This window comes from Scardinius erythrophthalmus (assembly GCF_964197995.2).
Source record: "Scardinius erythrophthalmus genome assembly, chromosome: 6".
Classification (NCBI taxonomy): Eukaryota; Metazoa; Chordata; class Actinopteri; order Cypriniformes; family Leuciscidae; genus Scardinius; species Scardinius erythrophthalmus.
The window spans coordinates 38,058,121-38,190,471 of NC_138226.1; the positions used below are offsets into that span (position 1 = coordinate 38,058,121).

General features: G+C 39.4%; 1 protein-coding gene and 1 long non-coding RNA gene across 5 annotated transcripts; one reads left to right on the forward strand and one right to left on the reverse strand.

Annotated features, from left to right (window-relative positions):
* Positions 1 to 36,553: 36,553 nt before the first annotated feature.
* LOC308692947 lies at positions 36,554 to 46,241 on the reverse strand. Its single transcript, XR_014030384.1, has 3 exons — positions 45,730 to 46,241; positions 42,503 to 42,581; positions 36,554 to 36,722 (listed from the first exon to the last, which is right to left on the reverse strand). It is a non-coding gene; the product is annotated as an uncharacterized lncRNA (long non-coding RNA).
* On the forward strand, positions 45,739 to 121,406 carry ubr3 (ubiquitin protein ligase E3 component n-recognin 3; the record flags this gene model as incomplete). 4 transcript variants are annotated; one of them, XM_081369580.1, is made up of 40 exons in its annotated part: positions 45,739 to 46,175; positions 51,346 to 51,485; positions 51,912 to 52,064; positions 53,686 to 53,838; positions 55,028 to 55,068; positions 55,288 to 55,354; positions 55,459 to 55,589; positions 56,856 to 57,084; positions 57,265 to 57,444; positions 58,471 to 58,604; positions 60,517 to 60,603; positions 60,687 to 60,752; positions 61,340 to 61,429; positions 62,317 to 62,445; positions 63,462 to 63,514; positions 63,599 to 63,732; positions 64,683 to 64,768; positions 65,274 to 65,415; positions 68,143 to 68,239; positions 71,005 to 71,146; positions 71,359 to 71,463; positions 73,464 to 73,658; positions 74,033 to 74,065; positions 75,439 to 75,884; positions 77,547 to 77,635; positions 91,578 to 91,727; positions 92,776 to 92,909; positions 93,478 to 93,588; positions 98,371 to 98,607; positions 98,819 to 98,955; positions 99,711 to 99,796; positions 105,243 to 105,348; positions 107,443 to 107,543; positions 112,210 to 112,334; positions 113,539 to 113,646; positions 114,364 to 114,489; positions 114,684 to 114,860; positions 115,540 to 115,749; positions 115,849 to 115,988; positions 119,027 to 121,406. In XM_081369580.1, 40 exons carry the CDS (start codon positions 45,739 to 45,741, stop codon positions 119,142 to 119,144), a joined length of 5,625 nt encoding a protein of 1,874 aa, XP_081225706.1. In that variant the 3' UTR covers positions 119,145 to 121,406. The 4 variants fall into 4 exon arrangements, with proteins under 4 accessions (XP_081225706.1, XP_081225708.1, XP_081225707.1 ...); XM_081369582.1 differs by having other exon boundaries at positions 98,371 to 98,571; XM_081369581.1 differs by lacking the exon at positions 74,033 to 74,065.
* Positions 121,407 to 132,351: the final 10,945 nt, after the last annotated feature.

Genomic DNA, 132,351 nt, shown 5'->3' on the forward strand with positions numbered 1-132,351 from the left:
GCAGAACACGAAATCCAGGGGGAGGAGTTGGATCCAGATCCAACTCCTCCCACCTTACATATACCTAAACCTACCCATCCTCCCACCCCCTGATCCCAAAACCCACCCCTAAACCTACCAATCTCCACCCCTTAGATCTGGATCCAACTCCGCCCCCTGGATCTCGTGTACTGCAGTGAGGTGCTACTGGTTATTAGGGGCTTTTGCACCGGAGGAACCTTTTCATAGTTCCTAGAACTATTGGCGAAAGTGCCCGGATGTCAGCGTGTCCGCACCACAGGAACTAGGAACGATTTTAGTTGTAGGAACTCCTTTTCAATGAACTAATTTAGCTCCTACTTCAGAGTAGGGTCTAAACCAGCACGATAGAGACAGAGCGACACGCGTCATAATGTGAAAACCAGTGGGGGGGAGACAATCCAACTGTCTCCATTGACTTAATTTCATGAAGCTGCCTGCTTGTCGTTTTTGACTTATAACAAAAAAACAAAACAATGTCTAAAAGCTGCTTTGTGACATGGTGTAGCCTAGAGCAAACAAGCTAAAAAAAAAAAAAAAAAACAGAACTAAGTTTTTATAAGCTGTCGATCCCAAAAAACAAAAGTTGAAGGACACAAAAGTGGATACAGGCAATAAGATGTGAAGCATCAGCTGGAAGAATGGGTAAATTGTGGGATCCTGACACTCATAATGCACTAAACCTTCCACAGTGCCATGCATTTAAAGTGTTCCTTTGCATGAAAAATCCCTTTGAAGAATCCATTGCATGTCTTCAGTTAGCTGGTTAGCATGAAGGCGTTGTTAGCATTAGCACCCCCATGCTTGCCTACAGAACAACCACTGGCTCTGCTCCCTTTTACCTAAATTCATAACTCCAGACTTACGTGCCATCCAGAAACTTGCGTTCTGCAAGTGAACGTCGCCTCGTGGTCATCTCATAGAGGCACAAAATCTCTTTCACGGACCACTGGTGGTGGTTGAGGAGAGGCCCCGGCATGATTGTAAAGCGCTTTGGGTGTAAAGTAGTACATATGAAAAGCGCAATATAAATTTTCCCTGCTGGTGGAATGACCTGCCTAACTCAACCAGAGCTGCTGAGTCCGTAGCCATTTTCAAGAAAAAGCTAAAGACGCATCTTTTTCAGGAGACAAGTTCTCCACCGAACTAATCGTATTCTGCCAAGAATTCAGCCCCACAGTGTCAGAACTACGCAGACTCTTGGCGGTGAAGCTGGGGGCAGCTAACTGGCACAAGGTCAGCGGACGCCTGCCACAGGAAGATCGGCGGAGAGCACACAGAAACTGGGAGGATGAGTCCAATGCCCCATAATCGCCAGGCGGTCACAGACCTGGCCACAGCCATGAAAACTGCATTCCCACCACAAGTGCACACTACAAAGATTGACAATTGACATGCTTTCCTTTTTTCACCAACATGCCCTACACCCCTTATGGGTCGAGATTTGATGTGTATATTAAATGGAACACTCGTTGTAGACTCGTCTGGTATTAAAGTGATGGAGAAGCAGATATGTTGCCCTCTAATTGAGTTGAGAGAGCCCCGATGGGCATATGAATGGCATATTGAAAATATGGATTGGGCTCAAACCATGTGTGAACTGGCAAAAAATCTAACCATGCCATGTGACAGCTAGATTATGATACCAGCTTACCTGCATTGCACATCACATGTCGTGGGGGAATGGGATGATGAATATGACTGGTTCAAAATAGCAGGGGGAGAAAAGTTGACACTTAGTCGAATGTTTTGGACTAAACATGTGTGCTATATCAAGTTAGCTTAATGGAGACACAACTGCCTTTTTATCTAGCAGAGTCTGTTCCACATTTATCTCTGTCTAAAGCCTTGAATCAATCGTGGGCTTCACTGGGCCTGTTTGTGAAAAACTGAGTTGAATCAACAGACAGGTGTGATGTGGGGGCTAGTGTAAAATACAGCGAAAAGCTGGGGGCGTTCATGATTGCCGATATGAAGTGCAGGCACAGAGAATTGTGACCCCTATTGATGAGATTCCACAGAAGAATTATTGCATGGCTAATGTTTCCGTCTCAGATATTCACCCTGCGTTGGAGAGGTCCCTTCCAAATTGTGGGCTAAACACAAATATGATGTGGGGTTAATCAGGGGATGGTCAGGGGATGTGAGCCAGTTATAATCACCCCACAGTCTGATTACAGGCCATGCCAACCACAGTATCCTCTAAAACCAGAGGTGATATTGGGCATAAAACCAGTGTTTGAATCATTATTAAAGGAAGGTGTCATAGTGCCATGTGATGATTCCCCTGTGCGTACTCAATTTCAATTTCAATTTCAATTTATTAATGGATAGCCCCTTGAGATGCAACATCTCATTTTCAAGAGGGTCCAAGTACACATAGACATAAAACAACAACAACAATAAAAAAAAAAAAAAACAGGCAAAAACAAATGCTCAAAACCATTGAGCTACTAGGCAGCTTACACCATTACACCAAACTAAGACACATCATAGCCCTGACATGTTAATACTGTCTCAGAAAGCACATCACATTTACTCATTATACAATTGGAACCATAATGCAAGAAATGCAGTAAACAAAAAGGTGTCACATAAGAAGGACCGAGGTTGAATCACCAAGAGGTAAATCAGTTAAACAGTTAGGCTACATGAAACAAAAGACAATTTGCAAGCATTACTGTTCAGTCCAACATCAGTAGCATGCACACACATTGTTTAGATTGGAATAAAGTTAACTTGAATCTACGAAAAGATAAAATGGACCTCAAGGAAAAAGGAAGATTATTCCAATCACTAGTAGCTTTGTAATGAAAAGTTTTACGACCAGTGGCTGAAAAGATTCCTGGTACAGTAAAGACAAGAGATTGCATATCTCTAAGAGGATACAAAGAACTACGTGGAACCAAGAGTTCTCTCAGATATGGAGGACATTCGAAGTAGGCACATTTGAAAATAACAAGAAACCAATGAAAGTCTCTTCTTGAATTCAGCTGAAGCCAATTCAATGATGCATACATTACGCAATGATGTGTTTTAAAAGGACACCTCAGAACAAATCTACATAGAGAGTTAAAAACAACATTAAGTGGCTTAAGAGCAGCGTCACTAGTGTTCATGTAGATAATATCAGCGTAATCAATAATCGGCAATATCAACTGGGAAATTAACCGTTTCCTCACTTCCAATGTAAAGCAATTAACAGATCTATAAAGTGTACTGAGACAAACATATATTCTCTTTGTGATATAGTCAATGTGAGGTTTGAAGGTAAGCTCAGAATCCATCCACAACCCAAGATATTAAAATTTTTCAGATTTCACCATAGAGGACCCATTAGCAAAATACAGTTGTAAGTTAAGAGCACATGGTCTTCTGTGCCTCATCCCAAACAACATACAACAGGACTTTTCCATATTCAACACCAGGTTGTTACTGTGAAGCCATTTTTGAGTCATAATAAAGTCAACTTGTAACCTATTCTGGATCTGGTGAATATCAGAGTCAGCAGTATAAATTACTGTATCATCAGCATAAAGATGAATCTTACTCATGGAAAAGAGGTGTGATAAATCATTGATAAAGATCGAGAACAAAAGGGGTCCTAGAGTGGAACCTTGAGGAACACCCTTATCAACCAGTAAATAATCAGACAGTGAACCTTTAAAAGCAACACACTGCCTTCTATTATGAAGATAAGAATTAAAGGGGTGGTAAAACACGATTTCACTTTTCTAACTTTAGTTAGTGTGTGATGTTGCTGTTTGAGCATAAACAACATCTGCAAAGTTACAACGTTCAAAGTTTAAAGCAAAGGGAGATATTTGCTTTTAAAGAAATCAATTTCTAAGAACTACAGAAACGGCTGAGAAGGACTACACGACATTCCTGTGGGCTTGCTGACATCACTAAGCCCAACATTTACATAAACCCCTCCTCTGGGAACACAATACATAGAGGGGGCGAGGCCATTTTATGTTGCTTTGGAGAAGAGTTGTTGTGGTAGTAGAGAGTCTTTGCCGCTATGCCGTCGAAACGCTGTTATTTTCACCCAGATTGCAGGTCCACTTTGTTCAGTCTTCCTAAGGACGGTTACAATTTATTTTTAACTCGGTCCCTCATAATTATAATCCAAATGTCGCTCTCTGTGCTGCACATTTTCCGGAGGAAAGCTTCCTCAATCTACACGAGTTCAATGCAGGATTCGCACAACGGCTTGTCCTGAAAGATCGAGCAGTTCCAACTTTAAAAACAGAAGCTGTTTACGAGCCACAACATGTAAGTATGACTTTTTCGTTGATGAGTTTTCCTGTAATAGTTCGTATTGTTAATTGTACATTGTAGTGAGGAAGTAAACGAAGGACAACGCTGTTTGTCTCTACAAACCAGTTTGTTAAATGCTAACGTTAATTCATACTTATCCGACAAACACATACAAACTTCTGTTTAATATCACCAGCGCAGCGAACTTTGAATGTTCGTGGTTGTTGTCGTTTATGTGATCACTGTAAATTATTCTTTGATTATAGCTTTTATGTATTGTTTATCTACAGGCATGCTAAACATGGTTTGTGTTTGATTTGGCTACTGTTGTAAAGCCGATGTTTAGTGTTCGTATTGGGTTAATAGTTCCGGCGACAGATATTTAGCTACAATCGTTTTAAATATACAAAAGTAACAGTGTCATATAGCGATCACAATAGATCTGCAGTCTTAAAAAAAAAAACATACCTTTCTGAAACGTCCTTTAACAGCCGTTCTTGAACAGGTTCTGCTCGATCCTCTCCACTAACATTCTCTGGGTCTGATTCGGGCTCAAACTGGTATGGGAATATTAACGCCGTTGTTTACTGAAGCACAAACTACCGGTGAGGGTAAGGGGCGTTTCCGAAACAACGTGAACTTGGCGGTTAGCGAATCACAACACACTGGGCCAGCTAACCAATCTGAGCCCATTACGTATTTTTGAGGGCGGGGCTTCTTAGAACCAGGAAATCATCTGACCGTTTTTACAAGGAGGGACAGAGCAGTGTAGAATAATGGTTAAATATGTGAAAAATAATGCGAATTTTAAAAAACGAAGCATGAACACATGTTACAGTGCACCCAACAAACACAATCAAGCCTTCGAAAAAAGGTGTTTTACCACCCCTTTAAACCATAATAGAGCACTTTGATTCAAACCTATTGCATAAAGCTTATCAAGAAGGATGTAATGATCCACCATGTCAAAGGCCTTTGAAAGATCAATAAAAATAGCACCAATCTTTCCTGTTAAGAAAATAAGAGAGGGCCATCCCACAGAATGGTGATTTGTACAGGACTTACAAGCTGTAAATGAATGTGCCTAACCCGTATACCATTTTGTCCCAGATTCCACAGGATGCTACCTACTCTTTGGTGGTAGATTGGCAAATGCATTCTTTAGCATACTTAGCATTGGATAAGAACAGTCACTTTTTGTTTTGGTTCACTTTTAAATCAAAATTTCAGTTTCAAATTCACAAGATTGTGCCAGGGGTATTCTGAGTACCCTATTTATAACGAAGCTCTTAGACACAGCCTAGAGCCTTTTGTACTGACACCTGACACTGCCTTATTGCAGTATGTGGATGATCTATTGGTTTGTGCTCACGGTGAGCCCATATGTGTGGCTGATTCTGTGGCTCTCCTGAAGCACTTGGCACAGGAGGGCCACAAGGTCAGTTGATCAAAAATGCAGTTTGTTAAACAACAAGTTACATTTCTAGGTCATGTCATAACACCTAACAGCAAGTCTCTATCTGAGAAAAGGGTCCAGGCCATAAGAGAGGTACCAAAACCTATTACTTAAAAACAAATGCTGTCATTTTTGGGAATGCGCTCATACTGTCGAACATTTATTACCAATTATGCAATTCTCATATGAAATCATGTGACAAACTTGAGTGAACAACTGAAGCAAATGAGGCTTTCAAAAACATGAAGGCCGAAATGTCCATGGCCCTTCACTCAGATGGTAGATGAGACAAATGGGTTTATGACCTCAGTTCTGCTGCAGCATCATGGAGACAGTTGAAAAGGGCGTGATGGCCTCCAGAGAGTTTGTAGGGTATTCTGACTTGAAATTAATGGTCCCAAATGCCGTGTCCATGATCCTGCAGGAACAGAAAACATCTTATCTATCAACAGCGTGCTGGCTGAGATACAAAACAATCCTCCTGGACAGGCCAAACATAACTGTCAAATGTACAACTTTAAGTCCTGCCACCCTCCTCCCAACAGAGGAGGATGGAGATGAATGGATGGTGTACACTTCTCGTCCTGATTTATTAGACACACCTCTTGAGAACTGCGAGAATATCCTTTTTGTGGATGGGTCAGCTTTTAGAGATCCACAAACAGGTCAAACAAAGCTGGTTACGCGATAACGACTGAATTTGAAATTGTGGCTTCCGGCGCGTTGCCATCAAATTACTACTCAGCTCAAGATGCGGAACTTGTGGCCTTAACCGAGGTATGCAAACTCATAACAAACAAATATGTTACGATTTAAACAGATTCACGTTATGCTTTTGGTTTTTGTCATGACTTTGGTGCATTATGGAAACCAAATCAGATGGATGGCCTATTCTATATGCTTCTCTTGTTTCTCCACTTTTGGAAGCCATTCTTCTCCCTGACAAGATTGCTGTCTGTAAATGTGCCACACACACTTCTGAATCTGTTTCAATAGGGAATGGGAGAGGCGGCAGCTACGCACACACAGGACCTTGAGTGCACTCTGTCCAAAGATAACATTGATGTTTCTTCTTCTTTACAGAGCATGCAGTCTTTTGCTACAGGGGCAGAAAAGAACGTCTGGTGACGGTCCGGATGCACTGTTGACAATGGTGTTTGATTAAGCTCAGATGGCAAGCTTTGTTTACTCCGACATTTTTTCGCAAATTATGCTAAATTGACACATGGGTTGGATCATGCGTCAAAAGGGGGTATGGTAGCACAATTGAACAATTTATGGTTCACAAAGGGATTTACAACATTTGCTGAATTTTTTTGTTAAAGATGCGTTATTTGCACCACCCACAATGTGGCAAGAGGAATAAAAATGCCCCAAGCATCTCACCCAGCAGCAGCAGGGCCATTTCACCATTTAATGATGGATTTCATTGAATTAAGCCCTATGAGGGGAAAAAGCAATGATTGGTGTTTGTTGATATGTGGTCAAAATGGGTGGAAGCTTTCCCCATGTCCAAATAGGATGCAGCAGCAGTAGCAAAGGCTCTGCTCACTAAAATAGCCCCATGATGGGGAGTGCCACGAAAAATAAGCTCTGATAATGGAACACATTTGGTCAATGAGGCAATAAAACAAATGGGTCAATTTCTGGGGATAGATATAAAAACGCATTGCTCCTACCATCCAGAGTCATCTGGGGTAGTAGAGAAAGAGAACTCTACAATGAAGACCAAATTGGCCAAATGTTGTGAGGAAACTGGACTCTGCGAGGAAACTGGTTAAAGGGTTGCCGATTGTTTTAATGTACATGATAATGAGAAAAAGATCAAAACAAAAGTCAAACTTGAGCCTATTCGAGATTCTATTCGGTAGACCACCATATGTGGGAATAAAGGGGGGCAAACAACAGCTGCCACAGAACTGTGCAAACATGATATGTTGAATTTCTGCAAAGAAATGTCGTCTTTGTTGTCTAATGTCTGTGTTCAGGTGAAAGCAGTGCAGGGGAAGGCTGCTGAGAATCCTCTGCACAACATCTCTCCAGAGTCCCTTTCACACAAAGATTCCGGAAAATACACGGATAAAGTGACCCGGGATTTGACCCGGGTTCATTTGATTTTGGTTCATTCACACTGCCAGTGATTTTCCGGAATCAGATTGTGCGTTCACACACAACCCGTAAAAATCCCGTAAAGACACGTGACATCGGTGTGACAATGTCTCAGCAGCGTCTTAAGTTTGCTTATGAGCTGCGATCTCTCTCTCTCAAGAAACCACGCTTGTGCATTTTTTTCTCTGATTCGATCATAAACTTGCAAGTACCGTTTCACAGCTGGAGAACGATCCCGGCTTCAGCGTCATAACTACGACGCGGCATTATTACGGCTTTTGTTCACACAGCACGCGTTCCGGGACTGAACACGGCAATGTTACTAGGTCTCCAACCCGGCATCGATCCTGGCATCAATCCCGGGTCGTGTTTACGTTCACACAGAAGGCGTTCTGGCAATTTGCCGGCAATTTCCCGGGTTCAAAGCGCTGTGTGAAAGGGGCTCAGGTGACTTTGTGGTGATGCTGGGGCACTGCCTCCAAATGGGGTGCATGGCCGCCAGTGACCAAAAAAAAAAGCTAAATTCTACAGTATATTATGTAAATCCTATTGATTTTATTATTTTTTTAACTTGAATAAAGTTACTTGTAAACAAATGTAGAAATAAAGCACATTTTTTATTAATTTAGTTTTTTGTCATTCCTCTATATATCCATTAAGTTAAATTTGAGAGCCAGTGTTTATTATTTTTAGTGTTTTCATAAAACTAATACGTTTATAAAATAAAAGCAATTTTAATAATGAGCAATTTTAAAAACCCAGAAGCAGAAACGATGTCAACTATTTTCTTTTAATTAGTTTGGCCATTACAATATACAGTAGTTTTATTCACAATCTCTTTCAAATAATAATAAATAAATCAATAAATAAATTCAATAATTTATAATTCAAATGGTTTGGCCAAAACATCATAGTGTTTCATTCAACATTTCTTTCAGATTAATTTACAAAAAAGCTGAGTAACTCAGAGTTAAAGTTTTAGCACTGTAACAGTTCAAATGAAAACACCACAGTTTAAAAATAAAATATGGAACCATTACATTGTGCTCTGCTAATAAAAACAGTAGCAGAAAGAGAGGAAAACAGTCGAAAAAGAAAGAAGGCAGACCTCAACTAAAACAGCTGGATTCTTCTGTTTCGGTGGTAACTGGCAAACCGTCTAACAAAATCATCTAAGTCAAGACATTTGGCTCTCCTCACCTCAATGCTTAAGACTCCAAGATTACTGAGTCTGTCATCAGTCATGGTAGTGCGTAAATGTGTTTTTATCAGCTTAAGTGCAGAGAAGCTGCGCTCACAACTTGCACGGCTGACTGGTAAGGCCACAGCTATGCAGCACAAACGAAAAAGCTGATAAAACACTTCTTTGAATGGCTCAAGGAAGATGGTAAACTCTAGGAGACTAGACAATTCAATTCCAGTCTGGAATTTCCTTTCCAACACCCTCCTCACTTGATGCAGTTCGTGTTTTATGTCATCAGTATCACATTCATAAATCCTAGCAAAGCTAAAAATGGTCTCTTCATTCAAAAAGTTTCTGCTTTTAGGGTTCAGTGCTTGTATACCTTGCATTATACTGCAGTTTGACTTACTGAAACGCCTCTGCATCTCCCCACTCAGACAGTCCAGAATGGGGAAGAATATACCACTTCTGAACAGTTCCATGTCTCCTTCCTTACACCTCCGCTGTCCAACAGTGGATTCAACAATTGACACGCTTTTTGTGGTCTTTTCACCACAGTTTCTACTGCAACATTGCACTGCTTTCCAGTGTCTACAGTGTCTTTCCAGATTTCATCAATGAATGAATCACTTCTTAGGTCTTGGAAGGTGTCTTGAAATGCTTCAACTATTCTTTCCACGACCACATTTCGTTTTGGAATGAAATGCTCCTCCAAAGCTTTAACAGCAGCTGCAAGATTGTCACCGGTATCGGGCAATGTATAAAATAGTCTCTGACCTTCAGTTCCGAGGCAGTGAAGAAGTAAAGCCCGTTTTCTGGCTTCTGGCCAGGAATCTCCAGTAGCATTGATGACGAGCATGTGATTCTCAAACATTCTCAACCATGTTACAAGTGGTATAGCGGGCTCACCGGGACAAGGCAAAAATGGACTGGGAAACAGAGCACTTACTGATGCCATCCTCAGGAAATCTTGTGAAAAAAAATCATCCTCGTCGCCAATTTTGTTATGTCTTCATGTCAAGAAGCACAAGCAAGTGGAATTCTCTTATAGGAAACTCTTTTAATAACTTATGCACAAGCAGGATAACATGCAAGCACATGCTCAGCATTCTCTCTCACTCTTCTCTCTCTTACTTCACATGTATATTTAACCTAAGGAGCTTGAGTGCCATCTAGTGGAGTATTAATGTAAGGACATCACAGCTTTCATGGACTGCACCATTATAATAGTACCTAAGTACTAATGACAGTTGCTCTTTCTTTTTTAAATCCTTTGTTTCATCTACAATGATGGAAAAATATTTGTTTTCCTTGACTTCACTGATGATGCTTTCCCGTACCATATCTGGCAGACATTCAAGAATTTAATTTTAACACATAGTGTTACTTGTGTATTTTGCATTCCCCACAGCTTTTAATTTCTTGTCAATTAGTGGACTATGTGTAGCAATCAAATCCATAATGCCTAAAAAGTTTCCTTTTTTCGTAGATGCATCAGTTTCAAGGTGTCCCCTTTGTGAAATGTTTTGTGTTGCAGTAAACAAAAGTACCTCAGCAACTGTTTTAATGTAGGTACGATTTTGTTCGACTACTTCTTGGTGTTTCTTATCGAGGGCATGTCTGTCAAGATTCTTTTTTTGTGTTCATTCCATGCTATCATGGCATTAACATGATTTTCAGATTTTTCATGTCCCCTGAAACCTCCATCTTTATACATTGCCTTCTTCCAGTTAGAATAGCCCAGTGATGATGTGAATGAAGTCTCTTGAATACCAGGGAGAGAAAAATGTTGACATGGAATATATGCAGAGTCTCGGCTTACAGAATACTCCAGCCATTGGTGTTGTGTGTACCACATTTTGTTGAAAGCTCTTTTCCGGTCGCCCTTCATGGTTCGAGGGAACACCTTCAAGTGTGGCTGTGTTGGTCCTGCTGCCCGAGACTGTGAAATGTCTGCAAATAAAGAGAATGGTCTTCTTTAGCGATGACTAGCCTACCAGGGGTCCTCAATCAATTTAAACAATGAGTAATAATTAAAATAATTATCAGTGCAGAAGGTGTAGTTTGTCAATTAAATCAACCTAGAATACATACAATTGATTCTGCAAATTAAGTTTGAATGAAAGTTAGTTACATAACCATAGACCCTCCAATAATATGAAGGCAATCTGTCATTTTTAAGGTTTTAGGAATTTAATTAAAATACACAAGCTCATCATTAACACCCATTTAGACAATACCTTCTAGAAATATGTCAGTAAAAAAAAAAAAACTGGAGCATACCATGTGGTCCTGGCAGAATGCGATCTGTGGAGATGTTGGCATGTAGTGCCTGAGGTCTGTCACCATCACCCCCTGACCTATGCTGACACAAAGTTTCTTTGTGGTCTTCAAATTCAGACAGGTCACTTACAGCTGAATTATCTGCAGATACAGTAAAATAATAATCAACAGAGTAGACATCAAACATCATTTAACATCACTTGCTGAACATGTGCAAACAAAAGAACTTTCAGGTCTCAACTACAACTATACATACCTTTGCATTCTGTTGGGGATGAAGGTGCTTGTTTATCCCCACCAAACGTTGATCCTGAGAAATGATGAAATGTCACAAGTAAATATTGCATCAATGAGAAAACAAAACAAGCTCTGTGCGTACTAAAGCAGAATAAATACGCTCATGGTATTTTTATGGCAAATTAATGTACATGCAATGATTACTACCGTTTTAGTTTGCTTCATACAAATGAAATGTAATATTTCTCAAATATCCATACAATTCCCTCTACACTTCACATACTTGAAGTTGCAGGAAGCACAGAGGAAAATGAAGGCCACTGCTGTCGGCTGGGTCCACTGGCATCACTGTTTGTCTAGCCTGTTGATTCCTTGCTGGCTGATTCTGTTCCAGTGACAATTTTTTCTTGCTGCCTGACATTTTCTTCTTGGGGAGTAACATTTTCTTCAGTTGCTTGTGCCTCTACACTTGTTTTGTTTGTTTTTCTTTGAAAGGAACTCTCTATATCTTCTGTAAGATATTTGTAATTTGTAGTGATTACAATTTAGCTCAAAGGAATTATTAATTAATTTATAGGGAATTCAAAAGAGTCACTTATTACAACCGAGCAAATGACTTGTTCGCGGTTCATTTGAACTGGCTGCAATTATCAACTCTGCAACGGATATAAATATCCGAACTATAGTGAAACACTATATAGTTAGCAAGGTAACTTAGATCAGAAGTTTAAGACATTAAATTTGTAAGCACAATAACACAAGTAATATTTCTCTTTAAAATACAAACAAGACTTTATTGATTATTCTAACACATACAACTAATATCTAACACAGACACACACATTCATACGCGTTGCAGAAAGAAAGAGAGTAAGGAAAGATTAAGTTTTAAGAGTGAGTTTAAGAGTGAGATGATGTAATCCCAAGTTTCTATGCACTTATAAAACACAACCTGAATGAACCATCAATCATTAGTTTAACCCTTTTATCGTTTCCTAGGTTATTAAATCAGTATCAAATACACCAGTTCAGTTTAAGAGTCTGGAGGCAGTACTTGCTTGTCTTTGCTTTTGGGGATTCCCTTTTGTTGGGTGTAAAGGGTTTTCCCGGTCCGTTCGTTGGCTGGTCTCCGCGTGCCTGATGTCTGGGTCACGTGGTCAGGCACGTGGCATGCTGGCGGAATAAAAGTCTTTGTTTGAAGCTGGCTTTGCAGAAGAAACGTGGCTCGAAATCTTGTCGCAAAACTTAACTTAGAACCGAGACTCACAACGGAAAAGAAAGGAAACTAAGAAAAGAAAGGAAATTGAGAAGAGTAGATGATGGCTTGAATGAAGCTGTTTAACCCATGTTCTTCAGATCTTGATTTGGGTTATTTCGTCTGCGCGTTTTACATGGTTACTTGTCTGTCTTAGATCTTCATCTCCCGCTGCATTTTTGGTTCTGCACTGAAACTCTACTTTGTTCTGGTGTTAAGATTTTAAACTCAAATGTCCACCCAGCCTCCTGGATCAGTTCTAACCAATTAGACACTGTCTTTGTTTAGGAGGTGGCGTTCTCTTCACTTCTTATCATAAATCAAGCTTATCTGTGCTCTCCTTACTCTCTAAGCTCAAGCAAAGAGTACAGAGGCCACAGCTAAGACATTATTACTATTATAAGAATCCGAAACATTTTCCACAGATTTCAATCAAGCCATCCTTTGAATTAAGAACATAAGATCATATCGATATGAAACACAACACATTTTCATTCAAAAATCTATCAATTATTACAATTACATGAATTGTATGGCATCTAAGCATATCAGATACACCCATCTATTGTAGGAACAATATAGAATCATGTCGTTGCATGATGCTTGATCTATAAGTCCATTGAAAATTGTTCTTGAATGATTTTATTTATGTTATAGGTAAAATCTCAGCTCTGTGGTTTGAAACGATTTTACACCCTGAGGTCTATCCGAGGTCCTTACGGGGGGGGGGAGTCTGGAATGTTGTGGGCTCGAGCAGCTTCTGCTGTTATCTTGATCGGGCTGAATTGTGCTATCTCTGAGCCAATCATTCTTTTCCAAGCTATCTTACATTGACCAGTTCTTTCTTTAGTTGGGCTCATCTTCTTTGAAGCTTGCATGGCCATAAAGTTCTTAGCTGGGGGTTTTCGTTGGTCAGCGGAGACTGGCTGGCTGGAGCCTTCTTTTATGGCTCTGGGGTTGGTGATTTGGTGTCTGGAATGTTCAGTTCTGTGAGAAACTATGTTTGAACAATTCACCTGGAAGATTCATTTGTGTTTGTTTCGCACTCAATCCTACATATCCCCTCTTCGTACGGCGATGTGTTAAGATGAAGACATCGGTGAACGCTGGAGAAACACGGGTAGAAGAAACAGACACATACAAAGCAAACAACAAGACAACACCTCCATGACTGGTCACTGTACTGGTGCAGGGCATTAGATTACTTAAGTATTAAAAGTTCAAGTTCATTCTCTCAATATGGTCTATTATATTGAGTAGAGTTTAAATTTTGGGATTGTTATTCTAATTTGTTTCGGTACGGTGATTCTTTGATCAAATTCTGTGATTACGTTTGTTTGTTATCTTCTCTTCTAAGTTGTTTCACGTTAAGACGTTTTACCTTTTATTTTCTGGTGAAATAATTTGTGGTAACAATTATGTGACCCATCATGCATGGAGCTCTCTGGCTCACATTCGTTTTAAGGCGGCTTACAAGTGTCAGGCGTGGTGCGTCAATCCTATTACCGTGACCTTGACCCTTAGGGGGGGTAGACATGCATTTTACCTAATACAAGAAGAAGGAAAGTTAAGGAAGAGGTAAAACAAAACAATTGAGTGTTCCTAGTATGGCTTATAACTACTGTTGTGCAGCTAAGGTGTCAGGTATCACAGGGTAATGAGAGGTGTTCTACTTGTTGGATGGATAGCTAGTATGTTTCCTATGGTAAGTGTAGCTAAGTCGTTAAGCTAGTTTCTGAAGTTAGTTTTCTACCTGTGGGGAAAACATGTTTGTTGGATGTTTTCCATGGTAGATGTGGTTAACCTCTACGTGTTAGTGAGCATGTTAGTGGCGTAGGGTAATGCATGTATGTATGTATGTATGGTCAGATCTGTCTCAGTCTGTTTGGCTCCCCCCCTTTTCTTGAAGGCTTGCCCACGTGCTTCTTGGCTTAGCTTTGATGAGCTTAGATGAAGGTTGGCTTGTTGCATCATTGCCTTAGGAAAGGGATCTTCTATGATCTGCTGGGGGTCAGTCCAGTAAGGCAGGAAGTTCTCTGGCAGACATTGGGAGGCAGTTTGGCATGGATGCGTGAAGCTGTGGTGCAAAACTTTGTCTCCGTTGTTGCACTCCTCTTGTGGTGCCTTCTGGTTGTGACAGACTTTCTGACCTTCTGTGCTTACTGTGGTTACTGTAGCACACACGTGGTTCTTGAGTTTGGAGCTTGTGTGATGGTTTCTTTGTGAGTAATGGGAAGCCAGTGTGGTGTTTTCTGGTACCTCTGGGTGTTTGTCAGTGGTTGGCTGTGAGAGACCCCTCTGTTCTGTGTTGTTGTAGAACAGGTGGTCGTCATCTTCATTATGAAGGTGTACCAGATGATCATTGGTCTTCCGTTCCATCGCTAGTCATAGTGAATTTGACTCATCTTGTTGGTCATTCGTGTTCAGCTTGTTTTCTATGAACACTTTCATTTGCCTCATTAGTTGCTCCATGTCTTCTGAGGGTAAACTGTCTTGTTCTTGGGCACACTCAGTGTTGTGTTTGACTGAGTGGTGCCGAGGTGAGTTTCGTCGTCGATTACTCACATTGAATGCTTTTGGATGCGTTGGTTGACAGCCTTTGGATATCCAGTTAGGATTCCAGTTGTTTCCTTCTTGTGGGTTCATTGAGAAGCGTGGCTGGTCCCATGGCTTTTCCATGCGGTTGGTGTGGTAGCCGTCATTGGCCTGGGGGTCACGTTCTCTGTGCACCTTGCGAAGGACTGTGGTGTTGTCATGCCACTGGGTGTCTTCCAGTGCATAGCTTGTGTCTTGGCTGAAGGAGTTTGACACTGTGGATGTTTTCAAACCTTTCTTTGAGGACATCTTCTGTTTGATGTGGGCCTTGTGTGTCAGGTCTCGTAGCTGTTGAATTGTCATTGTGTCTGGGCTGGCCATGAGATAAAGATGATGACTCAATCCAGGGTGCAGGTTTCTCAGGAAGAGGGTTTTGAAATTCACATCCTCTTCATGTTCAGGTGAGTTATGTGCACCAAAGAAGGCTTGTCGAAAACGGTGGTAGTAGGCTTGGGGAGTCTCGTGTCGACCTTGTTTGGTTTCCAAGGCGATTAACACACCATGTTCCGACTCTGGGCCTGTGAATTCCTTAATCAGTGTCTCACATAGCAGCTGGTAGTTTGACTTGACATGAGCAGGTTGTCGGTCTAGGAAGCTTCGTACCTCTGGACTGCAGGTGGATCGGAGGAGGTAGAACCTGTCTCTGTCAGTCACATGTGGTCTCACCTCTAGGTGGAAGTTGATATCTCGGATGTAGGCTTCAATGTCTTGGCCCTCTGTGGAGTTCGGGTTGAACTGAGTGATATTCTTAACCAGCTTGTTGAGATCTTTAAAGGTCATCGCCTGCGCAGCTTTGGAGTCTGCCTGGATGAGCTCTCGTTGCTTGTTGGCAGTGAACAGTTCTGTAGTGAAGGCTGGTGATGTTTTGGGTTGCGGCCATTCACCTTTTCTGTTGTATGGCAGTTCTTGGATGGAGGACTCTGTTCTGCTCAGCAGTGGTGATGCTGAGGGAGGTCTCTCCCTTCTTGGCTCTGGTTTCTGTTGGAAAATGTGCTGGAGTTCACCTCTGACCGCGTAGAGCTCGTCGTTGGCGTCATCTCGCTGTTGGGTCAGATGGTCAATGTCAGCACTGCACCTTTCCAGGTGGTCTTTCAGAGCATTAATTTTAGAGTTCTTGTCTTTAATGTCAGCTTTAGCTTTCTCTAGCTGATGTTCAGCAGCCTGGAGTTGGTTTACCAGGTGCTTCTGGACAGTCTTTAATTCTTGTTTGTCACGTTCAGTGACTGCAAGGGCTTCTTGGAGCTTGTCAACTTGTTTCTTTGTTTCTTGCTCCACTACATCAGGCATGAGTTTGTCTTGAGCTTTCATTTTGAGCTGGTCTGTGCAGCGCTGAGTGTGCATCAGCTCTCTCAAGAACTCAGTGGTCTGACGCTTGAAGTCGTCCTGGACTTTCACTTCCAGCTTGTCTATGCGGCTCTGGGCACGTGTCAGCTCCTCCTGAAGGTGGGTGATGTGCTTGTCGCTTAGTGTCAGCTGGGCTGTAAAGGCATTGCTTAGGGAACAGATGATCTTGGTTAGTTCCACGTGGTTGTGGTTTTGGCTTGAATCATTTGTCAGGAATCTTCTCAGCGTTATGATTATTATTAAAAATAATAACAGTTCAATTGTCTTTGGTGTGAGGCAGTCTGTGATGCCTCTGAGCCAGACGTCCACGTCGTCAGTGGGGTTTGTCGTCCACGGCATGTTGGCACGCTGGAGTGAAGAGACTGACACAGATCTGTGAGGGGTATGAGCTACAGTATATGTGGTTGAACACTAAGTGTCGTTTCAGTGACTGTACAACAATAGTGAAGTGTTGCAATGTCTAAGTGTTGGTCTCAGTGTAGACAGGTAGGTTAGTGATGTGGAAACTTTGTCACTCAACTAAGTGAGGGAAAAATAGAGAAAAAGGTTAAAACAAATTCAATAACAAAAAGAAAGAAAGTTCTTAACTATGAGAAATATTTTTCTCGTAAACGTTTCCTATCAAAGAGAATCTGTTTCCAGAAAGGTAAACAATGTAATTGTTTGTTTTCCAACGAAAAATAATACAATAATAATGCTGATACCTCTTTTCTAAGTTTGACAGGATTGACACACCTTCAGTTTGGACCGCTTACAGCTCTGATGGGATGCTTTGAAGGCGACGGTTGCTCAACACTTGTCTCTGTTAATTGATCTTGGATAAGATGTCAAATTGTAAATTGCGTTTACAGATGCAGGGAGAGTATGGAGAACAGAGAGGGTTTGATCAAAAATCAAATACCTAATAATTGTTTTCTTTGGAAAAATTATCTTTCTCTTTCTTTAGACTCGATTTATGGTTCTTCCAGGTTTGTTCCCTACAAATGTGAAGAATGGGAAAGCAGGACAGAACAGGAAGGATGTAAGAAGGAAAGGAGGGAAGGAGATTGGATCCACAAATGGCTCTGGAGCCTTTGTCGAACTACGAGTGCAGAATTGCTAGTTGCCAACAACTAAACATTCAAAAATAAAACTTTGTAGGAGAGGGTTATCTCTGATTTATTTGACACTTGTAGTGAGATACCAATGTCTCCTATTGAGGCTCAGGTGTGTTACTCCCAAGCTAGAGTAAAAAGAAAAGAAAAAGGTAATAAAAAGATGAAAGAAAGTAATAATGTAATGGACGAAATAAGCAAAAGGGAAATTAAAATAAAGAGGTAAATGACTAAATCAGATAGAATAGTTAGGTTTATAACCGTAACAAAAAGAAAGGAGAAACGGAGGATACAACGCACTAACAATACAGGAGCAAGTATGAGTCTAACAATATTTGTAATAGGGAAATGTTGGTTGAATAAGTTTACTTAACTTTCAAAGTTTAAGACTTATTCACCTGAAGTGATTAAATCTAAAAGATAAATTTAGAAATTATGAGAATTAAGAAATTAGATTTATTAAAAATAAATCTAGAAATCGTTAGAGATTACCTGTTTAGAAAAATAAAACTTCAATCTTGATTTAATATTTCCTTTTTTAAATCAAATTAGAATTTGGCAATTAATAATCATAAACCAGTCTTTTATTTTCAAGTAAAATGCAGGTAAATGAAATTAATAATTGTGAACCGAAGTTTCCTTTTCACAGAAAAATAAAGTATGAGACAGGTAAAAGAGGAAAGAAGAAAAGAACCAACAGGTATAAAAGTCAAGGTGTTTAAATGGTTCAATCACTTTAACGTTGTTCAAACAGACACTGTATTTAACCACTGATTTTACTACTGATAACCGGAAATAATGCTTAGGCTTTAGCATTTAATATTAGGCCTCAATTGTAAACAACTACTTAGCTTAGCTTTAGCCTTAGCTTAGCCACAACTGGGTTTTGTTTCAGTTTGTTTACACTTTGGCGTTGGTCAGAGTTCACCCGGAAGCGTTGGTTAAGACTTCCGTGTCACGATTGTAACTATGGCGACAAAACAACGCTAGTGGGCAAACATGTGAATTGCAACAGTTTGTAAACAGTTACGCATGTTACATGAAATGTCGGCGCATTTCAACAATGTTCAAAGAATATACACGTCGATCATCTTACGTGAAATGTCGGCGCATTTCAAAAATACAAATAAAGGACACCACTCGTAGCTGTTTTTACGACGTGGGGCTTCACTCAGTTGTTTAAGAGTGATTAACTTTAAAGGACAGCTTTGTGCTGTAATAGATGGAACAATATATCGCTATAGCGATCTCTGTGGATCGTCTCTGTGCAATTTTATCTGAGCACACGAAAACAACAGGGTTCTTAACTGTTGGTTGAGTTTCAACGTCAAGCTTTACTTGAACACAACTTTAAATAACTCCTATTCAATTACACTCGGACATACGCAGTGTTTATACGAAAATTAATTGAACAGACACAGATAAGCTTATTTATCACGGGGATTGTAGTGGGACACGCACTGACAACCTGGGAAAAACTAAAACTTAACTGAGAATATTCGTCCTAGCAGTGGAACTCGCACTGCCAGTCACAAATATAGGCTTCTAAGTTTATCACGAATCGCCGTGGAACACGCACGGTGAATCAAACAAATAACGTTAGAAACACGCTCATCGCTCTGTGAGGAGAATGTTGTCCCAGTGGAACACGCACTGAGTGACGATCAGATAAATAAGGACTAACGTTCACGTTAGACGAGGGACACGCTCGTCCGTCCTTTACATGGTTATTTTAATTACTGCAGTTTTAATTTAATTCATCTCTCTGACTGATACAAACACACATAACGTTATAGCTATTTGAAAGACTCTGGAACACGCAGATGTCTTAAGCTATAAATAAAGTATTTCAGAATCGAGGGACACGCTCAATTGTTACCTTATCGTTGCGTGGGATCTTATATCTTGGGTTATTTTACTGCAGTTTGAATAAAATAACAAATAAAAAGAATAAAATGGGGAGGCAGACTAGACTAGAGTAACAGCTCAAGCAGCAGGTCATTCATTCAAACAGAGCGCGCGGCGCGCGCTGCATACGTCACACACACAGACTCGGAGGTTCGGATCTCTCCGCATAGGCTACTATGACAATATAATTACTTCGTATATGCTTACAATTTTAGGTTAAACTGCCCGCATTCTCCACCAATATGTAAGATATTTGTAATTTGTAGTGATTACAATTTAGCTCAAAGGAATTATTAATTAATTTATAGGGAATTCAAAAGAGTCACTTATTACAACCGAGCAAATGACTTGTTCGCGGTTCATTTGAACTGGCTGCAATTATCAACTCTGCAACGGATATAAATATCCGAACTATAGTGAAACACTATATAGTTAGCAAGGTAACTTAGATCAGAAGTTTAAGACATTAAATTTGTAAGCACAATAACACAAGTAATATTTCTCTTTAAAATACAAACAAGACTTTATTGATTATTCTAACACATACAACTAATATCTAACACAGACACACACATTCATACGCGTTGCAGAAAGAAAGAGAGTAAGGAAAGATTAAGTTTTAAGAGTGAGTTTAAGAGTGAGATGATGTAATCCCAAGTTTCTATGCACTTATAAAACACAACCTGAATGAACCATCAATCATTAGTTTAACCCTTTTATCGTTTCCTAGGTTATTAAATCAGTATCAAATACACCAGTTCAGTTTAAGAGTCTGGAGGCAGTACTTGCTTGTCTTTGCTTTTGGGGATTCCCTTTTGTTGGGCGTAAAGGGTTTTCCCGGTCCGTTCGTTGGCTGGTCTCCGCGTGCCTGATGTCTGGGTCACGTGGTCAGGCACGTGGCATGCTGGCGGAATAAAAGTCTTTGTTTGAAGCTGGCTTTGCAGAAGAAACGTGGCTCGAAATCTTGTCGCAAAACTTAACTTAGAACCGAGACTCACAACGGAAAAGAAAGGAAACTAAGAAAAGAAAGGAAATTGAGAAGAGTAGATGATGGCTTGAATGAAGCGGTTTAACCCATGTTCTTCAGATCTTGATTTGGGTTATTTCGTCTGCGCGTTTTACATGGTTACTTGTCTGTCTTAGATCTTCATCTCCCGCTGCATTTTTGGTTCTGCACTGAAACTCTACTTTGTTCTGGTGTTAAGATTTTAAACTCAAATGTCCACCCAGCCTCCTGGATCAGTTCTAACCAATTAGACACTGTCTTTGTTTAGGAGGTGGCGTTCTCTTCACTTCTTATCATAAATCAAGCTTATCTGTGCTCTCCTTACTCTCTAAGCTCAAGCAAAGAGTACAGAGGCCACAGCTAAGACATTATTACTATTATAAGAATCCGAAACATTTTCCACAGATTTCAATCAAGCCATCCTTTGAATTAAGAACATAAGATCATATCGATATGAAACACAACACATTTTCATTCAAAAATCTATCAATTATTACAATTACATGAATTGTATGGCATCTAAGCATATCAGATACACCCATCTATTGTAGGAACAATATAGAATCATGTCGTTGCATGATGCTTGATCTATAAGTCCATTGAAAATTGTTCTTGAATGATTTTATTTATGTTATAGGTAAAATCTCAGCTCTGTGGTTTGAAACGATTTTACACCCTGAGGTCTATCCGAGGTCCTTACGGGGGGGGGGAGTCTGGAATGTTGTGGGCTCGAGCAGCTTCTGCTGTTATCTTGATCGGGCTGAATTGTGCTATCTCTGAGCCAATCATTCTTTTCCAAGCTATCTTACATTGACCAGTTCTTTCTTTAGTTGGGCTCATCTTCTTTGAAGCTTGCATGGCCATAAAGTTCTTAGCTGGGGGTTTTCGTTGGTCAGCGGAGACTGGCTGGCTGGAGCCTTCTTTTATGGCTCTGGGGTTGGTGATTTGGTGTCTGGAATGTTCAGTTCTGTGAGAAACTATGTTTGAACAATTCACCTGGAAGATTCATTTGTGTTTGTTTCGCACTCAATCCTACACTTCTTTTCATGGCTTGGCACTGCTCTCTTCCCTGCCTTCAAAAGAAACACTTATGTGTGTCTGTTATTCTCAATCTCAACAAAAATTGTTCAAATTGTGAATGAAATGCACAGAATGCATCCATGTCATTTCACGTGTAAATGACTAAGTTAGGCCTGACAATTTAACTGACTATCTAACTGACTCTCATGCATTAACAAGTAACGTGTCACCAGACAATTATTATTATTATTTTTTATTTTTTTGGAACATTCTGTGCATATTGTCATTTGGTGCAATCTTGCTATGTGGTCACTGTCACACAATAAACTGATATAAAATATGCAAATCACCATGACAGTGTTTATTGTTTGATAGGGCCCAGCGTATTTTACTTTTATTGTATTTTATTAAACGTTGACTGAACATTGGATTGAAATCAACCACGACCGACGCGAGCAGAGCCTTACGGGGTAAAAACATTGATCTGAGAAAACCATACAAACATATTAAACCATACATAAAGGTTACCTACCAGCTCTTTGTTTGGTGTCTTGACTTCCCACACTTGATAAAGTAAAAGTCTAAGTCCGCGACGACCGTTGTTTCTCTGGCGCTGCACTTCTTTGAATCGCGAACTTCAGTAGAGTCTATAAACTGATTGGCCGTAAAATTAACCAATCACAAGACATCGTATAGGGGGGGGCACCTGGGGTGGCCAATCGAATTTCAGGGGGGGCCGGTGCCCCCCCTGGCCACCACGTAGACCCGCCCCTGTAAAGAGGGTTGCAAGCAGCAGTCATCCATGTTATGAGATGGCGTACAAGGCCAGGGTTTGAAATGAGGGATTTTATTTTACTTTTTAATCTTTGTATTTTTATAGCTTGCTGAATCAACCAGAGATGTCTATGTCTTATAAAAACAGCAAAATGCATTTCTTCTTCCTACAGGGTGACAATATGTTTTGAAACCGAGACGATTAACATGTCTAATGTAATATGTATGGAAGAATGTATTATATTTGTGAGTGTGGGGGGGGGGGGATTGTCATGGAAATTGTTTTTATTCATTATATTATTCAGATTAATGATATTTTCCTATAAGAAATAATGTATTTTCCTAATAAGGTAGAGTAAGGTTGAATTGGCTATGAGCCTGGGCTATGGCCCTGTGTTATTATGAGTAGCAGAGATATAAGACAGAGAGAGAGCCTCCCCTCCGCGTGCGCACTCTGCCTTTTTTACAAGAAATAAACCATTTTAATCACTGATTGACCATTTGTCTCTTATTCAGAATTGTCTATTGTTTATTTGCCACAACATCTCCTCATTTGTAAGTTGCTTTGGATAAAAGCGTCTGCTAAATGATTAAATGTAAATGGACATGGTAAACAAAAATATTCCTGTCATTCCCTTCCTTTAAACCAACTATACTGCAAAATTAACATTTTCTGCCAATGAACATTCAACCTAGGTGTTGTTTGCAAGCATAACTGGGGTCTCATTTATAAAACTGTGCATAGGATCCTTACTAAAAGTGTACGTGGGCCTGAAAGCCAAAAATGGTGTATGCCAAAAAATAATTCAGACTTATAAAACCATGTGTACGCCAGAATCAGCGCTAAATTCCCTTTATAAATCCCAGTCAGCGGAAGATTGTAGCACTATGAACACCCTTTTCTCTAGTACATTAGACATTGTTGCACCAATTAGATTAAAAAAGGTTAGAGAGAAAACTAAAGCACCATGGTACAACAGTGCTACGCATATTATCAAGAGATAAACTCGTAATTTAGAGCGTAAATGGAAACAAACTAATTTAGAGGTCTTTAGAATCGTGTGGAAAGACAGTATGTCACATTATAAAAAGGCCCTAAAAGCAGCCAGGGCTGAGCATCTCCGCAAACTAATAGAAAAAAACAAAATAATCCAAGGTTTTTATTTAACACCGTGGCTAGACTAACAAATAAACAAACATCACCTGAGCAAAATATTCCGTTACAGTGTAGTAGTAATGATTTTATGAATTTCTTCACTGAGAAAATAGAAAGCATCAGAAATACAATTGTAAATGTACAATCTTTAATGGTGTCTTATGATTCAGCCTCAATTATCGCCCCTCAAGAACAACTACACCGCTTTACAACTATAGGACAGGAAGAGCTAAATAAACTTATCATTGCATCTAAACCAACAACATGTTTATTAGATCCAATACCCACTAAACTACTGAAAGAAGTATTACCTGTAGTGGAAGAGCCATGGTACATGGTATGAGGGGATTGCCGCCTCGACAGGCACCGGAGATCTTACGGCCACAGCTCCGAGTGGCCGTGTTGACAATGGAGGTGGAGAACATGGTCCACTCGGACTCAATATCTCCAGACTCCCTCGGGATCTGGTCGAAGCTCTGCCAGAGGTGGGAGTTGAAGATCTCTCTGACAGGAGATTTGGCCAAACGTTCCCAACAGACCCTCACAGTACGTTTGGGTCTGCCGAGTCTGTCCAGCTTCCTCCCCTGCCATCGGATCCAACTCACCACCAGGTGGTGATCAGTTGACAGCTCCGCCCCTCTCTTCACCCGAGTGTCCAAGACATACGGCCGGAGGTCGGATGAAACGACCTCAAAGTCGATCATCGACCTCCGGCCTAGGGTGTCCTGGTGCCATGTGCACTGATGGACACCTTTATGCTTGAACATGGTGTTCGTTATGGACAAGCTGTAACTAGCACAGAAGTCCAATAACAGAACACCACTCGGGTTCAGATCAGGGGGGCCGTTCCTCCCAATCACGCCCCTCCAGGTGTCACTGTCACTGCCCACGTGGGCGTTGAAGTCCCCCAGTAGAACGACGGAGTCCCCAGTCGGAGCACTTTCCAGCACCCCTCCCAGAGACTCCAAGAAGGCCGGGTACTCTGCACTGCCGTTTGGCCCATAGGCACATACGACAGTGAGAGACCTATCCCCGACCCGAAGGCGCAGGGAAGCGACCCTCTCGTTCACCGGGGTGAACTCCAACACATGGCGGCTGAGCTGGGGGGCTATAAGCACACGCCAGAGAGGTGACGTTCCATGTCCCTAGAGCTAGATTCCGCGTCTAGGGATCGGGTTGTCTAGGCCCCCGCCTTCGACTGCCGCCCGATCCACTTTGCACCGGCCCCTTACAGTCCCTCCTGCAGGTGGTGGGTCCACGGGAGGGTGGCCCCACGTCGCTCCTTCGGGCTGAGCCCGTCCGGACCCCATGGGGGGAGGCCGACCACCAGGCGCTCGCATACGAGCCCCAACCCCGGGCCTGGCTCCAGGGTGGGGCCCCGGCTGCGCCATGCCGGGCGATGTCACGGTCCTTGAATTGGATTGCATCATAAGGGGTTTTTGAACCGCCCTTAGTCTGACCCGTCACCTAGGACCTGTTTGCCTTGGGAGACCCTACCAGGGGCATATAGCCCCAGACAACATAGCTCCTAGGGTCATTCGGGTACTCAAACCCCTCCATCACGGTAAGGTGGCAGTTCAAGGAGGGGCCACCGGAAGTAAGGGATGCCGTCAAGCTATCGGGCCTGGCTGGCTTGTGGGACTCCTGAGGCAGCTGATGGGTACCGACGGGCCAAGCGGACTGCAGCCCGGGTGGTTGTGGAGGCAAAAACTCTGGCCTGGGAGGAGTTCGGTGAGGCCATGGAGAAGGACTATCGGTCGGCCTGAGCCCTGAGTACCTCAAGTCTCTGGATGTTGTGGGGCTGTCTTGGCTGACACGCCTCTGCAACAGCCTTTGGACTGGCAGACCGGGGTGGTGGTCCCTCTTTTCAAGAAGGGGGACCGGAGGGTGTGCTCCAACTATAGGGGGATCACACTTCTCAGCCTCCCTGGGAAAGTCTATGCCAGGGTACTGGAGAGGAGAATCCGGCCGATAGTAGAACCTCGGATTCAGGAGGAACAGTGTGGTTTTCGTCCCGGTCGTGGAACACTGGACCAGCTCTATACCCTCTACAGGGTGCTGGAGGGCTCATGGGAGTTTGCCCAACCAATCCACATGTGCTAGGTGGATTTGGAGAAGGCATTGGACTGTGTCCCTCGCGGCATCTTGTGGAGGGTGCTCTGGGAGTATGGGGTTCGGGGCCCTTTGCTAAGGGCTATCCGGTCCCTGTACGACCGGAGCAGGAGCTTGGTTCGCATTGCCGGCAGTAAGTCAGACTTGTTCCCGGTGCATGTTGAACTCCGGCAGGGCTGCCCTTTGTCGCCGGTTCTGTTCATAATTTTTATGGACAGAATTTCTAGGCGCAGCCAGGGGCTGGAAGGGGTCAGGTTTGGGGACCACACAATTTCATCTCTGCTCTTTGCGGATGATGTTGTCGTGCTGGCCTCATCAAACCAGGACCTCCAGCATGCACTGGGACGGTTTGCAGCCGAGTGTGAATCGGCTGGGATGAGAATCAGCACCTCCAAATCTGAGGCCATGGTTCTCAGTCGGAAAAGGGTGGTTTGCCCGCTTCAGGTTGGTGGAGAGCTCCTGCCTCAAGTGGAGGAGTTCAAGTATCTTGGGGTCTTGTTCACGAGTGAGGGAAGGATGGAACGGGAGATTGACAGGCGGATTGGTGCAGCTTCTTCAGTAATGCGGTCCCTTTACCGGTCTGTCGTGGTGAAGAAGGAGCTGAGCCGCAAGGCGAAGCTCTCAATTTACCGGTCAATCTACGTTCCTACCCTCACCTATGGTCATGAGCTGTGGGTCATGACCGAAAGGACAAGATCCCGGATACAAGCGGCCGAAATGAGCTTTCTCCGCAGGGTGGCTGGGCGATCCCTTAAAGATAGGGTGAGAAGCTCGGTCACTCGGGAGGAGCTCAGAGTAGAGCCGCTGCTCCTCCACATCGGGAGGGGTCAGTTGAGGTGGCTCGGGCATCTTTTCCGGATGCCTCCTGGACGCCTTCCCGGGAAGGTGTTCCGGGCAAGTCCCACCGGGAGGAGACCCCGGGGAAGACCTAGGACACGCTGGAGGGACTATGTCTCCCGGCTGGCCTGGGAACGCCTTGGTGTCCCCCCGGAAGAGCTGGAGGAAGTGTCTAGGGAGAGGGAAGTCTGGGCATCCCTGCTTAGACTGCTGCCCCCGCGACCCGGTCCCGGATAAGCGGTAGAAGATGGATGGATGGATGGATGGATACCCACTAAACTACTGAAAGAAGTGTTACCTGTAGTGGAAGAGCCTCTTCTCAATATTATTAACTCGTCTTTATCTTTAGGTCATGTTCCAAGAATATTCAAGTTGGCAGTTATAAAACCTCTCATTAAGAAACCACAATTAGATCATAATAACTTAGCAAATTACAGACACATTTCAAATCTTCCATTTATGTCTAAAATACTAGAAAAAGTTGTGTCCGCTCAATTGTGATCTTTCTTGCAAGAAAATGATATCTATGAAAAATTTCAGTCAGGATTCAGGCCGCATCATAGCACAGAAACTGCGCTCGTTAAAATTACAAATAATTTACTTCTAGTTTCTGACCAAGGCTGTATCTCAATACTAGTTTTACTCGATCTTAGCGCTGCGTTCGACACTATAGATCACAAAATACTCTTAGATCGACTACAAAACTACACTGGTGTTCATGGACAGGCATTAAGCTGGTTTAGATCGTACTTATCAGACAGCTACCATTTTGTCTGTTTAAATGGGGAAAAATCGAAGATAACGTCAGTAAACTATGGAGTGCCGCAAGGATCTGTGTTAGGCCCTCTGCTATTCTCAATATATATGCTGCCACTTGGTAATATTATAAGAAAACATGGAATTAATTTCCACTGTTATGCTGATGACACTCAATTATATATTTCATCACGACCAGATGAAAACACTAAACTATCTAAATTGACAGAGTGTGTTAAAGACATAAAATACTGGATGACATGTAATTTTCTGCTATTAAATTCAGATAAAACTGAGGTATTACTTATTGGCCCAAAAAACTGCCTACAAAACCTCTTACAAAACAACTTTAATTTAGAAGGATGTCCTGTTACTTTATCCACTACAGTAAAAGACCTGGGTGTTATACTAGACCGCAACTTGTCTTTCGAAAATCATATTTCATATGTTACAAGAACAGCCTTTTTCCACCTTAGAAACATTGCTAAGCTACGTAACATGCTGTCTGTTTCTGATGCAGAAAAGTTAGTTCATGCATTCATGACTTCGAGACTAGATTACTGTAATGCTTTATTAGCTGGTTGTCCTGCATCCTCAATAAACAAGCTACAGTTAGTCCAAAATGCAGCTGCTAGAGTTCTTACTAGGTCAAGGAAATATGATCATATAACACCAATTCTATCATCTCTACACTGGTTACCTATTAAGTTCCGTATCAATTACAAAGTATTACTACTGACCTATAAAGCCCTAAATGGTTTAGCTCCTGGGTATTTAACGGAACAATCCATCGCACAATCCAACAATCCCTACAATCCATCCATTCAGATCAAATGCATTAATATTATGAACAGCAGCTATGCTAATTATTTCCCATCTGCTTTTCTGTTGTTATCTCAGGACGCTAGTCCCGAGGTAAATAGAGTTCGTCAGTTCCAGTTTGTATCCAGCCTCTCATAGAAACTTCAGATGCCCCAACACCCGTGAAGAGACGACTCGACGCCTGTGAAGAGACGACTCAACGCTGGCGATATGTTATGCCCTAAATTAATACATGATTAACTAACTGTATTTTTCCATGTACATTTCTGACGTGCACTTTCTGTAAAGCTGCTTTGAGACAATATGTATTGTGAAAAGCGCTATACAAATAAATTTGAATTGAATTGAATTGAAGATTGTGCGCACATGCGTCTCCTCCTGGCAACAGATAGGCCTTATTGTGCATTTGCATGAATATATTTTCTCAGACAATCTGCTATTATCATGGTAAGCAATCCTCTCTGTAGTTAAAACGTTAAAACACAGCATGCCACAGGAAAAGTGTTCAAAAGCACTGCATCCACAACAAATATTTATATTAATTAGAATCTATTTTTTTTAACTTCTCAGTAATGATTTCATGTAATTTAAGTGTTTAACTCCATTAATGAGAATGGCATAGTTTATCTAAATGTCAGATGTAAAACATGGTTTAAATATTTGTATTTATTTATTTAAACTGTTATTGTGAACATGCACTGAATTTATGATTAGGACTCATAATGAAGATTTACGGTTTTCCTTCATCTGCCGTTAGATGATATATATGCTACAGCAGTCAGTTTCACTAAACGGCCCAACGCGCTCGGTAGCGTGGACATTTAAGAAGGGATGGATGTTTTTTCTTCAAGTGATAGGCTTGGTGAGTGAAACTATATTTGTATTATCTTGCATTTGTATAATTTTCTTTAAAATTACTCTTTCAAGCCCTGTTTTACGCAACGGTTATAAATGAGGCCCCTGGACTGGGATCTCCATTTCCGAGGTCATCAGGCACCAGCGGAGTTATCGAATACTTCACGCAGACTATGGCTCAAACTGAACTGATATCATAACTGATATTTGCGCAGTGGATACCATACCACGGTCAGATAAAACCATGCCACCTCAGGAAATAAGGTAGCCCACATATTCTGGGTTAAAATCAACTAATACTCTATTGACAGCATCTGTGGCCTGCTGTCTATTACCACAGAGAATAATGTACAAATGGACCAAAAGTATGTTAACAACTTTGTCAAACTTGGTGTGGTCTCGTTTGAGTAAGGACTCACTTCCCCGTCTCTCTTCCCTTTCAACGATTGATGTTTAAGTGTGATTGTCTACCGTCCTGAGTATCCAAAGTCTCCTTCGTCTTCCTGGTTCCAGTGATCATCCAGCTACTTACTTCTCTCCATTCCATTGTGTGTAGTCCAGGAATCTCTCACCACAGCATCCACAACCTCCTTCATCATCTGCAAAAGAACCATAAACTGTATGAATCTCATCCTCATTATTTAAAGACATTCACCATTATCGTCACCCACTGGTATTCACTACTTGTTTCAATAAACCTGTTTCTCACTCGTGTCCTTTTGTCTTGAGTCTCTGTTCCATAACAACAACTTGTCTTGAAATACACACTATAAAATACTATATCTACTGTTTACAGAAATTGACAACAAGCTCTGCAGTAAAATGATATGTACTGCATGAGATGACGGGTTAGAAGCTTCCTAAATAAATGTGTAGATCTCCGCTCACTTTCGCTGTTCTACATTTTGTCTTTAATACCATCATGCCTGATCTTCTCTCAGCCAAACTGACCCAGGTCTCCATGCCCACCACAATCTGTCAGTGGATCATCAGTTTAACAATATTAGCTCAAAGGGGAAATATTAATAATAATCCATAATTATTAATTATGATTAATTATTAATATTTGGGTCAGTTAATTAGATTAACTTTGAGGTAAGCCAAATTAATATTACAATAAATTATTCAGTTCCAACAAACTCTTTGATTATTCATTTATTCTAAGGAAAATGTATCTTCATGGTTGCTGAAAATTTATTATTCCTTATCATGTACAGCAATTTAGAGCATGTAACAAGATCAAAATCGTAAAAGGGACTTTGTATGCAAACAGAGGATCAGAAACCAAATTCATAATTATGCACAAGTTTTATTAACTAAATCACAAACATAACTTAACTAAGCAAAACAAACAAACAAACATACATACATTCATCCATCCATACATACATGCAGGTAAAGGGGTGAGTGATGTGGAACCGGAAACAGGAAATAGAACTCTGGAGTAAGATCTATTTTAGTATGAAAAGAACCATAAGCTTATCTTCAGAGCACCTCATTACAGTATACTTGCATGGCAGTTGCAATCGTAGAAAATTCTTGAAGTGGATGAAGATTGGATTCGTTGATGGGTCTATGGCCTTGAAGAAAAGCATGGTGGCTTCGAGCACATGGCTGTTGTGAGTCGAAGCCTGCTGTCCTGGCTTGCTGAGGGCATGCTGGATGTCTGAGAAGACCAGGAGTGGATCGTTGCGTCAGTGATGGTAAAGTTGCAGTTGTTTTCTGGATTGCAGAAAAGTCTGACTCCCTTTTTGGAGTATGAAAGCATGGCAGGCATTGCTCAGGCCTGTGCCAAGTGGGGGGGGGGGGGGGGGGGGGGGGGGGGCAGATCAGCAGAAGCTGCCTTGTTGTCGGATGAGAAGCGTTGAGAAGAGAGTGAGCGGTCACTGTGGTCTGTCTCTAATAAAGCCTGAGAATGGCCACCCCTCTCTGGGTTTGCTGTATGAGAAGGGTGGGCTGTCTGGTGGGAGTTTCCTCTGTGGTGAAGATTTATGACGTTATCTCAAATCTGCCTTACCTCTTTTCTGTTAATTAATACTCAGATAGATATAACAAATCCACACTGCATTCTAAGAGAAGGTGATGTATATCAAAGCGTGAGTCATCAAATGAGGATTAATTAGATAGGAGACATGAAACAGGTAAAGTTACATTGACCGTTGGTTGTATAATAAAATACATACCATGGTGTATACATAATAGGACACAAAACATCACACTCATTCACACAGTTTCTGGGATGCACGTTCATTTCTAGCTCAGTTCGTCTCTGATTAATGCAGCGAAGTCTGCATGGAAGATTGTTTCTTCCCATTGTCTCTCTCTTCCACATGCGCCACATACCTTTCGATCGTAAAAGCTCTCTGTGTTCCCTGTAACAAGACACCGTCCTGCCAGTGTGTTAGCGTCATTTAGGATGTTAAGTTTTGGTGAAAGTTTCACAGTGAGTTTGCTGGATTATTCATTAAATAAATGAATTGTGTGTGTCCGATTGGTCCAGACGCTACATCAGCTTCCTGACAGACAGGCATCAGCTAGTGAGGCTAGGAAAACTCACATCTCTCACTATCAGTACTGGTGCTCCTCAGGGATATGTTTTCTCCACACAACTCTTCTCCCTGTACACGAATGACTGCACCACTAATGACCCTCTGTCAAGCTCCTGAAGTTTGCAAATGACACCTGTCATCGGCCTCATCCAGGACGGTGATGAGTCTGCATACAGACAAGAGGTTTAGCAGCTGGCTGAGATTCTTCCCTGAACAACACACGATATGCAGTCATAAATTTGTTACCACCTCCAATGCTTCTCCAAAAAGTACACCACTGATAAAGTAGAACAAGAGGAGTTACATTTTAAAGCAGGGGCCAAAATGGAGCCACTCTTTACAGAGAGGGGCCAAGTTTAAGTAATGAGTTTTTCATACATTTTACCACTTTCCTTTGTTGCTGGCTCTAGTGTTTTGTTCATTAACTGTTCTTTAAAGCCCCAAGTTCAAGCACTTACTGGATTTATAGTTTTTTCAAAGCACTTTCTGGATTTAGAAACTTTAAAATCAACAGGTTAAATATTTCCACATTTTACTTTCCTTCACCAAGAATAAGTCACATAATGAAATATAAGACAACATTTGAAGAAATTAAAGCTTCAGTGCAAATTTGGAGTTCTGTTTCTGTTTTGGGTACCAACAAGAATATTCATGAGCATATGATCAAATAAAATAGGTATAATGTACTTTATTGTTGTTCTGACCATGGTATATTTCAAATCTGAGGATAACTCCATGCCAGGTGTTTCTGTTTAGAGGAGACTTTAAAACGCTAATAGTTACTTGCATTATCTAAGCATCAATGCAGTTGTCCGCAAACTGTCCCCATTCATATTTTGTTTCCATGTGCACACATTCACACTCCATATCCCCCCCCCCACATTTTTTTGATCAAACTTAATTTCACCTTTATCATTTCTATCAAATGTCTTCCTTTAAAAAACATTCTCATGGTCTTATGTCGATTCTCTTTCCTAAAGTATCTATAAACTTTAATCGTTCAAGTCAACAGGTGCATACGGGCTAGCATGTTAGCTTAGTCTTCTAAGCTTTGTCATCAACACACAACAATTTAGTAAATTAATACTGTTTTTGCTAAAAAAAAATGCCAGTGAATGATTCATACAACTTATTTTACTCTGATGATGCCTCATATTACAGATTGAGGCAAAAAAATTAATAAATTGTAGCAAGCAATTATATAATGTGATAAAGGCTATTTCGATTAGCATTACATTATCAATACTTTTTTCTCATAAAAATACCTGCGATGGCTTGAGGAACACTAATAAACCATATATTGTTGCAATCGTGTGTTTGTGTGCTATTTGTCTTCATGTATCATTAGTCAAAACGTTTATAACTGCTTTGAATTAATTTGTTTTCAGTGATAGCTGGATGCCTTGTCTGGTGGTGCGTCCTAATACACCCTAAAACTATACTCTTTTTGTGAAGAAAAGGTTTATACTTTTGAGTGTAGGCCTATAGCAAAAGAGTAGACAAGCTTTGGGACATACTATCACGTTATACAATTGCGTCTTGTGTATGTGCTTTATTTAATGTTAAAAGCGTGTAATGTGACTTTGAATATCATTTAGTGCTCCAGCTTTGTAGCTGTAAAAGCAACAATGGATAATTCACCTCAGATCTTGAAATTAAACAAATGGAAACAAGAACATTAAAACTGTGAACAAACAAGTGTATTATTTGACAAAGACTGTTTTAGTAACTCAGTATAGCCTTTGTATTTTTAATAATGTTTAAAGGGATACTTCACCTCTGGAAAGATGAATCTGTATTTAAAATAGGTCATTTATGTAGAAGAAATGTGAAGAATTTTTTTAATTCGGAGCTTTCTAGACTGAGAAAAGCCAGAAAATGTATTTTTGGCTTATGTGGATGAAAGACAACAACTCCCAGAATGCACTTGCTTCACTGCCCTAGGAGGCCACTCCCAAGCCACGCCTACCGGTAAGAGAGCGCAGTTGAAAACAACAAGAAGGTTAGGCTACTAACTTAGTGAGTCTCCGTGACGAGTTTGCCCGTGATTTCGAGATAGCCCAAAATGTCCGGGATTTGGCTTTTGCGTTCTACAGTCGCCATTCATTATGTTTACTGTGGCGAGCAGGACGAGGCAGAGGGGCGCGGGAGAACGGCGCTAGACCGGTGGCGTCATTACTGAGATGCGCCTGGTCTCGCATCTCTCACGGAGGAGCGGGAATTTTCTTAGAAATGGTAAAACACACATCAATCGATCACTTGTTTAGCGTTCATGTAAACACTACATTCAGACTCACCAATCGGAATGAATTCAGTTAGATTGAAACAAAAGGTGTGCATGTAAACAATGAATGGCGACCGCAGAACGCAAAAGCTGAATCCCGGACATTTTGAACGATCTCGCCCGCCGGACAAGTCCGGGAAAAGGAGGATGGTAACCCCTACTAATCAGCTTTCTCCTACTACTCAGTTATCTCCACAGAACAAGAGCCTGCTAGCTTAGCTTCCAAAGCTGACACTGTGTGTACATTCTGTGAGTGAGATCCCACCCTCTATGGGCGGGCTGAACACATGCGGAACAGCTCCTCCTACTGGCTGTAGTCTTTAGCCTCTGGCCAAAAAAATCCTCCGATGACGCAAAATGACGATTTTTGCGTCATCAGAGGATTTTTTTCCAGACAAAAAATACATAAATCTCTCGTCTCAGGGGGATATGAGGGTGGAAAGCATGGTAATTCGAAAATACTACAGGTTTTCTACTAATACAAAGCTTACTGCTAAATCCTGAAGTATCCCTTTAAATGGTGTAATATTTGTGAATTTGATTACGCAGCTACTTATCCATTTTCTTGAGATTGACGTCATTACTCTCTGGTGCTGCGCGCTTGCCGCGAGACTCCGCCCACACGCTAGCTGTTCTGATTGGCTGTGGGTTTTGATTGATTTTGACGCATCTCGCAGTCGCGTCGCGTCAGTGTGGACAGACAAATTATTTGTCGCTGGAATCTTACCGCATCGCGCCTGGTTAGGACACGGTGTTACAGTATGAATTAAAAACAAACATTACCGCAATAAATTCAGTTTTAATGATAATTAAAATGTGAAACGCTAATACCGTCTGGAATTTTATCGAGAAACTGCTAACAGTTTCATTCTTATTGCAGTGTGTAAGACATTGCCCTGTTTGTTCTCTTTCTGGCTCATGTCTTGATTGAAAGTTCAGTGAATTATTCATAACACTATACATTGATTTTCAACCAAACATTTTAACACACCTCCACGTGAGTGTATTTGGCATTTTGTTTAAAATTAAATTAAAATAAGATAAAGTTTTTCTACTTGATGATTCTGAAAGAAAACGCACCTGTAACCTAAAGTTGCCATAGGCTAACGAACGCATCTTCCACGATCGCACGTGTTTGAAAGATAAACCGCACGCTCATATTTTAGCAGAAGGCTTTGTAAAGTAGCCTAGGTTCAACAGCGTTAAGTTAAAGAGTGCAAACTTTACCATTCAACTGAACTGTGCACATTCATTTTAGACTCTTACATTGTGCTCTTACGCCGTCAATGCAATAAATGCAATAAACAAACAGTTTTGGTGGAAACAGGAGAGTCGATGTGCACATTTCTTTCTGCAGTGAGTTGGGCAGCTGTATAGTTTTATGTTTTTTTTGGATACGATTCCAGGTTAGTACCTGGACATCCTTTTCAGACAGCTTCCTCCTCGTCACAGATGAGACAGCGAAACATGCACCAACAATTTGTCCTCTTTTGAACTCTGATATATCTCCCATTATGTTGTGTGGACTGTATATGTACAGCTGTGCTTCTGCTCTGCTAATTCAACATTCACACTCTGCTTTTACTGATGGAATGTAAAATCAGTGAAGATTGGCAACCAGGCCATGCATTAATGCGTGGAACCTCCAACAGTGTTTCAGTTTATATATTAATATAATATATATATATATATATATATATATATATATTTTTTTTTTTTTGAGACTGCAAATACTTTACAGAAAAGAAGAGTTCTCTGTACTCTCATATTTATAAACTGAATAGACTAACATAGATATTTGTGCTCAGAGCTGTACCATTAGTTCACTAACAGTGATTGCATGCATTGAATAAATATTACATTATCTGAATATTGAGTTGTGGTATATTAGAGTTTATAACCGGGTGACAGAGACCTCTTGAGGTAAGATGAACATACTGCACTGGAAATCACACTCAGTCGACCTTGAAAGAACCTACCAAACCAGGTCAGACTGCGAGGTCTTTCATGTAACATCACTGAAGATGAAGTATGGGTAAACTTGTTTCCCTGGGTAGAGTCCCGAGAGTGGCGTAGTCATGAGTGTGGTTTCAATTTCCAACTGTCCCTAAAACCCCAACCCAACTTTCTGTTTTACATACAATTTGACTACAGCCATCAGGGAACCAACTCATCTACACAACCTGGCATAGGGCTCGTTTTATTATGCCGTTTTCTTTCAGAACTAAACTAAAAGCTAATCAAATAAAAATATAAACAATAGTAAATACATAAATTAAGCTACATATTATAGGCCGTATAGGGGCTGGATAGTTTTTTTACCAAATTAAGGTGGCCCTGTCCCAAACACTATCAACTGTTTGTTTCTCTGCGTTTGGGGTTTGCGGTGCTATACAAAGTTACTTGAGTTACTTGATTGAAACATGTTCTATCAAAATGAAAACATTGAGTTAAGCCAAAGAGTAAGCCGTTTCAAGTCAGTTTAACATGATGTATAGTGTTTGAACATGAAACCTGAAACAATGGTTTTAAATCAAAATGAATGGTTTAAACAAAGTGAACAACATCAAAAAATTATGTTTTTGAGTGCACTGATAATTTATGAATAGACCAGGTAGGAAGTGTCGTCTAACTCACCGGTATATCCAGCAGATCAAGTCAATGTACCCAAGCATTGAGGGCTCGCAGGCCAGTTGGTGGTGAGGTTGTAACTGGTGAAGTGTCGATAAAAACATTCCTTGAGTCCAATCCAAAGATAAAATCCCTGAAGCAGAAAATCAGTCCCATCTCCAACACACCAGCACAACTATTGCAGCAGGCGACACATCAATATCAATGAAATATCACTTATCTATGAATTAAAAATGAGGACAATACTTTTTTCCCCCACTTCTTGTGGGTTCTTTATACTATTATTATTATCAATTATTATTATGTTTACAAACTGATCCTAACTGGTTTTAATACAATTAATTAATCACACTATGAAAAATAGTAAATAAACCATTACAAATAAGGGTTCAAAAAAGTATTATAACAAAAATATGACAGAAAAACTGGACGACGCTGTTTCAATGGCGGCATCTGAAAGTGAGGAATGGTCGGGCTCCGCGGACCCCGCCCCCCTCTCTCAGCTGGATCCCACTGACACTCGAGCGAGCATCGACGCCGAACTCTTCCGTGTAATGTCTCGCGCTGTCGAAGAACTGGGACTCGACTGGCTTTCCCCAGCTGAGCCTACCAAAAGCCGCCTCGACGAATGGTACCTGCCGGGGCGCCAACAGGCCCCTCGTCAGCGTGCCGCCCCCTTCATGCCCGAGGTTCATGATGAGCTCACCAAAAGCTGGCGCGCGCCCTTTTCAGCGCGAACGCGCTCTTCAGCTTCTTCAACGCTCTCCTCTGTCGACGGCGCTGAAGAGAAGGGGTATGTTTCTCTCCCTCCATTAGAGGAAGCGGTCGCTGCACACTTATGCCCTCCCACTGCTGGGAGTTGGAGGGCTAAAACCGTGCACCCCTCTAAACCGTGCAGGTCCACTTCGGCTCTCGCCAGCCACGCTTATGCTGCCGCCGGCCAAGCCGCCTCTGCACTCCACGCTATGGCGACCCTGCAGGTGTTTCAAGCTAAGCTCCTCCGCACTATGGACGAGTCTGGCCCGGACCCAGACACCTTCAAAGACCTCGGGAGTGCTACAGATTTGGCGCTGAGGGCCACAAAGACCACAGCGCAAGCACTGGGCCGCAACATGTCTAGCCTGGTTGTCTTAGAGTGCCACCTGTGGCTTACTTTAACGGAGATCAGGGACGCTGACAAAACCGCCTTCCTCGACTCTCCAGTCTCTCCATCCGGTCTCTTCGGCCCTTCTGTAAATGGCTTCGCTGATCGCTTCACGGAGGCTCAGAAAGCTTCAAGTGCTATGAGGCACTTCCTGCCCAAGCGCTCTAGCTCGGTCCAACGGCGCCCCAAGAGCACGCCGCGACCGGAAAAGCCCGCGTCTCAGGTTCTCCAGCCCCTCCCCGCGGCTGACACCACTCGACGCCTGAAGCCTGCAAAACGATTCCCGTTTCCCAGGCGCCAGGGCCCTCGACCGAAGCTGACGCTCGACCATGAGCCCAAGAAGCCGTCCTAACCGGCAGGAAAAGGGGTCTATGTCCCGCCGCGGCCAGACCAGCCCCGAAGATCGCTCGAGTGCTTCTCACAGCTCCCTCTTCAGTTCAGGCGGCTGGAGCAGTTGTGTATGCAGACAATGGGCCCGTCACGTGTTACACACCCCTGCACCCAAACGCTGTTTTAACAGCGACCCACACAGAGCACAAAACGAGCAAAATTTCTCCCCTGACTTCATATCAGTTCGAGCCCCCGTCTCTGGGCGTTCCAGATATGATGATGCCTCTGGCTCTTCGGGCTCTAGCCTGGCAGGCTATCCCAGGAGTTTCAGAATGGGTAATAAACATCATAAAGCACGGCTACTCGCTTCAGTTTGCACGCAGACCCCCGCGCTTTCGCGCTGTGGTTCAAACCTCGGTCAGCAGCACACTGTGTCATGTCCTCCGCACCGAAGTATTAAGTCTGCTAGCAAAAGGGGCTATCGAGAGGGTTCCCCCTTCTCTAAGCGAGTCAGGCTTTTACAGCCGTTACTTTCTCGTTCCGAAGAAAGACGGCGGCCTGAGGCCCATTTTAGATCTCAGACATCTGAACAAGGCTCTCATGTCACGGCCGTTCAGGATGCTCACGACCAGACATATACTGGCGCAAATTCGCCCGGGCGACTGGTTTTTCTTAGTAGATCTGAAAGACGCTTACTTTCACATTCAAGTGAATCCCCACCACAGGCCATTCTTGAGATTCGCCTTCGAGGGGCAGACATACCAGTACACGGTTCTACCGTTTGGACTGGCACTGGCACCTCGTACATTCACGAAGTGCATGGATGCAGCTCTCTCCCCCCTGAGACAGCGGGGAATGCGCATTCTAAACTACCTCGACGACTGGCTCATTCTGACTCAGTCAGAAGCGGAGTCACATACTCACAAAACCTGGCTCCTCAGCCATCTAGAATGTCTAGGGCTCAGGGTGAATTTTTCAAAGAGTATTCTGTCACCCAGCCAACGTATCACGTTCCTGGGGACAGTATTCGACTCCGTTCTTATGAGAGCATGGCCCTCCCCGGCCCGTGCTCTATCGATTCAGCGGCTCGCCACATCGTTCACGGAGGGCTCTCATGCACCCCTCAGAACGTTTCAGAGGATCCTTGGCCTTATGGCCTCAGCATCATCAGTACTCCAACTAGGCCTACTGCGCATGCGTCCTCTTCAGCTATGGCTAGCACCTCGGGTGCCACTCCACGCCTGGCACTCAGGCCGATTGATTATCAAGGTGGATCAGCGCTGTGTTCAAGCCCTGGCCCCTTGGACGAACGCCAGCTGGTTTCAGCAGGGCGTGAGTATGGGGGTGGTCTCCAAGAGGAGGGGGATTTCAACAGACGCTTCCAACTTAGGTTGGGGAGCCCTGTACGAGGGCAGGCCTGCCTCCGGCCTCTGGTCGAGCTCGGAGAAACGCCTACACATCAACTGCCTCGAAATGAGGGCAGTTTTTCTGGCCCTGAAAACCTTCCTCCCATACCTGGCTGGACACCACGTATTGGTCCGGACGGACAACATGTCAGTGGTATCTTACATAAATCGCCAGGGCGGCCTCAGGTCCCGCAACCTGCTTGCCATAGCCACCCAGCTACTGTTATGGGCTCACACCAATCTGCGCTCGCTCAGGGCAGCTCACGTGCCGGGCACGTTGAACACAGGAGCAGACATGCTCTCTCGGGGCAGGGTTCCCCCAGAGGAATGGTCTCTCCACCCTCAGACGATTCTCCTACTTTGGGAGGTCTTCGGGAAGGCAGAAGTAGATCTCTTCGCCTCAGAAGACAATCGTCACTGCCCAATCTTCTTTTCAAAGTGCAGGGATGCGTTGGCCCACGACTGGCCCAGCCTTCCCCTCTATGCTTTTCCTCCAGTCTCGATGCTCCCTCAGGTCATCGAACGGATCAGAGACACGAAATTCGCAGTGCTCCTGATAGCTCCTCTATGGCGAACCCAGTCTTGGTTCCCGGAGCTGATACGGCTGTCTGTGACAGACCCTTGGCCAATCCCAGTGAGGCGCGACCTCCTGGCTCAGGCCAGCAGGACTATATGGCATCCCCGTCCCGATTTGTGGGCCCTACACGCTTGGCCACTCAACGGGTACCCCAGGACCTCCCAGAGGGCGTCCTGAACACGATCAGGGAGGCTAGAGCTCCGTCTACCAGACGCCTCTACCACCATAAATGGTCAGTGTTTTCCAGCTGGTGTTTAGCTCGAAACCTCGACCCACACACTTGTGAAGTTCCAAGAGTGCTATCCTTTCTCCAGGAGATGCTGGATGCGGGTCGCTCCCCCTCCACTCTCAAGGTATACGTAGCAGCCATTGCTGCACAGCATGTATTGGAAGCCGGAGCCTCCTTAGGAAAATGCGACCTTATAGTTCGCTTCCTTAAGGGCGCCAGAAGGCTTAACCCGCCTCGGCCGCCATCTGTCCCAGCATGGGACCTTTCTTTGGTTCTGCGGGCTCTTAAGGGACCTCCCTTTGAACCTCTTCAGTCAGCCGACCTAAAGCCTCTCTCCCTGAAAACCGCCCTGCTGTTGGGCACTGGCGTCAGTCAAGAGAGTAAGTGACTTACAGGCGCTCTCTACTAGCGCTTCCTGTCTGGAATTCGGCCCCAATGACTCTAAGGTCATCCTTAGGCCAAGGCACGGATATATTCCTAAGGTGCTCTCAACTCCGTTCAGAGCCCAGGTTATTTCTCTGTCAGCTCTTCCCACTTCAGAAGAGTTCAGTGATGTTCTCACACTCTGCCCTGTCAGAGCTTTGAGAATTTATTTAGAGCGTTCAGCCTCTTTCAGACAGTCTGAACAGCTTTTTGTTTGTTTCGGGGGCCGAACCAAAGGTCTTCCCGTCACGAAGCTCACGCTGTCCAGATGGATAGTGGATGCCATTGCTCTGGCCTACACCTCACTGGGCCTTACATGTCCCATAGGTGTTAGAGCTCACTCCACGAGAGGCGTCGCCTCCTCGTGGGCCTGGTCAAGTGGTGTTCCTATCGAGGACATTTGTGCGGCGGCCGGATGGTCCGTCCCGTCCACATTTGTGAGATTTTACAACCTGGAAGTTCCTGCTCTGCAGGCACGAGTTCTCTCTATCTAAGCTCTGGCTCTGCGGACCCAGGCTAAATTTGACATTCCTTCTGGCACATTTGTGTGATGACCGGCTAGTCTGTTTCGTCCGCATCTGTGAAACGTTACAACCCAAAGTCCCTGCTCCGCAGGTACGAATTCTCTCTAGCTAGGCCCTGGCTCTATGGATCCAGACTAGTTACGAAAATGCCTATGTAGGACGTTATGCGGTGGCAGGCTGGTCCGTTCCGTCCGCATCTTAAACCTCTATGGTACCTGCCTTATAGGCATGAGTAGTCTCTATCTAACGCTGGCTCTGTGGACCCAGACTAGTTTTTGACTCAGACACTGGTTGTCATCTCGAGTTGTGGGATTCTTAAGACTGGCCCTTGGCCCAGCTTTATCTGTTTGGATATCTAAGGGCCCGAAGATTTGGTCTCTTTATCCTAGGCTATTCTGTACTTCCTGGAGCTCTCGGTGAGTCAGATTGGCCAAAGACGACAAGCACGGCGTTTTAAATAGTGTTCCCACAGCGTTTGCAACGCAGTACGAGAGAACGTTCTCATAAGGGAACGTACTTGGTTACTTACGTAACCTCGGTTCCCTTAGAGATAAGGGAACGAGTACTGCGTTGCCTTGCCGTGCTATTGTCTCTTATGGCAGGTGTCTTTTCGCTTCAGTCGATTTAAACCTGTCAAATGGCGGATTCTCTATGTATTTATACTCTTCTGTCACGTGCGGTTTCGCGCGCTTGACTCTGGCAGAGTGCCAAGCGCCCCGATTGGTCCGCGCTCCTCTGCTGATCCGCCATTGGTTCGGGCAGTTGCTTTGCACAAGCCAATCAGCACGCTCACGCGAGCTTCTAGCTCTCGCATGTGCTGCAGCAATGCGTTTTAAAATAAAGGCTTCAATATTCTCGAGAAAAGGAGTTTTCCCACAGCGTTTGCAACGCAGTACTCGTTCCCTTATCTCTAAGGGAACCGAGGTTACGTAAGTAACCAAGTACGTTATATAAATAAGAAGAAAGGAACAAATTATGAGTAATAGGACAAATAAACGACAGAAAAAACACAAATGAAATAGGCAGTGATTTAAGTTTTTGACAGTGATACGCCTATAGGTTGCATATATTTAAGTAAGAAATACTATTCAAATGTAAAATAAAAGTAAGTGATGCAGTAATTTGTAAAAGGAAAGCAATTTGTAATTGCTTCTTTGAAATTTGTTCTTTTAAAAAATATTATTAGGGGTCCAAGCACTGAATGTGCCAAATGTTATCAAAAGATTTGCTAAATATTTGGATTTCTGATCACTCTTTCTGGTAACATTTCAATAAAAAATCTTTATTTTAGTCTATATTTCAGCAGTTTAAATGTACTTAACACATGGTGAGTTCTTGCTGAAGTGTTTTCTCTTGTCACATTGGTAAGGTTACTGCAGTCTGAAGAGGTCTGATATCATTCTAGTATTAGAGAAACACAAAGTATTTTTGTTGAGTCATAAACACATGTTTACTTGTGAAGTTGAGTAATAATATATCAAGATATTCGTCCAAAATAGTCTCAGTAACCAACATGCTTCTGACAGATAAGCAACATCTCACCATGCCACCTGCCCAACCCTCTGTATAGAAATCAAACGACGACAACGCATCGCGAGAAAAACGCGAAATACACAAGGCTTGTTTGAGATGAGCAAAATCTGCGCAGAACCGATCACCGGTGATCAGCGCGAGATGCATGCCGGTTAGAAATGTGTCCGAGAGCGGTCCGCCTTGCTCTGATGTCATGCTGACGTATGTCAAAAATCTCTCGCGAGCGCAAGGCACACCTGTCGGATTCTGCAGTCGGGCGCAGTTGCTCTCCACCGACTGCGCTGATCAAAAGCACGATGGGAAACGACTTGCTGACGACACAGCTTAATGCTCATTGGTTTAAACAACTGTGATGTATTGTTCTCTTTTAAAATGTTTGATTTTAAAACTCTAATATCATGTTTTATGTGTATATGTTATTTGTGAATATTCCCAAACTATCTGACAGTGCGATCTCTTTGGTTTATGCAATTTAATTTTTATAAAAAAAAATAAAATAAATGAAAACACATATGTCTGTATTAAAGAAAACAATATTGATAAACATGTATTTGGAATGGAATTAAATAACAAGTAGCCTACTTTGGGTGTCTTGTTCATTTTATTTATTTTCAAATAAAAGCAACATAACTTGAATTACATCCAGTTTATTAGCAACACTGTGCACGAGCGTGAATCCCGTGAATCCCGCGATATCCGTCGTTGATCTCGCAGGTGTCAGATCCACTGCGAGAAGAGAGAACTGTCCGGCTTGCCTGCGCTTTTTTCACTCCTCCTCTCACTGCAGCCGCCTACTCTCGCCTACATTTCAGGCGAGGCGAGGCGCATCTCAAACAAGAGGCTTGTTTGAGATAAGCAAAATCTGCGCAGAATCGATCACCGGTGATCAGCGCGAGATGCATGCCGGTTAGAAATGTGTCCGAGTGCGGCCCGCCTTGCTCTGATGTCATGCTGACGTATGTCAAAAATCTCTCGCGAGCGCAAGGCGCACCTGTCGGATTCTGCAGTCGAGCGCAGTTGCTCTCCACCGACTGCGCTGATCAAAAGCATGATGGGAAACGACTTGCTGACGACACAGCTTAATGTTCATTGGTTTAAACAACCGTGATGTATCGTTCTCTTTTAAAATGTTTGATTTTAAAACTCTGATATCATGTTTTATGAGTATACGTTATGTGTGAATATTCCCAAACTATCTGACAGTGCGATCTCTTTGGGTTATGCAATGTAATTTAAAAAAAAAAAAAAATAAATAAACACATATGTCTGTATTAAATAAAAAAGATTGATAAACATGTATTTGGAATGGAATTAAATAAGTAGGCTACTTTGGGTGACTTGTTTATCATATTTATTTTCATATAAAAGCAACAGAACTTAAATTACATCCAGTTTATTATCAACACTGTGCACGAGCGTGAATCCCGCGATATCCGTCTTTGATCTCACATGTGTCAGATCCACTGCGAGAAGAGAGAACTGTCCGGCTTGCCTGCGCTTTTTTCACTCCTCCTCTCACTGCAGCCGCCTACTCTCGACTACATTTCAGGCGAGGCAAGGCGCATCTCAAACAAGCCTAAGCCTACAAATTACACCTGCAAAACCTCGCGAGAAACACCAAACACTTGATCGGGCTCAACTTCCTGATTCCGCTAGAGGGCGCTCGTCGGCTCAACAAACGGATTCCTCCATTGAAACGCATTAGAATGTCTGGACTTTTTTGTCTTATTTGAGACATTTGTACACTAAAAAAAGTATTCTTTTAAAGCTCTTATTTACTATCAATAGTCCCAGTGGTCCAATTTTAAATCTGATACAGTAATCGTGCTAAAATAATTCCAGTAATCACAACTGACTGTGACAGTCATGGTCCGTAAATAGTAGCCAATCACATGACGCAATTGTGGCAGCAAAAGTTTCACAGTGAGAAACTTTAATGAATTGAAAATACACAGTGGCAAGTTAAATTAGGATTAATATATTATATCTGACCAGATAGAAGTGATTTTTGGTTTTCTGTAATTTATTTAAATTCTTGGTATAGCTTTGTTTTGCTGCCTCCTTTATGATAAATTACTAGCACTGGATTGATACTGATGATTTATGCTCGTTTTGTAAAAGTGAGAAAGAGCTGTTGACGCATGCTTTTTGATTGTAAAATCATCGAATGTTTCTGGAGGGAATCGGCAGAATTGCTCTATAAATTAGTAAAGATTAAATACTATTTTACATTAAAATATATTATTAGGCTATTATGAAAACGAAGCTAACAGAGGGCTTGGATACACTGTTCATTTATTTATAGGCCTACTGCTGGCAAAATTGTATAGGCTATGTAAACAAAAGTATGTAAACTCATCCACAGTCTTTAAGTTGTTTATATTAGAATTTGACTGTCTCATGTTTTCTCTGAAATTGCTAAAACACAAAAAGTCATTAACATAGCCTACTGTTTAAAATATTATGATATTTGTAGAACATTAACAGAAAGGCATTAATAACTGAAAGTTTTACAAACAAGACTGAGTTTACATTCAATCATCACATCACAAAATACATAGCCTATACCATTCCCAACAGTAATTAAGTTAAAGACAAAGTAAAGAGAAAGATAAAAAAATAAAGCAAATTAGGGGAGTAGGAAGTTTTTCAAATGATAAAACCAAAATCTTCCAATAAGGAGTACAAATACACTGCTTTGGGACTTTTCATCCTTCTCAATGTCTCCAAATATATATTACAAATTCCTCCTTAAAAAACAATAATCGTGGAGGAATTTGTATGCTATGCTATGTTTGTTACTTGTTCTGTCTACATTAAAAAAAAAAAAAAAAAGAAAAAGAAAAAATGCTAGCGCTGGATAAAAGCGTCCGCTAAATGACTCAGAGGTAAATTAAGCTCCGCCCCTTTTAGCGCTCTGTTTATTGCCACACCAGAGCGCCGCTTAGCAAAGATCTCGCGAGATGCCTCGCGAACACAGCAACAAGACAACCAAAATAAAGTGAGCACAACAAACCCGGAGCGCATGATGGCGGCGTCGCTGCTGCGCCGGGACAAGAGATCCACCGCCGCCCACCTGAAGGCAGACCTCCAGCGGGCCGACAACAGCTCGGGGCTGCGGCAGCTGCGGGAGCTCCTGGACGCCGTGCTGGACCCGGAGCGCGGCTCGGACCCGGACCCGGAGGGGCTGGACTGGTGTAAATGGCTGCTGGCCGGAGGGGACGCTTTCGACGAGTTCTGCCGGACCGTCCGATCCTACGATAACGCCACCCTCTGCGGGCTGGTGTGGACCGCCAACTTCGTGGCCTACCGTTGCCGGACTTGCGGCATCTCTCCGTGCATGTCGCTGTGTGCGGAGTGCTTCAATAACAGCGACCACACGGGCCATGATTTTAACATGTTCCGGAGTCAGGCCGGCGGGGCCTGTGACTGCGGGGACGGGAACGTGATGAAAGAGAGCGGGTCAGTAGCCACTCTGAGCGGACATCTGACTGACTGTCAGGGGCTGTGTCTCTAACCCTTGGCAGTGAGCTGAGTCTGACTGCACGGACAGCTTTATAGGGGTGTCATAGCATGGGCGCATCCCGAGTCAGATTTGGATGTCATATCATGGGCGGTAGGCAACCAAAACCTGCAGGGTTTTGGGGGATCATAGTGTCATTGCGATCTGCCTATCTTGCCATTATTATTGTTGTTGTTATTTTTAGGCATCATAACATATGCGGTATATGTATTTTTGGACATTGATTGAACGTCCAAGCTGTCTACCTGGTCTTAATTTTTTCCCCAGTATAACGTTAGTTCATTGGTGTGCTGGTTCAGCTGCATGTTGGCCATCACAGGAGAGGTCTGAATAAGCAGGAATTTTGGGCATCATAGTTTTAAACCTAGTGAGCTGCCTATACCTTGATATCATAATATAAGTGCATCCCGAGTCGGCAGATGTTTTGGGCATCATATTATAAAATCAGCAGCATTTCTGAGATCAGTCTCTGGCAGTTTTCCTAAGCCACGTTTATAAAAGCTACTTAAATGTACTAAGTAAAACACACAAAAACATAAAATTAGTAAATTAAAGTGAAAACAGAAAATATAAAAATAAAATTTGAATGCAAAATAATAACTAATGCTATAATAGTACATCAATGATACAAAAAATGAAACAAAAAACCCTGCAGCCGAATTGTACTGATCACACTCTTCACAGTTAGCATGCCGACCGCCTAGACAACAATTGAATTTTACAAATTAAATGAATTCTGTCTGAATCTGGAGAATCACAAGCCACTTTTCCACCATCGGGCGACGCCGTTTGAATCTGTAATCGTGCCGTGCCTCACCAAGCTCAAGTGGAAATACAACTGGAACCGTCCATTACTGTTCTCTGAACCGTTCGGCCTGACGGTGGAAAAGTAGCTATAGTCTCAAACCTTGTAAACCGTCTTCTATACTCATAATCAGCAAAAACTGTGGACCTCGTAGCATTGGCTTGTTGATCACATTATAGGTGTGTTCTGTTTCAGCAGCATGTCGCCATCAGGAGTACCCGAATAAGCAGGATTTTTGGGCATCATAGTAGTGAGCTGCCGATACCTAGACAACATTTTTGGGAATCATATAGGCAGATCCTGAGTCAGAAATTGGGTTAGGCGTCATTGTCTCAAATCTAGTGAGCCTATGCTACATGGATAGCATACTTGGACATCGGTGCGTTCTAAATTAATATTAATATTATAGGTTTTTGTGCATCATATTATAAAGCTAGTGACCTGACTACCCACGACAGTGTTTCCCAACCTTGTTCCTGAAGTGTTTCCCAAACTCTTCCTAATCAAACACAACTGATTCAACTCATCAGCTTGTTAGGAGAGACTCCAAGACAAGAAATGTAGGGGTCAGATAATGCCCGACACAGACGCTGCGATTTCAGCAATCCTGTAAGATCATAACAAATCACACTGTACGACGTGGATCTGATAAACTTGGGTACGATGTGTGTAGACTGAGCGATGATGACACCTATTGAATCATAGGCTACGACGCAAGTTAGTATAAGAATATAACATAATCATTATGCGCTAGTGTAAAACAAACACAGCAAGATGAATCGCACTTTGTGGTTTTTATGTGCGCTGAAAACAAGAGGAAGCGAAAGAGGAGAATATAGACGCCAACTTGGCATGTCAATTTTGCAAATGGAGTTTTAGAAAGTAGTTTTAAGCTTTAGCGCCATGTTGCGTTGATCAATACACTATTTCATGTTGCATTTTTATTGGCTAATCAGTAGACGTTGATCATAGCAGCAAACACACAGTGATCATGCTAAATTTATGACACTTCTGAAAATTATCGCAGGCTGTCTTTGGTCGCCGCGACAACGTCCTTGATCCTCACTCACTGCACGACGTAGGACCACCATTTAGGAGCCATGACCACAGAAATCGCCACGATTGGTCATATTTCGTCTGGGACAGCCCAAAATCGTACAATGTATACCGGCGGGCATTAGGGAGACATCCAAAATGTGCGCTGTCGGCGTGCCTGTAGGAATAGGATTGGGAAATACTGACCTACGGCATTGCATCACTGACACATCTGCAATCAGCAGCATTTGGGCCATCACAGCCTCCAACGTAGAGCACTGATTGGGCCATCGCATCATCTGCATCCTGAATCAGCAGGAGTTTTGGGCATCACCTCAAACCTAGTGTCTACCTATGCATAGTTATAGAGCATCAAATCATCTAAATCTGCATCATTTTTGTCATGATATTTATAGGGGTGATTTGATTCAGCATTATTTTTGGGCACTGTAGGCAATTCCCAAATTAGCAGCAGTTTTGAGTCTCAGCATTGAGAATCCTGTACACGGCTGTTCTGAATCAGCAGTATTTCGGGAAAAACACCCTCAAACCTAGTGAACCTGGCATCGTATAATAGGTGTGTTGCTTGTCAGAAACATTTTGGAGCATCAAACAGCAGCGATTTTGGCCACTGTGGACATGGTCCAAATCATCAAAAGTTTTGGGTGTGACAGGAATGGCCAGATTATACACCATGTCATTTTTGTTCACACTTCATTTCGATGGTCCTATTTAGACATTCTTGTCAACCAACTCATTAGAGTATTAGTTGACTGTAGTAGATCATTAGTAGACTGTTAGGTGTTAGGGTTCATGTTAGTAGAGTAAGTTGACAAAGACATTTTTTGTCAGTAGAATATCTGTTGGGGAGCATCACTATAAAGTGTTAGCAGATATTAATCAGACAATATTCCTCTAATACTCTACTGACTGGTAGTTGACAAGTAGTTGCAAAGTTACTTAGAGTTAGTAAAGTGAGTGTCTAAAGTGGACGATTGAAATGAAGTGTAACCTAATATTTACTTTGAAATAATTTTCACTCAGAAATTGCTTGTAAACTTCACAAATAATTACAAAGAAATGACAAGTAGCACATAGAATTAAACATGAAATTCAAGTAGAAAGACTAAAAAAATAGTGTTTCCTTGTAAAACGCTCTTTTATTTAAATCTTTTTTCTTTTTTTTTTTACAGTTACTCTTTAGGCCGTTCCGAATCAACACATTTTTTGGCCATATTGCTTGTATACATTCTTGTCGTTATTTTAATGCCGCACACTAATGGTTACTGGTAAAACTGGTAACAGTACGTTCCATTCAGATGTTGAGTATAGGCAACTCTCCTGGTTTTAGGCACAGCTGTGCGTTGATTGATACACATGCACTAACACTAGGGCTGGCTGTCAGGGGAGGGTAACAGTGTGGATTGGGCGGTGGCACAGGATCACTGCCTTACAGAGAGTGCCACAGTCTGGGTTATTTTTAACTCCCCCACAGGGTCAGTGACAGGTCTCTTCCCTTGCTTCTCTCACGCTGCACAGGGCCTTCACTTCAACAGTTCAACGTGTAAGAGGTTCAGATATTCAGATATGGGACTGTGTGTGACTGCTGTCAGCTGGAGCTCAAAAGATTCCCTGTATTTGATCAGTAAAGGGTGTAATTATCATGAAGTGTTTCGCTCTGCAGGAATGAGGATATAGATATATTTATTATTGGTAGATGTTTACTGTGAAGAAACACTTTTGCTTTTGCTCTGGAGACTGACATCACACTACTCGCATGTTCTTTCTGATTCATAGTGACTGTCCACTGAACTTAATCATCTGACCTCTTATTTAAAGAAGAAATCCATGGCCTTTTTAGTCCCGTTCACTGCCAAGTTTAGAGATGTGTGCGAGTCTCATTATCTTAATCTTTAGATTATCAGTAATATGTGACATTACATGTGCTGTAAATGCTGAGACAACACTGTAGACAGAAGGTAAATAACTCATTCAGTGCCCTGGTACGTGCTGCATGACTTAAAAAAAAAAATTCTGATTAAAATTATAAGTGCTGAGACTTAGTTTCATATCAAAATTTGAGATTATTTGATGGGAGGTGCACTACAAATAATTTTTGTCTAAATTACATTATAAAACAGCTAGTTTCGGTCCTTGATTCTGATTGGTTGAGCCGCGTTCGAAGCCGTTGTAAATTACTCAACAAACACACACCTGTGACCGCATTACGTTAGTGTTACTGCACAACTGCCATTTGTGATTCTTTGTTGCTGCATATGTTGCTTAGCAACCTCTGTTGAACTACATTGCTTGGCGGAGGAATAAATGTGTTATAACTTTATTTATTTTTGTTGCTGGTGTTTATTTTATGATTAAAATAAATATTAAAATGAATATTTTTATGGAGTAACGGTTTTATAAAAGCAATAAGCCCCTTGAAGCCGTGTTTTACAGTGGATTTAGAACAGCTAAGGGGGTTTTAGGCACTCCGCTGCACGGCTTTGCGTGGCTTATTGCTTAAATTTACAATAATTGTTTGTTGTCTTTTAAAGTAGGTATACATGATATATCGGTCACCATATCGGTATCGGCCGACATATGGTATTTTTTTAATGTTATTGTTATCTGTCCAATAAGAAAATGTTGCCGATATATATTAAAGCCAATTCAAAATGTATTATTTCCTTCAGCTGAGACGCTTCAGATGCGCACTGTTCTCCATGATGTTTTTGAATGGCTTGAAATATTATTGGAATTACTGGCATATAGGCTACATAAAATTATGTAATTATAATAGTGTTCTTGGGACATGGTTTTTAATTGTGAGACTTTTGTTTTTGTTACTCTCAGAAATTATATAAAAATTTGAATTTAGATTTATCGGCCAATATATCGGTTTCCGGTTTTCATATATAAAGAATTATCGGTATTGGCTAAAATGTATATTGGTGCATCTCTAATTTAAATTACATTTTACTTTTTCGATAGGCTGTTACTCTCGGATGTACTTCAAAATATATATATAAAAAAAAAAAAAAAAAATCTGTCATTTCAATTTCCATGTGACTTTAATAGTCTTTTTTTATGAGGAGAAATACACTTCCCATAATCCAGAACAGAAATCCACCAATCAGACAAACAGACAAAAGTCTGTAATGTTTGACATTTTAATTGTTTAAAATGAAAACAGGATTTATTTTTTTGTATAGTAAACAGCAAATGACTCTGCTTACATGTTCAATTCTAATTCACATGCTCTTGTGTGACAGGTTTTGTAGTAGGCATCGGTTAAAAACGGGAGAGAACGTGCCATCAGTCCCTTGGGATCTGCTGCTCATGTCTGAGATGGTGCTGCCGCGGTTTATCATCACTATCATTCAGTACCTGAGAGACGGCTACACTGAACCAGGTGAGGACATCACTCCTCAGTGCCCTTGTGCTTTTGTAACTTCTTTTAAGACCCCATAAAATGGCTTCACAGGCACACAAGGTTTGTCAGCTAAAGGCTATTCTGTTCATTTATGGGAATACACTACATGGCCACAAAGCAATGAAATAAAAGCCACAATTTCATTTCATGGGGCTCTCAGTGTTTAGTTTGGAGCCGTTTCAGTAGATTCAGCTCCTAAACTGACCAGACATATTGTGAAGCAACAAATAAGATAATCTGCAATAATAAAATAATGCTTAAGTCAACAGCTTTCTTTGTGCTTTGGCATAATATCAGTCCCATGTGTATGACATGTACCGGCTGAGGCTGCTAATCGTGCCCACTGGGGTAACATATGCTGCTTTATTTTGTCTCGCACACAAACATCTTATCATGTGCCTGCAGAGTCGGCCGCTGACCGAGATCTGCAGAAGGTTCTGCAACAGTTGGAGCCGCACATATCCTTCTTAGAAGAGCTCACCAAGATGGGCGGGGCCATGCGCACCGTTCTCACCAAGATCTTAACCAATCAGCAGACCTTTAAAGAACTGAGCATGGGTGAGTATGAAATGTGGTTGAGCAATTTAAGTTATTATAATTTATGAATTATGAATGTGTATGCATCGATAGTGCTGTTTCCATTAATTTGTTTTTACTTTCCTTTTATTTGATTGGGTTGTATAATTTTTCCCTGAGGTCTACATATAATTATTATTATTTTTATTTTTTTTTGTTTTTTTTTGCGTTATTTATTTATCTGACCATTTCCGACCCTATAATTAAAAAGGCTGATTTTGCTGCTGTGACTTTAAGACCAATATATGCTAATTACCTTTGTTATGATTGGCTGTCCTCTTCGAATGTGAGATAACTAACTTAGAGGTTGTGGGTTTTCTGTCCTATCAAAATATACTTTTTAACTGCCCATCCTTCATTAATGTGCCACTCAGTAAGAAATGATCAGGGATCTTGTTGAAATAAACTTCAGCTACTTGTTTTTAACACAAGAAGCCATAAACGCCACAGTATTTGGCAACTTTCCCTTAACTAACTCAAATGTTAGAAACTGGAGTAGTGTCTTTCTTTTCTCCTGTTAGGATAATAGCGTCTTCACCTCACCTTTAAAGTTGACATGGAATGAAATTTATTTTCTAAATGCATGTTATAGATCTTATTGTGAATCATTTACTCCTCTTAAACTCGCTCCTGCAAGCTCACGTTCATTTGCATCCACTTTAGAGTGCAACGCCCACATCTCGACATCCAATCAACAACCAATGCGAAGAAAAGATCTCCCATCATGACATTGCATCTAGTCACTTTTCCACCGTCGGGCCAAACCGTTCTCATTGCTTAACCGTTCCATCCCGTGCCGATCTGGATATGGATTCATTTCCACTGCTCTTTGGAATATAATATGGTATAATGGTTAGTCGTTGTATTGATAGTGCAAGAGTTTACAGACGATATGAGATGTAAATAGCGATCATGATATATAGAGCATGTTCAGATTTTCTTTTAATTTTATTACTAACTTGCGTTAACTTCTCTAACGCAAAGAAACTGGCAGCCTGGCAACAGACAAGTGACCAATCCTGAGTGGCGACGTCACTAAACGCATTACCACCAGCGCTGTTAGCCAAACGTGTTGTGAATTCCGGGCCGAGAACGGTTTGTAACTGTGCCGTCGAGTGGAAATGTAGCTGGAACCGTTCCTAACCATTCTTCGAACCGTTCGGCCAGATGGTGGAAAAGCGGCTTATGGTTCCATGAAATACCTTTAGCATCCATGTAACCTTTCCAGTCCACAAGAACTGTTCACTAAAAAGGTTATTCGGAGAACCTAAAATGGATCTCCTGTGGCATCACTGTGAAAATCCCCCTTTTTTAAGATTGTATCCTATATCCTACTTCCTCATTATTTAACTAGGCAAGCACGTTTCTGACCTGTGTAAATGTGGACTTTCATGCGTTGTATTTTGCTTTTTGCTTTAATAAATCCAATTTTTAATCAAGCTGTAATTGTAGCTATTGGCTTCCATAATAGGCTTTTAGGACAGAGGAAGAATTTTTTTTATTTTTTTTTCACGCATGATATGACCCATTTAAAATAGTCACAAATAATTTTAAACTCTCTTTTGGTCAGTGTTCTCACCTCTATATCGCCCCACACCCACAGGTCAAGAGGAGAATGTTTATGCAAAGAGGAACTATGAGAAGTATTTGTCAGCACTGAAGAGTTCGGGTCTGGTGTCAGTGGAGGAGAAAGGAGCAGGAGGAGCTGGCGCTGGGACAGCAACAGACACTTCAGCAGGAGCGCTCAGTCTGCTGGGTAACACCGCTGTCTCTTCTGTGCTTTACCTGACTGTAGAGATGTGTCTTCATCCTATTTTCTCTGTTGAATAGCGAAGAGTTGTCAAAAAGTACAGACTTTCAAATGTTAAATTTTAAATTCAAATTTTTTTTAATTGTGACACTTTGAGCGGAATCGTAAACACCTCTGATTGGCCAATAACCAATGTGTTCATGCACTCAACGGATATGTCTGTGATTTGGCTACAATGATCAACGCACGGGAGCGTTTGAGAGCACACGGAAGTGTTTGAAAAACAGGAGTGTTTGAAAGGACCGATCCGCTGATAGATGCCTGCTTTGTATCTGTGCAAGCGCTTGGCGAAGAGCGGCATTGGTATATTTTCAACATGTTTTTGAACCGCTGATCATTGTAGCCAATCACAGACATATCCAATGAGCGTGTACAATGACCATTATACAATGGTAGGAGAGGTGTTTACGATTCCGCTCAAAGCGTCACATTTTTAAAATGTCAGTACCGACTTGGTACCGAAGTCTAGCCTGGAAATCCAGACCTAAATCTGAAAGATTAATGGTCTGGCGTCGACTAATGAAAATCGTCCAGCTCGAGGGGCAGCACCAAACATGCATTTGAAAATCTCACTGCACGCAATTGGATAACATTACGACCAATCACAACAAGCCCCATACGCTTGGCTACCAGCGGAGCTAACTGGTAGATTAGACTCTTGCCGTATTCGGTCGCCAAAACAGCAAAAACGGCCTTCTTGCAAATGAACGATTCGAGCGCTGTCTTCTGTTCCTGTTTTAGATAAAAAGCCAAGTCTAACTCGTTCATTGTAGCAGCCAAAGCCGTTTCAAACAACTGGTGTTCATCCATAGCCATCTTGCAATGTTCACTAATGACTTCGACGTCACAGCGCTGTCGTCATCTCGCCTCTGGCCCGCCTATATGAGATAACCCGATGTGATTGGTGCAGCTCGGATCGAGGGGCATATTTAATGAGCATCATTACTCGACACCAGAGTAATTCGCTGGGAAAATTCAACTTGTGCTCTCGCGAGAACTCTGGATTACCAGGGTAACCGAAGTCTGTACTTTTTGACAACTCTAGAATAGCGTATTGATGACTCTTGGATGCTATGGTGACATGATTTTAATATTTTGCTACATGTTTGTGGCAACTACTATTTTTTTATTTTAGGAGCTACTGCTGCTGCCAGTCTGGAGGACTCTAGCAAAGAGGTAGGCACACAGACTTCTGGGATAGATCAAATGTGACCCAGCCACCAGTCAGAACAAACACTGCTGGGTGTGTCTACCCATTGTGTTATTGTTGAGAACACGGCTTTATTTTGGCCGCTTTAGCAACGTGAACTTATTGACAAAGGGAATAGTTTTAGCTGGGCTCGTCGTTGAGAAGAGTGTGTCGAATGAAAGGTGTTTGATGTATTTGTTTGACAGGAGGATCAGGACGGGCTGCAGGGTGTGGGACAGAGGAAAAGAGTGAAGCTTAGTAGCAGTACCAAAGGTAAATCCCATTACATACTTAAATCTTGTTGGCATTTTATTCTTCGAATAATTTAGAAGCAATAACAATAATTACATTTCCTTGCTCTTTTCCTGTTTTGTTAGATCCATCCATAATGGACACTCTGAAACATAAATGTTTTTTAGAAGAGTTATTGTTTTGGACTATTAAGTATGAATTTCCTCAGAAGATGGTCACTTTTTTGCTCAACATGTTGCCAGATCAGGATTACAAGGTATTTAATACTCTTAAACGTATTACATGTGCAGGATCCAAAATGAACCTGTGATTTGTTTAAAGAGGCCACATGATGCTTTTTACTGGTTTGTGTCTAATGTATCTGTTTGTGATGTATAAAGCCTGCAAGGTCTCCCACAAAAGGGATTTATTATATCTAACAGAGAACACCGATCCAGAACTGCCTGAAACATCAAATGAAGTCCAGATATTGCTTCTGCAAACGTCACAATTTGAGTTAGCATAATGCCCGCTCAAAGGTGTACACAAAGAAGGAAGGCAAGGCTTTCATGGCATTTCGGATGTTGGTTCCGGTTGATCTGCTTAATCGTTTGCTTTTTAAAAAATCTGCTTACAATTGCATTAGAAGCCTTGGAAGCTCAAACTCACACTATGGTAAAGGGCGTTACATTTCCATCACACGCTAGTGGTATTAGCCAGTCACAACACTCTGGGTCAACTGGCCAATCAGAGCACTCTGAGCTTTTCAGAAGAAGGGGCTTTGTTGAAACCAGAACTCTCAGAGCGTTTCAGACAGACTGGGAATAGAGGTGCTGCAATAATGTACAGTATGTGGAAAAGCCATGTTTTTTTTTTTTATTTAAAGCATGTTAACCTATTCTAATACACCGTTAAACAAAATAATGACCTTTTGAAATAGCAATAATTTGGCTTCTTGAAACGTGTAAATCTCTGGTAAATTTTGCCAATTGTCTCTCTTTTTTCTACTTTGTGAGTTATGGTGTTTGCTCGTCTGCCATGACACTCGCTGTGAGAGAAATGCTGCAAGCGGTGTGATACAAAAGGTCAAATGTTTCCTGTAGTGTTACTAGTAGAATATCTCATGGCTGGAAAAGGCTCTCAGCCAATCAAAATCGAGAACCATTGTAGTAATGTAAATATCATATATAAATAGCATATATACGTGTTTGCAAAGTTTCTTTTCTAGTTTTGCAAGAGAACACAAAGGTTTTGCAAGGAGCGCAGAATTTCTCTGGGACATATAATACTTTAGCAAGAGAATGCAAAAGCAGTGAAATACTTTTCCTCCCATCTCATATATCAAACATTTACAAATGTTTAGTAGTGTGTAAATTGTTCTGGATTGTTGCATATAACTTATTTATAGCTGGTGCAACCAGCACATGATCTCTAAAGAACCAAACTGCATTGTTCTAATATATTTGTTTTATAATTGTTTTTATAATTACATTTATAATATAGTTTTTTACCAAGATGTGTACTTTCTTCTCCTGTGCCACAGATCACGTTCACTAAAACATTTGTACAACACTACGCCTTCATCATGAAGACCCTCATGAAGAGCCACGAGTCCGACACCATGTCCAACCGTATCGTTCACATCAGCGTTCAGCTCTTCAGTAACGAGGAGCTGGCGAGACACGTCACAGAGGAGTGCCATTTACTGGACATCATGGTCACTGTGCTTCTCTACATGATGGAGAGCTGCCTTATCAAGAGCGAACTGCAAGGTAACCAAAGGAAATAACCAAAGAATTGTATGCTACCATTCCTTCTGTTTCTGTTGGAGATGTACTGATCGCTGTATGCAAATTTCTTGAGGCGACAGCTGGGTGACCGGCTACATTTCCAGAATGTGCAAGTGTAAAATGTTTTGAAATGTCTTCTCTTTGTGTTTTTTAATGTCACAGATGAGGAGAATAATCGCCATGTGGTGGTCAACTGTGGTGAAGCTCTACTGAAGAATAACACCTATTGGCCTTTAGTTAGTGATTTTATTAATATCCTCTCACACCAAAGTGTGGCCAAGCGCTTCCTGGAGGATCGCTCTCTGCTGCTGCTCTGGATGAGCTTCGTCTCCTACTTCCAAGGTCAATAACTGACAGGAAATCCTGCGGTCGTAGACGCTGTTTTTGTTTCAAAGTCTGTGGTGCTGTTTTTCTTAGTTCTATGAATGGCACAATGAGAATGAATTAGCGTTTACTTGATTGTAAAATGGCTAAAGCTAAAGGCTTAATTATGCCCAACTCTTACTATTTTTGTACAAATATCTAAACTTTAAATAAGTCAAGATACATTTACTTGAGGAGCAAAATGACCTAAGATGTTAAAGGATAATAACTATAATGATAAAGATATAAAAGAATAGCAGAGTCCACACCACAACTATAACGATAACGGCATAGAGAAACAATATAGTTGGAATCCCTTTCAGAATTATTTTTCCCGCTGATGAACAGCAAAAAAAAATTGACAGCCAATCAAAATCCACCAAACTTTAACAAGCTTGTGCATTTAAATCGGCAAGGCGACAGAACTGAAGCGCACTTAAACAATAAACAGAACGATACTGTGTGCTGGTGTGTGGACGCTAATAAAGTTATCATTATACTGTAGTTACATTTATAGTTATTGTTCTTGGTGTCTTGTTTTCTGAAATATGTCAAAATTATGTGAGTTGATGCTTAAATCAAGAAGAAACATCTACCAATAGGGTCAGACAAATATATTTTTTCTTGTTTTAAACAAACTCTTAATTTTTACACATTTTTCAGAAAACAAGATGTAATATCGTACGTTAGTTTGCGTCTCAAGTAAATTGTTTCTTGATTTAAGGATGTTTTGATATTTTTACTGGAAAACAATACAAAAATCTTTTATTTTGTGCAGTGCATACGATATTGTGATTTTATTTACAATATAGCTTGACATCGAATGCCTTATATAAATGCTTACTACGAAATAAGAAGCATCTAGGACTATTTATTTTATAAAGTTAATTTTAGTTTTGATTAAATCACAGAACTGTAGGTTGTTACAACTGAAACTTGATTTCGGTGAGTCAAGAATTCCTTCTGATGTTATTGATTTCTTCCCTGTATCTTCTGCTCTGTCAGGAATGAATCTGAACAAGAGAGAGCTGAATGAGCACGTGGAGTTCGAGTCTCAGACGTATTATGCAGCGTTTGCAGCTGAGCTGGAGGCCTGTGCTCAGCCCATGTGGGGTCTCCTCACACACTGCAAAGTCAAAGTGAGCTAACGTTCATCTCTGCATGCGTCACTCCAGCACCTTTCTGTTTGTAATATTCTCTTTTATCTGCTGCATACTGAGTTATGTTTTAGTTTGTAATTTTTATTATTGCAGGTTTGCTTTTCTATAAATGTTTGCCGTACAGTAGCTACATGTAACTTGATAAATGAGTTCAAGGGCCATTCACACAGAACAGGTTTTGCATTCAAAAATGTGAGATTTTGGCAGTAGAAAGGGGGAAAAACACAAGGTCTTGAGACTCTGTTATTAACTTATTTTACCCTAAACACTTCGTCTTAGAGTGCTGTGTTATGTGCGAGATGCTGCAAAGGACGCGAGACACTGGTTTAGCGGTCAAACATGTCCATCTAACGCAGGGGATCTCAACCCACAACAATATCGTCCACATATTTGAAGGTCCTCCCTACTTGGAATAGCTTGAAAGATGTATTTTCATTATAAAAATAACCTAATACTAATCTTGATTTTTAGTTGTTTTGTTTTAGCTTAATGTAATGCTTGTTTTGGCTTATTTTAAATAGTATTAAGTAAGGCTGTCACGATTCCTCGATTAAAGTCGTGTACTCCATTTTAATATTCCTCGATTGTAATTTACATGTCAAGTAACCGGGAAAATACCGTAAATGGTGCATTTCACGGACGAGAATCCATGAACCACATTTTTATATAGTTGCTTATAATGTTCATCTGGGAATGCAAACAATGTATGTGCACCATTTCATCAGATTTGTAAGTGAAATATTTTTTAAACCTATGCCAACACATGAGAATACATCAAGATGTTTCTAAATATGCAAACAGTTTCAAAATAAGTTTAAAACCCTTGAGTTTGCATGTTTTGTTATTACATTGGCTGTAGCATTTCTATATTAAAGAAGTAGCCTGTTAGGGGGTAACAGTTTCCCTAGGACCAGATGTTTGAAAGAAGACCCAGAGTCAGAATTATAATAAATTAAAGAAAAGTTTTCTGAAGATAGTTTGCAGTTTCATCAGCAGAAGTCAGCTTCAGGACTCACCCAGGAGTTCGTAGGCCGCCCCACTAACAGCAGTTATACCCTTCACCAAGGTCTAAGCTACCTCAATGCTTCAGGTTGCAGTTTCTGATTGGCTAAGAAATAGATAAACATAGTAATTTTCCACACATATACAGATAGACTGAAGCATATCTCCATTGATTATGCAGCTGACACTCGGACCCTGAAGTCAGGCATGTCGTGACCTTCCAGGTCTCAGATTTGGGTTGCTGGGTGCCAGCATGTCCCGAACAACAACTCAGTCAATCTCCAATATGCCTGTGGTTCCTTAACCTGCAACCAAGAAGGCTAACACACACACCGACACGCAGCTTTTCCCAGGTTGGATTTGGCCAGGCTTTAACTATAAACAGGAGAGTCCTCTCAAAACATCAAGATAATGCGTTCTTTCTCTCAAGAAGAGCTACACTTTAGTCTAACTGGAAAGTAAGGCTTTAACAGAGAAATGGTCCCTTAAACTATGGACTTCAATGACCCCTATATGTTTTAACACGTCGAAGACCTTTCTCAAACACAAAACGAGTCCTTATTTCATTTCTGGAAGCCGGGCTGAATGAGAAAGCACTGCTACTGCGTTCAGATATCAAATACAGACATTAAAGAATACATGAAAAGAACATTTCAGTAATCACACTGGTAACTTCTATAACAAAGTAAAATCTCCAGAGAAGTCATTCAACTTTTTTGATATTTAGAAGGAAAAATATTGATTAATACCTTGATTATAATCACTCATTACACATGTTTATGTAGAAACACAATAGAAAATCAGCACAGTGGAATGCAGAAATGTGTTCTGTGTGAACTGGCCCTGTTTACTGGCTTAAGTTTGAATTGAACATGTTTTGTGTTGTCAGGAGACCCAGGAGTACACTAAGACAGTGGTGCGGTACTGTCTGGAAACTCTTCAGATGTGGTTTGATGCCATTGGGTTTGTAGATGAGGTACAGTCTTGATGCTTAAACTGTCAGATTAAATGTCTTCATGAATGTGGAACTGGTGAGAAACCTTTCTCTCTCTGTCACAGCCTTCCCTCAACCAGCTGACCTTTCATTTACCTCTCCATCGATACTACGCCATGTTCCTCAGCAAGGTGAGCTTGGAGCCCAGTCCGACACACTCAGAACCTATACAGTATTTTTGTTCCTGTATGAATTAGTCTTGTTGAAAAAAACGGTCGAGTGAATAATCGAGACAGTCACTTGTTGCCTACTATTTACAAAACGATGTAACCTGCAGAGAGTCATTGAAAAATCCCCACCACTAATGCACAGACTGACAGCCTGATATGAGCAAACACGTGAACTCTTAGATCAAAACTTCTTTGTTAAATGTAAATTAACAGGGGTCACATAAATCCTGGGCAGCTTTGCCCCAATTAGAACTCATTTGTACTAAAACGTAGCATGAATTTAAGTTGCTGCAACAAGCACTCCAGTCATTCACAGGTTAAACTGGCAAATACAGCCAATCACTAAAATGAAATTTTAGAAATGTGTCTTCTATAATGAAGTAAAACCATATGCTTAAGTCTAAGGGCCAGATTTACTAAAATGGGTAAATTAGCGCGAGAGCGCAATCTCATAAAAGCGCCGATGGGAGTGTGAAGTTCTGGTCGTGATCTACTGACGACGCACAAATTAAAGAACACAGACGCAGACGTTTTTTGTTGTTTTGCAGGGAGTGAAGTGTCAAGGTCTGGATTTGGACAGTTTGCTTCCTGATCAGGAGATGCTGATGAAGATCATGGTTCACCCTCTTCAGATACAGGTAAAGCATGATGGAGATGATTTGAAATATTAAGATAAGAACAAACAAACTGAGAAGAAACACCTGATTAAAATTCTGTCAGATTTATTCATCCTCATGTCAAAAATCATAAAAACTCTTATGATTCCATATCTTATATTCTAAAACTGTTGGACCAGGGCTGAAACTAATAAAAGTATGACGTAAAATAACCCATATGACTCATCCGGTATTATTCAAGTCTTCTGCAGTCGTATGATACTGTACTGTATGTTGAGACATTGTTTTAGGAACTAGTTTGACCTGGTGGCAGTTAGTCAAGGCGTAATCGGTTTTACTTTTTAGACCAACCTACTTTATGCAACTGTCATACTGTAAAGTTATGACCAGTCATAAAGAAAAAAAATTGATGACTAACTTGTAAGACTAGTTTTAGCACTTTATGCACTCTTCCACAGATGAATATTCAATATAATATAATATATTAATATAAGAAGTTATTCACTGGAAATCCTCCCACCACCGCCACAGTTCCTTAATCTCGTTTATGCTTGGATACATTCAAACACAACATGCAAAACCATTGGATCTTGTGACGATGTTTTTTAATTGAACACAAACAAGTCACATGTATTTCTTTTATGATAACATTAGTGTTTTTGATAAGCTATATCCATCTAATATAGTTCTTTTGTTTGGTCTTCATTTTGTCCATCAGTACATTAATGCGACTGAAGCAGAGGGCATTGTGTTGTGTAATGTTGCAGCCGTTTGTCATAAATCTTGACCAATGTCTCGCGTTTCACTTCTGGCGTGTGACTTAATGTCAAGTGACAGTGTTATGATGATAATTCTACAGTGTGATAAGTAGAGGGTATCCACAAGTGGATCTGTGTTTGTTTGTGCAGGCTAGCCTGTCTGAGATCCACAGTAACATGTGGGTGAGAAATGGGTTGCAGATTAAAGGTCAGGCCATGACCTATGTCCAGTCTCACTTCTGCAACTCTATGATTGACCCGGACATCTACCTCCTGCAGGTAACACGCACACGCCGACACCCCTCGCTCACTCACCTCACACTTCTGGACTTGAAGTATGAGTTCATCCAAGGTCCAAAATTCTTTGCCACACATGATTTTGGTTTGGTATTTTGTTTGGTTTTGCTGACAGACAAAACAGATTTGTTTTATTTTGTTTGGTTTTGCACAAGACAGCACAGGTCATTGTGTCACTCGCATAATCAAAACATTTTCATTTTTTGGACATGATTGCGTTCCTCATGGCTAAATGTGTGGAATATTCCATGTTTCCATATTAAGATAAACCTATGTTGGTTAATTTTCTTCTGAGGTAAAAGTTGTTGGCAGATGCACAATACAACACATTTTCTTCAGAAGACAGTTTGATCTGAATCACGTACATTATTTGGTGAGGGTCAGGCAGTCGTTATAATCAGTTTTTAAAGGAACACGGTGACTTTTGCTTATTCACCGTATCCCCCAGAGTTAGATTAGATAAGTCCACCTGAAAGCTCCGTGGTGAGGAGCAGAGATTTCGCTCAGAGTTGGAGTAAATCACTACGCCCAAGTAGAAGTGCTTCGCCTTCTGAGAACATATTTCCCAGTATGTATACGGTTAGAAGATGGTTATGTCTTATGTGACCTTGTTATTTGTTCACGCTGTGACTATACAAATCACAAAATGTAAATAGGAAAATGTTGGCGTTATTTTGTTACTTACTGGGAGCTGTATGCTAGCTGGAGCCGTTTACCTCCAGTCTTTGTGCTAAGCTAGCGGTGGATGCGTCAGACAGAGTTACGGCACGCACGGAGATGAGAAGGGTATTTATGGACTTATCTAACTCTGGGGGATACGGTGAATAAGCTGAAGTCCCAAAAAGTCGGCGTGTTCCTTTAACCATGTATTTTGTGCAGTTCTTTCTAAATTTGCTGGCAATCTTACCCTTTTGCTATTCACATTTAGCACTTTGTTAATAGACCCTGCATGTTTCATCCTGAGACTATAATAATATTTTTATTTTTTTTGTCTTCAGGTGTGTGCATCTAGACTTGATCCAGATTACTTCATTTCCTCAGTGTTTGAGAGGTACAGCAACGTTTGTGTTTTCACAGATTGTTTCCAGCCACCGTTGTATAGAGATGTCTCCTAAAAGCTTTGTGTTTCTGTCAGGTTTAAGGTGGTGGACTTGCTGACGATGGCATCTCAACATCAGAACGCAGTGCTGGACTCAGAGCAGGAGAGACCCATGCTGGAGGGAGCGCTCACCTTCCTGGTCATACTGAGCAGTCTCCGAATACACCTGGGTACGTCATCTCTTTTTCAGTTTGAAGCTCAATAACATTAAAAAGCTAACATACACAAGATCTATCATTAGTTGGATTGTTACTTCTAATTGGTGACTCTGCGGCTACACTCATACATGGGGGAAACTGCGAAAACGGGAGTAAAACAAACGATTGTCTGCTTAAATGAAAGGCGGTTGGATTTGACTGTGATCCTTACAACTTGCCAAAGAACTAGTGGTCCATGGACCACGTGGCCAGGAATCGGGTTTCCTGATATTTATATTTATATCTCAAGTGGTCCAATGGCGGTTGCTTGACCACGTTTAAGTTTACAAAAAAAAATTTTTACCTCCATATATTGCTATTGCAAAACTAATTTTTCTTTTGTATTTTAATTGGTTTAACCACATCAGTTGTCTTTGTGTGTCGTGGCCCACAGCAAATTTTTGGTTACATGCGTTTACAGTACACTCAATATCTCTGGTCAGGATGGTTCATTATAACCGTAATAAAAAAAACATTAAAGGTATAGTTCCCCCAAAAATGAAAAATCTGTAGTTTACTCACCATGGCCATTTGTGTAAATACAGAATAAAATTTTTGCATCAAATAATTTTTTTTTTTTTCTAAAGCTACTTTTTGTAATGTCTAATTGATGCTTTTCTCATTTAACAGAATAATGATTTACAATTATTTTTGGGGGTTAACTTTTTAGCCGGATTTGATGTTCATTTTGCGATTCAATTAGATTAATTAATCGCCACATTGTGTAATTATTTGGATTTTAAATTTGAAACAGCTTGACAATATTTGGACCATTTTGATGGACATGTGCACATTTTGAAAGCTGTGGTTTGTGCGCATGTGGATTGTGGATTTTTTTTTTTTTTTTCCTCATGTGGGTTTCCAGATATTCACAGAGATGGAGATATGAACTCAATTAATTCTGTCTTTGTGTCTCTCTGCAGGAATGTCTGATGATGAGATTTTGAGAGCGGAGATGGTGTCTCAGTTGTGCATGAATGATCGTACCCACAGTTCCCTGCTAGACCTGGTATCCTTTCACCATGAAAACACATTGCGCTCACAGGAAGTACAGCAAGCGTTCTGCTTTGATTGAGCTTTTGCTAGTGTTAGAACAAATTGTGATGTTCTTGAGAATAATTTTTTAATTATTTTTGATTAAGAACTATTTATAGTATTGTTTAAAAATATTATACTATGTAAAAATAATGTAACAAAAGTACAAAAAAGATACATGATCATTTAAGTGTTTTTTTTTAAAGAAAGAAAAGCAGTTTCTTAATGCCCAGATAAAATGGAAACCCTAAATACATTAAAAAAAAAGGAACTAAGATTTATTATTATTATTATTATTATTAATAAAGAAAATATTGTTAGAATATTCACAACCGTATATTAATCACACAGGCCCTCCTGTTTGTCTAATGTTAAATTGTCTATCACTTATCCCATTATTGACCTCTGTGGACTTTATAACTTGAATATTTTGCTCATATTAGCTGAGTTTTGATGGTTGTCCTTGACTGCGGTTGTAGATCCCGGAGAATCCGAACCCTAAGAGCGGTGTGGTGCCGGGCAGCTGTAGCTTTGAGGAGATGCTTTCCGCTGTAGCTGATTTTAAAGCCCCGGTGTTTGAGCCTGGAGGATCAATGCAACAGGGCATGTACACGCCGAAAGGTGACACAACTTATCATATTGCCATTAACAGTCAAACCTATTCAGACACCTTCAACATTTCACACATTATCAGTTCATTTGCTATTAATAAAATATGACAAGAACTCAGAGTTATCAAATCAGTTGATACTTCCCTGGTTTTGGCCTCCTTCTGTTAGACTGTCTCACAAATTAATTATGTTGAATATCTGTCAGCTGTTAAATTTAACTAAACAATTAGATAATACCAATTTAGCTCAACCAATTACCAAGCGATGCTTAATTTTGTTCAGTCTGTGGTGTAAAAAGAGCATTAGCAATTAAAGAAAAAACACTTAAGCAAAACATGGTCAGGTCAAAGTGTCTGAATCATTTTTGGTCCCACATTTTTATAGATTTGACTGGTAGCCACTGTATGAAGGATTTTTGGGTGTAATATGTCACAGTTTACTTTATTTTGCTATTCTTACTTGCATACAATAACTATAGTGTCCTGCACCCACTAGTACAAAAATATAAAAAATGATATCTGGTGTCTGAATAATTTTTTTGTTTGACTGTCTTTTTTTCCACATAAAAACATTGCATTGGGATGCTGTGTGTACCTCTTTTTATGAAGGACTAAAAATGACAGAACGAAAAATACATAAAAAAATAAATAAAAGTAGAAATAAATAAATAAATGCAGAAATAATTGTAAAAATAAATACATTTTGGTAATATAAATGGCTATTTCTGTATTTTTACATGTATTTATTTATTTATTTATTTATGCATTTCTATATGTATTTATTTATGTATTTATACATTTATTTATATATTTATGTATTTATATATTTATTTATTAATATATTTATATATGTATTTATTTATATATTTATTTATTCCTACATTTAATTATTTCTGTATTTCCACATTTCTACATTTATTTATTTCTGTATTTCCACATTTCTACATTTATTTATTTCTGTATTTCCACATTTCTACATTTATTTTTCCCTGCGCATGTATGCTAATTGACCAATGGCTAAGCCACGCCCCCAAACGCGATGAGCCAATCACAGTACGCAGAGCTAACCCAACACACTTGGACATTCTCTGCTTCCTCGTCCAATGCATTGCAGTTATCAGTTTTCATTCGTTTTTATGGTTTTTCTTGTCATTTTGGCTTTTAAACAGCGTGTGTGTGTGATTTTGGTTGGGTGACAGTTGTAGGTTACAGTTTGACAAGAGTTTACAGTTTGACAAAAGCACAATGTTGTGTTTTACACAAATATAAGTAGGCTAAACACTTTGCAGTTTTAATGATGTCCTGTATGAACAAAATGACGGAGTATGTTTTTATGTTTCCACTGTTCGATCGCGCCCGTGCCTCTCTCTGACACACACACACACACACACACACACATTCCAGCAATGCAATCTTGACATCGCAGCCTGTTCATTATTCTGCGCTCCCACCAAACGCGAATAGAGCGTCAAATTCGCGCGTATCCGCGTCTAGTTCGACGCTTGAACATTTTGAATCCAAAGCGAATAGGACGCGCGTATAAAGCGAGCGTTTGAAGCGAAATAGCACCAAACTATAACGTTTACACTGTGAACTGTAAATCTTTGTTCTGGAGCTGAAGCTTATCGGCCTTCTCAACAATAAAATTATTAATATAACCCTCCAATGCATATTTAAGGCCCTTTTGGTGACATCGAGATGATATATAATCTTTCTGTCTCCAAAAAATCATCAATTGCCTCCTGTGAAATGTCTCCTACTGTGACAGCTGCCAAAGCGCCTGTTACCGAATGTTGACTGAGTGAGTGGAGGGGGCGTGGTTAGCCATTGGTCAATTAGCATACATGCGCAGGGAAAAATAAATGTAGATATGTGGAAATACAGAAATAAATAAATGTAGAAATGTGGAAATACAGAAATAAATAAATGTAGAAATGTGGAAATACAGAAATACATAAATGTAGAAATGTGGAAATACAGAAATAAATAAATGTATAAATAAATAAATACATATATAAATATATAAATAAATAAATATATAAATACATAAATATATAAATAAATGTATAAATACATAAATAAATACATATAGAAATGCATAAATAAATAAATAAATACATGTAAAAATACAGAAATAGCCATTTATATTACCAAAATGTATTTATTTTACTATTATTTCTGCATTTATTTATTTATTTCTACTTTTATTTATTTATTTATTTATTTTTCGTTCTGTCATTTTTAGTCCTTCATACTTTTAACCTCCAGATGGCAATGTGACTACATGATTGTAGTGTCTAACACTTTTCTCTGCATTAGGACAGAAGCATCTGCTCTCTAGTAATAGATGTGCTTTTGTTTCTGTTGCAGGATATGACTAGACATATTTGTTTGCATTTAAAATGAATCTGTAATTGAGTTTTATTATCTGGTCAATGTGGAGCAAGTGTGCTGTGCTTTAACTAATGACGTGTGGCTAACAGGAGTGAACTAACTATCAGGATATTTTCTTTGTCGATTCATTCATTCTGGAAGTGGAATATCGATTTATACCGTGTTTTAACATTTAAACAATGAGTTTTCTGGTTTTTCTGAAATATAAGTGTGTAATGATTTATTTAATGGTCATTAAGTTTATTGCTCCGCTCTCTCCACATGGTGGCAGACTGAGGCTGTTTCTAAATTATTCTTCTTTTTCATATCTCGCACCCAACATTCGTTTTCTGTGTGTTTTCCAGCGGAAGTCTGGGAGAAAGAGTTTGACCCTATAATGGTGATTCTACGCACCGTGTACCGCAGAGACGTGCAGTCGGCCATGGATCGATACACAGCATTGTGAGTCTCTGAAATCCTCCAGACTCTTTATCACTTACACACTAAACATCTGCTGGTTCATTTCATTTTCCTTTCTTAAGGTACAGTCTATAAACGCATGCAAATGCGGCACACTTTAAACAACGTGCATACTTTCTGAAATGTTTGTAGGCATAGACTTTTCCTGTTTCTAGATAAGGCATAGCTTAATGTAGGCAGTCCTAAAGAACAAAATCAGACTCATATAGTTGCTTAGTACAGCTGGGAAACAACTGCTCCAAAACATATATAGTCTGAGGTGAAACCTCACTGAGATGGCCATTGATCATCCTGAAACCAAACAGAAGAAAAAATTCCTCACACATGGAGCCTTAAATTGCTTGATTTTGTGCGCTTGGGTTTGAGGGTCGCTGTGTGATAGAGGGAATTATGTTCAGGGTCACTCCTTGTCCTGTTCTGAGGAAGGTGTGTGTGGAGGGATGTACACCTGAAATGGGGTTTCCCAATTAGAGTCATGTCATGGAGAAACTCGATTTTCTCAATTTTTTGTTGCTTTTTCTTTTTTTTTTTTTTCTTACCCACATTCAAGTGTTGATGAAAAAGAATGCATGAAGCTAGAATAAAACAGGGTTTTATTCCCCTTAAACCCGAAGTGTATCAAAATCAACATAATCCATTGCGTCGATCACGAGATATTCCTCACAGACGAGAAACTTCTCGAGTTATTGTTTTTTATATAAAAATGATATGTAAAATTTCCCTTGAGCACTTTTTTTCTTTTTAAACAGCTTCACAAACTTTTCTTTTCAACCACAAGTATCATCATTTCTGTTACAAACATTCATATTATCACAGAAGTACTGGGATAAAAGTGAACAGTTTGGATAAAAACACTGATGTTTACTGTAGTGATTGAAACAAAAGTAAATCACCTTTTGAAAGTAACTTCACGCTTCAAATGAAGATTGTATCTATTACATCGTTACACCAGTAGGTGGCGTCAATAGGCTGTTAAAAATGTAATTGTCATTGAATCAAAAAACACTGATTCATCCAGTAATGAAACTAGTGAAATCTTTGAGCGAGTCATTGAATCATTCATTCAAACTGATTTTTAAAAAGTAATTTAAATTATTATTATAGTTTTTTTTTTTTTTGTTTTTTTAAATAACATGCTATTTTGTTTAGTTGCCGATTCAGGATCGTGGGACAAGCGTGATCCCTATTTTTTTTTTTTTTTTTTTTTTTTGAAAACGTGGGAAAAGTGATGTCAGCCAAAAAGTCATTTTTGACATCACGCTGACTTTAAAAGCGTTTTCTGTTCTCTATAAATTCAATGGCATGGTTAAATGATAGTTTTGCAGAAGCTGCAAGATCAACATGAAAGCAGTGAACGTTTTAATCAAAGACAACGAGTAAGTGGTTTTCAGCGGACATTAGCAGTGTCAGTTTGTGAATATGTTGCTTGAGTTTCTCGAGTCCGGCCACTGGATGATGGATCACCTGTCAAGAGGACAAAATGTTTTATATCCCATGTTCCTTTCAACACAAATGCAGTCAGTGATGTCTTTAAAGCAGAGCAGCTGTGTTCAAGTCTGGTAAAGCGATAGTATTTCTCAAACACACTTTGTTTGCATTTGATCAGCTGCGTTCATGTCCGCTGTGGCTTTATCTCTAAATGTAAAATTTGGTTTATGCATGCATTTAGACTAATATTACAGTTCCTTGTCTCTGATTTTGTGAATCACAGGAATCATACTCTAACATAGAGTGCCACACTGTACTTTATATCCTAAAACACAATATGAATCCAAAATGAATTGTTTCACATGATTTTCACGCGATTACCTCTGTTTGCTATTGCAAAACCTTGTCATGGGTTATATTCGTCTGGTCAGAGGTCACTCTTCCACCGGAACAAGACTCGGATGCCGGAAGCCAGAGTTTATACTTTGTGAAGTTATAAATATGAATATTTTTCTTACAAAAATGCATGGAGGCCATTATTAACCCCTTAAAGGTTTTTATGATGGATGGATGCACTTTTTTGGGGATTCAAAATCAAAGGCACCATTCACTGCCATAATAAAGCTTGAAAGCCAGGATATTTTTTAAATATTACTATGATTGTGTTTGGCTTAAATAATAAAGTCATATACACCTAGGATGGCTTGAGGGTGAGTAAATTATGTGATCATTTTCGTTTTTGAGTGGACTTGAGTTTGAACCCCAACATGAATGTTGGTAATGTACTGGCCACTCTTTTTTTTTAACCCCATTATTTTACAAGAACCATTGTCAAAAAAGCTCAATTTAAAAGCTGTCGTGGAGGTGGACAGGTAGAGGCTATGACGTCAATGCGAAATGTTGTTGGTGTCACTTGTCTATAAACTCTTTTCAGAATAGTAATGACTTTAAATTTGGCTCAGTTCCTCACTCAAGCTATTGTAAGACAATTTATAGACTACTTTTATGATTTATTGATGGTACTTTTTGTCATTTTGGAGATCGACAGCCCTATTCCCCATTCATTAACATCACATGAAAAGAGCAGCTAGAACAGTCTGCTATCTCCTTTTGTGTTCCACAAAAAAAAAGAAAGGGACGTGGGATGTAGAATCACATGGGAGTGAGTAAATGATGACCGAATTGTCATTTTTGGGTGTTTTAATGTTGTTTTTCAGGATTATACTGTATGGAGTGTTTATTAGTATGGAGACATGCTTGCTGAAGCAAATTGCATCATTTAATGAATGTCTAATAAGTATTTTTCTTTTCTTTTATAGTTTGAAACAGTCAGGCGTCAATACGGGGAACCCCTGGCCGCCCTATAAGGAGAGGACCCCCCTGCACCCCTGCTATAGAGGACTGGCGCGCCTGCTGCACTGCAAAACTCTACATATCGTCATCTTTACACTGCTTTATAAGGTGAAACTTAGCACAGAGCAAAAAGCGCTGGCAGTTATGTGTGTGGTTAATTTTACAAGATGCTTGAACTTAAGTTAATGACTGACTTTACCGCTTGGCATCATTTTATATGTAGATGTCTGGTCATTCACTAGAATTAAATTAAATGAGTGGTTTCCCATTGTTTTTTATTACCTGTGATGATAACCGTTTTTCTGTTTCTGTTTGTTTAGATCTGGATGGATCATCAGAACATGTCTGAACATGTGTTGTGTATGGTGCTGTACCTGATAGAGCTCGGACTTGATAATCAGGTCCAGGATGACAAAGTGGAGGAGGTAAGCATTTTTTTTTTTTTTTTTTTTCGTAAATAAGTGACTGGTGTTGTCTCAGAATCAGATAGCATGGCCAAACACTGATGTGGTTCACTGTGTTCTCACTAGTAAAAAAAAATTACCTATACCAAACCAAACATTTATTTCATACTAAGTATACTTCAAATAGATTAACACATTTATTGACATATCACTTAAGACTTACTGATATAAAATTATAATTAAATTTTATTTGGAGTACTTTTTTATTGCACAATGCACATTTCTTAATATTAAGCTTAAAATGTGTTTTTATTTACAATGATTGTTTGATCTCTTTATAATATCAGTCTTTAAATGCAAGTACCTAAAGTATTCTTGCAATAGTCCCACTTTAGCACAATCAAGTATAGTTAGGTATTTCTTTCACTATTTCTGCACAATTAAAGTGCGTTTAGTACAAAATTAGTTGTTACAATTTAGCAGACTTTTAAGGAGACCAGTTTAGTACACCAAAAGTACAATTGAAGGGTATTTTTAAGTACATAAATATGTAAATGTATTACATGGCATTAAATTAATGTCTTTCCAATACAGTTTAGTATTTTTTTTCCACTAGGGCTTAAACTTGAGCAGCTCAACAAAAGCTTATCAATAAAAGAGAAGCTTCCCATCTAAAGAAGCAGTTTTCCATCTAAATAAGGGTACTTTAACACTCGCAGTTTAGTTCAAAACAGGGCATGGTTCGCATCTGTGTATCATTTGTCCGTTTTTTTTATTTTTTATTTAATATTGAAAGTACAAAAAAATAGAAAATGTATCCTTTTTCGTTCGCCCTCACAAAAAACTTTTCAGCTTGATTTTTTTTTTTTTTTTTTTTTTTTTTTTAATGTTAAGAGGTAGAAAATTACTAAACGGCTTGAATATTCCATCTCTACATGTGGGTGAGAATGAAACACCCCTTTCCACTGATTGCAACTAAAGATCAAACCGCACTGGCATCAGTTATTCCTCAGTTTTACGCAACAGAATAATTAGTAGAATAACAGATTAATCCACTGCTACAGTTGGACGGGTTCTTAAACTACATTTCATCTCTTTCTCATCAAACAACCAGACTAGTGAATGGCTTTTCTCAAACCGTACAGCTCTTAGATGGGGCTTTCTTCGGTGTAGACATACATTCACCTACATGCTTCGTCAATTGGGTATGGCAGGTTATGACGGCTAAAAATTCAATTATAAATAAAATTAATCAAGATATTAAATGAATAAATTAGTTGTAAAAAATACTAATACAAAAAAAAAAAAAAAAAAAAAGGCTACATTATTTGTCCTAATGTTTATGAAAGAACTGTCATTCTGACTGTCAGACAACCGGAGCACAACGATGTCGCACATGAAAAAATTGCCGTCGCTGCTGGTTAGGAAAAAAACTCTGATTACCATGGAAAAGATACCTTTTATAATCGTCGCATCTCATGGTTAAGATGATGTAATACATTCTTGGTTTGATGTTTGAAAATTTAAGAAAACCATAAATATTAGTAATAAATGATTTTACTTAAATTGTTTGTCTAAATTGCAACTGTAATTTAATTTTATTATTATTATTATTATTATTATTATTATTATGTAGCCATACTGATATATAATCACAAACTTTTGAACAAATTGTGCAGCGCTGCAAACCTGGATTTAGTTTTTGTGTTCACAATTTTTATCAGAAAAATGCAGCTCTAAATTCCAATCTGATTGGCTGGCCTCAGCATGGGTTTACAGGGGTTTTAGTCCACCTGGAAACAAAGTAGTGTCCTAACACACTCGACTCATTTACCAGCCAGCAGTCTGTTATTACTCTATTAGCGTTTGACTAATTAAGTCAGGGTTAGTCCAGTGTTTGAACAGAACTCTTTCTGAATAGATTATGTGTAGCAGGCTGGCAGCTAAAAGCACACATTCCCGTATTCCAGGCTACTGTGTTTTCCTCGTTGCTGAGGTATTTTTCCCTCACTCTGTTGCAGGAGCCCTGTATCGAGGAGCACTGCCATGACAGCTGGTTCCCGGGCACCAGCCTGCTGTCCAACCTCCATCACGTCATCAACTTTGTGCGGGTTCGAGTGCCAGAGACGGCTCCTGAGGTGGAGAGAAAGAGAGAGCGGGAGAGAGAGCGAGAAACTCCACCCAGCACCAGCTCTGAGAGCACCGCCTTCGGACAGGTGAGCCAGATGCTCCTCTGAGTTCTTGAGACCTATTTTAACGATCCAAGCTCATGGTCTAAAGCACACGGCACAAGTGCGCTTAGGCCTAGTTTAACGGCGGGAAAAATTGCCGGCGCTCCCGGTGCATGGTTCCCTATTCTCTTAATGAGTAATGGGTGTGTTTTGGGCGTATAATATAGGCACACATTACTAATGCAATCTTTAAATAACAAAAAAAATACTGCGCCATTGACTTTAGACCAGGTTTTTGTTGGTCAATGGCACAGTCTATTTCAGTCGCCTCAAAATAGCAACGTGCCAACAATGCGCCTGAACACACAAAGTTGATCTCTATATCCTGTTGTTTTGATGACATCACTCTCCATCCTCAGAGTTCCAGACGGCTGACAGGAAATTGGAGAGAGGTAGAGGGATTTGGGAATGATTTCAAGAGTGATGTTTTGAATAACCAAGTATGGAATGGTCTGAAATAGAAGCACTGCACTTTTTTGTTTGTTTGTTTTGCAGACGTTCTTTTGCAATATTCAAAGACCTGTTGCTTGTTTTCTTGTTACACTCATTTTTGGGAGGGGTAATGGCAATTGGTCTGTGACAAATAAGGATATCTGAGATGATGAAAACGTATATAGCTTAAAATGGATGTGCAAAATGTCGTATTCTTGACGTTTTCTTACATTTTTTTTTCTCTTAATTTTAATGTAACATTTGCAAATGTTTATCATAGAAGAGGTTTATTCAAGCTGTCGGTTCTCAGAAAAAGAAAAATGCTCATTTTAGAGATTAATTAATAGATCCAGACACACATAACGAGCATCATGCCATTGACCCAATTATAAATAAGTGCACAGGAAATAGAGCACTGGTATCTTTTTTTCTGTAATTTGTATTTTTCTTTTTTGGGTTTTCGTTTGTTTCTTTTGTCTTTTGTGTTTTGATCTGTCCATTCTCCTGCTTGGTTTGTTTCTCTTTTGTGACTTTGTGTTCATAGTATGTGATTTCATTAATGTTTCAAATGAGCTCAGAGATAAGAGGAAGTTTTCATTAACTGCACGTGTTTCCAGTGATGTATGGTGATATCAGTCTTGAGCACAGCGGTCAGCGGTTCAGTGCTCATTATTAAATATTCATTCGCTTCAGTGAGATTAACATGCTAATTAAACACTATGGACAACTGACACGTTCAGTAAGGGTTAGTTGTTGTGTGAAGGAATTTTTCTTTATTGTTGTGATTCCAGAGTATGTTCTGCCAATCGTGTGTCAAAAATGTCATGAATATATATATATAAAAAAGAGTAATGCCAGTCTATTTCAGTGTGGCTAATTCAAATGAAGGCTTTTAAGACCTGCACAAATAAAAAGTGCTACTGTCTGACTCTATGGTAATATAATATCTTAAACTGTAAAATGACTGTAAATGATGATTTAAACAGGTTACACTTGAAAACATCAACTAGTTATTACTATTACTTCTGTTTATTAACATTAGTAAATATCTACTAATTAATAAACAAATACATTTTGTAAATCATGTTGCATTTAAAGCTGTATTATAAAAGCAGATTGTGCATTACAATGATTTAACACACTGTCCTCCCCCTCAAGGGAGTTATTGCTTCAATAGCATGTGAACTACTTACTCTGAATGACTATGACAAACCAAATCTTCTCAACGCAACCATGAGTGTGACATTGGTGTGCGTGGCCTCATAATTGTTCCTTGCAGTTATGTGTATTTGTCATTCTACCAGTTTATTCTCTGTCTGTGGTGTCTCCTCAGAACCTGCGTGAAGCTCAAGTGTTCAGTCTCGTGGCGGAGCGCAGGAGGAAGTTCCAGGAGATCATTAACCGCAGCAACCACGAGGCCAGTCAGGCGGTGCGACCCAAGTCCTCGTCCTCCCGGTGGCTCCCGCCCGGATCACCCCCGCAGCTGGTGACCGAGATCCTGGAGATCCGGGAGAGCATGCTGTCGCTCCTGGTCAAACTGCACCAGAAACTGTCTGCCAAGCAGAACTCTCTGTCTCTGAGCTGGTTGGCCGAGGTGGATCCGGCCCATCACGCGCACGGAGATGGGTTAACAGCCATCGAAAGAATCTTGGCCAAAGCTGCCACGCGCAGCCGGCACAGCAAGAGATGCCTACAGGACATCTGTGGAAAGGTGTGTCCACCTGTACCACCCAAGAAGAACAGTCCTGGAGACAAGAAGAGTATGGACAAGGAGGAGAGGTGTGTGTTCCCTGTCAAAGGTGTCATATTCCACTTGATTAGACCTTATTCACAGCAGCACCATCTTTGATTTTTAGCGCGAATGAAAGCGAGGCTGTGAGGGACAGACATGCATCTCTTCAGTGTTGTACTGTTATTTAATGTGTTTTTGGATTGTTCAGCTGACGATACATTGCAAAAATATCTTTAGAATAATTTCAGTAGACAAACAATTGTGATCTAGGAGCTTTAAACAGCTTTTTACAGAGGATGCCATTTAAGTAAGTATCCCTCACATCTAACTGTCATGGTGCTGACAGAAACCATCTTTGGGGAAAAATAATTGAAGTGTAGCGTGGATTTTATTTATTTTTTCAGTTTGGCTCGTGTCCGATTTGATTACATGGAGAGGGCGAGGTTTATGACATACTGCAGTGCAGCCAGCCACTAGGGGAAGATTGAAATGCTTTGGCTTCACTTTTCAGGACGTATGTGACACATTTGAGACAGACAGACAATAGGCCCTTTCACAAATACAGTCTTTACTGTCAAATTACCAGTAACAGATCATGTGTGAACAGGACCTTTTCAAATATACCGGTAAATTGGTTCCGGTAATTTACCAGTAAGGGAAGTTGTAACATTACCAGTAAATTACAGATATATGTGCTGTGTGAATGCATAATGAAGATTACTGCTATTTTGCACGTACGAGGTCAGAACGCGCTGACGTAAGAAGTGATTTGGGCAATCAGAAGACGTTGTAAGAGCAACGGCTCTGGGCCTTCATAAAATGTTGATGCAGATGATGCGTTTACTCAGCACTGTTTACATATGTCTTCAAATTGGAGTGATACTGAAACTAAAGCGCTTCTACTTGCCTTTAATTTAGTGCCATCAGTTGCTTTTTGAAGGGTTTTTTATTTACCTAAAATTGAAACCAGCATATATGTAAAGAGCAATCTATTTCATTGTAGTTCTCTATATGAAGCATACAGACTTTATTCAAGCCACAGAAAGTCAAAAGTTTTGCTGAGAAATGCACTATACGCATTCTTCCAGGCTAGGGTGATGTTATTATGAACATTACTTATGATTTGGGACAAATATTTAATGGAAAACTATGCGAGTAGTCGCGACATAGTCGTCAAAACATAATTTTGAACAGCCTCTGGATTCGTAGCTGGGCGCTGCGGACAGACGGTGAGTGGCGGCGCTGTGTGTACACATTGAAAACAATGTGTTCAAATTAATAGACATGACACAACATGGCAAGACACGGTTTCTTGTCCCCCTTTACCCATTTTTAATGTCCATTGTAAAGTTGGTAGCTAGTAGCATGAATAGTCTTATAATTATATGTATTTATTTAACAAAAAAATAGTTTACATTTTATGATATGGCCATCATATTGGTTAAATATGATGAAATAACATGAAATATACATAAATTCTGTCAGTGCATCCCTAACTAATGAAGATTTCCATTGGACTTAATGACTTCTGAGAATGATATATTCCCATCCTCAAAATCTGTGTAAATGTGTAATGGTGAAGTAAATGGTGGTCAAATCCGGATGTCATCAAATGTAATCTGATTATGATCATGTCAACATTTCAGTGCTTGATAATATTTCATAATTAAAGTTAATGATGCATATAACTTGTGTTTTGACATCTGCAGGCGTCAGAGGGCCAGAGAGAGACAGCAGAAGCTGCTGGCGGAGTTTGCCTCAAGGCAGAAGAGCTTCATGGAGACTGCCATGGATGTTGGTGAGCTTGAATATGAGTTGATGTTGTTTGCTGACCTTTATGAATTTGATGAGCCTCTCTAGCTGTTAAATAGTAAATTATCAGTTTCATGTTTATATTATTGATTTTCATTCTGACGTATGTCAGATCTAAAGACAACATAAATTTTTAATCGGGATATGTCTTAACTTGATGTTCTCAATGTTCTCGCAATATCTTTCAGTCCGTCAATGTTAGTTGTTCATGATTATGGGTTACTCAAAGCAGCCCAGACGTGCGGGAAGAGATGTGTTCTTGTATTCAAAAATAGCTACGGCATGGAACTAAATGCAAAAAAGAATTTTTAATGTGTGAAATTTAGAATTAGAATTTGAGATTGGATTAGTCTTTTCTGTTTCCCACAACAGGAGCACTAGCACAGAGATGTAGCCTTAGCTTTTGACTCAACCGACCAAGGTTCGAATCAACCTTTTTACGAACTCATTCTTCTCTCTTTTCCCATTGAATATCAGCTCGGAGAGGCATTTAATTGAAATAAAAATGAAGATTTTATTTGGAAAACAGCAAATAAAGTGCCTAACGGATATTTACTAGTGGGAATAAAGTGTTCATCTGGCAGGGTTATGGGTTGGAGTAGGGGAGGGCTTTAGGGACAGGGACTAGTAATGTCCCAGTAAGGCAGCATCTATATATGTTTTTATAAATTAAAGCAATAAGCCCCAAGCCACAGTTTACAGTGAATTTAGAACAGCTAAGGGGAGTTGTTAGACACTAAGCAGAGCGAAGGGCACAGGTGAATGTTTGTAGAGTAATTTACAATGACTTTGAACACAGCTAAACCAATCAGAATCAATATCCATTTTATAAATAATCATATACACTCATAGTACAAAACACTGAGGTGCAAATAGTATCTGCCACTATTTGCACTACGTATAAATGGCATCTAACTAGGCCTGTCGCGATAATTAAATAACCGTCTGATCGCGATTATTTGATCTAACCGCGATTGTTTCAGACAACCGCGATTATTGCGCTCTTTTATAGGCCTACGGCACAAGGGGGAGTCATGGACCAAAATAAATAGACAAGCACTAATTACGTTTTCCAGCAATATATTCAAAGTCATCTGAAGCCATTCCATAGCTTAATGTGAGGGACAGTAGTATATTTACATTGTTAAATTAAAGTTCACAAACTCGTCTGCAGCTGTCAATCATTCCGTTCAGCATTCAAACAGCGCGCGTCGTCCGTTTACGACAGGATACACGGTAAAGCTTTCTCCAATGTGACATTGACGTTATAATGCTTGATCTGTAGATAAAGGACTGTGGATTTGCATAAAATGACTTTATTTTGCTGGAGTTTTTTGCTGTTTCTAAATGACTCGTTTGCTACCATGTGCCTACACAGCACAAAGACTATGAATTGGCATCAGACGCACAATAACTGGAGTTTAAAACTGTGAAGAAACAAATGATCAATAAACTGTTGGACTGATATACACTAGGATTTGTGCCCTCGACATTTCTTTGCTTTGTGCCGTGAACTTTTAAATGCGCACTTGTGCAGCGCTGCGCACTGTGACTCCATGTTGCATTAAGCACATCATTCTGCACCCGCGATGCGCATACGCGCTTTGTTCCGCTCTGTTTTGAAGCGTATCATATTATCATGGTTTGTGCACATTTGTTTTTATTAACATGTTTAGATTTTATTAAATTACTGTGCAGATGTTTTCAAAAATTACTTTTTGCTGCTGATTTATACATTTTTAGGCAATTAATCGGCAGCCAAATTTCATAATCGTGACAGGCCTACATCTAACCATTTGCACTTAGTGCAAATAGCCTCTGCCCTATTAAAATTGTGGTTGTACTTTATTTTACAGTACGTCCACTTGCAGTGTACTTGCCTAAGAAAGTATTGGGTATAAGTATGTAAGGGAGCTACATGGGTTAAGTTTAGGTTTAGCGGTAGGTTCAGGGTTAGTACCTAGTTATCACCCAGTTATTGTAATTACTATAATAAGTATATAGTATGTACATGGGGGAACAGGACTGTAAAATAAAGTGCTACTGAAATTTGAAAACTTTTACAGAAAGAACTGTGGTGGTACCTTAGTGTCATATGGTAATACCACATTACTTGCGTATATGCCATGGTTCTGAATCATTGCCATTTGTTAGACCATGTACACATTATAGATCTTTTGGTTTATAGCTTTTTGACCCTTAATTGGAAATTCACACTCTTGTGTCCTTTCACACTCCCACAGATCCTAAACTACTCTTGAGATTTTACACACTAACACCCCATTTTAATACAGATTAAAACTTTTATACCGATGAGCCAAAACATTATGACCACCTGCCTAATATGCCGTTGGTCCCCCGGGTGCCGACAAAACAGTGCTGGCCCGCCGAGGCATGGACTCTACAACACATCTGAAGGTGTCCGGTGGTATCTGGTGCCAAGGCATTAGCAGCAGATCCTTAAAGTCCTGTATGTTGTAAGGTGGAACTGCAGTGGATCGGACTTGTTGTTTCAGCACATCCAACAGATGCTCAGATTGAGATCTTGGGAATTTGGAGGCCAGGGCAAGACCTTGGCTTGAACTCTTCATCATGATCCTCAAACCATTCCTGAACAATGTGTGCAGTGTGGCAGAGTGCATTATCCTGTGGAAAGGGCCACTGCCATCATGCAATGCCATTGCCATGAAGGGGTTTACCTAGTTTGCAACGTTTAGGCAAGTGTCAAATTTATGCCCACATGAATGTCAGGGTTTCCCAGCAGAACATTGCCCAGGGCATCACTCTCCCTCCAACGGCTGTCATCTTCCCACAGTGCATCCTGGTGCATCACTTCCCCAGGAAAATGGCAGACACGTACACACAGCAGTCCACATGATGCAAAAGAAAATGGGACTGCTAGAACCAAGCTACCTTCTTCCACTGCTCCAAGGTCCAGTTCCGACACTTGGGTGCCCATTGTAGGTGCTTTCGAGAGTGGACAGGGTCTTCGTGGGCTCTCTGACTGGCTTCGTAGCCTCATACGCATCAGAGTGCTATACGCTGGGTGTTATGACGCATTCCTCCCAAAACAATCATTAAAATTTTCTGTGACTTATGCCACAGTTGACCTTCATTCGGTTCGGACCAGACAGTATAGCCTTTGTTGCCCTATGGCATTGAGTCTTAGACGCCCAACACCCTGTAGCTGGTGTGTGGTTTGTCCCTCCTCAGACCACTGTCCTCACCACTGCTGACCGGGAGCAACAAGTAAGCCTTGCCGTTTCAGAGATGCTCTGACCCGTTCGTCCAGCCATACCAATTTGGCCCTTATCAAAATCTCTCAGGTCTTTACTCCTGCCCACTACCACACGTTGACTTCAAGAACGGATTGTTCGCTTGCCATATAATCAACCCAGACCTTGACATGACACCTTAATAGGACATTTTTCGCTTCACCAGTGAGTGGTCATAATGATTTGGTTCATCAGTTCATTATGGTATTGAGATGATACTCTAGGTATTTTTACAAATATTATTGTAGCTTTATCTATGAGGAATGAAAGTGATAAGCAAATCTCAATTTAGGCATGTATGTGTAAAATTCTGTTTTTAATTATGAGCTTTCCAGTGTAGTATTTTAACGGTTTAGTCAGTTACATTTTGCTAGCAAATACAAACACAGACATGGAGTTTAGAGGACATCGTAAACTTGCAGAAATCCTTGAATGCTGAAGCTGTTGGCTGTAATTTTACTCTCTGAAGGAAGGTGACTCAGATTGCCTCTGTTCAGCCATAGACACTCCCTCAGGCCCTTTTAGTAGAAGCGTGTGTGTGTGGGGGGGATTCTCAGGGGCCATATTGTTAGGCTTCAGGGCAGTTCTGCCGTGTGTTGAGATCAAGAGGGAGAACGCAGTGACACAGTGTTTAAAACATGAGTGATGAAGTTTAAATATAAACCGTAATATCTCAGTACAGTCAACATCATATCCTACACATGACCGCCTATGTACTGAACATGGGATGGATCTCTTTCTGGATTATGAAACAAAGTCGAATCAGCTATAACACTACCCTGGAAATCCAGAGTTCTCGCGAGAGCACAAGTTGAATTTGCTCAGCGAGTTGACTCTGATGTCGAGTAATGATGCTCATTAAATATGCCCTTGTATCCGAGCTGCACCAATCACATCAGGTTATCTGATATAGGCGGGCCAGAGGCGAGCTAAACAGATGACGACAGCACTGTGACGTCGAAGTCATTAGAAAACATAGCAAGATGGCTATGGATGACTATGGCCGCTACAATGATCGAGTTAGACTTGGCTTTTTATCTAAAAGAGGAACAGAAGACAGCACTCAAATCGTTCATTTGCAAGAAGGCCGTTTTTGCTGTTTTGCCGAACGGATACGGCAAGAGTCTAATCTACCAGTTAGCTCCCTGGTAGCCAAGCGTATGGGGCTTGTTGTGATTGGTCGTAGTGTTATTCAATTGCGTGCAGTGAGATTTTCAAATGCATGCTTGGTGCCGCCCCTCGAGCTGGCCGATTTTAATTAGTCAATGCCAGACCATTAATCTTTCAGATTTAGGTCTGGATTTCCAGGCTACTATAACACAGCTCTGCACAAAAGAATCGAATCGATATTGGTTCATCAAAATGAAGATTGATTAAAAATGAAAAATCAGTATTTTATTATGTTTACCTGTTCAGGGCTCAAGGCTAAGGATTTTTCACTAAATGCATATAAAGGACACAGATGGCAACAGGTATATTAGGCTGCTGTCACTTTAAGAGCAAATGCACAGATCCAATATACTGTTACACATGCATTTTCTTTCTCAGCTGTTTACATTCACTTAAGACTATACTGACTTTGTTTACGAGGATACTTGTCAAGGCGGCATTTTGACAGTTCAAGCGCAAGAATTCGTTCTCGTTTTGGACTTGAATGGTTTAAAATTGGTCAAATGTTAGTTGACCATTCTGTCAGATGTCCCAAGCATCTTTCACGCTGGCCTGGGCCATCGGGCAGTCTTTATCATCAAACCCTGCTGTTTTAGCTTATCTACGTGGTGTGTTTAAAAAAGAGACAAATACAGTCAAAACGTGCCATCGGGGAAGTCCTAATTAAATATCACTTTAAGGATTTCGGCCCTCAACTGTTTATGCCAAAACCCAAAATGAATTTCCGTCCAAATATTTTTGGTTGCCGAAATATCAGTGCATCACTAGCAGTGTTATTTGAATAAAGATCATATCTGATCTGTTTAGAGAAATTGTCTTTGTTGTTCACCATTTGTAATGAGCAAATGCTAAAATGACCTTGAGATTTGGCTGAAATATTAGCTTCAGACGCCCATGGCTGATGTCCCCACTGGCATTGAGCGGTGTCTATATTATAGATGTGCGTGTGTCTGGGATTGTCAGAATAAAACATTCTCTTGAGCTCTGCTGTACAGGCTCCATTTGTTTTCCAGATTTAAATCAAAGGTCACTTTGATCATGGATATTTGCACTGGAATTATAATGAGATAAATTGGGCCAGCATTTCGAGCATCTGTGCATATGGTAATGGATCTCAGAGTAGTACTGGATGTCTTACTGCAGAAAAATAGCACAGAGACAGTGAAAATGGAAGGTGTTTACAGAGGGACATGAGTTTTTAGTCCATGTATGATCAAAAATCAAATCGAGGTAATAAATTAAAGGCAACTTAAGTGCCAATAATATAGCTAGTCTCTCAAAGCCAGACTCACTGTTGGCATATAGTCTGGTCAATTTAGAAGCTTATCTTCACCACATGTAAGCAACCAAAAACAGTTGATGCCACAATAACAGCCCAGATTGTAAAACATTACCATTTCTGTGCAGCTATTTGAATCACACTGAAGAAATTAAAGGAAATGTGTGATTCATCAAAATGTCTCGTTATTGAAACAATTAGTGGTTGAATAATTGCCATTTCTGAGATATACGGGGCTTTTGCACCAGAGGAACCTTTTCATAGTTCCTAGAACTATTGGTGGAAGTACCCGGATTTTGGTCAGGTCGCACCGCAGGACCTAGGAACAATTTTAGTTCTAGGAACTCCTTTTGGAGGAACTCATTTAGCTCCTACTTCAGAGTAGGGTCTAAACCAGCTCTATAGGAACTAGCCGTGATGTTAGTGTACGATGATTGGCCGAATGCACGCGAAACACCAGTACCCGCCATTTAAAAAAAAAGCAGTGTGTAAACACAGATTATAACCTATATATTTACTCCAGAAACTAACTCTGCAAACATGAAAAACAATGATAGATGGACCTCTTAACCTTTACGCTGAGGGGAAAATCCAATGTAACTTTGAGGGAAACAAGCCAAACCTGATTACAGTATGTATTTCTGCTCAGCTAGCAACACTGGACATCAACCACACAGCATATGCTAATATCTTTTCATTACTGTCTACTTTCTATGTATAATAGTTCTATCTAATAACGTATTAGACAGGAATGTTAGATCGATCGTAAACTAATAAACACGGAGAATACGAGCGCTGTGAGCCCAGGCTCTGGCTGGTGTTCTAAGCGCCGTCAAAATAAAGATCCGCCACGCCGTCAAAATAAAGGTCACAACAACAAGTGCAGCTTATGTCACTTTAGAGTTCCTACTGGGGCTGCGAATGCAACCAGGAAAATGTTCCTAAGGGTTCCTAACCATTAGTTCTTGGGGAACCAACCTGGTTGGTATTTCCTAGAACTAAGTTCCTAGAACTACCCAGTGTGAAAGCCCCTATAATGGCCGATATTTGCCATTTTAATGGTAGGGTAGGCAATTTCGGAAAGTCTAGCAATAGCAAGTTAGCTTTGAAAGCATAAGATCCCATCCTCCCTTCAGAGTGTCTCCAAAGTCATGTCTCCTTTAAAACACATGAACACGTACAGCAGAGTCTGCAAATTGTCACGTAAATTACCTCTTGTCTCAAAGCAAATAACAAGATAACAATGAATGTAAACAACTTGCAGAGCTCTAGTTGTACCACCTGACTGCTGCAGATTCATTTCAGCGTTGACGGCGTTATACATAAAAACTCACAAGTCTGAGTCTGAAGACGTGAACAGCTCCAGGTAGAACATCATGGGTTGCCATCTCATATTACGTTTACGATATGGCGTGAACGCAGCATAAGCTCATTGTTTTGGGTCAGGAGGAACTGTAAAAGGTGTCTGCTGTTTGTTTGTGGCTCTCTATGAATGTCTACAACTCTGCATAGCCTTACGAATCACGCTGATGACGTGTGATGAGGGTGTACGGAGGTATGGACATATGTTGACAGGCAGGTCAACATTCAGACCGAATGCAATGATTGGACAAAAATGTTTTGGTCCCGCTTTTATTTTGACAGCACTGAGATCTCCTGTGCCTGAGTGCAGATTCTGAGGATCATGACGCTCAGTGAACCGTGACCGGTACTGTCTAAGGCTGACAGATTTCTGCTTCATAGTGTGTCTGAATATTACATTGAATAAAATGTTGAATTATTCTGTCATGCATAAAATAATAATAAACATTTACTCTGACAATTTGACTTATGAAAGGAAATAAAGTTATTTTGCTACCACCAGCAATACAGTGATTGAAACTGAACTATTTTAGTAATTTTGGGTTTGTTTAATAGTGCGTAGGATAATAATGCCGTGTCATAAATCTCTCAAACTTCACATATTGCTATGGAAACGTCTCTTGGGTTAATTAAGTTGTATTTGCTGCATAATTGCTTAGTAATAAATACTTTTATTTGTTTGTGAACTGGTGGTCAGGTTCATTAATCTTGTTTAATGTATAATTAGTGCTTGACTGATGTGGTGTCTGCATTAACCCTTGAGTTTGTGTATGCTCGTGTTTTTCTGAGGTATACTGGATGAAAGAATTAGAATCAACAAAAACTAGTTTCACCATCATGCAATTTTATGTTTTGACCTTTTTACTGTGTACAAAGGTCATGAATTGTCCACATGTGACTACTAGTTGTTGAATTATCTCGTATTATAGTGTTTATTTAGGACGGGTGTGTGGAGGGCAGCAGTACCTGGCCGGCTGCCTCAGGCAAACACTGTCACATTAACTTTCTAACACAAACGATTCATTTCCCCATAGACTTCCTGTCACTGTCAGTGCACCTTAAGCTATAAATCAATCCAAACACACACTGACATTTACAAAGCCTCCATTTGCTCGTTCTTTAATGTTTAGGAATGATTTAGAAAAGGTAATTAATGGAATAGCAGACTTTAAAAGTAGGGGAGTCAGCAGTGTTTATGACTGGGCACGCTACTTTTAAAGTGATGTCAAATATTTAGCATTTTACATGGTGTTTGAGCACCAATACTTGTGTACACAATAGGGGTGGGAGAAAAAATCGATTCATCGATGCATCGCAATTCTCTCTCCAACGATTCTGGATCGATTCTGAGAATTTCAGAATCGATTCTGAACTTAGTTTTTAACCAGATATGCGATGACGCTGAGTTTGCTTTAGAAACACCCATAATCTGCTTTCTTCCAATTCCTCACACACACACATACATACACCAATCAAACTTTCCGAAAAATAATCTTTCATAAGTTCGTAAAGGTTGAAGCGAATTACAAGGACATTCACAGGCTTCATTGCACAGGATGCGCTGTGAGAGACGCGCGCTTTGTTTGATGTTATGTTACACTTGAAGCGTGCTGTCTCGCCTTTCGGTATTTTCCTTACAAATGCTCTACGAAGTTCTAGTTTGGAATGCAGTGGACTTTTATATTTAAACTATGAACCTCACTAACAGAAGACTGCGTTCAATTTCAAATGATGACGCGCGCTTTGTTTGTGTAGACTGCTCGCGCATGCGGCTGTGCGACTCCGTGTAAGTGATTTAATATACTTGTGCAAAATTAACGTAAACACAGCCAGTTATGTCTTAAGCGATTATGTCTTAAGCGATTAAACGGACAGGAAAAACCACTTTACTTCTTATATTTCAAAAGAGATCCGTGCGTGAATGCAGCTTAATAGATCTCTCGCAGTCTATGATGTCATAGTAAAAAACAACAGTAGGCTAAAGATGAAGAAAAATCACTCACAATTCTTGAATGGAAAACGTTCAGATAATCTTAAATAGGCTACTGAAAGCACTATTTGTTTGTTTGTTATGTTTCTATGCTCCTCTTTATTATTTGCTACTTAGCCTACTTGTATGTTTTGAAGTTATATTAGTTTAAAATTCTTAACATACAACTGTTTTAATTATTTTTTTTTAATTTGTAATTTTTTTTACCTTACCTATGTAAACTAATGAATTAATAGGGAGCGGAGGGGGGAGGAGTAGATAAAGAATCATTCTGGAATTGGATCAGATCGTGAGGTGACTAAAGATTTCCACCCCTAACATTTACATACTGTGAATCGTTTTTTTGAATCGAGAATCGTTTTTGAATCGAAAATCGATTTTGAATCGAATCTTGGGCCTAAAAATCGAAATCGAATTGAATCGTGACATTTTCTGAATCGTGCACCCCTAGTACACAACCACCCTATAATGATAAAAATCCACCAAGTGCTTTTTTTTAAATCCCCATAAATCATAAGCACTGTCTCAGAACAAGCCGTTCACAGATTCAGGGCATAGTGATATCACTTTGCTCAGATCCCGCCCACGACTGTTGACTGACACTGCAGTTTTAGCGTATGGTAATGGACCCGCCCTGAGTGAGCTAAACGCACTCAGCCATTGTTTCGACGCCGGAGCAGCTGTTGACAGGAATGTCTTGTAAGCAACTCAGGTGCTTTGTTGTTGGATTTAAGAGTGAACATCACAGTCTTCATGTACTCCGGACATCACCTGACATTTTATTTTTGAAGGGAATGCACCCCCATATACCTAAATACCAAGGATGGATCAGTGCAAATACTGTATGTTCGTGATCCAGCTTACAGTCTCCGGAGTGATAGGCCTAACATTACTGATCACAGCAGTAATGAAAGGGAGAGTGCTCATTTTATTACAGTTTATCAGAGTTGTTTTAGGGATATAAAGTCTACCAGTTTATTTAGCACCCCCTGAAAAGTCTGTATATATTCGTTTACTGTTAGTTGTAACAAGTGTTTTGTGTACTTCGCTGTGTATGTTGATGAAAGGAAGAGAGAGAGAGAGTTTATGGATAAGACTTTAATGCGCACTTCTTGTACTGTGTTTATTCAGCTCTTACAGTGATTTTCTGGAGTGTAAACGGACGCTTCATCCTTTGTGTGACGTACAGTAAACTTCATAAATCTTGAAGCTCCACCCTCTTCTTGAAAGGGGGCAGAGGGCAGCAGCTCATTTGCATTTAAAGGGACACCAAAACTGTGTGTTTTTGCACATCCTCAAAAAGTGGCAATTTTAACATGCTATAAAAAAATTACCTGTGTGGTATTTTGAGCTAAAACTTCACATACACACTCTGGGGACATCAGAGAATTGTTTTACATCTTGTAAAAAGGGGCATAATAGGGGCCCTTTAAGAGATTCGTTCAAAAATGCTGATTCATCCAGTAATGAAAAAAATTAGGCTGCATCTGAAATCACATACTTTCCTACTATATAGTAGGCGAAAAACAGTATGTGACACAATAAGTATGTCTGAAACCCACAGAACTCATAAAAGAGTGGGCAAAAAGTCTCCGGATGACCTACTACTGTACCTCCGGCGAGATTCTGAAGTGTGCATTCGATGGACACTTTACTATCCCATGAGGCCATGAGGAGGATTTATCAATGGCAGTGAAGTGACACTACGGACGCTGGTAGGTCACATGATAATGACAACATGGCGCACGTTGTACGTCCGGATTACATTTATATTACACACATTCATACTTTTTTTTTTTTTTTTGCAGTCATGAAGTAATTAATTCAAAATAAGTACCTACTCAATTAACATCTTTCAGAACCTCTAGTAAATTACATGTCATTTTGTTTAGTTGTCTATTCATAATCTTGATCTCTATTCTTAAAAAAAAAAAAAAAAATCTGAGATTCTAAGTTTACCCAGAATCGTGCAACTCTAGCTTTGGTATTATTATTTTTATTTTTATTTTTTATATGTTAATAGTAAATTTCATTAAATAGAAAAAAACAAACATGCATCACTTTATTAAAAGTAATTCTGATATTATGGTAAATTTAATAACACTTTTACAGTTACAGACAGTTTAAGCCAGATTTCAAACCATTCCTTCAGCTTCCTCATCACTTCACACAACATTAGCTCTGTTGTTACTGCTTTTAATGCATGACCGCCTGAACCTCCATTAGCTGTTTGCTAATTTAACCAGAAGAGTGCAAAAAAGTAATTCAGATCCGCATTATATAACTAATTAAGTTTTGCCAATCTACTGAGCTCATAATTCATGTTCAGTTATTGGATTTCACCCCCTTTTTCTCTGACTTTTATGCTTGGCTTCTCTCTTTTTTTAATGTAAAATGAAAACGCCAAACCCTTACAATAAAGTACTGTGGTGGGACCATGAATGAGTGGGATGCCATGGTAATGAATGACCTTATCATGGAAGCATCTAAAAAATCCCATGATAATATTTGAGTACTTTTTTTCTAGGAGCTTCAAACTTTATCAGTCTTTCTAAAGTTTCTGGTGAACAATCAATCTCTACGCAACTTAAACTGAATATAATGAGCCAACCATGCAAAGTATCCCTGATGCTTTATCTAAATTGATGTTCTTTATCTCTTCTCTGAAACCTATTGAGCTGTATTACGGATTTGTTTTTCAATACTTATTTATTAGAATTATTTATAATCAACATTTCTCTTAACTCATCAGGAATCTTGAATGCAATTTTTTTGGGGGGGGGGGGGGGGGGCTGGTATTTTTCACAGTGGACTCTGGGATTGCCTTCTCTGTGAAGGAAACATGTAATGCTTCCCTAGAATTTGACCAAAACAAAGTCTCTTGAATGGCAGAAATATTTATGCGACGAGCTTTACGATATATTTATTCACGTTTTAATGTGCCTCTGGTTATAGGGCTTTTTAGGTCTTGTAGAATCTGCTATTTCTGACCTAATTCATTTGCTGTCTTTCATGGCTGCAATAAGCTGTTTTCCCAGGGAGTCAACATACTCTTGGGTAAATTGGCAGTGAGCGGCATCACACAGGATCACTCAGACCAAAACAAAAACAGACAAACCGATGTGAAACGCACATTTCAAAGTAGAATTACTGGCTGTAGAATTGTTTTCAGAGAAACAAGTATTTGAACTTAGCATGTTTCCTAAATCTCTGCAAACATAGTATGGTATTTTTATGCTTTAGTACAGTCAAAAAAATGACATTCAGCACCTTTACAATTAGGGGTGCAACGGATCAAAAAACTCACGGTTCGGATCGTTTCTCGGATCAGAGTCACGGATCGGATCATTTTTCGGATCAGCAAAAAAAAAAAAAAAAGACAAGACAAATAAACACAAGTTTTGTTAAATTAAAATATATAAAATCAACAGTGGGAGCGCGACGGGTTCATTCCATGAAGCGTGACTATAAACACACTGATAGCGTTTGTGATGGTTTTAGCCCGGTCTGATTGTGCAATGTTGAGCAGCCTTCGTTTTCACTCCTGTCAGCGAAACACCGGGGTGATGTCACTTCAAATGCGTGGCCATGCTTGATGTGTTTCCACGGATGTCCCGATACCACTTTTTCACTTCCGATACGATACCGATGCCGCAGCTTTGGCTATTTGCCGATACCGATATCAATCCGATGTTTTTATTTTATTCTTGAACTAATACTACTAATAATAAAATATATGGAAGCACTTTGCTCAATTAGCCACATAAAAACATCTCACTCAAATGGAGAACAAATACTTCTCCAGTATATAGTCCACAACAACAGTTGATAATGAAAGACTGTCACCCTTTATTCAAAAGACCTTGAGATATGTTTGGTAATTGTAGGCTACCTGAATGAATTTAAAATTAATTTGCTATATTTCAGATCAATATATTTGTTTCCTTAAAATTTTAATTAACTTTAACGTTATTCTCATCTGAATTATAAATCATTTATTTCTGTATAAAATGATACTACCAGTAAAAACACATTTGATTTTCTTTTTTAATCAATGTAGAATGTGTAACTTCAAAATAAACAGATTACTCTGTTTGAGGACAAGAAATGAAAACCAATGCAATATGATGAATGTCCAAAATATGAGATAATTTTTGTTTTTAAACAGCATGTGTGTGTGTGTGTGTGTGTGTGTGTGTGTGTGTGTGTGTGTGTGTGTGTGTGTGTGTGATTGTCAGTAAGGGCTAGCGCCCGTGCCTCTCTCTCTCTCTCTCTCTCTCTCTCTGACACACACATTCCAGCATACATCGCAGCCTGTTCATTTTGCTGCGTTCACACCATACGCGAATAGAGCGTCAAATTCGCGTCTAGTTCGATGCTTGAACAGTTTGAATCCTTTCGCGCGTCCAAAGCGAATAGGACGCGCCGCGCGCGTATAATGATAAAGCGAGCGTTTGAAGCGAAATAGAAGCGTGTTCCAGGGAAGCCAAAATGCTCCCATACAGGGGATTTAAATGACGCGGGGCGTTCAAGCTCCTCCGTTCCTCCGCTCGCCATGACCACGCTGTGTGTGGACTGAACATGCGCACAACTTTTTTTTTTTTCATAAATTAATCCGCGGATCACGTGTGTGCCGAACCGAAGATATTGATCCGAACGGATCACGGATCACGGATCAATGATGATCCGTTGCACCACTATTTACAATGCTATATATGTGGGCATCTCACGAGGTTGTGGAAAGAAAACACTTTTATTTGAAGGGAGATTTTGTGATCTCAAAGACTCTGTTCTCTATAATTCCTTTTCTAGGTTATCTGACTTTTGTTTTGTTTGATTTTGTGTTTAATAGAGTCTCCTGAAACGGATGCAGTGATGGACGTGGGCTCGACAGAACCTTTGGACTCTGAAGTTCTGTATGACTGTGTGATCTGTGGTCAAAGCGGCCCGTCCACTGAAGATAGACCCACAGGACTGGTGGTGCTGCTGCAGGCTTCATCAGGTATCACACACTCCAACATTAACATCAGCAATGTAGCAGTTTCTATAGCAACAATGGCTAGTAGAAGTGGATTTTAGGCCAACTTTAAAACGGATAACATCAGGGCTTCTAGGAATGAAAAATTTAATTTCAGTTATCAAAGATGGATTTTAAGGGAAAAAAGTTTTCCTGTAGCTCAAACTGTAGAGCGTTGGCGCTTGCAACGCCAAGGTCATGGGTTCGATTCCCAGGGAAAACAAGAATTGATAAGAATGTAAAATGTGTACCCTGAAATGCAATGTAAGTCGCTTTGGATGAAAGCGTCTGCCAAATGCATAAATGTAAATGTAAAATTATTGACTATAGGAGGACTTTTTTTTTTCTATAGTGCTTTTCAGAATACATATAGTTTCAAAGCAGCTGAAACTATATGTATTGTGTACACCTGTACTGATTGAATATCAGTCTTTTTTTCCATTTGCGTAAGTCTCTATATCACCACTAGGACTGTGTGTAGCTTTACAGCTTTCCATCTGCAGGTTCAGGTTGTGGTCCAGATCACTGGAGCTCTTTAACTGTGCATTAAACCACCCATGAGTTTAAATTCACCCTCTTTACTCTACTTGTTTTAACAACAGTGTTTTAATTGCTTCTGTGACTTCTCAGCTGGTGCTGTGATAAAATTAACATTGTGTTTTATGAATAATCACTGGTCTTTGATTTGTTTGATATGTGACTTTAGTTCTCTTGAAACGCCTCAAGGTCGAGATGGCAACTTTCTAGCAGTCATGTCTGACTCTGTAGAGAAATTCTCTGCAGAAAATCAACAGTTCTTTGAGATTTGATGGACCGATAGGCTTCTGATTTGGTCTGTTTTTTATTTTTATTGCTGAGTATTCAGTATGGTAGGGTTTAGGGTCAGCAAGCATCGGCGTGACATTCGTTACAGTTTTGACTTTGACGTGGTATTTCATTATAGTATTCAAATGGTGAGTGCCATAAATGTGATGATGGCAGCTAATTAACATGATTGGCATTTCTGAAGAGTGTGTATATGTGTGTATTTCAGTGTTGGGGCACCGTTGTCGTAGTGACATGCCAAAGCGATTGCCCACTACAGATGAGGAACACATCTACCCCGAGGACACATGTGGAGCGACCAATGATGTTAGACTGTCCCTTATGCAACGCTACTTTAAAGATGTACGTGCCATATATAAACGCACAACTCATAATAACCTCTCTATAACATACTAACAATATAAAACTCAATCTGAAACATCTCAAACATCTTTGTTCAGGCATATAAGTGCAATATGACTGCATAAGCATGCAATTATCCATTTTCTTCTTTTATTTTTTCGAGAGGCTAAAATGTTTTAAGTGTTTTAAATGCACCATCACTTATGCACAACATACTTTCATACAGGTACAACCTCATTACGGTTACACACATGCTTTAATAATGCAGTATACCACAAGAGGCCAATAAATTGCGTTGCTGTTACCTCAGTAAAGGTTTGTTAGGCACAGTGTGACACATAGTAAAAATCAATTTCTCATGTGTCATATTGCTTTTAAGTCAGTGGAATTGGCAGTGTTTTGGATCCCATTGACTTTCGTTGTATGGAAAACCCCAAGTTATAGTGAAAGCTTTGTGTTCAGTATGAGTTTAATAATACATCAAATCTGAATGTGTTGTTAACATGCCACTCATTAGGTCATGACATGTTCTGAAGTTTCTCTTTTTTCCATGTTCTCAATTTGCCAGAGTTCCTGTCTGCAGTCTGTGTCTGTTGGCTGGGACGGGGGTGTATATGTGCAGACGTGCGGCCACACTCTTCATATAGACTGTCACAAGTCCTACATGGAATCCTTACGGGTGAGAATCACTGTAAAGAGCTGTAACTTATCAAGCCATTTATCATGCATTTGGAAAGTCTTACTGCAGTTAGGGAAAGTATATGTGCACAGTGACCCCACTCTCACAGCCCACCTAGCATTTGAACAGCTCTTAAATGATTTAACCCAACAGATGATTCTGGAATCATTCATCCAGCTGTCTAATATAAAGTGGCTTCTGATCTAGTGTCTGTCAAGACTGGCGTTTGACTCCCCTGTCTGAGACATATTCAGTATTCACCATTCACACACTCTGTCGGCTGTATTCCAACCCCAATTCATCATTTATGAAAATGTCCCATGGCACCGGAGCCTTGTGAACCACAGGCTCTAGAGTGGAGGAACTGTCTTCATTGACTGTTATACATAAAGACTATCAGTTGATCTAGTCTCTTGTCTGCTAAAAATGAATTTTAATGTCAGTTTATCTACTGTCTTGTCTGCTAAAAACTTTTTACTTGTGTTAAATTTTGTTGATACACAAGTTGGTACGTTCAACAATACTTTCCATGATGTACAAATATAAAATGTCTTTTTCTAGACAAGATCTTGGGCTATTAGTTCTGACTCTGATCCGTCATTAGAGGTCCATCCACCACTGTTTGTTCTCAACTGAACCTTTGAGAGGTTGTTGTGCTTATGCTAATAAGGGCAGTCTGACATCACCATCTGCTTAATAATCTGTGACATGAGCATTGGCGCGTAGAGCAAGAGAATTATCTCTAGAATTATGAGCACTTTAGTCTCAGCCTCAGGAGATGCACACAAACCCCCAAAACTGATGCGTATTACACGCAAAAATACCAAGAGCTTGCTTAAAGTCATATGGTCCAGTGCTGTTATTGACAAAGGCTGTTTTCTTCCAATTGGCCTTATTCTAAAATTGTGTGCGCGTGATGACGTCATCCAAATTGTAGCATGGGCTATGGTGTATCACAATACAAAAAACTGCCCTTGAGCCATTTCCATACATAATTTCGTAAATGTTTTATCCTATGCATTCCTGATCTCCCCAAATCCTTGTAAAATGGATGAGTAATGAGAGAACGCGGCCATCTTACTAAAGAATTTATATTAAGAATCTGATAAGACTGCATGTAACTGCCTTTATGTGATGAAGCACATTTTCTAGTATGCAAAATGTTTTCATGGGACAATAAAACACTGATAATATTGATCATTTTGATATAATGGGAATGACATAAGGATGCATGTGGAATTCTGTCACGTGACACCTTATTTATTTGCATTAAATCCCCCTTTTTGGACATGTTTTTTGCAACATGAAATATCAACAGGATTTTATGCACTGAAGTTTTATCAATAATTAGCATTTACATCACTGTTATCTGTGAAAATTTTGATGCTCTAAAAAAAAATCCTTGGATGTCTATTAAGACATGAACCCAAGCCATATCTAGACTAGTGACTAGAATATCACAGGGTTATTTTGACTTGGACCAGTAAGCAACCTCCTAACAACACCCTAACAACCACCCAGAACCCCATTTCTACCATGATAACAGAATAAGGGTGTTTTCACACTTGGCATGTTTGGTTCGATTAAAACGAACTCTGGTGCGATTGCTCTGATAGTGCGACTCATTTGAATAAGGGTGTATTCACACCAGGAAAGACCGCTAGGTCACTTGCTTTGGTCCGAACCAAATACAATGATGATATTTTTTTATTTTTATTTTGGGTGTGGTTCGCTTCCACACTACCCTTTTTGCAAGTGAACGAAGTTTTTTAAATAATTTGGAAGCCATACAAGTGGATTACATCTGTCTCAGACTTCGCAGACGGAGAGCGATTTCGCAAAATCTACGATCTCTGCACCGCGAGTTAGATACGGTGGCCTCTACTGAACTAAGGTTTGCTTCAATAAATGTGCTATCTCTCGCAAACAAGTGACTTTTTTTAATACTCAGAGCCTGGATATTTTATGTTTGACAGAGACTTGGCTAAATAATGGTGACTTATCCCCGTTTTCGGAGTTGCTCCCTCCAAACTGCGGTTTTCTTTTAATTGTCGTTTTCTTCACACCCCAGAGTGTTTAGCAGTTTTGAACTGCAATTGTTTCAACTAAACACTACAGAACCAATTGTTTGTGCAATTATATATCGGCCTCCTTAATATAATAAGGATTTTGTACAGGAGGTTTCAGACTTTGTAGATGAGATTGTTTAAAATTTGATTCGTTTTTAATTATGGGAGATTTCAGTGTACATGTTTGTTGTCCATTCAATGCGCTGGCAAAACATTTTTTGGATATGATTGACTCTTAACCTCACAAAACACGTTTCTGGATCCACTCATGTTCATGGACATACCTTGGACTTAATACTAACTTATGGTCACTCTGTTGGGGATGTTAAAATTCACAATTTAGCTCTCTCTGATCATATGACTGTTACTTGTTCGGTAACTCTCCCTTGTGTCATTCGTAATACCTCATTTCCAATCCGCCAGGTCCGGAACTTAAATCCAGTCACTATTGAGCATTTTAAAAATGCATTCATTGAATCTGATATCAATTTTACTTTAGAGAGCCCTTTGCATTCAGATGTGAATGTTTCACTTGATACTTTTAATTCTGTATGCTCTTCTATCCTAAATTCAATTGCTCCGCTGAGGGTTAAGAGTGTTAAGGCCAGACCAGAACCTTGGCAAAATGAGCTTACTCAGGGTTTGAGGCATGCTTGTAGGAAAGTGGAGCGTGGGTGTAAGAAGGATAAATTACAAGTGTCATATGATATACTACGTGAGTCTTTATCTACAGTACCTACCAGAATGCAGTTAAGTCAGCTAGGAGAAAATCTTTTGCTGATCTAATCTTAAGGTACCTCAGTACTCCTAATATTTTATTAAGTACTATCAATTCAGTGCTAAATCCCACTACTGCATGTCCTGTTTTGTCCACCATCACATGTGGTGATCTGCTGAATTTGTTTTGTACACAAGGTCACAAGTTGTACCTGGTTCATATGATCCCACGGTTACTTGTTTTACCTCTGCTGTGTTTGATCAATTTTCACCTATTTCTTTTCATTCTTTAGCTGAGATAGTTGGGCAGTTAAAACCTACAAATTCTGTCCGTGATGTTATTCCATCTAGATTAGTTGAGCATACTTTTGATATTATTGGTCCTAGTATATTGACTTTAATTAATAGAAATTTCAAAACAGCAGTAGTTCCAATGGATTTTAAGCATGCTATTGTACAGCCTCTTTTGAAGAAAACAAATTTGGATCCAAATGTTTTATATTTACAGGCCTATTTCTAAACTGCCATTTTTATCCAAAAGTCGCATTAAACCAACTGCAGACTTTTCTAGATCAAAATGAGATTTTTGAAAAAATCCAGTCAGGGTTTAGATTGAATCATAGTACAGAAACGGCCTTGTTAAAAGTTCTAAATGATATCTTGATTGCGATATGATTCTGGCAGCTCAGTGGTTTTAGTTTTACTAGATCTTAGTGCAGCGTTTGAGACCATTGATCACAATATCCTAGTTCTCCCGCCTGGAAAAGGCAGTGGGAATTCAGGGCATGACACTCAATTGGTTCAAATCCTTCATTTTTAATAGGACGTTTTGGTCAACATTATTCTAAAATGGCCCTATTGTCTAGTGGGGTTCCACAAGGATCCATTCTTGGCCCAATTTTGTTTTCATTATATATGCCTTAGGTTCTATTTTTCATAAGCATGGAGTATCCTTTCATTGTTACGCAGATGACACTCAGGTGTATTTACCTTTGCGTAAACAGGACAAAAGTCACTATTGAGATGTTTACAAGAAGTTAAATCTTGGATGTCACAACATTTTCTGAATCTGAATGAAAGTAAAACTGAAATAATCTGGTTTGCGGCCCCTGACACTCAAAACTCTTTTGTCTTGGGTTGACTTGAGTTAGCCCCTTTCTGTAAATCTGTAATGAAGAACTTTGATTTTGAAAGGGTTATTCATGCTTTTATTTCTGTAAGACTAGATTATTGTAACTCACTATATGTGGGTGTTAGCCAAGCACTGTTAAACCATCTTCAATCGTTTCAAAATGCGTCTGCTAGACTTTTAACAGGTAAAAAGCAACTTGTAACACCAATTTTAGCCTCACTTCATTGGTTGTCTGTGTAGTTCTGTTCTGTATAAAGCATTGCATAACTTGGCCCTACCATACTTAGTACATCTCCTTCATATACATAAACCATCTAGGTCTCTCAGATCAGCAAATCAGATGATCCACCTCTTCAGCTGGGTCTCGGTACGGTTGTTTGGTCCGCACCCGAGTGCGATTGATGTATTCACACCTGCTGAAAAGATTTGCACCACGGGGGGAAACGAACTTGAGTTCGATTCATTCGAACCAAACAAGACAGGTATAAATACACCCTAAGTGTGAACGCTGCCATCAGAATCCTGGTGCGCACCAAACAAGAGGACCGAGATGCTGAAACAATGGGTCTCGCGCCGCTTCCAAATTAACTTGTGCGGTTCGAATGAAATATGAATGCAACACGGACCAAAGACATGTAAACAAATCCCAATGCCTTTAGGTTCGGTATCAAAATGCCAATGTGAACGCTAAAGTGCACCAGGACTAAATGTTTTCAGGTTTTTTGGTCCGAACTTAGTGAACCGAACTACAAGTGTGAACACATCTTAAGCTGGGATACTCTAAGTGTTATGTCTGTTTTTTTGTTTTTTTTTTTATTATAAAGTAGTCTGCTTTAAACCTAATTGTATTTGTTTATTCCTCAGAATGATCAGGTTCTTCAGGGGTTTTCTGTGGATAAGGGTGAGTTCACCTGTCCACTGTGTCGTCAGTTCGCCAACAGTGTTTTGCCCTGTCGTCCTGGGCGTGGGATGGAGACGGGCGCCTGGCACACTCCCAGTAACAAGAGCCTGTCCACACTGGTGAAGGAAGTGGAGGACCTTCAGGAGCAGCTGGGCATTTTCCCAGTAAGCGCCAGCGTAAAGCAGAGAGATCCCATACTGGTATTTATTAGAGCGCTCTCCCCTCCCCTCTTTTCTGTTCTGTTCATCTCATCCCTCCATCCTGATTTAGAGAACGGACTGGTGTGCCATTCACCTCCATGTGATCTTTCATGCCCCACCAAATATTGTTGGGGTTTAACATCTCATAACACAAAATCTCAAGCCAGTGTCATAGGCTTGCATGTCATGACTTGTTTTTCCTTCCTCGCAGGCGGAGTCCAACCTGAGTAAAGAGATGGAATCCGTTATAAAGGACATTAAAAACACCACGCAGAAAAAATACATGGATTATGGGAAGAACCCAGGGTCACCTGACAACGACTTCCTGTTCATGTACTCCGTGGCCAGGTGAGAAAGAGCATCTATTTAAGACAATTGCAGTTTTTCCACTTTTGTTTTATGGGTCAGTGTTTTTTAATCTAAGCTTCAGTGTTCTCATAATGTTTGGCATTAGAGGGAAGTTCAGTACAGCATAAAGTGTGCGTGTCTTGCATTACAGATATTCTGATGTCATGACAGTGTTTATATTCTTGGTAAAATTTGTACAAATGCCTTAATTTTAGTTGTGATTTGTTCTTCAGTATGATCAGTGTTTCCTTGAGGAAGAGTATACGTTTTTTTTTATATTCAGCAGTGTCGAAAAAGGGGAAAACATGGATATTGTATATATTATTTTGTGTGTTTGTACTTTCTTTCCAATGTTCCATTCATCCATTCTTTCTTAGTGTCTTTTGTTTATTTGTATTGTTCAGTGTTTAGTTAGCTTGTTCTTCCCTTTGTTGTTTCTTTCACTGTTTGTTTCTTCTTGTTCATTCTTTTGTTTGCATGTGCTTTGGTTTATTTGTTTTTTCCCCCTTATTTCATTTGTTCTATTGTCTACTCTCTCATTCTTTCGTGCTGTCTTTTCTATGTTCCATTCTTTTATTTGTGTTGTTCATTCTTTAGCTTGCATTAAAATGCATTTCAAGGTTTTATAAGGCATTGTAAAAGGATAGGTCCAGATTCCCTCAGAGCTGCTCTAGTCCACATGTTGTGTGTCTCTCTCTCTCTCTCTCTCTCTCTCTCTCTCTCTCTCTCTCTCTCTCTCTCTCTCTCTCTCTCAGGACTAATCTGGAGTTAGAGTTGGTTCATCGTGGGGGGGATCTGTGCAGTGGGGGGGCCAGTGCTGCCGCCAAACGCTCCTGTCTCAGTGAGTTTCTCTCTTCTTTCCCTCTCTTTTTGTTTTCTGAGTTTAATGTTGGTTGGTTATCGGTGTACAATTTGAGTGACAAAATGTCAACTTTTCCAGAGAATACTAACAGCTTTGTTAGGGAGTAATGCAGAGTTAGGGTATGTTCACAATTGTGGTTCTCTTGGTTCTTCTGGTTCGGTCCCAAAAAAAAGAAGAAAATAATACATTTAGTCCTATTTCGATTAGCATTCACACTGGCAAAATTATGTTCACATCCTGATTGGACTCACAAGCCTTTATGATTTATATTTTGCAACTGACCTTCCTGAACATCCAAAACAGTGCTGTGCGCTCAATGCACTTGTATGCGTGTACCTATTTTACCAGTTGAGAACTCATAAAGAGGTCATAAAATGTCAAATTAGCGGCAGGAATTCCTCCGTTGCACACACTAACACATCTGCTGCAAGGAGATAGCGGTTCTAATGCCTGTACCGAACTGTAATGGACAATATTGCAACAATGACGAGAAGAATCAGGTATGCATGATGTATCGGCCACCATATCGGTATTGGTTGATACATGTTCATTTTTAAAGGAACCGTATATAAGATTGTGGCCAAAACTGGTACTGCAATCACTTTCAAATTACTGTAGAGCGGTGTATCCCCTCCCCCTCCCCCCTGAGTCGAGGTTGCCAGCTAGGCTGCAGGATCCAGCAGGAACGTAGGCTGCTACAAGGAGCTTCCAATGGCAAGTGACAAGTCCTATACAAATCCTTGTTATATTTCGGACTCTGTCACGACGTATTTCGGATTCATAACGAGGTCTTTAAGGTTTCGTAACGTTAGACATTTTTTATCCGACACGTTTGTAGCTGCAGCTGTGGTAACTAGAGCAGAGCTGACAACCTGGATGCCGAAACACTACTGACTTTGTGATTGGTAGATAGGTGGAGGGTGGGGCATCAGGCCAAAACACAACATGACAACATCAACATCAGTTGAGGGCTGCAACTTCACTTTTAAATGACAATATCCTGGCCGGACTACTGTTGTCAGTGATATAAGTATTTGAAATGAACATGATTTCTTAATGTCTAGTGACACATCAGGGCCATTTTATGATTAATTGAAATACATTTCTTACATACGGTTCCTTTTAAAGTTATCGTTATCGGGCCAATAAGAAAATTTGGCCGATATATTAATGTATTATTTACTTCAGCTGAGACACTTCAGATGCACACTGTTCACCATGATGTTTTTGAATTGCTTGAAATATGATTGGAATCACTTGGAATATGATTGGAATACAGTAAAGTGCAACAAGTCTGTCATATAGACTACATAAAATTATAATGAGAACACAGTTGTGCGCTTGAGACATGGTGAGACTTTTGTTTTTGTTATCAGGCTCTCAAAAATTATATAAAAATTTGGGTTTAGATTTATCGGCTAAATTATCGGTTATCGGCTTTCAAATAAACAGAATTATTGGTTATCGGAATTTGCCAAAATTTTCATATCGGTGCATCCATACTTTTCTAGGATTGCATCTTGTGACATTACATCCTGCATTTGGTTTGGTCGGTCTCGGCCCGTTTGTTTGGTGCCAACAGAGCAATCGCACGAGAGTTTGTTTTATTTGAACCAAACATGCGAATTGTGAACACACTCTTAATGTCATATTTCTTTAAAGTATTTCGTGCCAGGCTGCCAGGCTTGGTCATTTTGTGATTTTCAACATCTAACAGTGCCCACTTGGCAGATGTTGTCAGTTCCCAAATCCACGTCAGCACTGATAACTAAAAATAAAAATCTCTACTAAAAAACTCTTAAATTGTTTTGTGAATTGAGTAAATGTATTGATTTAATTACAGCAGTTTTGTGTATGTTTCATTTGCTATTCTTCGTACGTCAGGCACACTGCTCTTTACATATGACTTTGACCTTGAATGTGTCAGCCACTGGTCCTGAACTTATTTCACTTTAATTATCTGGAGTAATCTGAAGTTCACTGTCTTCAATTTAGTGTTCAAGGATACAAAGAGTTCATTTATAGGGCCTTTAGGGGATTCAACCTTGCAGTTACCAGCCTTGAACCTTAACCACTACACAACGCCACCGCAAATGAAGTTTTCCAAGTGGACTCTACTGTCCATGATTCAAATGGGAACGGACTGTTCTAATTGTTCAGGAATGGCATTCTTCTGGGATGCTGGACTGTGGATGATATATTTGTATGCTGATTGACTGGATGTAAGGAGAATGTCGTGACTGCTGTTGTTGGATTTTCGCAGTCAAGACCAGTCAGTCGACACACATCCACACACTGGCTCTTTATAAATGAGTGTGTGTGCAGACTTTGAGCTGTTATGAAAAAATCCCGACAATCAAGTGCAGCTGGAGAGATTTCACACTCCAGCAAAACAGCCATTTTCTGAGCTACATTAAACACATCCATAGAGAGGGCCAGATTTACTCGTTCTCTTGCTAAGCTCTAATGTACTGAGACTAAGAAAATAGGAAGTATGGACAAAGAAAGAGAATGTGAGTGGCTGTGCAGATCTCACCGCCATATTGCTAGTGTTGCGAGTGGTTGTTAGTAGGGATGTCCCGATCAGGTTTTCAATCGATCCGAGTCATTGAATATTGACCCGATACTGAGTCTCAATCTGATACTTGTATTTTCTTAGTGTTTGCACATTTCAAGTACATTAGTTATTAAAATCAAGCCAACGTGTGCAGAGAGTTCCTCAGAGGCTTGAATGTTAAAGAGGGGAATCTGTCACTATGGAGTAATTCCAATATAACAATTAATTACTACAGCAATTATATTTATAGGCCTGTATTCTTACATACACACACACTGCCGTTCCAAAGTTTGGGATCGGTACAATATTTTTAGTCTCTTATGTTCACCAAGGCTAAATTTATTTGATTAAAAATACAACACAGGAAGATTGTGAAATACTATTACAATTTTAAATAACTGTTTTCTATTTGAATATATTATAAGTGTAATTTATTCTTGTGATCAAAGCTGAATGTTCAGCATCATTACTCCAGTCTTCAGTGTCACATGATCTTTCAGAAATCATTATAATATGATGATTTGATGCTCAAGAAACGTTTCTGTTTATTATCAATGTTGAAAACAGTGGTGTACAATTTATTTTTAATTTTTTTCATGATTCTTTGATTCTTTGAAAACAGCATTTTGCCACATAAATAATTATGAAGATAAGGAGATATTGATCTGAGATGAAACTGTTTTAAAATCGTACGTGTTTGTTATCATATACACTGTTCAAAACAATAGTCGCAAAATGGCAGCAGCTGCGTTTGTATGAAACAAGAGAGAGTCCACGATACTGGATGGCATAATTAAATAACTGTACACAAAATGTTGATTTGACTGAGCTTTAATATTTTATTAGCTCACCAAATGCAAAACTTCCATGAGGAAAAAATGTTCCTAGCAAGCGTATAGCGCTGCTGACTTGCCGGATGCGATTGACCAATCAGAATTAAGTATTCCACAAAGCCTTGTGATAAGCAATTTGAATGCATACCTGCCAGCCAATCAGAATCATGGTATAAAAAGAAATATCGCACTTGTCCAAAAATGTCCATGGGATTGTACAGACAATTTACATTTACATGACAAAGTTTAAAAGTTAAGATTATTGATTTGTTCAAACGAAAGTGGCTCATTAGTACTTGCCTTAGATAATGACTCTCTTCTATTCCACTGCTGTCCGATGTCCTCTAGTTTAGTCAAAGTGATTCTGGGTTGTATTCTGGAGAATTTGAGTGTCATTTGATGTTAAATGTTTCTCTGCATGTTAGTGTAGATTGGAGGTCATTCACTTTTGCCAGTTGACCATCTAAGTCTCTCTCTCGCTCATGTCTGTGTGTGATTGATGGTGTGTGAAGAGGGCCGAGTGTGCACACTATAATCACAGGTGTGTGGAGACACAAGATCAATATGGAGCCGGAGAGTGTGTGTGTGTGAGGATAGGCGGTGGAGAGACAGATGTGCACGAGAAATAGAGCGATGTAGAGATCTCAGTTTCAGCTGTCAGGCTTCATGATGAAGTGATTGGGAAATGGGTAGAAACGAGGATGGAGGAATGGAATATATATCTGAAAATCTCTCATATTTCCTTGTGCCATCATGTCTGAGGTTTAGAGGGCATGGCATTCACAAACATTTTTGCAATAGAACAAAATGCAAACAGATTTTTAACACCTAAACGTATTGCTAGTTGTCTGAGACATTAGGGAAGGAGAGGGACCCTAAAAATGAATGCAAGTACCGTGCAATAGAGCGACTAGAACCCTGTCTTTGTTTAAGAGTCATTTATGATAGTTTTACTGTTGGATGAACTAGCCTGAAAATATGTTTTAGCATGTTTGAACAAAAAAAAAAAAAATCTTTTTGAGACTCTCAAAGGTGTTATGAAGATGGTGAGCTGATTAGTTATTCATAACTTGGTGATCGCCTGTAGGTGGTGCTATTGCTCTGTCATGAGTCTGTAGATAAGCCAGCTTCTTGAATGTTACTGGTGTTTTAATGAGTCAGAGAGAGATGTCACTTCTTTTGATGCATTCACAGGAGAAAAATTAGTAATTAAAGGCTGAAATAGTGTAAATGTTCCTTATGTTACTGTCTAAATCACACAACGTTGCAGTGACAATCTGTTCGCCTACACTAGATGTCCTGCTCACAGAAGTAGGTTATGAACTTCCATTTTTAGTGTATGCGGACATAAGCTTCAGTCATCTTAGGCATGTTGGGAATAGAATGATAACACAAAAAAAATGTATCACGGTTTCCACAAAGATATTAAGCAGCACGCCTGTTTTCAACATTGATAATAAAAATAAATGTTTCTTTGAGCAGCAAATCAGCATATTAGAACGATTTCTGAAGGATCATGTGACACTGAAGACTGGAGTAAATTCAGCTTTGATCACAGGAATAAATTACACTTTCAAATATTTAACATTAGAAAATTTATTTTAAATATTAATTGCTGTTTTTTTTATTTTTTTTTTATCAAATAAATACAGCATTTAATGGTTTACTAAAGCTTACAGACCCCAAGCTTTTTAACGGTAGTGTATATGCAGTATAAATACTGCAGAAATGAGACTACAAACATGTTCTTCTTGTCATCATCCTTGAAACCTCAGTCATTTGGACAAATGCTGTCTTTCTTCCTCAGAGTTTGTGTTGTAATCTGAGCTAAAGTTGCAGGTTCATCAGGCTTTGAGAGTGTCCGGTGGGTTCAATGCCTTTAACACATGTTCTGTCTAGCATGTGTTAAAGACATTGATCTGTGGGTAAAAAGGACAAGTTTTCATGATGTCTAATGTCTGTCACTTCCTCCTACACACCTAGAGGCTTTAACACACACTAACACTTGTGTGTGTGTGTGTTCTGTCTGTTTCAGATCAGCTGTTTCATGTGCTGGCTATGCACATGCGTCTCTACAGCATAGATTCAGCATACAACCCCTGGACCAGACTCACACAGACCACGCACAGCAGAGAGCCTGAGTAAGTATACACATATATATATATATATATATATACACACACACACACTGAACTGATCCTGATCAGAGATCAATCCTTTTTATGAAATCATGTTACATTTCTGAACTCACACTGTAGAACTGCACTACCCATAATCCTACAGAGAGATCCAGCAATCAGAGAATTTACTGTAATTATGGAGTTTTGACAAAAGAACTTGTGCGAGCGCTTACTCCCATGATGCATTGCCAGGAAAATAATTGAAGTCTTCCTATGCTACCGTTCAAAATGTTGGACTGTTATTCAGCAAGGATGCATTAAATTGATCATTTATAATGTCACAAAACATTTCTATTTCAAATGAATGCTGTTTTTGTGAACTTTCTTTTCATCAAAGAATATAAATGAATCGTTCTAATCATTTCAACATTGATGATAATGTTTTAATTGATGATAAAAGTAGTAAGAACTGTTTTTTGAGTATCCGATCATCATATGAGAATGATTTCTGAAGGATCATGTGACACTGAAGACTGGAGTAATGATGCTGAAAATTCAGCTTTGATCACAGGAATAATTTACATTTTAAAATATATTAAAAAAGACAACGTTATTTAAATTTTGCATAAAATTTCACACCAATCCCAGAGTGTGTAACTTGTAAAGTACAACTGTCAATACATTACATTAGCATTTACTGTGCTGAATTTAATCATTTTTTTATTTAAATAAATAAATAAATGGTGTCCATGATTTTCATCACTGAATTACAGTAATTAAACCTACACCTATAATTGCAGTAGCTAAACTTTTGAATGGTAGTATCTGAATGTTTTAAAATATACTGATTTTAAAGTTCTAATTAATTACAAAAACACTAGTTTTACATTTGTTATTGCAAAACAAAATTCTGAGACCAGTGAGGTCTGATTCACAAACAAATGATTGTTTATTCTATTTAATCAGTCAAAAAGACTCAAACTTGACTTAATATTGATAATGTTACATATATACACAAGGTTTTTTTTTCCTATAAATGTTATTTTTTTATTTTTTTATTTAAGAACATGACAAAATTGCCTGAAAGAAGTATTATTGTTTCTCACTGGCTTTTATGGTGTTGCTGCTGCATCTTTTTGAAAGAAAGAGAGAGAGGGACATTAGAGCAAATGGGGTTTCCATAGATACCAATAACTGCTGCATCTCGCAAATGATGGTGTGCAGCACTACATGTCTTGAGTGCTGCGGTTTATTTCGAGGGTTTATGGCTGTGTGGAGGTTACTGCTCATCACGTCTCCTGTTTAAAAGGCACTTAACACTCTCGGCTTTCTAAGTGGCCTCATTTCTCCTGCGTTCGGGCGGTAACACAGGGTTTTCACCCGCGCGTCTCTCAGGACTGTTAGCCGGGCTGGACTCCGGCTCCGAGGGGACGCAGATGTATTTATAAATGCCTTGTTTGGGGCTTGTGAAGGAAAACTCTGTCACTAGAACCCTCGGGCACATTCTCTGAGCTATTAATACAGCAATTAGAATAAAGCCACTGCTGTCCCTGTTTCTGCCTGCCCGCAATCACTTGTCAAACAGAAAAAAGATTATCTGAGAGTTGTGTTTGGACAGTAAAGTCATTGAATGTCATTGTGTGTGTGTGTTTGAGTGAATTATTTGAGTGTTTGCAGTAGTGTCCAAACACCATTTAGGGCCAATATGCACAAAAGCTCGGTTCAGATTTCTGCTCTAATGGACAGCACTCAGTCCCACACAAATAGTTTTAAATATAAGTGAATAAATGAATATTTGCTGTTCTGTTTTCTTTTATATTTGAATTGCGGTCTTGGGTTTTTATATGTAACCTGTCCACCTACTGTACATTTACAGTAAAATTGTATTGAAAGAATTTGAAGCCTCATGAATATTCGCCCACAGTGATGGTCCTGTTTTTACATAATTTAAGTTGTGCTGTTGTGTGTGCAAGATAGTTTCGTCTGTAGATCACATAGTTTCATGCACCCAAGTTTGAAATGCTGTGTGTATTTGATGTTTATATCATGTGTTTTGTGTGATTCTCTACAGCATTTAGTGCTGTACTGTTGTGTGATTCTGTGTTTTGTGTGCAGGTTCTGTGATGATGAACGTCCTGAGGTGCCCATGCTCTTCAGAGATGTCCCGTCCCTCCTCATCATCTTCATCCTCACCATGCCTCAGCCTTTACGCAAAGGTAACACACACACACACACACACAAAGTAACATGAAATCACAAATTCTGTTCATGTTTATACCAGACAGTAAATGAAAGACCTTCTTAATGATTCATTTATCAAATAAGCCTGAAAGATTAACAGTTAATGATAAAAATGTGATTTAAAAAGGAAAATGTTCAATCAAAAACAATCAGTCTTACACCCTGACCTGTACATAAATCTAGAATTAAGGAAAGGCATTTCTACCAATCAATTCCGATTTAAAGTACCAGCTTCATGCTTTTACAAAACCAGTTAAACGCAACAACCAAAAGTTTCCGTCTGAACTTTATTTATATAGATCAATTAAATATAGCAATTTAAACTATGTATAATGATGATACAAGTGATCCTCCAGATTTAGATCAAGCTATATTGTATTAGTAATGTTGTCTAGCACAATTGCCACAGTGATTTGGACAGTTAAGAGGCAGTTAAGAGATTTAAAGGCAGTTAAGAGATTTAAAGGGGTCATGAACTGCATTGTTTCCTGGGGTGCACGTATAATGTTAGTATGATTTTTACATTACAAATTGTCATAATTTAAAAATAAAAGGCATTTTTCCCATCCAGATTTTAGCCCTCTGATTTGAACGCTGTTTGAAGGGGCGTGTCTGCTGAGAGACCTCAGTGTAAATGCCCACTGCTGTGATTGGCTAACACCTTTGCGTTTGAAATAAGTATTGCATTTGGATCTTTCTCAAAAACGTTTAGCTCGTTTTTACTATTATAGCTCTCAAGATTTTCTTATCATGAAAAGTGTTGATTATAGCATTATATTTAGATCTATACAATTATATTTAGATGGTGGCATGAAAGGTTGCAGTGTTGAGCATTGAAGCCAATCGCAGACATGTTGAGCGCATGAATGCAGTGATCTCGTCTTTGCAATTCTATGAATGCACACTAATGAATGTTTAAATCATAACTAACAGTGCAAACACGATGTAAATAAGAGATTAGTTGATTTTTACGTGAGTTTTGGCACAAGTCCAACTGTCACCGATAAACTCGCACTGTTTGATTTACAGCTCTAGCAATTGTAAAGGAAGTGTTCTTTGATCGCTTTATATAATTTAATCACAGTTTAAATAACAGATTATTTTTATCCTACTAAGAGAAACAATGTGAAGTTGACAGTTTAGGTTTGATTTACTGACACATAGACAAAGAACATATGACTGTACATGAATCATTACATATCAGAAATCACTGGCCACAGATCAGGCACTAGAATCAACACGGTGACTAACATGTCGTGGCATTACTGTCGAGTCCATATCGTAAAAGTCTGTTTGCAAAACATGCGCCGAAATTGCAACTGATTTACAAAATAATCCACCGTGAATTGTACCGAATACAAATAAATAATGCTCAACTGAGACATTCACATTGTTGAAAATAAATAACCACATTCCGTTAGGATCCTTTAAAGGGTAATGTTATTTTTGGTCCAGTGATCCTGTATCGCTCTTCTCTCCTCGTCATCGCACTAATACACCGGAGCCGGTGCCTACTCGCGAACCAGTTCTTTGTGTTTCGACAGCCAAATAACCAGTTCTCGCCCTGGAAAGTTGGTTCCAAAGCGGCAATGACTCTTTGCTGGACTAGAACCGTTCTTTTACCACGTCATGCTTACGTCTGGGGCTGGGGGCGGGGTTACTGTCGAACTACTTCTCGAACGAAACCTCCGTCTATAGTAATCCAGACGAGCAGCACAAATGTGTTCTAAACGTGTTCTTCTGACCCCAATATAGGTTTGCGAAGCCAGGAGAAACATTTGCAGAAAGACGACGTAGTCCAACATTGTAATTGTTATGCTTGAAGTTGGGAAAGCTAAGACAATGTATGGCAACGTACACAGTGACCTAACGACGTCGTTTGCTGGGCTCTCTAGTCAGTGGAAAAACAAACAGGTTCTGAGAAGGTTCGCAAAATGAACCAACTTTGAACCAGCACCAGTTCCAAACCAGTTCTTTTTTGGTGGAAAAGGGGGATAACACGCACACCAGTGGGCGGGGGCAAATGTTGCAATGATGATTTTCTTCATAGATCTATAGATGGGCATATTCCACAATGAGTCGTTCTCTGGGCTTGGTTACAGTAAAAGCTGTTTTTAGACTTACAAGGAAGTTTTCAGTCCGAAACTTAAAAGGATATTCTTATAGTATAATGACATATATGTCATTATATATGTCAAAAGTTCAAGTAAACTTTGATTTCTCAATTCATGACCCCTTTAAATATTGGTTGGTATTGTTCTATTAAGATATTTAAATGTTGGCGAGAGTAAGTGGTAATCAAAAAGTATTAGTGGAAATATTTATATATGTAGTTTAAACAGGGAGCTTCTAGAAGGTCAGCACATAATTCTTTAATGCCATATAAGCAAGCTAGAGGCAACAATGGCAAGGAACAAAAAACGAATGCAGTTATTTGAACAGATTTTTAAAGTTTTGTTTTTATCATATTGTTTTATTCCCTCCTGCAAAGTGCTTCTATGCATTTTTATCTGAAACTCCACTCACACACTCCTAAAATGTTGACAGTTGTGATGCACAAGGCCAACCAGCAGAAAACACATGAGAGCAAATTACCATGATGCTCTCTGCTACAGTAGATGTACTGCACTTAAAAAAAAAAATCTTCCTCTTTCCCCTCACACACCCTACCCTTCACTTGTGAGTTTAGTCTTTAGATGGGCCAGGAGTGTCTTGGTTAATCACTAATTATTGATTGACTCAAATAAGCATCATGTGTTTTGTCATTGTGAGCAGAAGATCGATTCGGGTCCATCAGTCTGAAGACACAAGACAAAGCTCGTATTAGAACCGAAACAGGCTGTGAATGTGTTAGAGAGTAGTTTAGTGCTATCACAAAGAAACGTGTGTGTGTGTGTGTGTGTGTGTGATGTCTGTCTCTGGTGAGGATGTTAATGGAGTGTCATTGTCTGTGTGTGCGAGTGTGTGGCTTTTCATCTCACAACCGGTCTTAACACCTGCTACGTGAACAAGGGCTAATTACCCTCTCCAAAAAAAAAATCAGATGTCCTTTTTCTGTACACAGTCACATGATTGATTTTTGTGTCTTAACAAAAGACCCATGATTCTCTTGAAAGCTCTGCTGTCTATAGAGCTGTTTGAGTGGATGTCTCTCTGTGCATCTTGTTATTGGAACAGATGCTTTTATTGAAGGATGTAACTGACGTTTTTACAGTTTGGGGGGACCAAAGTAAAAGTTTAAGAATTGATAGAATGATATTATAGTTATTGCCCCACATTTATCCATAGACTTTACAAATATCCTATCTACTGTAATTAGTGTATGAACATAATTTGTGAGGAACAGAAGTCCTGTCCAATTTAAATTGTCCTATTGTCTCAAGGTCTCAGGTCACATTTAATTTTCATATCTTCGTTCTTGTCCACTGGAAATATATTGAACGATGCATTTTCAATGTACACTACTGTTCAAAGCACAACCGTTTTCAACATTGATAATAACAATAAATGTTTCTTGAACATCAAATCAGCATATTAGAATGATTTCTGAGGGATCATGTGACACTGAAGACTGGAGTAATGATGCTGAAAATTCAGCTTTTGATCACTGTAACAAATAACATTTTAAAATATACTGTATATCAAAATAGGAAACAGTTCATTTAAATTGATATATACCCCAATCTTTACGAGAATGAACCTCATTGGTTCTCGCACCTCAAGTGAACATGCTTGAGCTTCCGTTTACCACAACTGATGTGTGAGTTGATGAATGTTTATGTGAATAATAGCCTAAACTAAATCTGTTCATCATAAAGTGATCGAGTCTCTTTAGAAAATTTGGACTGAACCGCTCAATTCATTTAGTGTTACGATCTCTTTATGAACTTTTTGAAGCGTCAAAGTGGTATTTGCATAGCTGTCAATGGAGGGACAGAAATCTCTCGGATTTAATCAAAAAGTTCTTCATTTGTGTTCCGAAGATGAACGAAAGTCTTACAGGTTTGGAACAACATGAGGGTGATTAATGACAGAAATTTCATTTTTGCTGTATGTCACTGTCATATAGCACATATGTCAATATACTTCATATTGACTCGCCATGTTAAATATGCTGTCTTTTTTTTTTATGAAGCAGTTTCATTAACTGTGTCTCAGATAACACAAGATTTAATACCACTTTTCCAGGTAAATTAGATTTGGTAACCTAACATTGTGGCGTGGGTTAAAAACATTAAGTTCTCAAAGTTACATTTGTTTAAATAAATTACATTAGCGTTCCTGTTGCTTGAACAGTAGAGCAAGACAACAGCAAGATTGTGGGTTCAATTCCCAGGGAAGTCTTTAATGGTATTAGTTCAATTACTCAACCTCATTTCGTTCCAAACCAGTTAGACTTTCGTTCATCTTTGGAACACAAATGAAGATATTGGGTGAACTAACCTTTTAAGTGATAAAATATTTACCTAGAATGTGCAACAGTCATAATCTTATGGAATATGAGTGAAATAAAATGTTTTTCTTTCATCATGATGAATAAGGCACAGTATGACCACAACATTTATTAAAATGAAAATCTGTTTTAATTTCATAAGAGACTACATCTTGTGTTGATGATAAGCATGTTGTGTTTGTGTGCAGAGCACTTCACGTGTGTGGTGAAGGTGTTGTACAGTCTGCAGTTCACACAGGCTCTGGCCGCTCTGTCCATCAGATTCAGCCGTGAGGAGAGACTCGCCTGGAGCAACACAGGAGCTGCCAAGAAGGTGAGACCAATGAGCCTAACATCACAGCCATCTCAGCCAAACACCAATCAAAAAGCTTTCTTAGGCATACGCCAGCCAATTGACTTTCATGATTGATTACCACGCCTACCGCTTTTCAAGGGCTGGTGTGCCCGTCAAACAAAATGACAGACCAAATGTCCCTTTATGATTAAAAAAAAAAAAAAAAGACTTCAAATGCAGTTCATCATAGTTAATCATTGCACAGAAGTCTGAAAGTACAACCATTGTATCAGGTTGTTATGTTGAAACACTAAAATAACAGTAGAAGATGAGAAATTGAAAAAACAAGCTTGAGCTTCCGTTTACCACAACTGATGTGTGAGTTGATGAATGTTTATATGTGAATAAAAGCCTGAATTAAATCTGTTCATCATATAAAGCGATCAAGTCTCTTCAGAAAATTTGGAAAACGAAAACTTTTTGAAGCTTCAAATAGTAGTCAATGCATAGCTGTCAATGGAGGGACAGAAATCTCTCAGATTTCATTAAAAAGATCTTCATTTATGTACCGAAGATGAACGAAAGTCTTACAGGTTTGGAACGACATGAGGGTGAGTAAATGATGACAGAATTTGCATTTTTGGGTGAACTATCTTTAAGACCCTTACGATAAGCTAATTTTATTAAGAGAAATGATGTGTTCTTGGCCCTCAATCCTGTTTAAGGGGTGATGGCAGTAATCTTCAGAAAACCCAGAGCGAGGAGCTACTACAGGAAATCCTTCAGATAAATCGCTCTGAGGTTTTCATTAGCACAGAAGAGATCATTAGCAATGGTTCTGCCTTCCATTAAATGTCTATTTTTGGTGTAGATGGGCTTTATGAGAAATAAATGGACTAAGGTGAAGTTTCATGTCATCAGTCAGACCGCTTTAATTCACATTTCTCTGTCTGAAACTTCTATTGCTTTTGCATATTGCTGACTACGTTTAAAACAACACACAGTGTTTCAAAACCGAGCAAGTTCCTTCTTAGACTGCAGTATTGGGTATTATTGGTGCATTTAATCCATTTGTGATGGCCAATAATGTTGTCTAGATAGTCAGTGCACTAGGTTTTGAAACAGCCAATATGCATTATATCAATCCAGTTTGATCAATGACAGTGATCCCAGTCTGGAGGGAGTAAAAAGCACTTTTTTCTTTGCTTTAGTTTATAACTTTCAATGCTGTTTCAATACACAGAACACACCAAACTCTGACAAATCATGGGAGTCGCTCCTGGGTCACGTGATCTCCGAGCTGACGAAGGCCAAAGATGTGTACGACACCAACTCTGAGGAAGCATTCGTGGTGAGTCCTCTTCAACATCACGAAAGGACCGCACAGCACTGAAAGTGAAAGTGTCATGTGAAGGACAAGTACTCAGAATGTGTCCTCTGCATTTAACCCATCCAAGTTAGTGCGGGTTACAAGTCTGACTATACTACCATTATGCAAAATTTATTGGACAAAATGTATCATTAAAGTCATTAACTTACAAATTCAGCATCAGTAGTAATAATGAGAATATGTAGTTCAGAGAACAGCAGGTTCAGATCCTTTTTAGTGAAGAAAAGTGTAAACGAGTATCCAAAGACCCATTGTTGAACATATCTTGCACATTTGTCATGGACTAGTACATCTATTCACTATTTTCTTGTTGTTTTGACAAAGCAGCATCTTCAGTGTCACATGATCCTTCAGAAATCATTTGAATATGCTGATTTGATGCTCAAGACACATTTCTGATTATTATCAATGTTCCAGACTGTTGTGTGTTTTTTTTTTTTGTGAAAACCAAAAAATTGGAACAACAGTGTATCATCTATACATAGAATTTTTATTTAGAAAACACAATTTCATGAGAATTAGCCATAGAAGAGTAATAATCTATTATACTGTATAGGAATCTGCAGCTCACTGTTATATGAGCCTAAAGCTTGTTCTTTCAAAGCAAATCATCTCTGAGGAAGATGTTGTGTTATCACCAGGGAATGAGCTGTGATTAATGATGTCTTCTCTGTGTAGTTGAGCTCCAGTGTGTGGTCTCCTCAGTCCATTGAGTTCACCCTACAGCAGTTCTGTCTGCCCTTCCTGAGACTGTCCTGTTTACTGCAACACCACTTGTATGGAGACAGCTTACCCGGATGCCAGGTACACACACACACATTTACATCACTCTCTAGATGGGGACATTACATAGACTTCTACAGCTAGTTATAAATGCCATAACCTAACTCTCACACCCTAAGAGGAAAAATATTTATTTATATTTATACTGTTTTTCAAAGCTCACTTCCCAGAATATGGTTAAATAGGTTCTCACACACGGCTGTCTCTCGTCACAGGTGGAGGAGGAGTTTTCTCTGCTGACCGGGTGTCTGAGTTTGACCGGTTCTGTTCAGTCCAGTGTATCCATGAGCAGCGCAGCGTGTCTGGACTGGAACTTCAATGCTTTCGATCTGATTAGCCAGTGGTGTTCAGAGGTCATCGCTCTGTCCAATACACCCTCCCAACAGTCTGTGGTCAGTGTCTGTTTGTGTCTTGATTCTTTGTAACCCTGTTTTATTTAATGTGGTTTTTTTTTTGGTTTTTTTTATTACTGTTAACCACTGTGACCTAACCAAGCGTAACCAGCTTCAATAACATCATCTTTGATATTCAAGATTGCTGAGCAGGGTTTTGAACCAATAAGACTCAAATACAAATTAAAGGGGCCATGACATGAGAAATCAAATTTGCCTTGGTCTTTTGAAATGTAAGAGGTCTGTGTACCATTAAAACATCCTGCAAGATCCATAGCTTTAAAGGTGCAGTATGTAAGAATGACAACTAGTGGTCGAAATAGGTACTGCAGTCGAATTCAAGATATCGGAGATCACCGTTTCTCCTGCTCCTCAGACTGGACGGCGCTCACATGGGTTGCCAGTTTGAGCACGCGCAACAGGAACGAGCGCAATGGACAATGAAAATTGGCAAATTGGCAACGTGCAGTATCACAGACCAAAACAATAACAAACATTCCAGCCTGGAAACACACATTTCAAAGTAAAATAACTGGCTGTAGAAGTGTTTTTCAGAGAAACGAGTATGTGAACTTAGCATGTTTCCTCAATATCTGCAAACATATTATGGTATTTTTATGCTTTGGTAGAGTGAAAAAGTTACATACAGCACCTTTAATGAAAGCTGGTCTCTCTTCAGTCTCTGTTGGTTCAGGATCCGCAGTGGGCCGCCCCTCGCCTCCTGCACCTCCCAGACAATTACAACACCATCTTCCAGTTCTACCACAGGAAGTCCTGCACCAGCTGTGGGAAAACCCCCAAAGACCCCGCGCTCTGCCTGGTGTGCGGCGCCTTCGTCTGTCTGAAGGGGCACTGCTGTAAACAGCAGGGCGTGTGTGAGTGTGTGCTGGTGAGTGTGCAGCAAACGCTGAAAGCTCAGTTTGAATGGTCCTAACACTGATGATGCTGATTATAATTATATATATATATTATTTTTTTTTATCCAAAGCACTCCCAGCACTGTGGAGCAGCGACTAGTATCTTCCTCCTGGTAAACGCCTCGGTCATCATTATCATCCGAGGGCATCGCTTCTGTCTGTGGGGGTCTGTGTATCTGGACGCTCATGGAGAGGAGGACAGAGACCTACGGTAAACCTTTTGCTGCTCTGTTGGACAGATATTGCATTTAGATTTCATTCTGATGGTCTTAATTTTCCATTAAGGGGCAATATCTGGCCCCTGGAATTGATTTCCAGGGTTGTTTTATCATTATTTGTAAGGGCAATTTTAAGAATTAACATATTTATTTTATCTGTGTTGTCTTTCATGTCAGATACTAACATTTAACCAGTTACTTCAATCAAAATACTATAGGCTGTTAACAAAAAACAAAATAGGCTATATACTATAGACTTATTAACATCAACAAAAGCCATCTTTACACTACAAAGGTAGAACAGAAGTAGCATCTGACATGGCATTTGTGTTTGTTTACTTGTTTAATACTGCTCAAAGGTGGCATAAATATACAGTACCTGCCAAAAGTTTGGAACCATTAAATCTTTTTTAATGTTTTTTTTTAATATGTTTTTTTTTTTTTTGAAAGAAGTGTCTTCTGCTCACCAAGGCTGCATTTATTTATTCAAAAATATTATTACAAACAAAAATAATTGTTTTCTATTTTCATACATTTTAATATGCATCATTACTCCAGTCTTCAATGTCATATGATCCTTCAGAAATCATTCTAATGTTTTTATTTTTATATTATATTTTATGATTTGGTACTCAAGATTTTTTTTTTTTATCATTATTAATGTTGAAAGCAGTTGTGCTGCTTAATATTTTTCATGGAAGTGGTGCTACTTTTTTTTTCAGTAGTCTTAGATGATGAATGGAAAGTTCATTGAACAGCATTTATTTTCATTTAATAAAATATTTTTTTGAATTTATTAAAGCATTTATTAAATAGAAATCTTGGAACATTATAAAAAGTATTCACTCTCACTGTTTATCAATTTAATGTGTCCTTGATGAATAAAAGTGTTTATTTCTATCTATCGGTATCATTGTTTCCACAAAAATGTTAAGCAGAAAAAACATCGATAATAATAATACTAATAAATGTTTCTTGTGCAGCAAATCAGCATGAATGATTTCTGAACAATCATGTGACACTGAAGCTGAAAATTCAGCTTTACATCACATTAATAAATAAATAATTTTTAATTGTATTAAAATAGAAAAACAAATTTTAAATTGTAATGAAATTTCACAGTATTACTCGACTACTTTTTTGATGAAATAAATGCAGCATTGGTGAACATAAGTACACAATTGTACATTTGTACACAGCAATTGTAATGTTTACAAGTTTTGCATAATGTAAATAGCCTACAAAAAGTATATAAATTATAACAGTAAAAAACTGGAACTCATTACAGGATAGGGCTGCAATTTAATGACAAAATCATTGTTGATTATTTCCCTCAATTTTGTAATAATGATTCTAAATATGTCAATTAATAGAATACATAAGAAAAAAGTTGCGAAGCGGCACATCATATTCTGGCTAGAAAGACAAAACAAGCTAAGAACTGTTTTTGAATAGTTTATTGGTTTTATGCATTCAAAATCAAAACTTTGCATTGGTTATTTTAGTATCAGGAAAAACAAACTGTGAATAAATTCTGTTCACCTTATTCTTAGCGTAAGAGCGGGCACGGCTATTATAACTTCATTGTGTCGAGGCTTCCGTTCTCATCCGCTTTCAGTTATTTTAGCTGTCCGTTATGCTGCTTGATATTGCAAACTATTGTTTGTTATCATATTATTTTAATTTATTATTGTAATCATAAACACACTGGTTTGTATTGTACAATTTACTGCATTTTGTTATTATTTCCAGTTATTTACTATAACGGCTAATGAATCTGAAGTTACCCACAGAATCACAGAAAATAGCTTACTTCTGCATTGCCACATAAGGAAAACACAGAAATGGAGCAAAGAACACTCAAAAGTAGTCCATGACTTCAGTTCAGCGTGTTTTTCCAGTCTGATAAATGTGGTGTTCCTCAAAGCTCTGTCCTTGGACCATCTTTGATTGTGTAATATGTGATCCTGCACCACAAAACCAGTCATATGGGTCATTTTTTAAAATTGAAATGTATACATAATCTGCAAGCTGAATAAATAAGCTTTCCATTGATGTATGGTTTGTTAGGATAGGACAATATTTGGCAGAGATACAACTAAGGAAAATCTGTAATCTGAGGGCGCAAAAAAATCTAAACATTGAGAAAACCGCCTTTAAAGTTGACCATTTATGTTCGCGATTGTGCTGCATCCCCTCACAAAAAAAAATGTTTTATATATTTACAGTTGAAAATTTACTAAATATCTTCATGGAACATGATCTTTACTTAATATCCTCATGATTTTTGGCATTAAAGAAAAATCGATAATTTTGACCCATAAAATGTATTGTTGGCTATTGCCACAAATATACCCGTGCGACATGTGACTGGTTTTGTCATCCAGGGTCACATTATGATCACATTATACTTTGGAGAAGGCATCATGTATGCACGTTAATTATTTGAAAATACATAAAACTGGATTATGTACAAAAATTCTCGTTCACTCAATCACTGAAGCAAAATTAATTTCTTATTTAATGCATCTGCTCTTTGTTGTTAATGATGAGAAAATTCACAGAGTGCAGAATTCATTCAGAGGGCATGTGCACTGAACAAAATGAGAACGCCATTTTCAGATGTGTTTAATCTGAATGCCTCTGATTGGCCATTAAATTCATAAGCTCCACAGAAACGTACTTTGTTATAATGCTGCGTAAAAAAACACGTATAAAGGAATCTGATGCAACGTGAGCAAATCTAAATGTAATTCCTCAAAGTCAGCATTTTTCGCTCACAGCGATTGCTGTAAATATAATTAGTTTAATTGTACAGGGGCATTTTTTTTGCCCCCTTATTTTGAATTTGGGGGGCATTTTTGTTTATTTTGGTGACATTTTTGCCCCAAGCCTCTGTTTATTTCTGGCCCTGCTCAAGTACTCTTTTATGTGAGTTTAAAGCCCTGCCTAAACCTTTTTGAAGTGTGTCTTTTGTAGAGAAACGGTTTACCTTTCCTGCTGTAACCTCCTGATCTTTTCTGTTCTGTAGTCGAGGAAAGCCTCTGTATTTATGTGAGGAGAGATACCGCGTCCTGGAGCAGCAGTGGGTGTCACACACCTTCGACCACATCAACAAGCGCTGGGGTCCCCACTACAATGGACTTTAACTGTACAGCCCACATCCTGGAGAGGACAGGTCACATGATGTCGGCGCAAGCCTCTATGTCATCCTCTGAGGATTTCTGTCGTGTAATTTAATGGAAACCTGCATTGAGTTGGCCACAGCCTGGGTTCATGTGAAGTTTAGTGTACAATCAAGCCTAATGACTAACAGCGTGTGCGTGCGTGTGTTTAAAAGTAATTTTTCGTGTGGATTTTTAGGGGAGAATTTTTTTTGTCCCAGCAAGCTCACAGTGAAAGCACATTGAGTGAATCTGTGTCAATCCTGTTAGACGCACAAGTGGAAAAAAATGCTCCCGTTCTGTAATATTTGGAAAACTAAGATGAGAGATTCTTGGGAAAAAAAACTATTCTGACCAACGTTGAAACAAATCATGTACAGATATCAGAATTAATATCAAAACCTTGAATGCTAAAGGTACCAAGACTCTCAACATATCCCCCCACCACCCCATGACCAGTGCGATGTGTGTAGTCATGTCATGCTATTTGAGTTTAAACACATCTCATAAGAGTGACTGAGTTGAAAAGCAGTGTATGAGACAAAATATGAACAGATTAGAGCTAAAGCACGAGTTGTCTCCGAGTCAAGGTGTAGTTGCAGTCATCCTCAGGTATTTTATTTTGTTTGTTTTTTGTTTTGTAGTCTCAGATAAAAGATTTTAATATTTAAAAATTGCTGCTATTCATTGTTTAAAAAAAAAAACTAAATTATACCTTTGTAAAAAAAAAAATATTTTTTACAATTTTCATCTTTTTTTTCTTTTCTTTTTTTTCTTTCTTTTTTCTAATGAAGGCTCTGTGTTTGATGGTGGTTGGCTGGTCTGTTGAGTTTATTATAGAAAAAAATTCCCCTGTAACCTTGTACAGCATTTCTTGGCACATTATATGGCTGGAGACAGGACAAGTCTTTATGGTCTTTGACTTTTTCCCTTGCATAAAGGTTATTCTTTTCTCACCCAAGGCCTTTTGAAAATAAGAAATATAAGAAAAGAACAAGTGGTAAAACTTTACTTAAAGCCTTTAAATATTATGCATTATAAAATTATTTAATAAGTATTATTGTAATGCTTTAATTATGCCTTGTAATGCACCTTATAATACATTGTTTGTTCTCATCAATAATTGTAACCACAATTGCAATACATTATAATACTTATCTATTCACTGTTACACCTTTAAAAAATGTAAACACATGGATTAAAACACGACAAACTAATTTCAGATGTAACAATGAATTTGTAAATATTATAATGCATTTTAACTTTGTTTACAATTATTTATGAAAAGGTAAAATCCATTATAACGTACATTATAAATACTTTTATAATGCATTGTTAATAAAGGCTTCAAGGTTTACCAAAATTTTTTTTGCATTAAGAAAATGAAGCTTATGTAGATAATTATTTTCTGCATCATTTTCGTCAAACATTTCTCATTAATGCAATTGCATCTTAATGTTTTTTCTTGTTTCTCAATGGTGTTTTGGCTTTATTGTAAAGAGTGGTCAGGTGTGCTTGAATTGTCAGGAAAGTAATGCAATGCAATTGCAATGCAATGCAAAAAAAAAAAAAAAAAACTTGTTCTAAAAAAATAAAAATAATAAGCTTAGTTTTTAATGCAAAATATAATTTATTATTTTTGATTAAGGGTGAAATAGTGACCTGGGTATGTTCTTGGCAAAGTTTATTACCTCACTATAGGCCAAAAATCTGACCGCATACCCACCAAGTCAATTGTCTCTCAAGGTCTTGATTGTCTTTCCCATATTCTAATTACATGATAATGCCTAGACTGGTGTCAGATGGTCCACAGGGGGCAGTGTTTTCCAATTCACTGAGCTCGGTTTCAAAGAGCCTCATCACACAACTTAAATAGATGAGATCATGTAGATAGATGCTCAGAGACAGAGGGCTTATGTATCTACAGGCTCAGTGATCAGTTGGAAACAAACCTCTAAAGTTAAGAAAGCTCTTAGTAATAATTTTTCTTGACTTTGAGTTTTGTCGCAACTGGCTGCCGGAGTCTAATTTCTCCTCCTCTAAGATTTTGCGGGTTGTGAAGGTTTGTTTTTTTCCCGTTTAAAGACAATATTTATGTATTATTGTGATATTATTTTGATGCACACACCACTCAGATATTGAATTCCTGATCTAAAGTGTTTGAACTTGGCCAGATTGTGTGTATCTCCTTTGTGCAAAAAGAATCAGACCAAATAAAAAAAAAAAAAAAGATGTTTTAATGTTATCAAAAAGAAAGAGGATTAAAAAAAAGTAATTTGGTGCTTTATACAAATAGACATTTAGCGAAGGCTAGTTTTCCAGGCTGATAAATGCGGTGTTCCTCAAAGCTCTGTCCTCGGACCATCTTTGATTGTGTAATCTGTTCATTTGGAAAGGGCATTATGTATGCACATGTTAATTATTTGAAAATGCGTTAAACTGGATCACATCAAATGTAATATTACAGCCCAGTCCAGTGATGGACATGTATGGTATGGCACACAGTTTCTTTATTTTAAGCAGCTCCTCTGTTAGCAGGTGTTTTAGTCCAAGTACTTCCTCCTTTCATCATTTCTCCCTTAAAAATTAAGATCACATTAACACAAAAAGTTCCCAGTTTAAACATTATAATAATTTGCCTTGTGTGACACCACATTGAGAGCTGTTGAAAGTAATTTCAAGAGCTCTTAATGTGGCGTCACAATCAAAATAACATCAGTGGAGCCCTTGTGAAAATGACATTTAGAGCAGTTACAGGGGACATGTAACGTCCAGCTATATTGAGGGTAATTTGCTTGCTTTGTTTCTTACTGAAGACCGTCAAGCACCCCCCAATACCACACACATATTCAGACACTCTCGTACCAGAAAAAAAGCATGTTTGGTTTGTATTGATCAGTTTGATTGGTAAGTGTTGATTATCATTGCTGCAATCATGTCATGCTGGATGGAGGATGTTTTCAGTGCACTTGAAGTTAGCTTCTTTTCATTATTTTATCTTGATTTCTTGCATGCTGCTGTTTTTTTCCCCCTTTGAGAGAGTTCTTATTTCTATCCTTCCCCACTTTGTATAGACAGACAGTTGTGCTAAGTGTGATGGGTGGATAATGCTGGTGTGTTCTCCTGCGGTGAATGCTTGTCAGGCAGGCAGTAATACAGTACATTACTGTAGGTGCTGATTCAGACTTTATGATGTCATCTCTGAAAGGGTGACTTTTAATGACATTTAATGCAAAATGTAACATATGTGAATAAAATATACAGATGCTCTGAAATGCCTTTGTTTTTGTTTTTTTGTCAAGCGTTATAATCCAAAAAAATTTACTTTTGTACTATCCACACATTAAAATTTCTGCTCTCACCACCTGGCTATGCAAAGATTGTTCATATATACGATGGTATGTCAGAATACTCGATTCTGATTGGCTGGAATGTGTGCATTCAGACAGTTAATGCACAGGTAGTTCCATTCGGTTTAATCACTGTTCTATATTAAAGGGATAGTTCACCCAAAAATTAAAATTAGCCCATGGTTTACTCACCCTCAAGCCATCCTAGGTGTATATGACATTCTTCTTTCAGGGGTTACTCTTTTGGCGTAAATTGATGCGTACGGACGTCTTTTCTTACACTTCACTTCAGAAGGCCTTTATTAACGTACGGTGACGCAGGGAGCACTTTAATCATGCATAGATACGCTTTGATGGACTTCTAAAGACAGATAGCCATTCACTGCCATTATCAAGCTTGTAAGAGCCAGGGTATTTTTTTTATATAACTTTGATTGTATTCGTCTGAAAGAAGAAAGTCATACACACCTAGGATGGCTTCAGGGTGAGTAAATCATGGGCTAATTTTAATTTTTAAAAACACCCGCCATATCTCCCCCTTTTTTACGCTGACATATAGCCTGACAACATATCTCATCTGACAGTTTTTAGGCTCCACTTCAACTGTCGGATTGAGATGGCCAATCAAATCAAAGAAGGCAGGATTTACTGTTCACAGATGACATGTGGCAACAAGTTTTAGGGTGAAATATTTCAAAGTAAGATATAGTTTAGTTAAAGTTCATCCAAAAATAAAAATTCTGTCATCACTTACTCACCCTCATGTCGTTCCAAACCCGTAAGACTTTTTTTCATCTTCTGAACATTAATGAAGATCTTTTTGATGAAATCGGAGACCTTTTTGTCGTACTGCGAAATTCAAACAATAAATGTTGTTTTATTGCTTTTTAATGTGTTGTAAGAGATTGTTGTATAGCACCTCGGTTCAAGCTGCACATGAACCGATCATCTCTTACTCTTCTTTACTACTAGTTACTTAGAGCACGAAATAAACATGAATGAACATCAGAAGGTATGTTAAAGGAAACCATACAACTTACTGAATGTATCATGTCATGTAATCGATCAATTTCAACCTTGGAAAGATGCCAATAAAACAGCTCGTAAACAATATATCACGTAACATCACATTTACCCTGTACCTCAGGACAGCCATTCAATGACCATAAACTCCATAGTTAGCTGGAAAAATAAACTCTAGATAGGAGCATTTTTGTATTAAAAAAAAGCACGACATTACATATGCTTATTTTTACTCTTATTAAAAAGTTATATTATAAAGTGATTTCCTTGTTTTATTAATTCGTTAGAATATGTATAGTTCGATATTTTAACTAATTGCAAAAGCTGAATAATCGACCAAAGCCTATAGATTAATCTATGAAATATGATCCCCTATTGGTGATGACTGGCCTTTTTTAAGTATTTGGTTTCAACTTACTTTAAAGGGGACATATCATGCTAAATGCACTTTTTTAGCCCTTAAATGCATTTTGTTGTATATTTGGAGTGTTTAGAAGTACAGAAAAGATGAAATTATTCTCTTCAGGTGCTTCGCTGATATCTTTATATTCTGTTTTGGTCATATTTTTCAACCTGTTCCGATTTTTCTGTTATCTATGACGTTTTGTGAACTATCACGTCACAGTATTTGCAGCGGAACTGCCAAATAAGGACATTGACTTCCGGCCCAACACTTCGAGCGATCCGCCATTATTATTTCTCGCTGCAATTTTGTAGTCCAAGCTAAAGGATGCAGAAGTTACGAGAGGGTAAGTTAAAATGATCGGTTGTTGGATGTAGTAACCCACACGCTTCATTACACCGTCTAATGTAGATGAACTGCCGCGCTTGTGGCGTATGTTTAACTGAAAGAACGAGCAGAGAGAGAGAGACCCGGTCTCGCGCGCGCGCACACTCTCTCTCTTCAGAGCCAGGCGAAAGTGTAAACAAGACATCACCGTCTCCAAACTAGACGCTGTCTTGCTCTCTCTCCCTCGCACATATTAATCAAAATAAATCGACACGGTGGTAAAAGGTCGGAAGACCAAAGTTTCATGTATAAATACAGTAACACACCATTGCGATACATCCATATGAAGACGTTGTTCTGCAGGTTCGTCGTCTTCATTTTCATCTCGCTCCGGCTCCAACTCTGGCTCGAACATCTAAGGCTGGCTGGACAAGTCTTCCGTTGTTGACATTTTGTTAATAACGTGTGAATAAAAAGTTTCTGTGCCGATAGATAATCCTATCTCTGCTATCAGACTACAAAAATGGCCGAACAGGGTGGAGTTGAACCTCTGCAACCTGGAGAGGGGGCGGGGTATGAAGTGTCTCAATTGTATTTAAAGAGACCGCACCAAAACGAGTTGATCTCAGAAGCACCTCAGAAAAGGGGTAAAAAAGTGGCCCGTGGAGCTATAATAATGAGGAATTCAGACCCAAGCATTGCAGTTCCGCTTTATATAGACCACAAATGTATGATTTATATGTAAAAAGGAACAATTTAAAAGCATGATATGTCTCCTTTAATATCTAATTATACAAAAGTAAAAAAATAAAATAAAATAAAAAACGGTTAAAATTTTGACATATCCAAGATGCTATTTTATAGATAGTTTATACTCTTAATAAATGGACCATGGTGAACATATTTAGACAGATTGTTAGCAATCCTACATAGGTTAAACCGTCCCAATTAACAATGATTGCTTCAACCTTAGCAGAATTTCGTATTGCGCCGGTCCAAGAATTTCACCTCTAGCAGCGCAATATGAATGCCTCCCTATCAATCATGGCCCCAGGTTCCAGAAACCCACTAAATAGAACCAGACTCATATTCCATTATTCCTAGCTGTGGTGTTCAGCGGTGACAAGCGGCCTGCTTTGAACACTTACATTTTTTCCAAAGTTAATTTTCCCCGAGGTGACCGGACACCCAGCTAAGGGCATCCGGGGGGTGCCAGGAGGCAGGGCCCGGGACAGGCGGTGGCTCACATTACGGCAGACCACCAGCCCACTCCCGAAATCCAACTACGTGCTTTTTAACTGCAGCAACTTTAGTATACGCTATTGGAGCTGAAATTACCCCAGCTGCTGCCACAAAACTCTAACGGGTCCCAATGGGTTTAGGATACGCTCATTCCAAGTACAGGACCTCGAAAGAGACCTGAATTGTTATTTTTTGTCACTACCTCTGTGTTGGAAATTGGTTATTTACATGCCTGCTGCCTTTCTTGCATGTGGGAGCCGTTTCTCAGGCTCACTCTCCGGAATCGAACCCTGATTCCCCGTTAACCGTGGTCAACATGGTAGGCGCTGATAGTTGATAGGGCAGACATTCGAATGAGGGCACTTGATCAGCTAGAGGTTATCTAGAGTCACAAAAGTGTCCGGAGCCGCCCCGGATGGGTTTTGGATCTTATAAATGCACTCGTCCCTGACCTAGGGTGGTCGTGTCGGCACTAGTGTGCATGTATTAGCTCTGGAATTGGAGTTATCCAAGTAGTGTTTGGAGCGATCAAAGGAACCATAACTGATTTAATGAGCCATTTGTGTGCGCTTAGATCTGCATGGCTTAATCTTTGAGACGAGCATATGCTACTGGCAGGATCAAACAGGTAGCTCCGGGCACAGAGAACTTCCTACTCATGGGTCTCGCTACGCTCGTGACATTTACTCATCGCACTTGCACAAGATCATATATTCCTCAAAATTAATAAAAACAGTGAATGCAAATATTTACAATGCATCCAAATACAGAAACATGCAGCAAACAGCACAAAGATCAACGCGCTGCAACTGAAGAAAACACCAGCAAATTAAGAAAACATCTCCATCTGTTTGACAACACATGTGCTGCAAATGCTCACAACACAACCAAGTGTGTTGCATATCCAGATTTTATCCAGATGGGTTTTTGAAAGTCTGGACAAAAACAAAAACATAAAATCTTAATTTTTCCATTCTGATTCAAACCATATTTGGAGGTGGTTTGAAATACGATTCCAATCAGATTTTAACAGATGCGTTCCAAGCGGTTCGAGTTTTTGAATCAATGAACTAATTGTTTCGCAAAATGATTCACTGTTTCAAAGCACTAGAAACACCACACACTGGAGACACCTGGTCAGAATGGTGTAAATGCAACGAAAGCTCTGCCAAAACATGCATTAAAAATAACTTTTACAAAACCAATAGAATTTTTTTTTATTATTATTATTTAAGGAGTAATCTATTAAATGCAATTAGCCTAACAAATCATCTTATACCATTAAATGTGAAGTGTCATAATAGGTGCTTGTTTTATTATCTTTATTGTCTTTATTGTCTTTTCATTATACAAATGTGCCATTAAGGTATACAAATTACACAACCAGACACTTGACGGTAGCCATTGACTCCCATAGTATTTTTTTTCCCTACTATCTAGTCAATGGCTACCGTCACCTGTTTGATTGCCAACATTCTTTTATATATATATATATATATCTTTGTGTTCAACAGAAGAAAGAAACTCATACAGGTTTGGAACAATATGAGGGTGAGTAAATGATGACAAAAATTTCATTTTTGGGTGAACTATCCCTTTAAGGCTAACATGTTCATTCTAAAAGCCAAAAACCTGAACAAAAGTTACATATTGATTTCATGGTGACTTTAAAATACCATAATAGGGGCACTTTAAAATTTCTCATCTGCAATTGTAGAAGAAGTTAATTTTGCTGTTGTTTGGTAACTGACCGCATCATATTAATGAGAGTATTGTCTTTTCTCACGAGGGTTAATAGTGGCGACTAGAGACTCGGGTTTATCTAGGCCGAGAGAGAACATAATGACCTTTTCTGTACCAATTAGTTACAGCAGACAATATGAACTCTGTGACAGTGTGTTTTCTGATTTATTGTTTGCAAAAGCTAAACAAATTTCTCTTATGTGTCATAACTGATCACACATTCAAAACAGCAGTAGATTCACTGCATTAGTTTTGCTAAATGTCTACCATTTTACCGTTGTCTAATGGCTCAATCTTCAATGATGTCGTGCTGCGGCCCAGAAACCAAACCCCTGTAAACATGTTTGTGCTCTGAATGGAAAGTGGGTTGGCAACACAATAGCTGCCTGGATGACACACTGACCAATACACCGCCTACATTGTGCATGACATCATGGTGTATTAGTTTGGCAAACTGGATTTGTTTGGACTGGCAGTTTCTGTTTATGCAGGTTTTATCCAAAAATGCTTTCTGATGGATGCATAATATGTTGATGCCGCATCTGCAGTAGGTATCAGTATTATCTGAAGTAGGTTATTATTATTATTATTATTATTATTATTAGGACCATTGAGTTGTTTTTGCATTTTGACCTTAATTAGATTCCAGGTTCTGTATCACATTTAAAATGCTTTTTACAGTGTTTTTAATATTATTGAAATCATCATACAGCTTTTTGTAAGTATAGAGTGTGTATTATATTGCACCGTGCTTGAGCTGTCAGGTGTGTGCTGGGATTGGTCATGTGTGCACTTCCTCTCTGAAACGCTCACACAGGAACTTATCAAATTCTAGTGAATTATTAACCTCAGGAGAGCTAGGATGGTTTGAAAATCACATCGGATATGTCAGAAACCAGCCATGGCAGGTAGGTCTTCTCTAAATGATTGTTTTAGCTGGTCGAAAAATAATTTGAATGGAAAGACAAAGCCATTAGTGCAGTACAAGGCCACAAAGTGATAGAGACATGACTGTAGGTGATGTGCTGAGAGATCCAGTGAGCTGGGATGGGTTATTTGAGAGTCTACAGAACAGCCTCTAGAAAACCTGAGCTAGTGCACACTGAACATACGCTTTTGTTGAGTCTAATTATTCAATGTCCTTACAGGAAATGCCAATGGAAGAACCGATGTGGTCCAAAGCAGGTAAGAAAACAAAAAAAATAATAAAATTAAGTCTTAAGCATCTTAGAGGAAGAGTTTTTATTGAATTCATATGACTTAAGACAACTTTAAGGGACAAATCATAATATTGCTTCATATTTATTATATATATTGTAGTCTTCAAAAGTAATGTATCTTACATTTTTGATTAGGAAATATAACTTAAATTAAAAAAAAAAATTAAGATGCACCAAAAGTATTTATCTAATTTACATTTAAATATATATACATTTTTATTGCATTAGATATAATAAGTTCCCCTTGATGCCATTTTTACGTCTCCAAATACTATTTTGGGGTCACTGTGTTTCTGTTTGAGTGTCATTTGGCATATTACTCAAACTTACCTAAAATGTTCTCAGGTTAAAAGTAATTTTTCCTCCTATATTGGCTCAGCCTGACAAAATTTAGTTTATCACTCTAGAATGGAGAGGTACATAGAAACGACTCTTGACTGACCTGATGCTTATAATTCAAACTGTGTCAAGGACTGCATTGATAATGTCTTTAGAAGTGAGATCTACGGTCTGATGAGTGCATCATGATGTGTGTGTGTGTGTGTGTGTGTGTGTGTGTGTGTGTGTGTGTGTGTGTGTGTGTGTGTGTGTGTGTGTGTGTGTGTGTGTGTGTGTGTGTGTGTGTGTGTGTGTGTGTGTGTGTGTGTGTGTGTGTGTGTGTGTGTGTGTGTGTGTGTGTGTGTGTGTGTGTGTGTGTGTGTGTGTGTGTGTGTGTGTGTGTGTGTGTGTGTGTGTGTGTGTAACTTAGACTTGGGAGGTTAACTAACCCTGAGATGTGTGTGTATGTGTGTGTGTTTACCCTGTGCCCAGCGGGCTGGATAACTCTGAGGAAACACAGAAGCCAGAGTTGTATCATCTTCATGGCAGGATATGGTGAGAGAGAGACTGGGGTTCTTCACTGTGCTGATGTTTAATATGCATCACACACAAAACTGGAGAACATCCATCTCTGCACTGTACCAGAAACTTGCATGTCAGTGGTTGCTTCCAATTCTCTGCATTGGCATTGGTAATCACATCTAGCTAGCATCGCTTTACATCAACCAATAAAATCAAGAGATATTTTCTTAAGCCTCGGGCTGAGTGTAATGCCTGATCAGAAATGTCTGTTACATCCTTGGTTGTAACTGATAAAATAAAATAAAATAAAATAAAATAAAACCACTTTTGTTGCTAGTTGCTGGTCTACCTGTTTAGTGGTAGAGTTCAGCAGGCTAACTACAAACACACAGTAAGTATTGTTATTATTATTTAATTTGACCATTTATAGTTTCAGCTATATCATGAGATATGCCATATATAATTTAAAGAATTTTTTTTTTTTTTTTTACATTTTACTTTTGTAAAAATTACTTTTTTACTATTGTAATTTACTATTTGTTAAAATAATGTACATGGTTAAGGCTACACAAACTATCAAGCAGTGAACAAGTTCTTTCAGCCAGTGGGATCATAGCAAATTTAGTCATGAAAGCATACATGGATACACACTTCAAAAATACATGTCAATAGAACGGTATGATACAGTATACTATATGTCAAATAATTTGTGTGGATGTTGAATAGGACAAGGTTGTATCTATATTACTATTAGTCGTTCCCTTGTCGTAAATCGAATCGAGGAGGGGAAAAAAAATGGCCATGATTTACTAAATCAAGGGAACAATTTATTAGCCTATATCATGCACACGATTTAGTAAAACAAGGGAATGAATTATTATATCATGTCCACGATTTAGTAAAAGAGGGAATTAATTATTATATTGTACGGCCAATTTACTTAAAGGTGACATATTATGCCCCTTTTTCACAAGATGTAATAAAATCTAGGGTGTCCCCAGAACATATGGGTTGGGTGTGGGCGTTTTTTGTGTGTGTCCCTTTAAATGCAAATGAGCTGCTGACAACGGATACTCTGGCAATAACAAAACAAGCGAATTTCAGTCACATTTCAGAAATAACCTGTAGTGAGTGTAGCCTTACAGAGAGAATCAGGAAGAGGTTAAACTTTTAGACGCACAGTCTAGACGTTTCTGAATGGTTAGTGGATATATTTATTTAGTTGTTGTGGAGTTACATTGATTCATCTCATCGACTTGTATCGTCATGTTTAAGTTGACAGAGTTCCCTGAGGTCTTTATATGACAGCTGTAACATTTTTTGCTCTAATAGTGTTTAGTGCTCGTCTGTACAGCGACGACAGAACAGTGTGCATGCTTTGCTCGAACTTTTGGCGGCGGCCATGTGGGTGAAGACGTGCTGCAGATTAAGGGGGAAATTATAATAAGATCCCCTTCCGACGTCAGAAGGGGGGCGTTATCTGATTGGTTTATTTTTTTGACATGCTTGCAGAGAAAGGCTTACCAAAACAAAGTTACTGGGTTGTCAGTTTTCATGTTTTCTGGGTTGTTAGATGCACCGGGGACCCGATTATAGCACTTAAACATATGGAAAAAGTCAGATTTTCATGATATATACCCTTTAAAATTAGAGAACGAATTAGTAAATCGTGGCAGATAAAAAAAAAATATATATATATATATATATATTGAATGATTATTGATACTTTACTTTATCTTTGTTATAGTTATCTTCCTTTGTATAAACAGCCCTTAGGAAAGGCATAATACATGTGTTCATCAAGCTTTGTGCAGTGTTAGTGTTGTTGTAATACAGGAAAGATGCGATGGCTCATATGCGCTCTTGGTCTCAGTACGGGTCGATCTTTCAGTGGTCCTGCTTCTAAATCCAGCGTTTACTGGTAGACACAGTCTGTCACATTCCCTTAACAGGATTACAGCGGACAGGAGTGTGACCATCTGCCCTGAATGAAGTCAGGCCTCGGTCAGTGTGTGTGTGTGAGGGGAGGTTAGAAAATAAGATTATCTTGTAAGACCTTCCTTCCCTCTGTCTATGCTTCACTCTAACTTCACTTACACGCTCACCTGACCAGTTCTGCCACGCTTCTCTAGACACCAGCGGTCCAGCGCTGTCTGTTAAACCGCTGAACTGAAAGTTATGCTCAGTATTCATCCGAGTTGATTTCTGGGTTTTGTGGTGGTGTTGTTGTGTTGCAGTGTGGGGGTGGCATGTAATGTAAACCCATCAAACTATGCGTGTGGTGTCTACCGCAGGTTTACCACACTGAGAGAGAGAGTGCCTGGCCGGTGTTTTAATGCGGTTGCTAAGGTGTTGTTAGTGAGTGTTTTTAGTGCACAGCAAGTGGTTGCTATGGCAGTGCTCACTGATTGCTATGGTGTTCTGGAAAAGTAATAAACTTCTGGCTTCTTTTAATCTTCATTTCAAATATATTTAAATGAAACTGAAAGTTATTGCTCAGGTCAACCACGTAAAGTCTAGCATATGAAGTAATATTCAGATTTTTTTAATGGAGTAGTTTATTGTACCTTTAGAGAAAATATAAAAGAAACTCTAAAAAGAAGATTGGATTGTGCGTTTTATGTTTTGTATTATATTTGATGCATTAGGCTTTTATGGCTCATATAGTATGATAGGAGAATATTGAGCTCATACTTGAGGACGAAAAACACTATTCAGAGACACAAACTGATCAAAAGCATCCAATTTGGTGCAGATGCTGCTAATATTTATATGACCAAAAAAATAAGATGAAATTCTGATGTCGAGATATTTATGTCTACTTAAAATGCATATAAATATTAGTTATCACTCTGTATCTCGCTGTGTCTTGATAAGATGATATTTAAATAAAAGTATAAATAAGTAACCGTTCCTCAGAAGCCTGATGTATCATATTGATACTCACATTTTAACACGATTAAAAAAATACGGTGTTTGGATAATCAAGTAAATTAAGGCTATTCTGTTTATTGAAGTAATATTTTCATTTAGTATTTTCTTTC